General features: G+C 32.6%; 1 protein-coding gene across 2 annotated transcripts; it reads right to left on the reverse strand.

The window, feature by feature from the left end:
* Window positions 1-3589: 3589 nt before the first annotated feature.
* On the reverse strand, window positions 3590-93167 carry LOC118190364 (protein diaphanous-like). Of its 2 annotated transcripts, XM_035361070.2 has the most exons (27): window positions 92730-93167; window positions 88734-88772; window positions 70952-71122; window positions 67020-67121; window positions 66418-66539; window positions 65377-65445; window positions 65142-65208; window positions 62957-63090; window positions 61618-61723; window positions 57563-57673; window positions 57175-57299; window positions 53874-53990; window positions 49729-49847; window positions 44822-44988; window positions 39797-40189; window positions 37345-37459; window positions 31964-32056; window positions 31675-31871; window positions 26745-26831; window positions 26465-26617; window positions 23201-23330; window positions 21698-21819; window positions 17630-17794; window positions 13760-13895; window positions 13539-13643; window positions 11669-11706; window positions 3590-6603 (listed from the first exon to the last, which is right to left on the reverse strand). In XM_035361070.2, exons 2-27 carry the CDS (start codon window positions 88764-88766, stop codon window positions 6586-6588), a joined length of 3195 nt encoding a protein of 1064 aa, XP_035216961.1. In that variant the 5' UTR covers window positions 88767-88772; window positions 92730-93167; the 3' UTR covers window positions 3590-6585. The 2 variants fall into 2 exon arrangements, with proteins under 2 accessions (XP_035216961.1, XP_035216960.1); XM_035361069.2 differs by lacking the exon at window positions 11669-11706.
* Between the last annotated feature and the right edge of the window lie 51012 nt (window positions 93168-144179).

Here is a 144179-nt window from a genome sequence, read left to right on the forward strand (position 1 = left end):
CAGAAGAAGTTGCACGACTTCAGCTTACTGATAAGGAACTGTCTAAAATCATCCAAGAAGTTAAAGAAGGTACATGCAAAAATGAAAACTATAGTCTGACAAGAAAAGAGCTTTTGGTTAAAAAAACGATAGATAAAATGGGGTTTGAAAGACAGCTTGTAGTTATACCTGAAAAACTCAAATTGTCAATTATAAAGATGTGCCACAAAGGAACTTCTGGTCATTTGGCTGTCAAAAAGACCAAAGACAGACTTGGTAGATATTTTTATTGGACGAGGTGTTACAAAGAAACTGAAGATTTTGTAAGAACCTGCGATGCTTGTCAGCGCACTGGAAAAGGAAATGACAAAAAGAAGGCTCCAATGACATTAGTACCAGTAATTTCCGAAATATTCACTAAAATAAATGTCGATGCTGTTGGTCCGCTACCTATTTCAAAGATTGGAAAAAAATATATTATTACAGCTCTGTGTATGTCGTCCAAATATCCAGATGCTGTTGCGGTGACAGACATTTCTTCGCCATCTGTGATTGATGCTTTCTTACAGATTTTCAGTCGTATGGGTTTCCCAAAAGTGATCCAAACAGATCAGGGGACCTCTTTCGTCAGTGCTTTGACAGAGGAATTTTTGGAGCGTTTCGGAATTAAACATGTAAGAAGCTCTGTGTATCATTCGCAGAGTAATCCCGTTGAGAGATTCCATTGAACGCTAAAAAAGGTGTTAAGAGTTGTATGCATAAGAGCGACTTCTGATTGGGAGAATTATCTACCATTAGTTCTTTTTGCTCTCAGAACAGTCACACACGAAAGCACTGGTTTTACACCAGCAGAATTAGTTCATGGCAAAAACCTACAAACGCCAGTCACTTTATTTTATGAGCAGTGGCTAGAACCGATTGAAGAAAGTAATAATGTTGTCAGTTACGTTTTCGAACTTATTAATCGAATGAAGAAATGTCAAAAACTTGCCGAGGAAAACATGGTACGATCGAAACTTAGTGAAAAGAGAATTTGCTAGAGGAGATTTAGTTCTTGTTTTATTGACGGATCATCAAAGTAAACGGAAGTACAATGGAAAGGACCTGGAAAAATAGAGCAGAAAATTTCAGAAACCAATTATATTGTAAGTTTCGAGGAACAAAATGAGCCAAATCAAGTACATCACATTAACATGCTTAAACCATATTACAAAAGACCAGAAATGATTAATATGATAACTGAAGTGGAAGGAGACAGAAATGGACATTCCTCATTTACCTTCCAATCCAAGTGTATTAAGTTTCTCGGACATCATAGAGGAGAATGAACTCGAGAAAAGGTTGAAAGGCGAGCAAATAAAAGCTACTGGCAAATTCCGTTAACAGAAAGAGCCCAAAGATATGCAACATTTGTAACTAGTTTTGGAAGTTTCAGGCCTCTATGTTTACCTTTGGATTTAAAAATGCCCCATATTTTTTTAGCAAAGTTATGACTAAAGTCCTGGCTGGATGCGAAGGATTCACTGTACCATACCTGGATGACATTGCCATTTACTCAGAAAACTGGGAAGAGCACCTTCCTTAAAAACCTAACTTCTGTTCTAGAGAGAATACAGAAAGCAAACTTATGACTAAAACCATCAAAATGTAAATTTGCACAAGATCAAGTGAGATACCTAGGCCATGTCGTGTGACAAAGACAACGAACCCCGGATGAAGTAAAGATCCTGGCTGTGAAGGAGTATCCTACACCTAAAGCCAAAACAGAAGTACGTGCTTTCTTAGGACTGGTAGGGTATTATCGCCAGTACATACCGAGATTTTCGGAAATTGCTTCACCCCTCACGGACGCTTTGAAGGGGGTAACAAAAAAAAGGAAATATACAATGGTCTGAAGTATGTGACAAAGCTTTTAAAAATTTAAAAGAGTTGCTATGCAGGAAATCAATTCTGTATGCTCCCGACTTCGATAAAAGGTTTATTATATAAACTGATGCCTCAGACAATGGCATGGGTATAGTACTATGCCAGTTAGATGATGAACAACATGAGCATCCTATCTTGTATATAAGCAAAAAATTTACTAAATTTGAAAAGAATTATTGTACTACTGAAAAGGAGTGCACTGCTATCATCTATGCTATCAAGAAATTACATTTTTATCTGGATGGTCAGCAAGAATTCTTGATTCAAACTGATCATAACCCTTTGGTCTGGCTACAATCCAACGCCAAATGTAACTCTAGATTGATGCACTGGGCACTCTCATTACAACCTTATAATTTTAAGGTCATTCATCGCAAAGGAACTTTGCACAAGAACGTAGATGTTCTGAGTAGAATTAAGTAATATAATAACTCTTAGAGTATGTAACCACGTTTAGAATTTATTTTATTATTTAATGTATGCTCAACTGATGTATTTGAATGATCTCCATTTCTTTTTATTTAAATGTGGTGTAAAAGTATTTATTTAAAACTTAAAATCTTCGGCCTGAAATTTGATTGTAACAACTTTAAATATTATTAAAATCTTGTAGTTTAAATAATTTAAATAGATGAACATTAAGGTATTTGTAAATGGCAATATTTGAAACCAGACTCGAGTGGCACGTGCGAGTTCTCCATTTCTTTTTATTTAAATGTGGTGTAAAAGTATTTATTTAAAACTTAAAATCTTCGGCCTGAAATTTGATTGTAACAACTTTAAATATTATTAAAATCTTTAGTTTAAATAATTTAAATAGATGAACATTAAGGTATTTGTGAATGGCAATATTTGAAACCAGACTCGAGTGCCACGTGCGACTCTCGCACGAAGAATGTAATTTATTTTTAAATGTTAGTATTCTTTCATCTTCTTGTTTTGTATGTCGCCATTTGAGTGTTAAATAAAGTTTTTTCTGTGTTCCATCAGTGGAGTTGCTCCATATTGCCAAAGAAGTATCACAGTCATAATTATTTTGGAGGCAGGTTGTAACAGCTTTAAATATTATTAAAATCTTGTAGTTTCAAATAAATAATTTAATTAAATGAACATTAAGCTATTTGTGAATGGCAATATTTGAAACCAGACTCGAGTGCCACGTGCGACTCTCGCACGAAGAATGTAATTTATTTTTAAATGTTAGTATTCTTTTTCTTCTTGTTTTGTATGTCGCCATTTGAGTGCTAAATAAAGTTTTTTCTGTGTCCCATCATTGGAGTTGCTTCATATTGCCAAAGAAGTATCACAACAGGAAGTGAAATTATCTTCACAGTATGTATTCACATCCTATATATATATATATATATGCAATTTGTACCCATGTAGTAAAGTGCTTTATTGAAAAATACATATTGAATCAAATACTTTCACACAAAATACAACTCTGAAAAAATTATAATAACCCAAAATAATTAAATTATACTGCTAACCAATTTAATATTGTAGAAGATTATATTTTATGAAAAATTTTCACTATTGTAATTTAATAAGCAATTTTGTTCTTAAACTCTTTTTAAAGGAAATCTTTCTAATGATGAGGTTATTTTCAGAATAATGATCTTAACCATTAATGAAAACAATTTAAAAAATTATTATCATGTAGAAATTCACTTTAAAAAATATAAGCAATTTAACAAAAACAATTTTATTTCATAAGTAACTCGGTAGATATTTTTCAATGTTGAAATGAAAATATCAGTGATGAGCTATTTCTGAAAATATACAGCTTGTACATATGCAAATGTTTAGATGCAGGCAAGAGCATTATCACATTACAAAATTTACATACAGAGTATTTTGCAAATCTTGAAGCCAGAAATAAAATTGACAACTATTGTACATTAATAAAAAATATTTTGGCATAGTAAAGGGTTGGCATATAAAAATACAACTGTACAACGTTCCAATTTAAAAATCAAAATATATCAAAACAATTTATATTTATTCTTTTAATATTTAATAAAGAACACTATATATTCACACATCCTGCAAAAATATTATATAAAATCTTATATTTTGCTCAGTTAGTTACAGAGAGCTTCTAGTATAATACAAGAAATATTACACCTCTATGCACTTTTACTAGTCATTTTCTTATTTATGAATGAATATTTTACAGCAAGAATTGACAATGTGAAAAGGAAGCAAGTCTAAAAAAAGCAAAAAGTAGTTAATTTTTAAGAAAAAGAAAATAAGTTCATATATAATATACTAGTTTCAATTTAGAAAATATTTATGCAATTATTTTTAAGAATGTTTATTATTTCAATAATCTTAATCATAAAAATTTTTCCTTATAAATCATGTATAACAAAGGGAAAAAATATATACACATTGAAACAGTAAAAAAGCTAAATGGAATTACAGAGCAGGATGCAAAAAGCTTTTCACCTACTTTTACAAGACAAGAAGTTAAAAATGTTATGCCCTCCAAAAGCAGTTAACAATTCAACATCAGATCCTTCACATCATGATTTTAACACAAAACAGGAAATATATCTAAAGTCATATCATGAATCTTGACCAGGTTACCATACTAAAAATATTTTAGTATAAAATTTTAAATAATTTTATGTTTATTAAAGTTTCTTTGAGTACACAATCAAATTTAAAATGGCTTATCTCGAGTTACATCTGAGTGCCATATTTTAACATGTTTAACTCAGAGCCAAGTTAAACTAGTTTTTTTCACTCTCGCCATATGATTTTATCATCTATTACATAGTCACTTACTAAGTCCAATCGTTAAAAATTTGGAAAAAAAAATATTCCATCGATATGGAAAGTTGTATATTACTTACATATACGTAGAATTGCTTTACTAATGAAAAAGTATCAGCTTTTCTAGCAGAAAAGTTTTAATATAGGCACCACTTTAGTATTTCAGTATTCAGTATGTTTAGTATTTCAGTTACTAAAAAGGGCACGGGATGTTAAAATAGGAAACTTAAGAGAAATACATCACAGATATCAATATTTTATTTTGGTATAATAAGCAATGTTCCCTGAACAGCAAGTATGGTCCCAAGAAAAAAGGCACACACTGCAGCACATCTGCAACTGATCTCTTCGTGTATGGCCAAATTCAGCATATTTTAATGAAAAAAATAAATAAATATTACAACATACATTTTGCATTTTGGAGAAAGTCTGGATTTCTTACATGTTGATTGTACGAAATAAATCAATCTCACAAATTACAATTAAACTGAGAGGAAATATTTAAAACAATTCTAATTTATATATTCAGATAATTTTTGATTTACACAAGCATCTGCATAAATAGATATACATAGCTTTAAAATGTTTACACAGGCAATTCCAATCAACTAGATGCAATTTAACTAAGCCTTATCTGAAAAATTACCGGTTTACTTATAGTGGAATAATGGATATAACAAATTATCATAAAAAATATAAAGCAAAATTTATGACATTGTAGTTGACAGCAGATGATATCATCGTAATTTAGAACTATTTTTATCTACATCATGTAATTTAATTACATGTAATCTGGAATACATAAACAATGTACAATACAAGACAAAGTTCTAACTAATTTTTTAAAGTGGGTTTGAACTGGGTGACATTGTTCAAGTTTCAAATACTGTTTTTATTCTATTTATAACTTAGTTGCTTTAATTCTACTGATGTTTATTCTTCCATTATTTACCATTTATTCTTTTTACTTTGAATACTGATTTAATTGCTGTAATCAAATTAATCCCTAGATTAAACTCCGTGAAACTATAAATAAACTGTTAGCAGTATTTTTCTGTTATTAGAAAATTAATTATTCATCTCTCTTGTGAATTTTAACTGCCTTCATATCAATTGCAGTTTCAGGTTAACTGTACACAACATTCAAAGTATCAGTTCAGTAAACTGGGAATTGAATGCAATTTCAAAGATGGTATGTCTGATTTTGTTTATAATATTCATCTTTATCACTTCCATAAAATTATTCAGTCGATGTATTGTAACTTAAGTATTTAAGTAATTCTTAAAATTTTAAACAAATTTAAAGGTTAATTAATTTGATTCAAGCATAAAATTATAGTACAGAAAACTTTAAAAATCAATGACCTACACTTAACAAGTTATAACATTTTTTAAAATTAAACACAATTTTACTCTATGTTTATATATTTTACAAAAATTGTTTCCATTCCTATTATTGAATTTCCAATTCACATTTTTAATAAAATAAATTATAATTCATACACATGTTACACATGTAGTGAATTCACAATTTTCTGATAAATTTATAAATACAAAAACAAAGATAAATGACTATTCACATAAAGAAGCTTTTTTTCAAATCTAAAATATATCAGCAAATATTTCAAACAATGAACATAAATAAAGGAATAGGATTTGTTGAAAACTGTAACAACAAATTCTCTTTCTATACATTTTAAAAACTGTACAATACTAAGTTTCTTTTAGCACTGTCAGAACCTCAGAATTTTGAAGTTTCAATGCTAGAACACATTTTAAACTAAACTAGAATATTTCTTTCTCACCGCACAATTTCACCATTTCGAGAGTCTAAATGATTTAAATTTTCCCTACCACCGCTGTGATGAGATATTATGTTGCTCCTAGAACGACTTCGGTTCAACTGTGCCCTTCTTTCTAAAAGTTATATTAAAAAATCCATTTTTAATAACCCAACACATTATAACTTAAACACTGATGTATAAAATTACTGAACAAAAATGCAATAAAATATTCATAACATAAGCAAATTCATAAAAACCAACATTAAAAATGCTTTCATAATGAAAAATTTTTAGATGTTAACACAAATTTCAGTTAACTAATTATATTTTAATATTATTATGTATATTAGTTTTAGGATAGCAAGGGAAAATAATAATGAAAAAGATCTAAGCATATTTTTATTATTTATCTTCAGATATTCATTGACAAGCACTGAAGATGTACCTTCTCCCAGACTGTAAGGAATCTCTACATATAATAAAAGAATGAGTCTGTCTGTGTGTGTGTGTCTTTCGTTCGTGCTGCGCGTAAGCTAATAGACCCACAGCTATGAAATTTGGTACATAGGTGCATCTAGACAAAAGCGAGTGCACCTCGAAGCGATTTTTTCGAAATTCTAATTTTTTTTATTTTATGTTTTGTGACGAAATCGCGTCATTTTGAGACGTAATGGGCTATAGGAAAGCAAGATTTTACTCTACACACTCCATTTTCACATCGTCATGAAACGTAGGCACTTAGCAATTTTACGAACTTAAAATAAATTTCGTGTTTCAATAAATCGATTAAATACAAATTTATTTAACAAAGGGAGCTTAACACCTTTTCAACGGGATTTTTTCTAAAAAAGTTTTAAAAAATGTACAGTGTATTTTTCTTTTTGGACACCTTAAACTTTCATCCTTGCAACTGCTTTTGCAAAAAGAATTTTGGAAAAATGATAATATTTTGTATTTTTAAAAAAATTTTTAAATGAAGCCTCCGAGTACACTTCTCACATATCATATCTTTAAAAATATGATTTTGGCAACAATTTTCCGGTCTTATTGTTGTTGATAAGATTTTTGATGAAATCACATCATTTTGAATAGTTTCATTCTTTTAGAAATATGGGTTTGGCAACAATTTTTCATCGTATTTCTTATGTCACTGTTTTTAAGAGAGTGGTATATTTCATTGTCATTTTTATATTCTTATAATACATTTTGATTGTTTTTTTTTTTTTTTTTTTTTTTTTTTTTTGGATAAAGTTGTTCAGCAGAGTAAAATTCTGCGCGGAATTTTACGTTTTTTGAGTTGCTTTCATTTTATTTTTTGCTTATTTCACTGTTTGTAAGTTGTTGAAAAGTTTCGCATGATTTTTTTTCTTCAAAGGAAAGTTGGTTAATTTTTTTTTATTAGGATAATTAATATTTGTATTAAGGGATATAGCTTATTTCATTGTAATTTTTTTCTCTTGAAAATATAAGACAAAATATCATTAATTATACTTTGCTTTTCATAATTTTTTGTTTTTTGTATTCTTTTATGTTATTTATTGCTCATTTCACTGTCTTTAAGATATTGAAATGTTTTGAGTGATTTTTGGGGGAAACAAAATCCTTAACCTCTTTTATACCATTTGAGTTCTTAAGATTTTGCAAAGGGAAGTTGGTTAATTTATTTATTAGGATAATTAATATTTGTCCTAAGGGATATTGCTTATTTCATTGTAATTTTATTATACGTAATAACTTTTTTTTTATGAAGTTGTTCTGTAGAGTAAAATTCTACGCAGTTTTTAAATTTAACGTTTGGTGTTCCCTTCAGCCATTTTTCCGGTACATTTAAAAGCCAGACGAAGGCTGGCAAGCGAAGCTGCTAGTGATAAATATTTTTAATGCAGTACATAAGTTCAGAAAGTATCTGAATTCTGATGACTGTATTTATGCAAATTACATGTATGTTAAGTAATCAGAATTCACATACCGTACATATCTGAACATTCTGCATAAACTGAAATGAGACTTTGCTTTAAAATTCCAGCCAAAATTTAAAATCTGATGAATATAAATTTAAAACTCCCCCTACATAAAATATTAACTATATACATAAGCAAAAGTGTGAATAAATGACCACCTACTTAGATAGCTCAATCAGATGAGCTAAAGGTAAATGGCAGTTCGCATTTACTTTCCATTAAAAAAATAAGAGAATATTTTAGAATGAAAAGTACTTTCGGCACCAACAGTTTCTTTATAATTCTGCCAACTTTTACGCATTATTTAGTACTTTGATAATAGCACAGGAAATTTTACTCTGATTGGTAATAATTCTCAAACAATTACACAATTTCTCTCCTTATACAGCTTACACTCTTGCTTTTATGAGTAAAATATATTTCTGATATATGGTGAAAGATTCCTAGATTATTTTATTACTTTTAAACTGAAAATTATCCCTTTTGATGAGACAAACTATTGATGAAACTGAAGAAAATATTATTTATAAGAAAGACAACAAATATATTAATGATGAAATTGAAAATGATGACATTTACCAGGTCTTGCCTCAAGGAAAGATTTTGGAGAAATGCTAAAACTCTCCGAGTCAGATACCAATATTAAGCAATTTTGTTAAAATACATTAGGATTAAATAAAAATATTTTTCAATTATTTAACTAATAATAATTTTGTAATCAAATTATTTCAAAATAATTTTGAACTCATCTATAAGCTAATTCCCAAACATCAATAATAAAAAATATCCTAGATTATTGGCTCATACAACAAATTAAATAGTTTTTTTTAGCTTAAGAAAAAATGGTATACATTTAAATAAATAAAACTATGTTGACAAATTAGATATGTTCAAAACTTTTGTTATATAAAAAAAAACATTAATTTAATTGACATTATAATGGAAATTTATTGATTATCTTGATCAAAGATATAAATAGCTAATTTAGTTAACGATTTTAAACTCAAGAAATTTCAGTATAATAAAGAATGTGAACATACGAAAATTACAATTATATTGAAACTATCCACCATAATTAATTTTAGAAAACACCATAAAAATATAACTTCATAATTTTTGTTAAGAATGAGAACCTACTTTTAAAAGAAACTATTAAAATGATGATAATTGAAATTAAAATAACACAACTGTTACAATATATCAAAAAGGACTTTCACCAGAAAAAAAGTTTAAAAAAAAACAACAAAAATCTGAAAAGTTTCAGATTTTAAATTATGTCCAAAGGGGCGTTTTTTTAACATTATTTATTAAATATCATGTTCTTTGCACTCAAACCATAAAAGTCAGTATCTTTAGAATTTCCAATACACAGTTCCGCGAGTTGGAAATAAAAAAGTCCCCCCTCCCTCCACCCCGTAGAGTGTTGCTCGCTTTTAAATTGTTTGAGTTTGTTACTCAAAAAGTTATTAAAATTTTACAAAATATGAAATCGATAATAAAACAAATTCCAAATTTCCAATTTGGTCTTCCACATGCCCATATTCTTAGGAGGATTACATTGTTCAAAATTCGATGGATTTACTTACCTTTGTTTTATCACAATGCGAGAAATATACATACACTTATGCAAATTTTTCATTATTTAATTTCTCCAAACATAATGCAGAATTCTAACATTTGGTGCCAACAGTTTGAAAAGTGATTTGCCGTTTATAGTGATTCAACGCAAAATCTCAAAACGAAAACAATAGTCTTTCAGACACAAAGCCCCTTTGGAATAAAAAAAAAAAAAAAAAAAAGCTAAGCTAACAATTTTTAGCAATGAAAATAATTAAGTACGTGTTTGACTCAAATGTATTTGAATACTCCTATACCACATTTAAATTGTATTATTTAACATTAAACAGCTTATTCAATAAATGAATAATTTTTAAAATATTAACAAAGAGACAAATTCAAAATATTCAAAAAATAAAAAATTTGAAATTATAAAGAGAGAAATGTAAAAAAGTAGTAACATAACATTCTTTATAGATACAGCACTGTTTTGGAGACTGCACCATTAGAGCCAGCAGTCATGCAATTAAACAGATGCGATAACTTAAGACGGCCACAAATAAAAGATTTTGTATTTTGGTAATTTTATACCACATTTTGAGTGCATAATAAACATCACAGAAATAAGAATGTCTTAGCAAGGCCCAATAACTAATTATTATGAATAACATTCATTTCAGCCATTAGAAAAGTTCCAATTCTGAAATTAAGATACAACAACACGCCAAACAAACACCAATTCAGAAGTCAAACAACAAAAATCAGCGCTATATCTAAAAAATCCCCACAGGACCAGCCTCGATGGCCTCACCGAACCATCATCCCCAGCTGCAAAACCGCATAGATATAGCGCTGTTTTTTGTTGTTTGATTTCTGAATTGGTTCCAATTCTGAGTTTTATGATATCATAATTTTCCAAAATTCTGAATTTGATTAGATGTTTCTTTAAACAATGTTTGACATTTTAACCATACTTTTATGGAATTATGTTCTCGGTTCCTAATTCTCAAAAATTTTTAATTGCTATTCTGCATTTTAACATGCAATTTGAAGAAAAAGATTAGTAAATTTTATCTTTATTGTGGCACAGGAAGTGCTCAAAATTTGTTAAAACTCTGTCTTCATAGATATCTGGTGTGTAATTCTAGATTTGGACCAGCATTTGGCATAAAATCAATATTTTAGTTTTTCAGCAATATACTGCAGTATACACTTCTGTGCAAAATTTAATCAAAGCGCATAACAACACTGTGTAACACAACTCTGCATTAAAATTTAGTTACATAACAATTTATATTTAGGTGTAGTCTAGATTAGTCATACTGATGCTACTAGGTCTTACCGTCTTCAAAACTTGACTGTTCACTTCTGCACAAATTTATTTCAAATATTTCTAAATGATATAAAACTACGTTTATTACAACATAACCAACGTATAAAACAAAAGAAACCTTTCTTATGGTTTCTTATTCTTTAACTTATGGTGTTAAAAACTGGGCATGCAACACTAATATGGCCAGACTTTTTAACATGCACTTGTCCAATCAACATACACAGTTGGAAAATTAACTATGTAATACTAAAGCATTTTTAAACATGCTATTCAATCAAGCATAAAATAGCTTATGTGACATGCAGAACAAATAGCAAATAGCAGGCATAATATATGTAATAACCTGCCTCTGGATAACTAAACTGTGATACCAAATGCTCCAGTTCTAGAAAGCAAAAAAGTGGGGGAAAAAAAGGCAACTACATATTAATGTTCTAAAAATTCTACATTTTATTAAATGTGAACAATAAGTTGAAAATAAAAAATTCATACAAAAATGAGCAATTTATATTTATTTCCTTTACAAAGGGTTGTGCATAACTAGTATTATGACTTAAACACTAAACAGCTTTCTTCTTGTGTTGTTATTCTTGCTCCCCCTCTTTTTGGAACTGCAAAATTAATACTTCAAGATTTTATGATAGAAAGCTTCATCAATAAGCAAAGGATGAAAATTATTCAACTTTACTTTGAAAGTGCCCAGCACTCCAATAATTTGACAACTAGTATTTTCAGCAATAAATAAGAAGAAAATTTTTGATACTTATATAATTTCCCAATTTTCAAATTTTAAATAGTCATCATGATTACCAAATTTAATGGATGTAGATTATTTTTCTGTAGGATTATTATGAAAAAGTGGAGGGGTGTATGCAAATAAGCCATAAAAGTTTAAACACCTGTCAGCAATTAAAGTGTGAAAACTGAAATCCAAGCAAGTTTTGGAGAAGTCTATGGTTACAGCATATCAAACTGAGGCTCACAACGGCTGCCACTTGCCAAATATTATTTTTAAAACACAATATAAACATAGTTCCATAAATTTTACTCAACATTAAAAACAGCAAAAAATAATTAATATTGAAAGAAAAAATATTATTCATTACTTCATAACATTCATTATGCACTACCCTACGTAACATTTTGCTGCACTGAAATCTGGGGCTAGAGGTTTCAAATATGACAAACATAAATTTTCAATTTTCCATGTACACTACAAATGGAAATTTCTCCAAGATATTCTGACTTGTTTTGAAATGACTGCAGTCTCAGTTTTGATAAATTACTTATATGTTGCATATATAAAATATTTATATGTTGTTATTCAGCAATGGAAGATAAGGCACATGATTGTTATATCTGGAGATCTAAGAATCTTCATTATGTGTTCCAAAATGAACAAGAGACACCAGAAGTCAATAATTGACTAGAAGTGCACAAAAAATTATTTTCCCCCTTCCAGTGAGAACATACATATAGTGACAAAGCACTGTTTTGAGGTTAAGATTCCACTGTCTATACTTTAACAATACATTTATACCCATATTTTGCTTGTACTAAATACAACTGACAAGCTGTCTTAACCTCAAAAACCTTTAAAGAATGCACAATTAATGCTTCAAATAATGGTTTGCTTTAAAAAATGCATATACCACAGAAAAGAAGAAATTTTAATTCTACCAAGGCAGACATATACGGATTCATGGTTGTTCAGCTGATAACATTATCAAAGACTTGAGGACTATCTGCCTAAGGGAATGGATGTCTTTGAAGAGAACTTTCTAAGGAAAGCTGCCTCATATACATATTACACATGCAAAAAACCACGAAAACACCCATGTAGCCAGCCCATTTGTGGGATTCGAGCCTCGGACCAAACTACGAGTGTTTAGCGACTTTACCACTCAGCCAATGGTGGCCACATCGACTTTACCACTCAGCGAATTCATGTTTCGATACTTCTAGCCCAGAAGCCATGCAGTAAGGTAAATGATTAGCATCCTTTCACTATCATACACTTTTTTGAGTTGCTATATCTAAAAACTAGAAACACTATTAAAATGTAGAATTTAAATCTTATGCATCTTCAGTAAAATTAGGAACTTTTATAACATTATTTTCAATCTCTTTCATAAAAAATTTCAATCATTTGCTAAACTATAAAATCTGCTACAAATGAAGTAAGGATGTAAGCAATAATTAGAATACAACACTTACCAGCAGCACCCCGAGCAGGATTTTTACGTCGTGGTTTGTGAGAAAATGCCGAGCCTGTTGTAAGAGCTTCTAATAAACTATCCATAACGCCTTCTTGATCTGTCCCTAGATTTAAATGGTATACCATTTTATATTTATTCATTTCTCTTCAAATTATATTAGTATAGACTGCATAAGATTAACAGAAAGCTTAAATTAACTTCAAAAATTTAAAAACAAACCTGAACTTATATCAACCAACTGCTTCTTTTTAGCCATTCTTTCTTGCTTTTCTTTTTCTGCCTTTTCTTTGGCCTCTCTCGCTCTCCTCATTTTTTCCTCTGTTTCTCTTATGCGTAGATTGTCTTTGTATGCTTCCTACAATTTAAACGCAGTTTAGAGAGTCATAAAAATTCAACTATTAAGTAGACATAAATGGAAATATACTTCCCAACACTATATCACACACACACACAAAAAAAAAGTAACTAAAGGCTGCACATGATTTCCTAAATAGACCTTATTCAAAATTACTTTAATAATTAATATTTTAGTTAGCAATAGTTATAACTTCTCCCCCTCACAAAATATCATGTACATTAAATTGTTCCCTAATTAAGGGGTAATAAAACTTAAATGGCCACATGGATCTGCATGTGGCCATTTAATGTGTTTGAACATTGGAAACAACTTGCAAGTTTATACACAACTTTTCAAATTCTACTATAAATGGTATCTTTAGCATAGCAGCTTGCAATGTTCTATAGCAAATTAATGAAAAGGAAAATGAATTTTAAACCTTCAAAGCATAGAAAAATAACATGACTAACTCTAGCCCCATATTTAGTGCTAAACCACTTCTACAACATATTCTGCATTTCATCTTAATCAATAGGCCACAGTTTTTGGTATGATGATTAGTTGCACAGGTTGCCATATCATTGTGTCCAAGTTTGAATCTCAAAAGAAGGCACATATATATGTAGTTGTCTATCCCTTAATCCTTAATGAAGTAATATCTGTTTAACTCAGCAGCATTTTTCTATAACAGGGTTCGTAGCCACATTTTAGTTAAAACAATAAGCACTTATAAGCACTTTCAAGCACATTTTAAGAAAAAAATAAGCACCTGTCTAATTATATTATACACTACTGCATAACCTTAAAAGAAAAATTAAACTTGTAATTTAAAATATGAGAAATGCAGTATTTATTAAGAGAGAATGAGCATTACCTCAACCATGGAAAACAATTACTTTTTTTTTTAAACTTTTAAATAACAGTTCAATTTACAGAAATAGTTTACAATGAAAGGAGGAAAAAAACTATGCAGAATTAAACTATATTACAAGATTTAATGATGAAATTTCTGTTCAAAATAGAGGAAATAAATAAAAATAAGCCATATTTATTGTACTTGCTTGGCACTTAATAATAAGTACAATTTATTTTTTCACTCATATTAATATTTAAATAATTTAACTTAAATCAAAATTCTGAACATTTTCTAAATTTTCATTGTATAACAATTTTCTCTTAACAGATATTGCAAGCAAAGTAATTTAAGTAAAAAAGAGGAACATTTCTGAAATCAGAAGATGGGAAATTGCTTCATGCAGTCATTCTTTAACAGTAAAAGTTTAACTAACCCGCATACTCGGAAATTGCCGAATATTCTGGATAGTCGAGCGTAACTGGAAAAAGAGGAGGAGGGAAGGAAGATTGTAGCCATTCTTTAGATTTCTCGGCTAAATAAATGCTTTAGGCATTTCGGCTTTAGGCATCATATAAAAATAGCCCAAAGGAACTGAAACATATTCGGCTTAGCAAGCACAGTAAAACTCTTTTAAGTGTTCATAAACAAATCTCAGACTGAACATCAAAATTAATTATCTCTGCAAAATATCGCAAACGTTATTGTGCAATACGTGCACCGCAATTCTTCCGTATGTGATATTGCACAATCAGAATCAACAGCTGCGAGTATTCGAAGAATAAAGACCTAAAAAAAAAAAGGAAAAGAAAGAAACTTACCAATCTGGGGTATTTTTCATTCTAATTTTGAACAGACTGCATTAAGTTTCCGGAACAGAATCATTCTTCGTTTGGGTTGGTAGACTGCAGAACTTTTACTCCTATTCAACCCAGACTAGTTAAGTGACAAAAAAAAAAAAAAAATGTCCGTTGCTTGTTTTGCAGCGAACTGTAAAGGTTTCAATATTCAAGATTTTCCGGAGAAAGGGGAGAACCTCCCAACCTCCGTAATGTATAATGTTTTGGCCAAAAAAAAAAAATGAAATTATTTTGACTATTCAATTACTTTCCCTTTATTTAAGCCATTCCGAATATTATTTCTTAGAAAGCTAAACTGTGTGAAAATACCCATTTTTGGAAGTTTATCTTTATTTCAGCAGTTACTGCAACTATATTATTATAAATACTCATAATATAGCTCATAATATAAGCATAACAATCATAATAAATGTGAATATGAACTGACCACGCGGAACGAGAATGCAAATTATTCAAATCTTGATAGAAATTCAATCGTGTGTAGTACTTGGATGGGAGGAAAAGAAAATGGAATGTACCCGAATTTTCTACCGCTTTCGCAATTGTCCGACCAATAGAACGATGTACACCTGTCTGAACTCTTGCGCGCACCAAAGGTTATGTTAATGCAGAGAAAGTGGGAAAAGCTATTTCCGGGAGTATGATTCACCATCTGATGTTCCATATAAGGAAGAAAAGTTGTTTATTTAGTTTCGGCTTTGGTATGGGGAAAAAGGTGCATTCATTAAAAAAAAAAAAAAAAAAAAAAGCTCTAAAAACAAAACAAAATAAGGGCTCTAATGAAAAAATAAACACCTATACGGGCCTTTATATTTTATCTTCAAATATAAGGATTTATAAACACTTATAAGGACCACTACAAACCCTGTATAATGAGATGGTTAAATGACCAATAGTGGTCACTTATGACTAACATTTAACAAGCAAGTGTCCTTCTGTAGTAAGAGGTAAATAGCTATCGACTTTTACTTTTCGTCAACATCAAAAATTAAATTAGTTCAAAGTTTTTCAAAAAGCAGTTAGCTTCCTCAGCAGCAAGACTTTTTGTTCTGGCTGATGAAGGAGTTATATCTGAATACCATTTATCAACTAGATTTGTGTAATTGCTGCTGTTTATCTCACCTGTCTAATAGAAACATCAGAACAAGTCCATGAATTTTTTTCATGGAAAAAGGACTGTGTCTATCATTGGCAATGGTCAGCTTATATGAGTCAGTATGACTCTGCTTAGCTGCATCCCAAATCTAAAGAATCTCCCGAATGACGGGTCCAAGGTTCAAAGAAGAGTCTTTCACTACTACGAAACCACTCGAATTTTAGGCTCGCTATGTATTTTAAGTGCCCATACCACAAAGTCATAATATACTAACAAACACATAAGCTTTCTTTGGTATACAAACATGGTCGATCGACACAGCAGCAAGCATCACTAACCACTATACTGATCAGGACAGCTCATAATTACTTATTTTGCTATTTTTCACATATTTCCATTTCTTAGGATAATATTTAGATCATTAGAGAATGTAAGAAAGCAAAATAATCAAAATAACATGTTTATATATAACGGTGACAGTAAACTTCATGACCAGATAAAAGCTGTTATGCACTGCAGATTGTTAAAGTACAAAATTCAATGAATCAACTTGTAATGTAAATCAACCTGTATGTCCTTAAACATTTCTTTCTTATAAAATGCATCTCTTTATTATTTATGACCAACGAGCTGTAAAGAGTGTCTAACAAATATTTTTCGCCAATGAGTGGGCAACTTTTTGTGGGGATAAGTATCATCAGAAAGAATAATCAAAATGAACCGAACATATTCAATATAACACATAATATTTATACATATTATAGTTTTAATACTTAATAAGTAATATTCATTACTTAATGTATATGAAGTGAAACTTTTTAATCCAATATGTTTATTTAATTGATTGAAATATTAAATAACACATCAGAGGATTCTGATATGGAATATTATTATATGAAACTTGAGAAAATATTATTGAAGAAAAATATACCTCATTACTCACCTGAAAGTTGTCTTTGAAAGTTTTAATATCACTAAAAAATTCATCTGATGTATATTTCTTAGAATCAAAAGCAAAATAAATGGCTAAGTCTTCATATAATTTTTCCATTTGTTTGAACATGTTCTCTAAAATTTCATACTGAGTAGAAGCTTCTGTTAAAAAGCTCTAAAGCAATGTCAAGGAAAAAACTGAGGTCTTTTTAAATACTTCCCAAAATTATGTTGTTAAAACACATTTTTAAATACTACATGCACTAAATTTCTAAATATATTCTTGAAGATAGATACATAGCCGGTGGCATCTGAGACAACTAAAGTCTGAGCACCGGCACCGTGTCGACCGCCTAAAGCATGGGCGCCAATATGATTCGCTTGTTGACTACCAATGAATAGGTGAAGAAAATATTTAAAATTTTATACATTATGGTAAAGCACTAAATTTGGTTTGCATATTCGTTATATGTAATTTAACGATAATGAAAAATAGAAGCAAAATAAAAAAAATTTAATTTATAATTATAAAAAATACACCTGTTTTATTTGATGACTGATTATTACATATAGATATAATATAAACAGAAAGAAAAATATTAATATTTAAGGGATGGATGGTATTTTTCAAAACATTTTCCAAGATGTAAAGGTACTAGGCATAGAGAACACATAAAGCTACTCTCGCTTCTTTTTTTGCTAGCAGAGCACACTTTGTATGGACGTCGTACATATCGGTTTTTGTTCCCAGATCCAATAATTCGAGTAACGGTATGCCTCTTCATATCACCCGATAGTCTCTGAGGGTGATCATATTTTGATGTGCGAGGTGTAGGAACTAATACAGAAGTTTGTTCCACACAAACTTTTGATACATCTTGAGTACTTGTATATTCCTTGATCCATAAAAGTGCAACAGCATGTAAAAATTTTTGATATTTTATAGTGTTGCCATTGAACTCAACATATGCATTGAACAATGTGCAATTTAGTATCGGCTGAATCTTCTTGAGCTTATTAGAACCAGCTGTTGTACGATTATTTGAAAAATGCCATGTATCACAAATCTGGCGAAATTTGTTATGCGACATTACCGTGGTGAACGATGGTGTTTTGGTATAAAACTCTGAGGACCAGTAATCATTCTTTCGATATTTCTTTACTTGGCTCATCAATATAAGCAAACCAACAAATTTCTTCATGTCGGCTAGAGAAACATCATTCCACTTACGCATTTTTTTACCCTTACACATCTTGTCCTTATTTTGGTGATAATAGATGTTTGATTCATTTACCATCAATTGAAATAAATTATTGCCAATAAACATTTTGACGATTACTTTTATGTTTTGCTTATTAGCAGGGAGAATCTTTGGACCAGATTGCACAATAAAATCTGGTACATTGGGAACTTTATCAACATCTGACCATGATTCAATGTAACTATGTGATTCTGTGAACATTTCACTATCACTTAGATAATCAGAACCACTGGAATACTGTAATGGAACAGCTCTTGATCTTCTTGGCATCACATCACTATCACTGTCCTCGACCCCTATATCAGAATCTTCTGATTGTATTGAATAATCTGATAGAGGATCAGCAATATAGTCAGTAACTTCATTCATATTATAGGGGTAAAAATGCACAGAATAATAAGAAGAAGGCTTATTATGCTGTTCAATTAAAAGCATAAGGCTATGAGGGATGTACTGGCTACGGAATACGACACTCAAGAGTGACTCTTGTTTGTACTTGTTCCTGAACCATAGTATAAATTTTGTTTCGACGTAATAAAAAGTGCAGATCGGTGAGTCATGACAAGAGCAAACTAACCGCCAAATAGACGAATGTTGCATTATCGCAGGGCTGGCGCTGAAACGAAGACCTCGGAACATGCGTTTTCGCGGGGCCGGCGCTCAAGCGATAGACTTCAAAACCCATGTTTTCGCGGGGCCGGCGTACAATGTGTTAAAACAAGAATAATTCATTTAACTTTATATGTTCTTTATAGAGTTACTCAAAAATGAAAGGAAAAAGATAAGTTTGATATATAACGTTGTTAGTATATAGCTCTTAAGATTTTATACATGTTAATTTAAAAAATTTTCATACCACATGAAAAACAGAAAATGGGCGATTCACATTTTATTTTACTTATTTGACTGAATAACACTGAACAAATTTACATGATGATTTTTCACATATTTTCCAGTTCAATTTAGCCTATACAGCAGAAGTGCAGATGCCTAATGATACATTATCCACGATAGCTTTAACTGCTTTCAGCAGATATATATATTATGTGGCTTCAATACATGAATGCATTCTTTGGAAATGCAAGCAAAGTAGACATTGCGTTTAGTGAATTGCGTTATTTGCGTTTAGTGAATTGACAATACCATTAATTTTAGAGGTTGCTTGAAGTTTTTAAAAGAAAAAGAGTAACAAAAATTATTTTGACCAACTTTCTCACCTCAAAGGACTTATGTATTTTAGTACGTCAAAGCACTTACAGGCTATTTGTGAAAGACTTTCTATGAGGAAACGGCTAGTATTTGCATTACATACATAAAGTTGAGCAGAATGAAATGGAACCAGAAGACTTTATTGAAAAACTAAAGACTATCAATTCACTAAAACCTACTTTTACAAATTTAAGAAATTAACATATCTTTATCAAAAGAAACATATCTTTATCCAAAAAAAACTGAGATATAGAAATAAAATTCCTAATTTGATTACAGATGATTCATCCTCCTTTCCAGCAAATCTCTGTATTTCATATTTAATACAAACACACTGGCTTATAGCAAAAATGAATGAAGAAACCAAAGCCTGAAAGTCAAGTACTCTAATTTTGACATGGAATAATATATTACAGAAAAAGTTCAAGGAATAGGTTATTGATAGCGGTCTAAACTAAGAACTGGTAACAAAAGGTGTGCTCAAAGTTGTACCTAGTATTTAGTTCTCATTCAATCAACAAATAAAATCTTTATATATATATAATCTCAAAACTCCTAAAATCAAGATATTTTGTAAGAATTGTTTAAATCAAGATACTATTCTAAATGTTTTCAAAGATTATTTCATGATAATCAAATTATCTGGACAGTGACATAACAGCTGAAATTCAAAAGCTTATTATCCCAATGCTTCTAAATAAAATAATTATTCAAACGCACCTATGCTTTATAAGAAAAAAAGAAAGAAGGAAAAATGCAGAAGTTTTTAAAATTATTGCGAGAATTTAAACTAATAGCTATTTTGATGCAAGTACTGTTAATAACATGTACGTAACATGAAAAATTTTCCCTTAAATTCACACATATTCTTGTTGTTTGTGACTGCTTGCAGTTCAATCATTGCTGCTGATTTTGTAACAAATATCATTTCTGATAATCATTGCTGCTGATTCATATCCTGACTGACTCATATCCACATGTCTCCTAAAGAAAAGGGCAGTAGCATGTGTCCATGTAAAACTCTAATTTCCTTAATTGGCAGATTTTCATCAAGATAAGTCCTTATATCAGTATCAGTGGGAGATGTTTCACCTTGCTTGAATAATACTGCTGAAAATAAAGTGCATACTGTAATGTTTTGGAATAAGCTGTAGAATTATAATTAACATAAGCAAACACTGAAATAAACCATCAGTTTCATGCCACTACACACATTTTGGGAAGAACTTCTTTCTACTTACTCTACACTAAATGTACTATGATTCATTACAAATTATATAAAAAAATTTTTAAACTACAAAATTATTTATATTTTAAACATAATTCAAATGCTTTGAGAAATAACTCATCTATCAATAAAAAAATGAAAACTGAAATTTTAATAAAGTAAAAATTGCACCAACAACCTGTGTTTTTAATATCTCTCAGATTATACATTTTAATTTAAAATTCATGACCTACAAAAAATAAAGAACCAGATAATAATAATAATAATAAAAGTAAAGACAATTAAAAAAATAAAAACCAAGGTATGAAAGAATAAAATAGAAAGCATTTAAAAACTTAAAAAAGAAAAATCTCATTTACAAACACATCTAAAAGGATACACTCATCACATCAGCGAACCTATCTTCCTCATTATGTGGACGGAAATTTTTTAGATCCATTTCTAACTGTTTTATAGATTTCTTCATCTGATTTAAATTTTTTTGAATCTGATCAGCAGATACTGGGAAAGGGAGAAAAAAAAAGTGAAATCAAATGATACAAAAAAAAAAAAAAAAAAAAAAAAAAAGGCTGCTGAAACCTTATATATAATGAATATTTAAATATTATTTGCTTAGCATAGGATGCAGGAATCAGCCCTTTAATCCATTTTTAAAAATAATGCAGGGTTATCAAACTAACTATCATTGAAACTAGCTATGCTACTTGTGACAAAATGGTAGCTGAAAGAGCTGATGATGAAACTGCTATTCAAACGTCTATGTAACACAAAGTCCAATGACACATTTTAAGAAACGAAATTGCTTCTGCGAGCATGTTAAAAAAAGTAAATTAACACTGATAGCCTTATCAGAAGCACAATCAATATCTTACCAAAAACTATGCATATAAAATTACTGTATGTATAATATGCACTATTTTTCTATTTAAAACATAATTCCATAATGAATTTAATAAAAATTAGCTTCTTTCTGATTATCTGCCCTTTCTCAAAAAAGCATTCATATGGCAATGCCCTATGCATTTATACGGAAACCTGGGTAAGTGGATTTTCCCCTTCAAATTCAATGCTCATTTTCTGGTAAGTGTTTAACTTTGAGTTCCATTTTCCTTTCTTGAAAGGAATTTTAGTTGGACAGTGGAATTTTCTGGCTGATGAAAAAGAAAGCAATGGAATTCTTCAGAAATATGGTGTTTTTCTCAACAGTAGACAATACAAAATTTCACATTCCATGAATTTACAGTAACTAAACAATCGAATTTTATAGATCAAAATTTGTATGAATTTGTGCAGTTCTCTGCTTTTTTCTGAAGTGGGGGGGGGGAAACCCTGCAATGTACACAAGAACAACAGAATACAACAACAACAAAACAAAAAAAGGGGGAGAAAGAATTTCTCGAAAAAGATAATTGTTTTATCATAGAATATTTCTAGTTTTTAAAATTTTACTGATGCATTGCTTTTTTACGGAACCCTTAGTGTTCACTCTTTGCTCTTTTATGGAACTCTTACATCCCTTCTTGAAAGGCAAGTGCCATTTGAATTTAGTACTTGAAAAATCCGTCACTAACAAGCTAGTGCTTTTTTGAAAGTGTGGATAAGAAATGCCAAAAATTATTATTAAACTTTTAATTAAACAATCTCATAATGCATGTGAAAGTAAAAATATCACAATTAAAATGAATCTCTTTCTCATATGTCACTTTTACTTACATGCTTTTTTTTTTTTAGCTGGCCCTTGATTTATATTATTCACTGCATATGTAATACTAGTTTATCATTACATTTATTAATTCTAGAAATGTAAAACATAATAGATAAATAACTACATGAGAATTCAATAAATTTCTAATTTAAAAAATTATAATTAAGTTTACAATACCTCGTGCAGCTCGATCTACATGCATCAGTTCTTCAGCAAAATTCAATGCATCTGAATATTTCTTTTCTATTATTTCAACTAAATAATGCAACAGAGTAGTTTTATGATCAACAGCTTTTGTTGTGTTAAGCTGCAAAATAAATACATGTTATTCATTAAAATAAGCTAGACAGCATAAATATGCATATAATATTTTTTATATTTTAGATCTACTCCCTCCTGGTTTATCTTTATCACTTTAAACTCAAAAATAACCAAATTAACATAGAATGTGAGCAAATGAATGCTAAGCAATTCTTTATTATAAAGTAGGTTACCGCCGAAAACATCATGGACGACAACCTTGCAGAGACAACAACGCAAGGTGAAAACGTCATGGCCCAAAACATTGTGGGAGAAAATAAAGCAAAGAAAAAACACTGCAGTTCTAAAACATCATGGTTCAAAATATCGTGGTCGAAAATAAAGTGGTTAAGAACATTCGCAGTTTTAAAAACATGATCATCGAAATTATTGTGGCAAAAAATAAAGTACTTACAAATCATCGCATGATGATAACATTGCACACATGATATTTCAAATCCCATACTGACATATTATGTAACTGACTTTCATCATAACTAACAAATTGACATCCAAAAGACTGATTGCATGCTATACATGAAAATGTTAAGGACACTTTAAGATTAAATGGAAACAAAACAAAGTATAATTATCACTAAAACAATATCAGATTAACAAATGTGAAAGAAAATAATTTGATAATTAAGTAAGCAATTTTCATAGAAGTAACTTTATACAATTATGCATCTTCCTTTTCCTAAGCATTTTTAGATTGATGAAAATTATCAATAAAACTTTATTAAAAAAAGGTTAATTTATTATTGACCTTTGTTAATTAGCTATGTAAATTTAAATTCTATTAAGTTCTATAATATGCATTAATTTTCCACTCATTTTCAATTTTTAAATGCTTAAGTTTCCTGCTTATTTTTCAGCAGAAATTTATTAGTTCATTAAAAATATGAAATATGGAAATGAATGAATCCCTCTTCCCTTTCTGTGCCCCCCAAATCATTATACAAACAAGCATTCACAACTTTTAAAAACCTGAAAATGCATTCGTGTGATGTTATCGTCATGGGATGATTGTAGGTACTTAATTCTTTACCAAGATATTTTCAACAACAAAGTTTTCAAACTGCGAAGTTTTTGAACCACTTTATTTTTTACCCTGATATTTTGTACCACGATGTTTTATCTTTGCTTTATTTTCTCCCACGATGTTTTTGCCTTGTGTTGTTTTCTCAGAGATGTTTTTGACATACACCATAAAGTAGCATTACCACACAACCATTTTGATTTAGTATATAATTTTATTACATCAAAATAATCTCATAGCAATTTCCAGCTGATTGGACATCAATTTAGACCCATTAACTATTTCAGCTTAAATTACACTATCATAACTACTAGTTTTCAGAAAAATGGACTATAACAAAATCAAAATCAGAAAATCACAAGAAATGGAAGTTTTTGCAAGTTATAATTTTATTCTAACATATAATAAAGCTGAATAAAATTTTAAATAAAATAGGTTTCAAACAATTCATGAATTATAAATGTATGCAAATTATAAAGGACAAAATAGCAGAACCCATTATACCACAGAAAATATTCTCTAGAGTATTTTTTAGCATGATTTTAAGAAAACTCAAGAATTTTTAAAGTCATTATAAAAAAAGATATTGATATGAAGAAAGATACTACAGTACAAAGTCTGTAATCCGGACCTCAAAGCTACAAACTTTATGCGCATGCGTAAACGCATAATGCTTTTACGCATGCTCCTATGCGTTTATGCATGCACATGATGCATTTATGCATGCGCATAATGTGTTTACGCATGCAGGTTTAATGTATAACAGATGTATAAGCTAGGCTAAATTTATCTAAGGCATTTCAGGTAATGTTGCAGATTGCGCTGTTCCTTAATCTTCTAATTGGATCTGGCTTATTATTTGTTGCAGACTGTTAGAACAGTTTTATAAAAATTAAGCTTGAACTTTCGATTCTGTCAAAATGAGTTTCCAATTCTGGAGCTGCCAAATCTACAAAGCGAAAGCATGTTTCGATGTCCATTAGACAAAAAGTGGAAGTACTACAAAAAATGGATAAAGGCATATCCGTTTCAAAATTATGCGAGAAGTATGGCATTGGAAAGTCCACTATATATGACACAAGAAAAAGAAACTTTTGAATTTTTCGTGGAAGCATCTTAAACAACTTACATTGAAAGAAATATTTAATAAAGTAAACAAATAAATATTAAGCTTTTTTGTAAATTTTGATACCCTTTAGATCATAATTGTTCTTTATTTCATAAATTAAGATTTCCTATTTTAATTGTATAATTTCTGCATGCCATCTTACCAGGTTTAAATTAATGATCTATAATCCGGAAAAATCTATAATCCGGAAAAATCTATAATCCGGAAAAACCCCTAATCCGGAATCGTCGAAGTCCCGACCAGTCCGGATTACGGACTTTGTACTTTAGTTGCCAATACTGTCACAAATCATTAATAATACTGCTGCTAATAACTGCAATTACAAACCAAATTGATAATAATTGCAAGTCTTTTATATGTTAATATAACTGTGCAAAACAATGAATAATTAAACTTTCTCTTAAAATTAGTTCTACTAAAATCACTCATTAAATTAATTGTATATTGATAAAAGAGCCACTAAAACTCAAAAGTTTCTTTGGTTTGTGAAAAGGAATTTTCTCTAGGTCTTCTACAACTATCAAAATTTACATACTTCATACATTCAGTGCCTTTCTAATCCTGTTTTCCTTGAAGTAATTAAAAGCCTGTATTGTAATAATTAAACCTATTAATTATTACAATTTTTATTTTGTTCAAAATATACTATAATAACACTAAAATAATTGCTTCCTTTATTTATTTATTATTATGCTAATTTATTTAAAAGAATGTATTTTTAGCCAAATATTGATATTTTTGCTACTCATGTCCCTTTTCTCAGTTTATTGAAATGCATACCGCTTCTTTGTAAAACTGACATCATAATATTTGTTAAATTTTAAATTGGCACATCAATATCCCATACATTACTACCATTAACAATAAATTTGAAAAGTGCACAAAATGTACATATTATTCAGTTAAAAATAAGGTTATTACAAAAAATAGTACAAACAATTACATGGTGTTTTATACTTAATATTATACCTACTTTTGTTAAAAAGTTTATTTCAAAACCAACAGCTTGCTCATTTCTTGAACCAGCATTCATGTAATTTCCTATAAGAAGAATTACCTCCAGAATTAAGCAAAATTTCTTGCTTGTTTTAACTTCTTCACATGCAGCAGTAGCAGCTACAATATCCTTGAGAAACAAATTTATATCTTTAGCACTTTCTATGTCAATGAAGACAACTCTCCATAGTTTTTAAATATTAAATTCAAATGCAGTATATTATAAAATGCAGTGCCCTGTAAACTAAGTGACTTACTGGTTTGATATCTTGGACCATTTCTTGAAACCTCATTTTAAAGCTTATAGACTTTAATCTTGGCACCAACCTCTTTATGCTTCCCATCTTTAAATAAAAAAAAAAAATAATGTAAAGTAGCCATTCTTAAATAAAAGCATCTTTTGCACAGATATTAAATAAACAAAACAATAAAATGACAATACAAATATATACCATAAAACTGGGGAGAAAATAATGTGATTTTTTTAGAGAATACAGAACATATGAACAGTGTTATTATTCATAAAAAGTTATCATACATTCGAAACAGTTTCAATAATTCATTTAAAAGAAAAATTAGCATTTTTATGTTTGAAAGTTATTCAAGAGAAAGATCTATATGAAGCAGAATTTTATATTGCAGGATGAGGGAAGCTGAAATTCTAAGGTGAAAATAACAAAGCAAAAATTATTTTTATTTTATGTGAATCATATTGAACCTATTGATATTGCAATGACAATTTAACATCCTCCATTGAAAAAAACTTTACAACACTTAAGCACTTGATATTGGTGAATGAGAAATATAACATGCTTTAGGTGATTATAAGTAATTTATGAATAGTTTATTTTAAACACACGAATTATGATGAATTCCTTCAATAGTATGGAACTTCAAATAATTCCAGAACCAAAAATCTACTATTCTATGAAAAGATAATAAAAAGTGTTGCTAAGCAATTGTATAGCAAATATGTCATCACTTGCAAAATCATAGCTTTAGATTATAATATGCTAGTAAAAACTAACAGAATACAAAATAACTATATCACCCATTAATCTAGCATACATCAAATGCTCATAATTCCCTTTCGATCTATTGCTCTATCTACAGCTTTTCTTTTATTAAAAACTTTGGTAAAACTTGTGCTACTAGGAGGGGGATTTTTTCCCCCATTTAATGTGGCACAACATGTGAAAATTTTATTTTTAGTTCAATAAAATATCAATTTTCCTTGTAAATAATTTTCAAAATAAATTCAATCCCAGAGATTTAGCATACAGCAAACACCTATGACACTTTCTACTCACTAAAACTACTATTCACAAAATTAATGATGAATATTTGTATTTTTACAGCTAAAATTCTAAGGTGAATTCATTAAAAATTCTTTTCTTTCATTAAAACTTAAATAAAGCTTTTAATTTACCGCCAATTTACATGAAACTGTTTTGTTACAGAATCTTAACTGCATTCATGCCATCACAACAAAAAAATGTAAACACCATAAATTACTTCTGCAGTACTTTCAAAATGTATTAGAATGTTTCCAAGATTTATACTGAATAAAAATGTGTCAGCAAATGAATTGGAGTTGCTTTAAATTTTGAGGCATTGATTAAAAACCCTTTTTTAATAAAATTAAAATTTCTCACCTGAGGAATCCTTCTACAAAATGACGACACTTTCAATAAATTATTCATTATAATATCCAAGATAATTATCAATTATAATTTTAAGTAAATAATTATAGAACTTTATACAGTTTTATAAACATATATTACTGTTTAACAAATTTTAATTTCAATTCAAAAACATCCTTTTCTTTTTTAATCTTTTTCACAACTGCACTCAAAATACCAGATACAGCAAAACACTAATATGAGTTTTCAAAAGAGCTGACAAAATCGTGGGATTAAACTCTCTCTATATATACACATATGTATGTGAATGAGTAAATACTTAAAGTTGGATAATAAAAATAAAATAAATTCCATCTATGAAAGCCTCACTGCTTCTCCAATAAAAGTAAAATATATTTTATAGTTGAGATTAATAAATATAAATGTGCGGCATATACTGCATGTATCAAAATAACGGTTTATGTTTTTGAATTTAAATTCATAGATAGTTTCAAATATAAAATAACATTAAAAAATAAAGGCCTTATTAGAAATTAACAAATTATCTTAATGAGAAAATATTACAAATATTTATAACAAAATAATTCATAATATAATGATAATTATTATATTACTCATAACATAAACTTATGAGTACATTATTTCAAAATTAAATATTATGAAGAATAAAAGCATAAACTGTAAAAATAAACAAATATCTTTTTAAAAATATAGAAACCTAAAAATAAATTATCTTAGTAATAATCCTATGCCTAAAATAGCTTGTATCCGAATATAAATTATTCCCAAAATATATTAGAACACTATCAAAAACTGCATAAAAATATATAAGCATATGAACTGGGAAAAAAATGTACTTTTAGATTTTGAGGCATTGATTTAGCAACTTCTTTTTAATAACATACAAATTTCACACATGTGGAAAGTTTCTACAAAAAGGTAAGAATGAATACATATGCAGATAATCATCCATTAAAATTTTCAACAAAAGATTACAGAAATTTATATAGTTTTACAAACACATATTACTCAACAAATGATTAGAAATTTGTGTTTCTACAATCTTTTCTCATGCAGCATTTCAGAGCAAGATATGTTGAAATCAGTCATATTTCCTATACTCCAAAAAAAACTCTAAAAAGTTTTTTAAAAAAATCTTTGACAATTCTTTCTCCACAGCTGCACTATTGAGACGATTTCATGCGCTATTTTTTTAATAACACAATGTAAAGAATAAGTATACACAGTAACAAAATCCAGAGGAGAAAGATATTACAATATATTGGGCCATTCCATAAGTATTGTTTTGTTAAATAAGTTTTAAAAAATGAAAAACTAGAAAGATATGAATTTAATCAAATATATATTACTCATCTGAATGTTACATTCTTCCAATGCTGCAAAAAGAATTTTTACACCATTCTTAAAAAAAATCAGCTAACTTATCACAGAAAAAGCTTTGAAGGTCAGTTTAAAAATGCCTCAAAGGAACTAACAGCATCATTTGTTCCAGACAAAGCCCTACATGGCAAATTTTGCATTCAGATTATTCATTTTTTGCATACTACATGCTGTTTCCTTGACTTCCCAATCAAAACATAAAAAAAAAAAATAAATAAATAAATAAAATAAAATAAAAAAAAAAAAAAAAAGTAATAAAACGTGCAGTTGCTTACATTTTCAAATTCTCCTGAGCTGACCCTTCAATCCCCCCCTCCCAGAAAAAACTTAAAACCAAAACAGGATATTGCAAGTCAAAGCTCTGTGGAACATTATTCAAAAAATAATGATCTTCAATCACCCTCTACTGTTGTTTAAAAGCTTGACTAAAATGTTCCAATTTGAAATAACACTGGCATGATCTCAGGTCTCAAGATTCGGAAAGGCTGGTAATAAATATGATACTGTGGGCTCCGAAGGAAAAATCAAGTGATCACAGTCTAGAATGGGTTACAAAATAGTCATCACATTCTTGCAAGTCAGAATTTATCTAAATTAAATTGTTTTTGTTCAATGATATACAGCTTTGAAAGTCACTAGTTTAAATATTTTAGTACAAGTTTAGCTTCATTCAAAATCTATACCAGTGATTCTCAACCTTTCTAAAGCTGCTGCTTCCCTAAGGAGCAAAAAAAATTATAACATATGTGAAAATCCTGTAATTTAGGGCTGGGGAAAGACAGTTCCTGAATTATAAAAGACAAAAATTTTAAGCAATTTTTTTCAGTTGACTTACACAAAAAAATTTTTTAACTCGATAGTTTTGCCCTGGAAGGTAATTAATTACATTCCTTTGGTTAAAACTGAAATAACTAATGGGGGGAAAAACCCTAAACGCTCTTTCATGTTTAAAAAATTCTTTATTATTAATTAAATAATTATAAAAAAGAACAGTAAAAAATACACTAAGTGAGTAATATCAATGAAAAAAATCAAGTATTATCAGTGGGATGTTTGTGCTTGATGTTTCAGAACCAGTTTCAACAAGGTAGGAAGAAGGGAAGGCAATAAAGAATTTTTTTGAGGATAGTCCACAGTCCTGGGTAGAGGTGACTGATGCTACTTTGAAGCTGAAATTCTGTAAGAAGACCACTATTCTGGAAGCTGGCTTTCTAAGTTTCATTAATTCGACTAGTTCCTCTTGAATCTGAACCTCTGCTTTCTCAATATTCATAATAGGGTCAAAATATCCTCAAAACACTCAGAATGCTACCTATGAATCATGCAATGAACAGCTACTCTTCACCGATGGTATGAGCTTTTCCCGATTTAGCAATTAATTTTAATATATTATAACAGGCTATCAAATCATCATCACATTGCTTTGATGACACTACTACTAAGCCTGAGACAGACAGTGTTTTCAGGAGCATGTCCTTGATGTTTGTGAAAAATGAAAAATCTTTATTTTGTTTGTCAGGATGAATTTAATGACATCATTGGAGGCAGCAAAATATAATAACGATAAAGGAAAGATAACTATTTCTCAAAATTAATAATTCACAACACAGTAAAGAAATAATAAGTGAAATTACCTAGGTGACTGGCCAAATAAAGAATGAAAGTAAATCAAAACCGAGGGGGAGGGGAAACAGAAACAAAGCGAATGAAAAGCAACACAAGAAACACGGGTCAAATCCAACATTCATATTGAAAGGATGTTCAACGCATGCACTGTGATTAATGGCACATGGAAGTAGCTGAAGTATGTGCTACCTAGAATATAATTTTGCTTCATTCTTAGGAGCAGTCGCCCAAGTTTGTTTTGTTGCTGATACAAATGGTTTAAACCAGATAATTAATTTAATAATTTTTTGGGGAGTTTTAAAATTAAGTTTGAATGCCAAAACATGCTCATTACCCCCTACCACCTTGAATGAGGTTCACCCCCCTCAGCATTCTCTTAACTGCTCCCATTGAGAATCAGTAATCTATACCAAACTCAGTTTGTTATTTTGCCAGATTTTAACATGTTTTATCAAGTATTGTCAGAAAAACATTACTTATGGGATGACCTCACACTTTAAGCAATACACAAACTTACAGTCATTGCAAATTGTTCAGCTTCAGCTAGTTCTTTATATTGATCTTTAAACTGCTCTAGCCTAGACAGTTGTTCTGGTTCAGGCATATATCGAATTAATTGTTGAAGCATAGCATCTGTCAGCTGCTCTTCATCAACTCTAAGAATGTATTTCAACATGTCTTCAGTTGAAATTTTAACGGAACCTAATAAAATCACTGTAAAAAATTTTTAAAAATCATTAGCTGTAGATATTTTTAACACATTCAAAGTATTTTTGGTTAAGAAATGAATAAATGGATATTCTTACTTAAATTTTGCGCTGATTTGGCATCTAGAACTTTTAATTCTTTAACTTTCTTCGTAGTTTTTTTCTCTTCAAGTTTATTGTTTTCTTTTTTCGCTGAAATTTTTAAAGGCATTACTTTTACAATTGAAATTTTCTAAGGATATTTAAAACATTTATATCACAAAAAATTTATGCTACAAAAGGTTATCAATTGGTCAAATAAATAAACGACAGTTTAGAGCGATTAGGTTTTTTTTTCTTTTTGTGGAGGCAACAGTCTTGAAAAATGTGCAATGGCCTTGCCAGGACTCGAACCCTAGACCTCACGAATATGCATCGAGTATGCTTCCAATTATACCACAAAGGCATGCAGAAAGGAGGGAGAAAATGCCTTATTAAGTCCATAAAATATAAATCTATTTAACTTTAATATTATACAGCATATATAGATTACTCTCTATAACAACAATCCATTAAAAAAGGCCTATATTCAAGTAGTGGAATCCTCTACCTGAATTTCTAATTTAATGCATAAAAAAGTAGTCATAAACTGATATCTTTGCAATATTAAACATGCAAGCCTGCCAAAAAAACTGAGATTCCCTTTTTTTTTTACTAGAGTGATAAATGCTAGGAGAAACTTTGGAAAGAGCCCAGTTTTGGAGATTTGTGTACTGGGAACACAAGTTGGGCACCTAGAAACCACAATTGTTTCTCCTTCACTTTCAGTAAAAAAAAAAAAACTTTTCAGAGATAGTTTTCTAATCTATGATTATTTTAACTACCCCATCATATTATTCTTCACAAATATTAAGCTATTTACTTATATTATAGCCGTCATCTTGATAAATGGAAAAACTAAGAGGTTCTTAACTGATAACCAAGAGTTCCTTGGATGTTTTCACATTATCAATGATGCCATTACAAAAGAATTCTAAAGTGACATATATTCACTTTATGATATGTGATTCAGGTAATCGCTTTATAATATGATTCTGATGTAAAATAAATTAATATTTAATTAGCTGTTCTAAATTTTTGTTCTTTGACCAATTTTTATGTTGCAATTTTCTTAAACTTTTATAATAGGAAAATCCTACGCAGGAAAGAAAAGCTTGTATTTAAAAAAAACATTAAAAATTAATGCACATAATATTATATAGCTAAGGTTAATAATGTTTATCAATATAAAATAAAATTAAATATAAAGTGATTAAATAGTGGTTAAATTTCCATAAAAAATTTACAAATGGTGTACAGTAGATGAAGACAATTCAGATCAAATAAAATTTAATACAAAAAATTTAGCCGAAAATCCCTAGGGGTGGGGAATGGAGTTTGCACAATTAAAATTTCATTAAATTATGGGAAACATTTTCTTTAGTACCTTTTGTTAGTAAAGGCAAAAATTAAAAACCGGAAGATTCGGTGATCAACCGGAAACAAAATGAAAAACCACCGAGTCTCCAAGCAAAACTGAGAGTGCTGATAGCTATGTCATGGGTGTGCGTGTAATATGCAAAACTGGGGGGGGGAGGAAATTGTAGATAAAAAGTTGTACAGATGGAGATTTACTGAATACAAACCAGCAAGAAATCAAGCAAATATTTCAATTCTCTTTTTTTAAATGAACACATCACATGAAACTCTTCCCTAAAAAATCCAAATGAATTAAGGGAGGAAAAAAAAATCTGAGGTTCATATGCTTGAATTGAATTTCACTATGGTAAACAAAATGAAAACTACCTGCCATCAAGGATTTCATTATAACCATTACATTTAATTCTTAAAGCAGGCGATAGCATATACTGGAAGAACTGGTAGGAAATTCTGAAGTAAAATTGCATAACGAGGTATTAAAAGTGTCTTAACTTATTCATACTGGTATAAATAATAAACTGCGAAATAAAAGTACTATATTATTAAATATACATTATTTTTAAGTAATCAATATTTTACACTGAATTCAGATCCATCTGTTTTATTAACAAACTGATAATATTTATATTCCTAAGACAATCTGACTACTTTTTCTCATACTACGAATGCAAAAAATAACAAAAGAATATAGTAATTATCTGATAAATACAAATTTTGAGCTTTCAATAAATATACAGTCAAAAGCCATAATACGGACTTCAAAGCTACAAACTTTCTGTGCATGCGTCGCGTTGACGCATACGCGTAAGACCTTTACGGCTGCGAATATGCGTGTGCGCATGCGCAAAATATATTTACGAATGCGCGTTTAATGTATAACGGATGGTATACGCTAAGATAAAATTATCTAATTCAGTTAATGTTGCAGATTGCGTTGTTCCTTAATCTTCGAATTGGATCTGGCTTATTATTTTTTGCAGACTGTTAGAGCAATTTTATAAAAGTAAGCTTGAACTTTAGATTATGTCAAATAGAATTTCTGATATATATTTACTAATATGTAAAGGATCTACAAAGCGAAAGTATGTTTCGAAGTCCATTAAACAAAAAGTGGAATTGCTGCAAAAAAAAAAATGGATAAAGGCGTATCCTTTGTTTAGCTAACCATTCCAAAATCTGTTTATCAATTTCACGCTGCTCTGCGTAGGGGGGGGGGAATGTCGCAGCACGCAATGAACTGGAAGTTGATCCGTCAGCACTATCCTTATCTTCAGGGCAGATGTTTTTATTTTCTTTGGCTTATAATTCCTTACTAAATGTAGTATTTCATCTCGATGTACTCCGTCTTTGATATGATATAAATCAAATTCCTCGTCATTATAATTCTCTTCCGATAGCGAAGAAAGTGACACAGTGTTCACTTTCTTCAAAAACGAAAGAATTTTGATTGACAAATTAGTCGGTATTCTCGACACAACAATTATAGGACTTGAACAGCGGAACTTTGTAACTGAACAAGAAATTATGTCTGTTTATAGAATTAAAGAGAGAGTATTATCACATAAAAAATGGAGCAACTTAAACTTACATTGAAAGAAATGTTTAATAAAGTAAACAAATAAATATTAAGCTTTTTTTTTTTTTTGTAAATTTTGATACCCCTTAGATCATAATTGTTCTTTATTTCATAAATTACAGTTTCATATTTTTAATTTTATAATTTCTGCATGCCATCTTACCAGATTTAAACTGATGATCTATAATCCGGAAAAATCGATAATCCAGAATCGCCGAAGTCCCGACGAGTCCAGATTAACGACTTTTGACTGTAGTATATATAACAATTATCAATTAGTATATATAACAATTAACACAAAAATAACGAGAGTTACATGTCTAAAGAAGTAAGGAAACAAATCAATTAAACAAAAAAGATGTAGGTTGCAGTGTGACACATTCTATAAAAAGTAATTTTTTAAATAAACCATGATTCTGGATTTCACAAGAATAGCCATATATATATAAACCTAAAAAGTTTGTGTTTTTTTTTTTTTTTTTTTTTTTTTTTTTTTTTTTTTTTTTTCCCAGTTTAATGTATTTTACAGAAAGGTTAAACTAATACATTTGGGTATTCAAATGGATGACATGTAAAAAAAGTGTCTCCCCTCCTCTCCCCCCCCAAAAAAAAGCAACTGGCAGCAGATTCATAATTTTATTTGAAGAAATGAATCAAATAAAGTTCGGAAATTTAGTTCATATTACTCCCTTTAAAAATTTTTAATATTCCAGTAAAAATATTCAAAATTTTAATTCTCTGTAAAGAAAGTTTCAATTAATAATTTGTTCCTCAGGAAAAGAAAATAAGTAATATGCAAATTTAAACCACTTTCCCCAAAACAACTTGTTTTTTGTCATAAATTAGATGACATAAGCTTAAGGAAACAAAAGCACAGCACTATCAATATAGGGGTCATACAAAAAGTGAATTTCATTAAACACAGAATTTCAGATTTCAGTATTTTTACAAATGTTGATTTAAAATAAAGGTTTTTAAATTAACACTTATTTACTAAAAAAATACCTTCCATTAATCTGAAAATTATTACTCCTTTACGTGATTTACCAATGCTTATTCATTTCCCCCAAAAATTTTAATTAATGATATCTCAGAATAATTTTGATCAGATAAGGACGAACCTGCCTCCCTCTCCAAACGACCAAAAAGTTTCCTTGATGAAAACTCTGTTTCCATAGAGCCTATATCAAAATTGTAATTTTTAATAGCAGGTAATCACGTCATAAAAATTTTCATAATCCGATGGCCCATTTATTGTATATCAATCATCAGTTAGTCTACAATCAATCATTCAAGAGATATTTTACACATGCAATTTTTGAAATACTCATATACAAAAAAATATAGCTGACGATACACTATTTACAACACAATTTTAAAATACTATATTTTGTATGAAGTAATAAGTACTAAATCTCAATATATATACCATATGTACTCACATATCCCCCTCTAGCTTTTTAGAACAAGGTTCTGAATTTTTTTTTTTTTTTTAATATTTGTGCAATTTTTCTCTTCTTCAAAGCATTCAATTCAGAAAGTGAGCTGCCCTAAATTTTCACAATGAATTCATCCACATAGTTGTTGCTTTCATCTAAATCACTTGCTCATGGATTTTAAGTGTGTGGGTTCTGATTGATAAAGTAATGATAGTGAAGATCTACAAGAAAGCAGGGATATCTAATGTTCTTAATGGTTCTGAATACCACTGCATGAAACAAGATAGACTGAACCGTTACAAAGACAATGACAATGATAATACAGATGAAGGCAATGGCTTGCAAGCTGTAGTTGACAGCTCACAGGCCTCAAAGCAATGAATGCTTTGAGGCCTGTGAGCTGTCAACAACAATAAAAGTGGGCAATGTTCAAAATACAGGGAAGCAGAAATGAAAATAACTTATTAGCTATCATAATGTTAATATTACTATGTATTCTTACTGAAATGTAGGTTTCTTTTAAGTAAATAATATTATCATAGTTACCAACAGTTTATCTGTAAATTGTAAGTTATAGTAAATGCATAAATTTTTTATGCACTTAACCATGTCCTTCGAATATTAAATTATTTGCATAATTTTCTCATCTTGTTTTTGTATGCAAAAATTAATTTTAAAAAAAGGATGTATACAAATAAATATGGTACTTTAAAATTATTTATTAATTTTTTAAAGGCTTTGTTTATTAGAAATAAGCACAATAAAAAAGTATACATCTAAAAGTGGTTTTTATTAAAATATACAAAAGAAATTAATTTATACAATACAAAAATTCCTACAAATCTATGACAAACAGATTACTAAGGAATTAACTACTATCTATTAAACAATAATGGAAAAAAAAAAAAATGCTCCACTTACACAAATTAATATAATAAACATTTCACTGAAACAAAAACAAAAAAAAAAAAAAAAAAACAAAAAAAACATACAACATAGTATTTTACCTTGAGGTTTAGAACAAAACTTAGATGATAATGTTTCAAAAATATCATCACTAGCTAATTTTTCTTCATGAACAGAAACCCAGAATGCTTTATCGGATAATTTCTGAGGTGGAATCTATTAAAAAAAATCCTTTTCATTAAATTTATCAACACAGTTTACATTATTATAAGATGAAAAAAAGAAATAATCTCAAATATTTAAAATAAATGTTCATGTACTTATTTAAAGAGTTCTGAAATATAAACATTTTGCATTCATTCTTTACCAGGTGCAAAAAGTATGCTGATTTTTTCTACAAAACACAGAAATGTCAAATACAGAATTCTTTACCCTTTTAATCTCTAGCACCACATTTTTTCAGCTCTTAAGAACCTTTAAATAATTAATAAAATATGATAAGTTAATTTTTTTTTACCTAACTACTAACATGCACATAATAACCATGCAGTATTTTATAATTAATCAAATTCAGTTTTTTTGTATGGTTAGATATAAAAAATTCAGATCTGTAAAGATAAAAATTCTTGTTTCACCAACCCCTATACAGGTATATATATCTTCACCAACCCCTATACAGGTCAATCTGAGCTTTAACAATTTTATACCAATAGGCAGTAATGTCAATTGTCGGGACTCAATATTAGCCTGCTTTCCTCCTATAAATTAGTAATACCATCTCCAAGTGGTAACTGCACTAATGCTGTTAGTGCTCTTGAGGCTGGCAAATAATCTCGGAGGTCAAACCAAGGGCTGCAGTGCAAAAACCAAACATCATATCACCAAGGCAGAAAATTTCAAAGATGGTACTTGGAGCTATTTTAGAGTGAGTAGATTTCTCAGCAAGCAGTCGCACAAATTTTTGGGGCATGGGATTTCCCTTTGATGTGCAATATCTAACTGCAGATTGAAGCAGTTTCATTTAATTTCAACAGACAAACCAGGTGCTAATTAAGAAACAGATGAAGAAAGTTAAGAGGAGAAAGTGAATTGCCAACAATTTTATCTGATATACGATTAGATGATATCATGTAGAAATAAGGGTTATGTTTAAAATAATTTAGATAGAACAAATAATGTACCCCATTATCTCATGCTGTTGCATTCTACAGGCTCATGGATTTTGGAGTGAGCAGTGATAACTCTTGATGAAGATTCAAAACACAATTTATTCATCAGCATTACACAGTAGAGTTCCAAAGTTTACAGCCATCGAAAAATTATGATAAACATGCTGAAACAATTAGAAACATAGCCTTCGGCTATTAGGCTATAACATTGCATACAGCTTCAAGGCAAAGCTCTAAGGTACAGCTTCTGACTCGGTTGATTGCTTTCGAGCTAAAATCTGAACTCAACATATTCTCTTATGACACACTGCTACTCTGCATACAGGCAGCTTTACAGAGCTTACAGAGCTGGGGGAAACTGGTAATAATTCATTCTAGAATGTTCTCGCTCCATCTGTAGCATATCGCCAATTTTGTCACCAAATAGGTGATTTTGTGACAAATCTGGCAACCCTGCCTTTTCTTGCCACTTTCTGGCAACTCTAAACCCGCTTTGCAGGGAAGCTATCTTACTGCAGCTGGGCATTTCACAACATTACCTACACTTCTGGGATGAGGGGTTCTGTAAAAAAGAGCTTAGGAATTTTATCAACATTTAAGCACTGGCCTGCTCTTTTCTTAAATAGATGGATTTTTCATTTGATACATAAAGAAAATTGCCATGTACCTAGTGATCAAGAATGTGATAGGCCTGAAATAATGTAATTTATTTACTTTCATTAGCTCATGATAAACTCACAGCAAGCTTTTGAAACTAACTAGTATGAAAAAGTAGTAAGTTATAACAGTAATGATGTGAGTCTTTTGTAAAGTACCCCATGGTAAGTAACAAGTCAGCTTCCACAATAATTATAAGTTTAGCATTGTCAGTAATGATGTGCAATTCTTATCATTCAAGAAATAAAAATTTTTCATAAGAACAACCATCCATCAACATATACTTCTTCCATGCAAAAGCCACTTTCAAATACAGTTTTATCATTTAACTTGCTTCACCTAAATTATTCCATTCTCAACTAAACAAAGAAGCAAGCATTAAAAAAAAAAAAAAAAAAAAAAAAAAAAAAAAACTTAAGAACTTATTTTAAATCATTTTGCAACAGAATTCAACAAAGATTGAAAGCAGACATAGGAAAAGCTCTTTCTGGAGATATTCATGTCACCTGCTTTCAAATAATTTACTGTACTGTGTTAAAAAAGAAAACGTCCATTATTTACAATCAATGGCTAAAAAAGAAATTTTTAAAAATGGCTATTTTATATGCAAACTAGTCAATATAATGTTCAATTTGATTACGATTACTTCATGTTTAAGCACAGAAATAAAGATTTATAAACACATGTTAAAATTTTACATAAAGCACTGTATTCTGCATTTTCAGACCTTTTTCCAGTTGGCACGTTTTAAAGGTGTGTCTAAGACATATTTTTTCTTGGGTTGCATTCCGTATGGCAATATATTAGAGGATGGTAGGCTTGGTGAAAGACCTCCCATAGGAGGCGGAGGAAATCTGATACCTCCTAGACCAGGCGGAGGAGGAGGAGGTGGTGGGCCAGATCCAGGAGGCGGTGGTGGTGGAGGTGGCCCCATACCAGGCATAGGAGGTGGAGGAGGTGGTCCAGACCCAGGCATAGGAGGAGGTGGTGGTGGGCCACCGCATCCAGGCATTAGTGGAGGAGGAGGGGGCATACTACCTCCTGGAGGGGGTGGAGGTGGTGGAGGAGGAATGGAGCCAGTTGAAGCTGATAATCCTGAAGGTAGCTGTGGAAGCTTACCCTGCAAACAAATAACACCAATTAAATATTTTGATAACACATGCAAAGGTGTTATCAAAATAAAGGCAAGGCATTTAAACATTTATAATAAATATTAAATTAATAAAAAAATTTTAATAAATAAAAAATTAATAAGCACCTGAAATGTTAAGATTAATAAAAATTCTACTTTAGTTAAATTACTTTTTAACACATAGCCTAGCTGTAATATATAAAGATTTTAAAATTATACTTCTATGTATCTATAATAACTTTATAACTGATTTATAAAATTTCATATGACATATAATATTAAATAAAATTTTTTATATAACTACCCTTAAATTACAGTTAAATTCCTCTGTATATTTTACACATTTCTACATACGAAATCTATACCTATAAACAGTTTTCACAAAGTCAAAAGTATGCATCAAAACAATTACTCTCTGGGGACAAAACTACCTAGCCAAGATGTTATCATCACTTGGTATATATCTAAAATATATTTCCTGCTGAATTTCCTTTAATGAACTAGAAATCATATTTAAAGCTCAATTTACAAAACTGGAAGCATGGGGTAAAATGTTTTATAAAGGTCTCTCTTTCAGTTTTTTCAATGTAAGAGATATTATTGGTGCAAATTACATAAAGTACTTTGTGAAATAATTAAATAACTTGCTAGTTTTCCATTTAAACCATGGTCCATCAGCAGCTGAATGGTAAAGTTGCTGAACACCAGTAGTTTGACCTGGGTTCAATACCAGGCGAACAGATTATAAGCAAGGGTGTTTTTGTAGTTTTTCCCATGTGTAACATGGATCAAAGTAAGTTTCCCTTAGAAAGTCTGCACAGGTCTCCACGAAAGCATCCCTCCTCTTAGGTAGACAGACCTAGCAAACTGTGCCATAATCAAATAAATCATTTAAAGCTATTTAAACAAAAAATATGCTTTGCCTTTTTCTCTCGCCCCCCCCCATGGTTTCAGCTTACTACGTTGTATGCAAAATGCAAACTTATACGATGACTGTTAAAATTAAGATTGAACTGTTGCTGCTTTTTCTTTATTGCTTATTATATAAACTTTCAACCAGTTAACCCATTCAAATTATTCCCCTCTACTGTCAATACATCATTGTCATTATTTCTCTTATTCTTGGAATGCCTGCTGAAAATGACAGCACATAATATTCTCACTACATTTTCCTAAATTTCTTCTATGGAGTGAAAACAAAATCAAAGTGGTTTAACGTTTGGGGAAGAAAAAAAAAAAGTCTTCCAAGGCCAATTATGTAGAAAATAATGGGTGGGATACAATAAAATTGCAATGTTTTGTCAGATAACTAGGTAACAAGGAATAATGCATCAGCTAGAGCATTATCATGATGCAACATCTATGACTGATTATCCCATATTTCAGGGCTCTTCATATGCATAGCATCTCTCAGTTGTGTTAGAATCCTCTGGCCACTTTTGACAAATTACAGTGCAGACACTCTGAATGTTGGTCATATGTCGATGAACATTGACCAGTCCTTAGATCTTAAGGCAACTGAATTTCTGCCTTCCTGAGAATGCTGAAACCAATCACAGCACTGCGCTCAGCTCATGTAATCATTCCTGTACGTTTGTTTGGTTAAGCATCTGGAATGTTTCCATGAAAGTTTTACGCAAAATTTCACAGACATATTGTTCATCAACTCTGCTAATATGATAAGTAGTTTACGCACAATACTCTACAACTAAAGCATATCTCAGAACCTAATAAAAGACAATATGTTTACCAAGATACTGCTAGATGTACACACTGACCAAGGTATTCTACCTGCAGCTATCGGTGCACAGTGTAAACAGTTTGGTCTTCCCTTTTGAACAAACATTGTACATTTTAAATTATTCCTGCCCCCCCCCATCTCTAGGATGAAAAAAAATTCGATAGAGAGAAAACTCTAAAGAATTTTTAGTGGTTTTATTGCAAATTTTACTTAATTAATTACAGGTATAAGTCTAAAATAACGCAATTAAACTGCTGACAATTTTAATATTCAAATACATGACCACACTAGAAAAAATATTCATGTCACAACATGAGCTTCAAATATAATGGTTGAAGATACAGCCTGTGCAAGTTAGCAAATCCAAACTTAGCTAAATGATATCAGATGCCAAATGATAGCGTAAAAGAGTTGGAAAAGAGAAACAATAAAACAAGAAATTAAAAATTTTGTTCCTCCTCTTAATTTTACATAAACCTAGAATTGAAAAATTTTACATATTTTAAACATTATAGAAGAATTTTGGAGGTTCCCTGAAAGTGAAGGTATTATACAGGATTTGGAGGTTCTCTCGGTTACATATCCTGTTTGCCATCATGTAAATTAGGCCTTGTCCCCCCTCCATGGTTGTTCTGAATAACTACAAGAAAGTGAATAAGTAATCAACAGGAAATTCAGAATGCCTTTGTGTAAATTAGGCCTTGCCCCCCCCATTTTTGCTGAGTAGCTACAAGAAAGTGAATAATTATCAACAGGAAATCAACATGGAATTCAAACAGGAAAGCGAATAAAGCGATCAAAATGTAGCCAATAAATGTTGTTTAATATAGTATTTCAGAAATACAGTATTTCAGTTAAACATTTCCTCACAGGTTAAAATAAAATTCTCAAATGCAGTTTTTGTTCTTTATTTTTTCCTAATTTAATAACAGATTTATTTCAGGATCACTACCTAATTTTTGCAAGAATGAAAATGTAACAAATGATAACCAAGCAAAATTTAAAAAGGTTTTTCAATATAACCTGTTTAGGAATTTGTTTCAGCTGTTCAGATTTGTCCCCCCTAATACTCCCAGATTTAATAATAATTATTTAATGAATTTTATGCTCTAGTTCAAAAAGTCACCAGCGCCTTCATTTATTACTGACACATTGTATAGGTTTGCTATAAATGATTCATTGCAATTCAAAACACTGGTTTTCAAAGTATTACACATGTTACACAAATCTTTCTTACATTTCCTGTTCAGAAACATTCATGCTTACTCTTATTAAGGACATATCATAAGTCTGAAATATTCTGCCCTATGAAAGTACATAGCAAATAAATCAAACACAACATATCAAAATGGCATTTTTATTTTAAATACTTTGCATATGTATAAGGAATATATTGTTCTTTACACTATCCACCTTTATTTTAATTTGTGTGTATTAAAAGCTTTATGTTCAAGCCAAAAACAAATAAGTAGAAACATAACATTTTAATTTAAAATAGTGTACTTTCATTAATGGGATGCCAATTAATGCCAGATATATGCTCTGGAACAAAATCTGACTCACCAGGTACCTCTAATGAAACAAAAAGCTTTGTGAAAAAGAATGAGCATTTTATTAAATCCAGAACATATAAAAAATAGAGATAAATATAAAAATAGAAAATAGATTTTATGAAATCAATTTCAGATTATGTAACAGGCATAAAACAGTGAATTTTATAAACATTTTTAAAAACATGTACATCTTTTCATGTAGTTTATGGAAATGAATTCAATAATAAACAGTAACGCCAGTGCCATGCCATATGCGGCAGCTGCCTATTAATTTGCTTAAGCACCTGTAAATCTAGGACAGAAAATTTCCGAATTGCTGTTCATCCTTCTCATTTATTCGCAATGTCATCACTGCAGTTATTTATAACAAAATATACACAGGCTATCACATTTGACACTTGGCACATACTTGGAAATCGGTGGCTTGTTAACAGAAAAGTATCTAAAGGAAATTAGTTGTTTAGTGATAAGTTATTAATACATCAAATAATTTTAATACATGAATAATATTTTACAGTTCCTAACTGCTGTAATTTTTGCCAACTTACATCATTTGGCTTTTTGGTCTTCCATCAATCTGAGAGCAATTTTTTAACATGTTCCCTTGCACAATTCAGCAAAAAATTAAGAAATAATGCATGAAGAATAAAAAACATAACTTGGAATACAGTCGATTAGCAAAATTTTCCTCTAAACAAAACCTTCCCTTAATGGAAATTCAATACTCATTAATAATTTTTCATGCAATCCTTATTTTTCCCATTATGCCTGCCAGCACTATCGACTATTGCACACAGATGACTAAATCCGAAGAGTAAGAAGATAAATTTGCAAACCTTTTTCTAATCTGTGGACTGATATTAACATTAATTAAATTAACATTGATAAAATATGATTAAACTTATATTAACTCCTCATATCCATTTCATTCCAATTTATGAACCTTGGACAGGTGAAAACAAAAACAAGCATTTTCCAGAGCCTCAAAAGTAACAGAAGGATAGTTTCGATTGGATTTTTTAGATTACGGCATTTAAACTACTAGTTCTTAGTGATTTTACCAATTGGCCACTGGTGCGCTCAGTAATACAAAGAATATAGAACAGATAAACACTTATTCATATAATAAATTTACACAAATTAGTATATTACATAACTAAGATTAATATATTGAATAGTTTGGCAAATTAATTTAATAACACCCACAGAACAATGGCCAGCACAAACATATATCAAATATTATAAGAAAATGAACTTGAACTGAAACATGCAATTACATCTTTTGATTAATGGTAAAAGAAAAAAAAAAAAAAAAGATTTACTCACCCCTTTTCGAACTTCAGATATTACGGTTTCGTATTCTCGAAGTCGGCTTTCAACTTGGGCTAATTTTGCTTCTGACTCTTGTTTGGCCGTAAGAGCATCTTCTAGCTTTTTACTAAGCTCATCTGATATCCGCTCATCTTCCTGCTTAGATTTATCAACAATAGTTTCTGAAAATAATTTTAAAAAATTTTTTGAAAGAAATAGATTGCAGATACAAATCATAAAAATAATCTACAATATTTGCTCAGTGACTATCAGGCATCAGCATGAAGAGAAAGCAGTAAAATACCTGATAAAAGCTGAAAATGTTAAATGGTGATGCTTGATTAAGGCAGAGAAAGAAAGAAAGTTGCTACCACTAACTTTGTTACACAAAACAATAAAAGTCAATAGCAGCATAACTAATAAAACCAACCAGGTAACCTTCTTCATGTAATCTGATTCTTTGTATAGATCACATGATGAGAAATAGATTCTAGTCATTTTCATACTGGGAAATTACCACTTAAAATTTGTGTACCAAGCACAAATCAAGTGAGTTTTAGTATGATGTTAGTTATAATTCAAAATCTAAAAAATCATCAAAGGTGCTAAGTGTTTCTTCAAACAGAAAAGATTGGGAACTGCTACACTAAGACTGTACTAGACTGTTTTGATTAACCCTCTAAAGAGCAAAGATGTATGCAAGTTCAAACATGTATGTCATGATACTTTCCAATAGATAGAATGTGTCTTTAAATGAACCCAGATAATTTTAAGTTAATATATATATTGAAAGAAAATGTCACAGTACAATGTGGGAGTGTCATTTTAGAATTATAATCAAGAAAATATTTATTTCACGCCCTCCTGGAAAATTTAAGGTTTAGAGGCCTGACACCTTAATGGCTTTATTTTAAAATTCTTGAAGATTATTTTAATCATAAATATACATTTACACATAATAATTAGCTGATATTTATCGTTAAAAACAAATTTATGCATGTGACTACAATTTTCCTATGCTTTCCATTACACTAATCACATATATGCAAATTTAATGTACTTCTATAGAATATTTTGCACTTTATGTATTTCCAATATTATTATTTACAAATGTAAAGGTATATAAATTTTATTTTAAAAATTATACACACATAGAACTAATTATACAGATTCACATATCATCAAAACAAACTAAAAGTTCATGCACAGTAAAAGCTGGACTATCACTAAAGTGCAGGAAACATTAAATACCTGAAAACTTTGGGCAGTTGAATGTATAAAAAGTGCATTTCATGGTAGAAAAGCCAAATGAATGGAAAGAGAAATTTCTGATCAAAAGTTATTAAAACAGTCACCTTATTTGCTATTAACTTGAATATCAAAAGATTGAATATTAGAAATTATGTAATATTTTGGAGGGAGTTCATTCAAGACATAAAATTTGACGTATTTTGGTAACATATGAAAGTAAAATATTTTATCTAAATATGAAATCCCATCAAATGTGAAAGCTGATGGAGATACTGCCTAATTTACAAACATTATTTTTAGTAGATGTTTAAAGAAATAGATCGTTCCATATTCAGTTCAATAATCTATAGACACAAGAAATGAATATAACATAGAAAAATCACTTCTCACAGTTTTTAATCCTACACTGCCATTGTCTAACAAATTTCAAAATAAGCTGCATATAATATTGCACCCACTAATGTGCCATTTCCTTCATACCATAATCCCACAATTTTGAAAATACTCCACTGCATGCTGTTTCATTAACCAAGGTCGCAGTGTTATGCTTATCCATTATATGCATTAAATCACACTATTTGTTGACACTTTTTGCATGTAGAAAATAGGCAATAGAAAAATCAAAACTTGTTGATATTATACATTCTGGCCAGTCTTGCAATAAATATATTCAGTGCCTGTGGTGAATTTTGTAATCTCTCATACGTTCCCATGGTATACTGACTCCCCACTTCTGTTTCTATAAAAGAGTGTCCGGTTTAAAGTACAAATAAAACAGTGTGTGAGAGGGAGATCAATGCTTTCTGAAAGACAGCCACATAATTGCATTCTGATTTTAGGTTGTAAGGTTCAATGTAGTAGTAGTATATGGCTTTGCAAGTCTATGATTTGCCTAATTTTTCATTGAAAAAGTTTCTAAAATTCAGAAATATTTTAATTAAGTTGAATGCAGGACAGTCAAACTTTTACTGTGTTTCAGTCATATTTAAAACCTTAATTATTCAATCTTCAAATTAATTTCATATTCATAGCTTTCTTTTTTTTTTTTTTTAATTCTAAATTAAGGAAGAGATTGAAAGGCTATAAAACTTGTTCCCGACTTTGGACAGAACCATGTATTTGGTTATCTTCATGCCTATTTTAATGATGCATCCAATATTGCCATATTTTTATTTATTTATTTATCTTTTACATTCTTCCTCCTCCAAACAAGACATACATACAGTTTTCCCTTTTTTCCCCCTCATTTTTCTCCCTATGTATACAGCAGTCTGTTTTATTTAGGGGGGGGGAATCAGAAAACAGCATGAATTCAGATTGTTTTGGCACCAAAATCCTAAAATGAAAAAGAGACACATGATGCCATAGATGATGAGATGGGAGATGCTACACACATACTTAGATAAACACATAATTACACTTTGGTGACATCATGAATTGCCACATAAATACTTTTTTGCAGCTTTTTGGTGAGAAATCAAGAAGAATCGAAATTTCTACCAATATTCCTAATCAGACTGATATATGCAATGAAACCACTTGTCACGATTAAAATGATGGTAAAATTGAGCAAACTCACTATATGCATACAGGCCATAAGCTAAAAAACAAGCCTAATGAGATAAGAGATGGGAAGATGTGACAAATAAAGCTTGCAGTTTTTTTTTTTTTTTTTTTTTTTTTTTTTTTGTTTGTTTGTTTGTTTTTTTGTTTTGTTTTGTTTTGTTTTAGCAAGGCTCTTTCCTTTCTTAAAAATTACAATGACTTGGAATCCACTAGTAAAAATATCCCAACCCAACTCAAATGGATGGTGTTTATAAGATCTCAGTATGCCAATATTAGAAAAATTATATTGTTCAAAAGAACAAGAGCCACATTATCTAAAAATCAATTGTGGGGAGAAATTGAAAAAGGTCTTTACAATGTGCACACTTAATTTCCTCTAACTGAAATTTTTATATATTACAATAAAATACTTAAACTCTTATGACAGAAAAATAATTGTTATAAAAGAATTTATTACATGCAAAAGAAATTCTACCAGTTATACTAAAAATAAAGACTTAGTGAAGGTATCCTTTATATACACTCATGTCCATAAATTAAGGATAATTTGGAGTTACGCAGAAATCGAATTCTAAAATAAATATATCACCTGTAAAATTACTACACACATCTTCAAGATCATATGCAAATTTCAGGAAGTAACCAGATGACACCGATGGCATGTCACAATGACGAGAGTGTAAGAGAGTGATACAGGCAAAGAAGTAAAATTGTTCGCAGGCGCTTTATAAGCATTTCAGTGCAATAACCGAATAGTTATGACACAAAGGACGCATTTGGATGATTTTTTACATTGTAGAATTATCGGCCGTCTCAAATGTAGGCGTACTCAACTGAAAGTATCAGACGAATTTGGAATTGCCCAGAGTGTCATCTCCAGGCTTTGGCAACGATTCCAAAATGATGGTAATGTGAGTAGACGTTACAGCACAGGTCGCCTAGAGTTACAACGCCGAATGAGGACCGGTATTTGGCAGTTACTGCCAAAAGAAACAGGCGGAGCACAGCCTCAGACCTGTCTCGTCAGCTCTCTTTAGCCACTGGTACGACAATTTCAAGGCAGACCGTGTATAGACGCTTAGGGCAGATTGGTCAATATGCTCGTAGACCTGTCAGATGCGTTCCACTTACTGCAACTCATTGTCACCTGTGGTTAGCATGGAGTAGAGAGCAAGCATGCATTGTGGACACCGCAACAGTGGGCTTGTGTGATGTTTTCCGACGAGTCCAGGTTTAACTTGCAGTCTGATTCTCGCCGGACTTTCATATGGAGAGCTTCAGGTACCTGTTAGCACCAAGAAAACATCATTGAACGACACCGTCACGGTGATGCAGGAGTGCTCGTTTGTGGTGGAATTATTCTGGGTTGCAGAACTGACCTGCATATTCAAATTGGAACCATGACAAGCCAAATCTATCGGGATGTCATTCTGGAACAACATGTACGTTTGTTTCGGGGCGCCATGGGCGCACAATTTGTGTTTATGGATGACAACGCCCGTCCTCACTGTGCAAACATTGTAAGCGAATGCCTTCAATCGGAGGATATCACCCATATGGACTGGCCAGCATTCTCACCGGACTTGAATCCAGTAGAGCACGTGTGGGACATGCTTGGCCAACGAGTTGCAGCCCGTCAACCTCCTGCTACATGTCTACCGGAACTTCGGAGAGCATTGCTTTTTGAGTGGTGTAATATCCTCCAAGATCAGATCGATAATTTGATACTCAGCATGCGTAGGCATTGTACGGACTGTATTGCATTGTCTGGGAGACATACAATGTATTAACAATCATACCAACTATGTAATATTGTTTTTTTGTAAATAGGTGTTTTTGTAATTTGCTCCAGGGAGAAAAAAATCGTTAATTTTTTTAATAATATCAAACGTATAGCATCTTTTTTTGCTCTTTACCTTTTGTTTAATAAATAAGCTTTACAAATATGTCAAATTTGTTTTGCTTCTAACTATTCCTTTGCCTGATTTTGAATTATCCTTAATTTATGGACATGAGTGTATTTTTGATAAATACAATAGACAACTTAAAAAGCACACATAAAAGAAAAAAAAGTGCATAGTTATAAAAACAACAATAAAACTTACCAATAAGAGGTTCTACATCAATTTTAAATCGCTTTGTATGCCTGAAATCTGGATCACAGCCATTTTTATGTAACACTATTTGAGAAATGCATTCTTCTATTAATCTGTAATATGCTGACCTATGCATAAAATACAGCAAAAATTTATAAAAAATATGCAATAAAAATTTATACACTTCTTGGTTTTGCATTTTTCAATACTCCCACTGTTTTATACATTCAAAGCGATACAAAAACATCATGATATTTTTAATAGAAATCATACACATCTAACCACACATAATCAATTAGCATGGGACAGTAACTGAGACACAATTTGGACAAGGGCAGATGCTAATATTTGTGAAAGCCATATTTGCTCGTTGATGCTATACTAGTGAATTGACCATATCAGAACTGCATTAATCATGAAACAACTCCAATATCTATGGCACTCATACTGGTCTACAGTTAGATCAATAATTTTATAGTAACAATTATTTGTATTTAATTGAATGGTTCATATTACACATGCTGGATTTTTTAATATTTTAATAAGTTTAATATTAATCACTACGCTTATTCTACACTAAAAATTTATTACAGAACAACAAACATTACACTGAGATGAGAATGAATATATGCACAGGACAATGTATCAAAATAATATCCATTTAATGGAAATCTCATTTTAGTTATTCAAATTACTGCTTTATATCCCTCAGACAATTTTGAAATGCTAGTTTAAACCTTAGATTTGAAACTCTTCATGTAATCCTAAGCTGTAAATACTTTTTTTAATTATCACTAGAAATCGCAGAATGCAAAACACAGAAGATCAAATAAGTTATGTAAGATAATGCCTCAAGAAACATCACTAATGAATATTCAGTAGAAGAAAAGTCATTTGGAGTCCAATTTTCTGTAGTATCTAGTGGTGGTGGATTTACATAAATAGTACTTAAGCTTCACCAGATCTCACAGGCAGTTTTTGCCATTTGGGAACATTTTTCCCTCAACATAACTTAAGTTTACTATTAAACATACATACTGAATGATAAAGACTGTCTACCGACTACCTTCATTCGTATTTCCAAAAACTGCAGTGCCAGACTGCAATTCATTATTCATGCAGTATTCATTTTATGCAGTATTCATATTCAAGACTGCAGTGCCATCTTTAATAAGACAACACATCTTTTAATCAAGCTCAAGCAACTACTAACTAGAAGTTTGCCACTGTAAATTTAATACACTGTTTTGACTACTGTCATTAATTCTCCACAAAATACACTCTTTCGTAAAAACATTGAAGCACAGAAGGACTTTTGTGATCGTGACGAAATTTGGTACCCAAAAACATCTTGATCGAACATGCAAATGATCAGTTTCAAGGCAAATGAACAGGAATTGCGATCATACCACGCATTTCTGGTGTGCAATTTGCAAAGTATTAAACCAGTAACAGAGGTTGGAAATTTATCTTTTTTTGTTGCTGCTACTATAATTCCGTAAAGAAGAAACAAATATTGCCATTATGATGATATCGAAGACCTTACAACTAAGCGACTTCAAACGTGGTCGCATTGTAGGGTTGTGGGAAGCTACGTGGTCATTTTATAAAGGAATATATATGTAGAATTGCTTGTGCACTGAGGTGGCATAGAGCACTTCTGAGAGGTAGATAAAAGCACTTTTCTGGTGCAAATCTTCATTACTTGTGCAGTTTTCTCCAATTTACATAGACATACAAATGCAGAACTTGCCAACAAGCATTATATCTATGTAAGTGTGGAGAGAAATTTTCTGCTCAAAAGAGATACCAGGGTTTGTAGCCACATTTTAGTTAAAAAAATAAGTACCTATAAGCACTTTTCAAACACATTTTAAGAAATAAAATAATAAGCACCTGTTTAATTACATATATACACAACTGCATAACCTAAAACTAAAAATGAGATTTAACCGTAATTCAAAATACGAAAAATTCTGTATTTAAAGACAGAATCAGCATTACTCCACCATGCGAAAACAATTACAATTATTTTTTAATTGCAGATAACAGTTCAATTTATAGAACTAGTTTACAATAACAGGGGAGAAGAAAACTACGCAAAACTAAACTGCATCACAAGATTTAACGATGAAATATCAGTTTAAGGTAAATAAATAATAATAAACTGTATTTTTTATATTCATACAAAGTACTTTACAACATAAAAAAAAAAGAAACAAAAAAAAAGATTTATGCTTATTAATTAAATTTTAACGATTTATGCTTGTCAATTAGTAATATTACTTTTATTTTTGATTTTTCTTTTCTTTCTTTTCATTAATGTCAGAATCCAAATCTCTTAAGAGAGTTTGTTTTTTCACAAATAGTTTTTAACATTTCATTAGATTTATTTAAAAGATTAAAGTCTTTTGTAACTTCAGCATTTTTAGCAAGTTCATTTGCTTTATTTTCAAGCACTTCAACTTCTCTTTCTAAGAGAGTTTTCTTTCTTTTAAGATCTTTTAATTTAATAGAAAAAAGTTTATTTACGATCAATGTGACACTTTAAAGCAGACCCTCTCATACTTGCTATGTTGATTTCAGTTTTACACCAAGAACACATGGCTTTGCGATTATTTTCGCTTTGTTTAAGCCATTCAGAATACTCTTTCTTAGAAAGCCAATCTGTGTTAAAAACACACCCATTTTTAAATTTTAAATATACTTCAGCATTTACTGCAAATATATTATAAATATTCATATATATGCTTATAATATAAGCATAAGGATCATAATAATCGCAATAAACGTGAATATGAAATGACCACGTGGGAGTTGGAACTTCTATAGTCTGTGGGTGGGAGTAAAAGTATGTGAAATATACCGCAATTTTCTACCCCTTTCACAACTCTGACCAATAGAATGACATGCACCTGTCTCTACTCATGTGAATCAAAGGTTAAAGGTTACGTTAATGGGCATAAAGCTGTTTCCAGAAATATGATTCACAATCTGACGCTCCAGATATGAAAGAAAAAGTTATTTATTTAGTTGCGGCTTTGATTTGGGGGAAAAAAGCACTAAAACCAAAAAAAAGTGCTTAATTTAATATTAATAAAAAGTTAATTTAAAGCTTTTCTGAAGTAAGTGAGTACAATTTAAGAACCATCATAACAAGTCAGCAGCTTAACTACATCCCCTTACAGTAGCATTTTTCTCATTACAGTAACTAACTTTCCTCTCCATTCGTGCAACGCATAAGAAATTGTGGATTTATGAATTAAATGTACCTGACTGCCCTTCTACAACGTATTTCATTCATTGAACAGAAATTAAAACAACTATCTGGCAATATTCTAAATTCTGAAATAAAGCAGATAGTTTGTATTTCATTGCTTGAAAAACTGCTTTAATCTATTAAGAATATATTGAAGCTAACACAATGCAATTCTGCAAATAATTAAATGACAATAGAAAAAGCTAAAGGAACGGCAGTAATATTTTTTAGCAAGTTATCAACAACTAAAAATTTATGATCAATATATGAAAAACAAATTCATACACATGGAATATTATAGTTAACTCCAGAAAAAGTTTATATGCTTTAATTGAAAACGCTTACTAATAACATATTTCACTTGGAAAAAAATTTTTACAGTGACAATGCAGCCCATTTTACAGATTTACTGATTTATACATTTTGTTTAACATCAAGCTAATAGTAAATCCAAATCATGTCATTGATAAAAAGAAACTAGCCTCTAGTAATTAATCTGAACATACTTGCTCATACTTTTGCATAATAAAGCAATGAAATTATTGACAATGTTTGAAAAAGTGAATCTAAGCATTGTTTCCTTAAGTATTTATTCTATACATGTATTTCCAATTATACAGTGTTTAAAGCAAAGAATTCTATAAAAATATTTTTTCACTAAGGGTAGGATAGATTTATAAATATAAAATAAATTATTTTAATGGTTCTGGTAAAACAAAAAGGTCCAAATTAAAATGTTCATTTATGATTAGTAGAGCAAATGCAAAAAATTGCAGACTTTCCCTTAATTCCTTAAATTCATAAAAACTGGTAAAAATAAATTGTTTCTTCAGAAAAACATAAAATTATTACAATTTAAAAAACTGTAGAAAAAAGAGAAATAAATTCAATTTACCTCACAGTAACATCATCCCGTAAACACAATAAATGTTGAAGCACTGAAAGGAAATCATTCTCAGCAGGTGTCTCAGAAATTGTTTGCCGGATAAGTTCGTAGCAATCATTCATATCTCTTTTTAGAATTAAGTCAAAACCATGATTAAATCTTAAAACAAGGACATAAAATTACATTTCATTTATACGAATTCATTTTATTACCAGGGGATCTCAAATACATATTATTAATTAAATCTTTTACAGCATATGGTGTCTTACTGAAAATCGAAAACTGATATTTATCAGATATTTCAGGACATACATTCCATGAAAATTAAAATATAAAACTATCACTTCAAAAAATCTAATGTTACAGCATTTAGTTAGGACCAAATAGAAAACTAATCTCTCAAATTTTTCAATACAGATTTATTTCCTCTTCATCTAAATGTCACAAAGAATCTTATCATGTAATTTCCATTAAATTAAAACTGAAATATTTAAACATAACTGAAATAAGTAGATCCTTCTTGAAGTCAAACTTCAAGAATATTGAGCATCTCTGTCAGAACCAGTTTCATCTATATAATTATTAACACAGAAAATGCTTCTGCATGAATATTAACATACACATAACATCTACAAAAATTTAGGACAGAATTATTAAAAATAAAGAGTGTGAGTAGACAGAAAGACCAAGATCTATGAAACCAATTTTATCATTGTTTACCCTTATTAGACTTCTAATTGTCTCTTGGCATGCTCATGGAGTTTCTGAACTGCTTCATAGAAATCAACTTTCGGAACACTCATCCTTATCATTACAGTTTATTGAATGTCTGAAAATGGTTCGCTTCAAGATAAGATTTTACTCTAGAGAACATAGAAGTCAACTTTAATAAGATAGTTGAGAACAGTTACACTTTTGATTGCACTGCAATATTAGACAACACCTGCATTGTATGAAAGAATCTTTCTCTTGCTTTTTACTGCAAGCCACTCAATCTATAATTACATGCATCAGATTATAAAATCAAATTCCAACTGGACTTCTTCCTACAAAATGGATTATATTTCAACAAAACAACTTGATGTGTTAGCAATCATTTTCATTAATTGTCCCAAAATGTAGCATACCCACCTTTATGCTAAAGAAATTGTGTTGATCACTCAATTATGTCCTTGCAGAAGAGACAGTTAAAAATAATACAAAGCCAAAAAAAGATGCATAAATGAAAAGTTAAATAAAATCTGAGCTTAATTTAAATTACAAACTTGGCATTAAATCCATGATGGAAAAGTATCATTAACTAGATCTGCTAAGAATGATTTAACACATAAAAGCTCCTATACACCATCACCAAACAGCTAACTATCATAACAGTTGTATTCTTAGTAAGCTTAAAAAACTCTATAATCTGTAAAATTACTTTTTTTTTTTTTTTTTTTAAATAAACAAATATAAACTTTGCTTTTGCCCTTCACTGTAAAAAGGCTTTTCAGTTCACTGGAATAAAAATATCTTGAACAAGATGCATCAATATACCGTATTTGTTGGCGTGTAAGACGCACTGGCCTATAAGATGCACCCCCTTTTTTATACACATTTTTGAAGGATAAAACTTTATTGCTGATCATTATAATGAATTTACAGTATTTTAAATATAAAGTAATATAAATACAAAGTAAAACTTTCTGAAAATACCCAATCTATCTGGGAAAGAACTCCATTTAATCTTCTTTGTCAAAACCCAGACACTCATCTCAAAAGCTGAGTGAAGAGTCCCCTGAAACCTCTTCTAAATCCGCATCTGAGTCCTCATACAACAAATTGTCCTCTGTACGATCCATTGCATTACTAATGACACACTTCCTAAATCATTTAACCACTGTCTCTGCTTTGACAGCATCCTATGAAGCTCTGACCCATTCCCACAGAAACTTCGCAAGGAAAAAAGAAAAAAAAATCGCGTTACTCCCAATAAACTGAGTATAGGTGTATAAGACGTACCCCGTTTTTCAGACCCATTTTCAAAGAAAAAAAGTGAGTCTTACACGCTGGCAAATACGGTACTAAATACACTGATGATGAACATATTAGCCTACTACTGTTTCAAAGTCTGTGTGATTGTACTTCCACTGATGTTCCAAATTCTTACAAAGTAATGAAAGCAAAGCGTTTTATGTACAAACACTTGGAAACATGTCCTACATTTAATCTGTAAGACAGCAAGAATTATCCATAGATTTTCTGCAATAAACTTTTGCACAACATTTGGTTTGAACTTTCTTAGTAAGCATCAATTTTGATAAATTTTTACTTAACACCATTATTAAACAGATGTTCATCAATTTCATCTTTTAAAATTAATTGTATATAAGTCCTATCTTTAAGAGATTTCCCCCTAATACAATTTACAGAAAACCCACACATAACTTTCGGGATCATCTAATTAAGAAGATCCTAGAAAGTAATTCTTTTGCAGGTTTAGAGCCCTGCATTATATTTAAAGAAATTAAATAATGAAGAATCTGTATGAATGTATGTATGTTTGCACTGTGAATAAACAACAGTACCTAGAGACATCAAATTTTGAATAATTTAGTCCTTCACTAGAATATGGGCATATATCACTAGAATATGGGCAGGTATTTGTCGTGTAGGCAATTATCAGAGTGGCGCCTTTTTTGTAGGCTTTTGTCGTCTGTGCTTTCGTCCAGTGGACTTTTGTCTGGTCACTGACAAAATTATGAGTGATCATGAATTACTAACATTAATATGACAAAACATATGTAAAACGAAAAAATACGTTAAGACATAGTTTTACTCGGAGCTCTTCTTATCACGAGCAAACTTTAAATGATCTGCATTAAGACTGCATCACTTGAAGATGGTTTCCATTGGTAATTTTTTTATCATCTTGCTACAGTTTACAATATATTCATGATAATATTTAAAATTTGAGTTGTAATAATAAGGAAGTCAATTTAATAAACACAAATTGCAAATAAGAAAGATGGTTCCAAGTTCTGCTCTTGAGGGAAGCATTTATATGTTTTGTTTGTTTGTTTTTTTATTTACTTTCTCATTTTACGGAACATTCAATCATACAATATATACTTTTAAAGAAATTACACAAAACAAGATATGACAAAAAAAAAAAAATTTTTAAAAAGGGTGTTTATTCATTTTGCTTTAGATTCTGTTTTTCTTTTATAATAAACTTGCTTAGTACAATTAATAAAAATTAAATACATCTGCAAAATAATTTAATGCCATTTCAATAAGCAATCAAAAAGAAAATGATGGAAAAGGATACTCAAATTCTAAACGTATATTTTCATAACGCTGTGAAAATTCATCAAAATCTTCATCTTTGTGGTCATGAAAAATTTTCAACTGAATACTTAATTCAGCAGTTTGGTTTCCTTCTGCTTGCAAATTCTACAGAATTGATACAGAAAATAAATACATAATATATTTTAACATGAACTGCATACACATGTATATGTGTGTATACATAAAACTCAAAAGTGTACATATCCTAAGAATAAAATCCTAAAATCAATACATCCTAAGAAGATTTCAATATAAAAGTTTATAAAAACTAATTGACAATTAGCGCAAATTGCTGCAGTCTCGAAAAAAAAAATTTTTAAAGACCAAAATGCAATTTTTTAAAAAATTGCATTTTGGTCTTAGCTTACCTCTAAAACATCAATTAGTCCTGTTCTCATAAATTCATTTCTTAGGTGTAAACGGAAGTCCAAATCATCAGGTGAAGTAACTAATGCATTTATCAGCTGAATGCAAGCAATCTGTAAGGGAGGAAAATCAAATAACTTTTCCACATAGAATAAAATACAGTTACACAAATTTTTCTAATAGTCCAACATTGGACTCGACAATTCTTTGCATAGCGAAAGTGATATTGAATTATATAACAAATGTCATGTCCTAATTATTAAAATATCCTCTTAGTATACAGAAATTGTTATCATATTGCTATTTACTTTTAAATAAGGTGCAATACAAGTAATTCACTTAAAAATTAATTTATGAATCAAAATGCAAATGAAGACTTTATTAGGAATAAGAGGAGGTATACTATATACCAGGTATGGGCAAACTGCACCTTGTGAGTTGCATGAGGCTCTTTAAATTCCTAAAGTAAGACTCACTTGCAATAAAAAAGAGTTTTGTTTTTGAAATATGGTTCCATTGCAGGACATAAATCATACAACGACATGCTTATTCATCAGGTAGTAATTTAATTTCCTATGTTACTTTATACATGTAGTAATTTAATACATTTCAAATAGCCACCTTAGCCATAGCTGTTACTCATTTAGTATCCACCCAGGATGCACCTGTGAATTAAAGATATCATGGACATGAATAGCATTGCCTCTAGCAGTTATTCTAGTCCATTCCAAAGCAGCCATCCAGGTTGTAGTTATAAATCACAGATACCCAAATTATCTCAGAAACAAGACAAACCCTTGAACTTTCTTTATAAACACAACAAAACATTCGTTTTTCGATGGATCCCTTCACATGTAGGTATCGATGGTAATGAAATGGCAGACTCACTAGCCAAGAGAGGAACACTTGAGCCACAAGACAGCAGGCCACTTCCTGTAAAGAGGCTGAGGCAAACTTCAGACTACAAACAGGCCACGATTGCATGGCACATCATCTTAATAAAATTGGCATCCTTTCATCTAGTTATATGCCAAATTTGCAATTTGGGCATCATGAATGCACAGCATCTTCTTATATGCTCAGAATTAGATAAAGAGTGTCAGAAATGTGGTGAGATAAGTAAACTATACTGGAATGTCAGAGCTTTCATAAACTCCTTGTAAAAACTACATCTCTTATGTTCCCTTCCTTGTTGTTTAAATGATTAACTTTTTACTTTTGTTCCCAAGTTCATTATTCTGATTCTTACTTTAAATGTTTGCTCTTTTTTGTTGGTTATCATTGTTCTTGTGGGATAATTGAGCTATTTTATATGTTTGGATTGATCTTTCCAATAAAGCCATATGCAACAATACATTTCAAACAGTACTTAGTGCACTAATTGACAGAGTAGCAAACAAATTTGGTTTCTGGAAATTATACTATAATGACAATGTTATTTTTAGAGCAGGTAATGGCCACTGGGACAACACAAAAGAAAAATGTGAATACAGCATAAAAATAACATAAAGCATTTAATGATATGTCTTTGTTTGCATTTCTAAGCACAGTTTTCTTAGATGAAGTTCCGTTCTTGATAATTGCATGAAGAATGCATTGTTCTGCACTGACACAGATTTTGCATATTGTTTTGGTACCTGTACAAAAACAAAATCCTACTCTACAGGAATGTGTAGCTGAAAAAGACAGCAGTACTAATTTTCTTTTCTCTGACAAGATTCTGAATTTGTTTCTTCCAACACTCTAGTAAACTTAAGTTTTAGTTTGCTCTGGAATGCGTAATCTACGATCACCTTGTATTCCAGTGAATTGAAGCTAGATAACTTTTTGTTTATGCTGAACACATTCAATGTCCATTCAAAGTCATTTAAGCACTTTCTTTAGAGCTGATAAAAAATATATTTCAAATGAGTCCTTCACAGCTTTAATATGCACCCGACTATTTTTCTGATTTTTTTTTTTTTTTTTTTTTTTTTTTTTTTTAATTTTTATACTTGAAGTTATTTTCTTCCATGAAAATTACCATATAAGGGATGCAATCATTAGCTTTCTTTTTCATGAACTCCAATCAATAATTTCCTCTAAAAGAAGACACTTGATGTTTGCATCAAAAACTGTGGCACACCCCCTAACAATGACAGACTCATTTCATTCATTTTGCTACAAATTTTGGCCAATATAACATTTTCAACATTTAGTCTATATCATTTTAAACCACTGCCAATACAGTGTTAAAGTTCATTAAAACTGCTACCTGTGCATGCTATTTCATCATTATATCAATGCTTTCTCTTAAAACAACAATTTGCAGCAAGGACGCATGGTGACTTGCCATATTCTTTATACATTTTTAGTTTATAGAATCTGCTTTTAAGAGGTTGTGATTTTGCACAATTCATTATTTTTATTAGTACTTTTATTAATGAACCCTTATTAGTTACACAGCTACAGTTCACAAAAGAATAAAACACATAGAAAACCCATGGAAAAATCACTAAGGAATGACAATATTCTTGCTATAAACATTCACAACAAATTTACTATCATCTAATGATTATTAAATTTGCAAATGAGAGGACTTTCTGCTTTCTTTTTTACATTGCTTTATTTCATATAAGACAGGGGTGACTGTAATATGTAGTGAAAACATTTAATATATGGGAATACAAAATATTGTAACTAACATTACTTAATTAAGACATAATAACATGCCGAATAAATACTAATTCAGAAGTCAAAAAAAAAAAAAAAAAATCAGCATTATATTTACAAAATTTTCACAGGACTAGTTTCGATGGATTTTCCTATCTTGTTCATTTGCAGTTTTGCAGCTGAGGATGGTGGTTCGGAAAAACCATTGAAACTAGTCCTGTGAAAATTTTGTAAATATAACGCTGATTTTTGTTGTTTGACTTCTGAATTAGTAACATTACTTAGTTCAAATATTAATGATGAAACATTCTATGTTAAACAAAAATCCATATTTAATTAATTGAAATATATAACCAATCAATATATAACCTTGATTAATAACTCTTACCTAAAAAACAATCATACTTATACATTTTTTAGTCAACCATTCTTCATAAACAAAAACTATCAGAAAAACGTTGTGATTTAGTATCATAAATGCATAAGTGCGACCTCAGGAAACATTCGTAAGACTTTGAATAATTATCTTCAATCTTCATTTTATACAACCATGATCATCTGCCACCAGTTAAGTTTTTGCAACGACAAATTAACTGCTAATTCTTTGTTTTTCCCTTTCTCGCTGAAAACTAAATTAAAATTTAGCATCTGCCATCTACAAAATGGCAAGCATCAGAGTATTTTCAAAGTTATAGGGCTGGATATATTGATGCATATAACAAAAACATTTAAGCATTGCAAGGTTCGGCAAAATGCACAGTAAAAGGCAGAATGGAACCATGCAGCACTACATAAAATATGCATTTAAGCAAATTTACGAGGTGCTGAGTTCACACACACCTTAAAAAAATGCGATTATGGGAATCTATTGGTGCTAGTTTTAATGAAGAGTTTGAGCTCATATTTATTTAAGTTTTTTTATATGATATAACTGTTGATTGTCTAATTAAATAAAGAGCAAAGTACGATTAGCTTACCAGCAAAAGAGTGCTCTTTTACTTCCAACTTATGCTGGAATGGCTGTTATATATTTTTGAAGGTATCTCTGCCAACTTTCATGGTTCACAGTAAAATACATGAATTTTTTTTTTTTTTTTTTTTTTTTTTTTTTTTTTTAAGGGAGAGCAAAAATTTCTTTTAATACTTCCTTGATGCTATAAAAAGCAATGATAACTCAAATAATTTTCAGGAATTGCATATGACAATCAGTTTGTTAGCAAGGTTTTTGAAAATACTCCATCTTAAACACTTTTCAAAATACCATTTAAAACAAAAGAAATTTTCTTTCTTTTTTTTAGTAAATCAAGTGGCTAATATAGCACACAAATTTATTTGTCTTAAAAAAAGAAATAAAATATTACACAGTAATACACACTTTAATCAATTGAAAATGATCAATGCTTACTCGTAAAGTTTCATTTCTTTTGTCTAACCCCTGAATGATGGGAGCAAAGCGTTCCTGTCCTTCAATCTCTCCACATATAGTTATTGCTTCTAGGACTTTTTCATGTCTAATTAAAATAAAAAGAATTGCTCAACATATTTGAGTAAAATTTAGAATATATATATATGCAACAGTTTAAATTAACATAGTAACATATATACATACTTATGTCTATACCAAGATAAATGGGAATATGATGTTTGGATTGTTTGATTTTTTTTTTTGGGGGGGGGGGGGGAAGGGTAACTAGTGGGATTCAGTTATCTAAAACAGGCCTGCAGGATATATACACACATTCCTTTTTATGTTTCTTTCAAGTGGCTTTCTGAGAAAGGAGTATTCCACGTTAGTGCAGCTTTTAGTTAGTTTCTTCTTATCGTAAATAGAGTAGGTTTTTTTTCCTGTAGTTATTCTTTTGTAGTTACTTTTTTTGTAGTGCTGACTGTTAGCAATCACTTTAATGGGGGGAAGGAAAATACACTTTGCAGTGAAAAATTGGGGGTATTTACTTCTAGTATACGAGCTAATCATATGTTAAGCATTTGAGGACATCAAGTATATTCAGGTAAATTACTGTATCATAGTTTTTTTGATCCAGAGGTAACTTGGGACAAAGCAGGGAAGGGTTAAGGTAATCATGTCCAACTGACAACTAACTGTTGTATAATGTTATGAATGAAAGATAGATTTGGAATTCAATATATAAATAGCATATTTTCACTGCATGTCCTATCATTATGCAGATGATTTGGGATATCATGAAAGACTGAAATTGTAGCCAGAAGATCTGGTGAATAAAGTGGGTGGAGAAAATTTTATCAAATTCCTGTTAATTCATATATGTCTGCTTTATTGTATGTTGCAAGAATGGATGGCATTATAGTCAATGCTGAGCATAGAAGCACCAGGCCATGAAACCAGTTATTGGAATAACTACTGACATAACAACAATGTAATCTTTAGTCATTCCAATAGCTCAGGTATGGTGCCAGCAAAATGCATTAATCAAAATGTATTAATTAAATCACTGTAATATTTATAAATTTTAAGCTATTAATGCTTGACTTCAAGTTTTTTTTTAATCTGTTCAATGCTCATATTACCAGCCAAAACACAAAATTAATTGTCAGCCATATCGGAAATCAAAATTGGCTTTTTATGATTTTCTCACTTGATTGATAACAACATCCAGTGATAATCTGTAATTTGGCAGCAAATTTACTGAGATCACAATACTACCAGAAATGAATATACACAAAAACTCATAAATTACATTAAAAAATGTTGCAAATTAACTCACCCATTAGGGGGAACAAGGCACATAGCAGCCATTAATTTAACAGCATCCGTCATAATAACAGGCACAGAAGGATCAATAGAACGTGCTAATATGCTTAAAGCATTAGAATGTTGAAAGATTTGTTTCAAACCAACCTATGCATAAAATAACAAATTACATATAAGATATTTCAAAGACAGAAAAGAAACAGAAATTAATATTTCAATAAGGAATTATTTTAATTATATGTCAAAATGAAATATTATCCTATTATTTTCTTAATACTATGCTTTATTGCCATTTTTATTTGGATACAATATAAATATTATCAAACAGTGTTATTTTTAAGATCTTACTTGGTGTAATATAAAAATTATCATACAGGTAAATTTTCAGTATTCTGTTTTATTGTTATTTGTAATGTAATGGGTTAAAATTTAAGTTTTGGGTTACAGTTATTTTTTTTAAATAGAACGTTTTCATGAAGTAAAACACACAATGGGTGAATAAATACTGCATAAAATATTCTCGGATGGAATATTCTCAAAGTATACATTGTTGCATACTCTGATAACTTGAGCATACCTATAACCTTAATATACCATCATCCTTAAAAAAAAAAAAAAAAAAAAAAAAGTTTGCATTTTAGGAGTTAACAGGATTTAAGGTACTGACAGCAGGACTTAAAAATTTACATTTGAGTACAAAATTTAGTACCGTACTTACTATTAATAACATTATAAACAAATAATTCATATTTTATTTGTTACAATTAGTAATTGGATAATAAAATTGATTAAAATGCCTAAATTTGAATAGTATAATTTTATTGTTTGTATAGATTTGAACTGACAATAAATAACAATTGATGTCTTTAAAAGGAAACACTTTAAAAGATTTGTGAATTAAAAAAACATTTAGATTGCAGCTGATACTTCAAACTTATCAACAGCTTATACTTAACTTGCAGCTGATACTTAATTAACAGACTTCTAGTTTAAATGTTAACTTTAATCAAATACTTTTACCCATTCAAAGTTTATTTCAACTATTTAAATATCAAAAGTTTTGATATGCTGTACATTCAAAATACAATACGCTTGAAGTCTGCTGTAAGATTGCAATGATTCCTTTCCATTTTTCTCTTAGTATAACAAAGAAGTCTCATGCTTTTAAATAACATCATTAATAGTTTTTCATAAAAAAGGCCTCATACAAAATAATCTTATCACAAAGAGGTTATATTGTTCATAAACAAGTAGAAGCTCACCTCTTGAATGAACTATCCCCAATTACTTAACACTTGCACATTTGCATTACTCAGGAAAATGGTGAAAAACAGGCTATGATGTTCTTGGACAACAGATTATCTCTCAGCTGTTATGCTGATTCAAGTGCTTCGGCATGCACCATTGTTAAACCTGTCATGTGCTACCACAGATTTTAAAATTTGGTTCTGTTACAAAGTATAGCTATACATTTTGAACTTGAAAACTGTATATAATAATCTATTTTTTCAGCTAAACTTTCTAAATGAAAAATATGTATACATATAAAATAAAAAACTATCAAAGATGTTTTGTAAAAATATATATATTTTATGATATGTATTTACTAAGAGCTGTATTTACAGCGAGATATTAGTCCATTATACAGCATACAGCTTTACGTGTAATAATCCATAAAATGTACTTCTTTAACTACCATATTACATAATTAACTATAATGTTCATTTTATATGCATACATGCATAGCTTGACTACTCTTTTCTTTTTTATTTGTGATGGCTTCTCCACTAAGCCAAACTTTCACTTCTTGCACATTAGTTTATGCAATGCATAGCTTGACTACTCTTTTCTTTTTTTATTTGTGATGGATTCTCCACTAAGCCAAACTTTCACTTCTTGCACATTAGTTTATGCAATGTAATTTTATGAAAGTTTAGCTCTTCATCACTTTAACATTTTATATTCAATATTTGCTCTTCTTCCCAATTTGTTATAATTAACTGATATATTTACTTACTACTTATTACAAGTATTTTACATATAAGTTTAAATTCTACATTTACCAGCATTCTACACATTTTACTTTACAGATTACTTAAATTTACAAAGAAATTGGGTGTTCATGCAAATCAACTATAATATATTAAAAAGAAAATTTTGCTTTTAGATTCTTATATTTGAAAAAACATCACACTCACTGTACTGTTCATCAGAGCTCTCAAACATTTGATGCATTCATGTTGAATGCGTTCCGTCTTTAATTTTCTACAAAGAAACAAAGCAAGAGTTAAATATTCATAAGAAATTAAAAATATGACAAAAAGCACATATATATAGTTGTTCAAACAAAAAAAAAATTCAAATCTAATATAATAAATACATAAAAAAATGAAAAATCTGAAGTGAAAATTAAATATAGGTACTCAAACTCACTTTCCATAGCAAGAATTAAGTATCTGAAGCAATTTATCAAGACCACGGCTACCAAATTCTTGCACCCAGCTGCAAGATGGAAAAAAAATTAAGTAAATAAAGCATACATAAAATATACGGTACTATTCGGTTTCAAGGGCTGTAAAAAATCGCCAAGCTATTGTTGATGCCAATGCTGCCAAAAATAATTGCGGTAACCCTAATAATTGCGGCAAGAAAGGAAGTATAATAGTAAATAATTATCCAAGATTGATGTTTTAATTTAGATGAAAGGTTAATTTCAAATAATACTTTTTTATTATTATAATTTATATGAAAAAGGCTAAACATGAATGAATGGAAGCATAAGAGTAAATAACTATTTCAGATCATTATTATAATATATATAAAAAATGTTAAACATAACTGAATGGATGCTTGCATTGCTATTTCGCTACAGACTTATCGCTAAAGCATAATTTCATCTCGTTGGCTGTTCAAACGTAATTTTCTATAATGAATGATGCCTTTTCTTTGAAAATATTTTCGGTAAAGTGCAGAATCGCTCCCTTATTGGTTTGCCGCTTTTTACAAGGGTAAAAACAACTGAATTTTTGTCAATTTTTTTTACTTTTTAAGTGAAAATAGGCTGATGTGCACATGGATACCGAGTATGTGCATTCTTAAAAACGCATCAAGCAGTGGGTGATTCTGCACTTTACCCAAAATTCTATTGCCGACTTTTCGTCATGGGCAATTGCCAAATTGTTAAATCCACAGAATATAAAAAAAGGATTTAAAAATTAAACTAGTATGTCAATGGCGTCTTAAGAAATATAGAACTATATAAACTTACGCAATCTGAAATCAACGCGTACGCTAGATTTGGTGCGCTGTTAAATGGGCGCGTTTGCCAGATTTGGCGCTTTTGCGCATACATTTTTGCTGAAATTTTTTACGACCCTCAAAACCGAATAGTACCAAATATACTTAACACTCCACAAGTATTGCAGCTCATTTTTATTTTCTGAAATCACTATAAAAACACGGATTCAGTCTTACCTGACTGTGTTATTAGTTAATGCAATCCGTAATGATTCCAAGTTTTTAAATAACTTATGAACACTTATGTCTGAATTACTTAAACATGAAATATAATCTTCAGGACTATCAAGACGACTTTTCTAAAAAAGAAAGACAAAAATTAATTAAAATAAATAAAATATGCAAATGCATTTTTATTTATAACATGCAAATAAATGCATTAATAAAATATGGAAATAAATAAAAAATTACATGCTAAAAAGTAACTTAAAATTATGTATGTATAAAAGCTTGGTATTCTCCAGTATTTAAAACTACCACTCTGCATTTTAGAATGTAGTTTTCAATGTACATATTTTTTAACTTTAGATTAACACATAACATAGTGAGCAAATTTTGGACAAAAAAAAAAAAAAAAAAAAAAAAAATGCACAGATGAAATGACCTAAAAAATTTACTTTTCCTTAATTTAAGTCTGAAATTCTAATCAATGTAATATTAAATCAGATAATGTATCAAACTACATAATTAGCTAAATCACAACAGGAAGATATATGAAATACATATTAACAGATCTATGCAATGAAAATATTTATATGATAACTCGAATTATAACTTACAACAGTACTTCCTTTCATGTGAATGCTTAATAAATATTTCTTTTCATCTAGGCCTTTATTCCTCAACGGCACTTTAAGCTCTTCAGATAAATTCATATCATCCTGAAAACAAAAGAAATGAACCATGTTACATAAATTACTCCATGAAGAAAATGCAATATCATAAAAATTATCTTACAACAACATTATGCAAATTTCAGAATGTATTCTAGGCTAATAAGTTATACCTATCAGTTTCAGTTGGGAAACATAATAATAATTAAAAAAATAATCTGAAAAGCTATATTTTTACAGAATTGCTTTTTTGTGGACATAGGCTTTTCTTGGTCAAGGAGACGATTACAGAATAACGAATACAGCAAATGTTGCCTGAAACACTTTTGTCAACCAGATGTATTTATTAGAGGTTTATTTATATAATCCATAACTGGTTAATTTTTCCTATAGTATTATGAGAAAAACTCTACGAAACATTACAACCACAGGTTAAAATTGGAAAAATAGTTAGAAAAAGGAAATGCCATTCATTACATTACACTTAAAGCTTCAATATGAGCATCACAACACAGGTCAATACATGTCGAGAAGTAGCAGCTCCACGATTCAAACCTGCCTACTATTCTCTTGAATATTCAAAGATAATTAAATACTTCAGTAACGATGCACACAATTTCTCATCAACTAAGTAGCTAGTTGGTTTAATAATTGATCACAGCATAGAGCACAAAATTATCTGCCTTAGAAAGAAGACCAAGAGACTTGAAGCATCTCAAATAAAGGTGTAAAAGCACATTTATGCTATCTTACTTCTAATATAACCCATAAAAAGGAAACCAAATCTGACATGCTCTCTGTATGATCTAAAAAATTGTCCTTTGATTATGGGCGACTTTAATGACAACGAAAGAAACTTCACTGTGACAACATGGAAGATTTTACGAACTCAAGACCTATTCAATATGACACAAATTCTCTCAAAAAAACCTATGTTTTATTCTTTTTATGACAAGATTTCAAGCCTAGATTTTGGAACTTGCTTGCCCATAACAACTTCCCATTAAATACCCATAATATGCTTCTAAACAGACCTGGGGAATCTTCAGCAGAAATTACTTTCCATATGTTCGGTTTTTTGAAGCAAAATAAAAACTCCTATTAAAACTTTTAAAAAAAATCACAAGAAAACTTTATTCAGATAACAGGAAAACATTTTTCTTCATTTTATTAAAAGACTGAGATGATAAAACATGAACAATCTTTTTTACTCATCCAAAACTACGTTTAAAATTTTTAAGAAACACAGAAACCCACATAATAAATAATTATGAATTAACAGAGCTGTATGCTTTATGTGTGTAATACAAAATCACTCATTTGCCATAAACAAACTAAAGATGTGGAATAAAAAAATATATATACAGTGCAAAGTCCAAAATCCAGACATCCAATATCTGGAAGAATCCAATATCTGAACCTTGTGACCACCAGCCAAAAATAAAAATAATAAATACAATAAAATACTAAAAAAAATCCTCCCTTGCAAAGTTTAAGAATAGAGAATATGATAACAAAAGGAGGCAGGTGTACCATAAATAGAGTTTTTATTTGGACAGAGATTTCTGCATGTCACTTTTAACCTGGCATTACTTGCGTGAGAAAAACGAACAGGATTGCTTGTGCTGGGTATGACATACCTAGGATGGTTTCTTCCTTTCTTTTACCATTAAATCTGCACAAAATATAAAAGAACAATAACATGGAAGAGAAAATATAGTTTTAAACAGATATTAAAAATTTTACCTTTAATTTTGCACATTTTCGGAAAAGCATGCCATATGTTCCATGCATACATGTTTTTCACATTTTTAACAGACAAACTTAGATTTTCTGTTTTTTTGGCCCTGCATTCAGCACATCTTTTATATAATATCTTTACCTTTTAGCAGGAGGTGTATCAGCCTCCTTGTTGCCCAGTTTTACTTTTCGGCTTTGTAGGAGCATTGCTTGTTGACTTCTTTTCTTCTTATAATATTCTATCACTTAAAATTCACTGTTTTTAGAAATGAACATCGGGCTCAATGCCCAGTAGGTGGTTTCTTTTTTTGATGACAAAAATTATGCGTGCATTTATTGCAGCAACATTCAACATGGAAAAAAAAAAAAAAGCTGTAGGCCAATGACTTGTTTTTATAGCTGTTGAATACGTTACAGCCATTTCATCCACGACATCCACAATTTATATTTTTAGCAAAAATTCTAACATTTCCATGGAATTTCATTTTACTTCATTTTTTTACATTATTTCCTATAATATAGCCACTTTCATTTGAATCAGAAAGATCGACCCCTACATCAGATTCTATCTCAGGTGAAGATTCGTGCTCATTGTAAATTTCTTCATCATCCACCTCTTCATTATCGGAAAATAACAAAGACAAGACCTGCTCAAGACTTTATTCACCCGAAGAAACAGTGTTAAGTAAATTTCTTAAATGTCACATTTCTTCTTCATAACTTCGAAAACACGTCATAATGAGAGTATGATTTCAGTTCTACCAGCATTCAGAATTGTAACAGTAATGCTCGCACTGGGTGTGACATACCCTGGAGTGGAGATTTACAAGATATCTATTTTCAGAACTCTTTCCCTTATTTTTCTCTTCCAAGGCAACTATAAACTACCTTGGGGGCAACTATAAAAAAAATCACCCATTTAAAAAAAAAAAAAAAAAAAAAAAGGTTGAAGAGAAACAGCAAAAAAACAAAGGGGGTGGGTATGACATACCCAGCGAGATCAAACCCGGGTTAAATATACACTAGAGAGTGGCATCATGAACAATAACACCGCACTAACTGATGTAGGCCAACATCACATTTTCAGTTTTAAGTAATTGTGGGGACAGGGGAAGGATCAGCACAACACATTTTAGTGCATGATGCAATCTCTGCTGGTCCTAAATTCTAAGAACTTTGCTGCCCCTAAATTCTACTACACACTGCCTCTCTTAAATTCTAAAAATTTAGGCTTCCCCTAATTTTTGCTGCTTGGTGCTCCTCAAAATTCTAAAATTTTTGCCACTGCTAAATTCGGACACCTGGCTATGGCTATACCAGTTGTACCTGCTCTGGGGGGGGGGGCACACCAATTGCTCCTACCTGTGGGGAATTAGCATTTTGCATTTTTCTATCTGTCCTAAACAATAAGAATCAATGCTGACACATCTTAGTATCATCTAAGCACACTTAAACTGATGTTCTAAAATCTGGAAATTTTTAAATCTGCTGAATTGCTGAATTCCTAACAAGTCTGGATCTTGGAGTTTGTGTTATATAAAATCTACCAGGTTCTCACATAGCCAAAGAAATGAAATACTTTATTCAAGCAAAAAAGCATTAAAATTAAGATGATAATGTGAACAAAACTTGGTACTTGGTTGATTATCCATCCTTCCATGAAAAGTTGGCAACTCATTTGTAATTTTGTAAATTGGCCAAAAAAAAAAAATTGTTTGGCTTTTAGGTACTTTTCTGTTCATAGATAATGATACAGAAAAACATTTTATAAGAATTTTACTTGAAAATAAGCAAAACTCTATATGGCCAATATTTACATTTTACAACCATATTTTCCTTTGTCTAACACTAAATGAAACAAAAAGCTGTTGAAAAGAAACAATTGTGTATGCTATAAATGCTTATCCGGGTTGGAACTCATTTATATTATTATACACCAAAAAGTCCTCACCAAGTGTTTTATGGCAGTTTTACCAAATGTTGAAATTGGGGGCATGGATAATCAGAAAGTCCCATAAACTTTAAAATAAATAATGATTTTTAATGTGTAAATTAAATTAGAAATTTTATGAAAGCACATTAATTTCCATATGTCAAATGATAAGCAAAAAATAAATTAATAAATAACGATTTCTTACCAACATGGACTCAAACTGAATGTTAATTTGTTCATCTGTCAGAGATTTTAAATTATTTTCTGCATCATTCTGAACTTGGTCAGTAAAATCATCTGACTGAGGTCTCTGATTATGTACCCATTTTCCTTTGTCTTTTCTTGATGCTTTCCCAAGTCCACCAAACATTTCAAGCTATAATTGCAAAGAAAGGTTTAGGGAAAAAGAAAACTGCTTTACTCTTGTATAACCTAAATTCTTTAATAAATTACAAATATTTTAATACTCACTGTATACACTGTTAATTTTTGTAATTTCACAATTTTTAATGTTAGCTTACATAACAAAAACCAGAATACTAAGGCAGATTAATTAGTATATTCTACAGTCACTGAAGCAATTAATTTATATTTCTTTTCCTGCTGATGAATCTTAGATTCCTTCTAGTTATAAACCAAGAAAATTTCAAAAGCATAAAAGCTGCAAAGTCACAAAATTTAGAAGCTACAAAATCCTGAAATCATATAAGAAAGGGGGTTATATTAATCATATAACTACGCTGAATAAATATGTTTTTTTATTATTATTATTTTGAATTTCTTTCAGGTTATCATAATTTTCCAATTTTAAGAAATTTTATTGGGCATAAATTTTCTTGAAAACAACAGCTTTTGACTAAAATCTGTCATTTAGCCATAAATAACTTTAAATATAAATGATAAGTATTTCTGATTTTTGATATTCAATGTCAAAAGAATGCACTTGCAAGAGATTCACATCAAAATAGTTTGTGGGTAATCTTTAACTTAAAAAGTTTTTGACAACTATGGCGCTAGGTAAAACTAAAGTACATTCAAGAGCCCACTTGCCAGTCAATACTTCATTGGTAATTACAATTGATGATCTTGCTGGATTAAGAAATTAATCTAATAATGATGTCCAACTTTAGAGAGTAATCTATGATGAGAATATAGGTTCAATGACTGATGACAACATGGGTGATTCGAATGAAGACCTGGAGGTCAATCGTTGCAAGCCCTATTAAAAACAGAAATACGAGTGCTGGGCAAATAGAAGGATAACAACATAACTTTGAAATATTAAAGACTGAAGATGAAAGGAGAAAAGCAAAATGTTTTGTGGATGTTGAAATGGCAAACTGCGAAGATAATAGAAGATTCTTCTTTTGCAACTGATAAAGCCTCAAAAAATATTCAAGAAGCTCGACACTCAGCCAAATTGTCACAACAAATGGAACAAATTTTATGACTTCCAAAGTTAAAATTTCCAAATGCAAATGTAGAAGAAACCTTTCAAATAAATAAAATAATAAAAATACCAGATGTAAATAGGGGGAAAATTGATAGCAGAAATATTGGAAGCTGTTCTAATTTTTAAGGAAAATAAAAACTTATAATATTAGATAGAAAACATAGCATTTTAAACCAAGAAATAACTTTATTGTCTGCAAAGCTTTTATTTCAGTATAAGTAACCAGATATTAAAAGTTCAAAGAAGTACCAGATATTAAAATAAGTCTGAGAGAACATGCTTTAAGAGTTCTAATTTAGGTACTCAAGGATTTCAGCATTGCAATTGTACCTTAAATCGATGCAAATATAAAAAGTCAAAAATTCTTTGCAACTCCAAATGCCACAGAAGTTCTTCCTACCAATATAAAGAATTGGTTAAAAAATATTCTTATGTGCATACACATTCGTAATAGATTGAATGCACACAGAACTGATGATAGCTTAATAAAATTTATTTTACCAGAAGATACACATTACAGTTCTGGAACTTTACATAATTTTACTCATACAGCACTTCTCTGTATCACAGAGTTCAATCAGTAGTTACACTTCAAATTACAGTCAAAAGTCTTTAATCCAGACGTCCATAATCCGAAATGATCTATAATCCGGACCTCAAAGCTAGAAACTTTCTGCGCATGCGTAAACACATAAAGCGTCTACGCATGTGCATATAACCTTTACGAATGCGCGTTTAATGTATAATGGACGGTATAAGCTAAGCTAAAATTATCTAATTATCTATTTCAGTTAATGTTGCAGATTGCGTTGTTCCTAATCTTCAAATTGGATCTGGCTTATTATTTTTTGCAGACAGTTAGAGCAATTTTATAAAAACAAGCTTGAACTTTCGATTATGTCAAAAAGAATTTCCGATTCTGGAGCTGCCAAAGGATCTACAAAGCGAAAGCATGCTTCGATGACCATCACACAAAAAGTGGAATTGCTGCAAAAAATGGATAAAGGCATATCCTTTATTTCTCTAACCATTCCGAAATCTGTTTATCAATTTCACGCTGCTCTGCGGGGGGACGTTGTGGTGCGCAATGAACTGGAAGTTAATCTGTCAGCACTATTCTTATCTCCTTATCTTCAGGTCAGATGTTTTTATTTTATTCGGCTTATAATTCCTCACTAAATGTAGTATTTCATCTCGATGTACTCTGTCTTTGATATGATTTAAATCAAATTTCTCGTAATTATAAATATCACGAATACACATCAAATAGTTTTCTGGTTGCAATTTTCTAATTTCGACTATGCATAATGTATGCTTTACGCATGTGTGCGTTGAAAGAAATGTTTAATAAAGTAAACAAATAAATATTAAGCTTTTTTTTTTGTAAATTTTGATACCCTTTAGATCATAATTGCTCTTTATTTCATAAATTACGGTTTCATATTTTTAATTTTCTAATTTCTGCATGCCATCTTACCAGATTTAAATTGATGATCTATAATCCGGAATCGCCGAAGTCCCGATGAGTCCAGATTAAAGACTTTTGACTGTAGTAAATCCAAATCATGTCATTTACCTCAATGTTAAATAAAATAGACTTGCCCCTACAATTTTATTTTTTCAGCACAGCTTCATCTCTTTCAAACATTTCATGTTACATTATACAAAAAAAATACTAAAATTTCACTAATATGATTTAAATATATATATATATATAATTCAAAACAATATAATATTGTTATTTATAATTGAAGAAACTAACATTCCAATTTCCAGACAAGGCCACAGATTAGGTGGCTAGACAATGTGGAAAAGTGGTTAAATTCATTGATGTCTGTAGTGTCGCTTCAGTTCCGTCAAGTTTCTAATTAAATTTAGTTAAAGTGGAATGGCAACACCTTCTAGTCTCCGCAAAGAATGAAGTAAACAAACTTCGGTTTTCTGTCATGCGATTGAACGTGCATTTAAAATGTAAATAAATGTTATGAATAAGAATCTATAACTTCGTAAGGAATAAAATATTGGTTCCATTGGAGTCAGAGAAGTGTTATTTTTCTATATTTGCACACTAGACACTTCACTGGTGACCCGGATGTTATCGAATTCTACAATGGCTGATGAAGACGAAACCGAAATTAAAGCAACAACTGCATCTGTCGCCAAGGTAAGTGTTAAAGTTCCTCCTTTTTGGAAGCCAGATCCTAAAATATGGTTTATTCAACTAGAAGCACAATTTAGAAATGCAAAAATAAATGCAGATCAAACAAAATATGATTATGTTATAAGTTCCATTGAACCCGATATTTTGTCACAGGTATCTGATATTTTGCTAAGTCCACCACAAGATAATAAATATGAGGCAATTAAAAACAGACTAATTTCATTATATGCTGATTCAGAGACTCAAAAAACCCAAAAATTACTGAGTGAGTTAGAACTGGGTGATAAAAAGCCATCTCAATTACTGTGTGAGATGCGTAATTTGGCGAGCGATAAAGTAACAGATACTTTCCTAAAAACATTGTGGCTACAACGTTTACCCATTAATATGCGTAGCATTATATCTGTTAGTAGTGAAGATTTGTCAAAAGTGGCTACAATGGCCGATAAGATTTGGGAATTAAACCCTGTTACTCCCCAAATACCTGCTGCATCATCCATAACAGTAAAAACGGAAGTGATTGAAAGTTTACAAAAACATGTTAGTGAACTTAGCTTACAAGTTTCTGCTTTAAACAAGCAATGCCACAGTCGTCCCTATTGTAGTAACCGATCCAAATCACGAGATAGGAGTTACAGTGGTAACAGATCTAGTGATATTTGTTACTATCATAAAAAATTCGGTGATAAGTCATTTAAGTGTAAACAACCCTGCAACTACTCATCAACATCACAGACAAATAGTCCGGAAAACCAGCTCCCCGTCTCTCATTGGCGACGGAGGGGTGCAGCTGAGTCGTCTTTTCATCAGCGACAAAGAATCGGCTACCCAATTTCTAATAGATACCGGGGCAGAAATTTCTGTCATTCCTCCCTTGCCTGCAGATAAAAAAAAATCTCAAAATTAGAACTCTTTGCTGCAAATGGTACGAAAATTAAAACATATGGCCAAAAATTACTCAAGCTTGATCTTGGACTCAGACGATCATTCACATGGCCTTTTGTAATTGCGGAGGTAAACAAACCGATAATAGGCATGGATTTTCTTGCAAATTTTAACATTTTGGTAGATTCTAAAAATCGCAAGTTGATTGATGGTACTACATTCTTAACAACCAATGGAACTCCTTGTTTTCAAAATAACAATAATAATATTCCGATTTTAAATGCCGTAAATGATCCATATAAATGTATCATTAACGATTTTCCTGATTTATTAAAACTGAATGTAGTTAATAATAAAGTTAAAAATCATAACATCGAACATTATATCGAAACCAGAGGTCCACCAGTTTTCGCTAAAGCCAGGAGACTATCAGCTGAGAAACTCAAAGCGGCTAAAAAAGAGTTTGAATTTATGCTCCAAATGGGTTCATGCAGGCCATCCAAAAGTAACTGGTCGAGCCCACTACATCTCGCTATGAAGAAATCAGGTGATTGGAGACCTTGTGGAGACTATCGAGCGTTAAACAACGCCACGATTCCTGATAGATACCCTCTCCCATTTTTAACAGATTGCAGTTCCATTTTAGCTGGAAAAAAAGTTTTCTCATCCACAGACCTCATTAGAGCATACCAACAAATTCCAGTTTGCGAAGAAGATATACCGAAAACGTCCATTCTCACTCCCTTTGGCTTATTCGAGTTCCCATTCATGACGTTTGGCCTAGGAAATGCGGCCCAAACGTTCCAACGTTTCATGAACAGTGTGTTGAATGGACTAGAATTCATGGTTTGCTATTTGGATGACATTCTAATAGCCTCCCCAGATGAAGAAACTCATCGAAAACATATACGAGCAGTCCTCGAGAGACTAAACGAATATGTCCTGTGTATTAATGCGGCAAAGTGTAAATTTGGTCAAGCAAAACTTGCATTCCTGGGATACAAAGTGTCAGCTGAAGGACTTAAACCTCTTTCAACGAAAGTTGATGCCATAAAAAATTTCCCAGAACCAAAGTCATTTACTAGTTTAAGACGATTTTTAGGTATGGTGAATTTTTATCACAGATTCATACCAAATTGTGCGAAATTGCAACAACCGTTAACAACATTGCTCAGTGGTATTAAAAAGAACTGCAGAAAAGAAATAACCTGGACGGCAGAAACAAGAAACGCCTTCCAGATCTTAAAAGATGCACTTATTCATGCCACAAACTTAACTCACCCATCTGAAAAGGCTGAAATATCGCTAACAACTGATGCTTCCAATACTGCCATTGGAGCCGTTTTACATTAGATCGTGAATAATGAAAAGCAACCCTTATGTTTCTTTTCCCGAAATTTGACATCAGCACAACAAAAATATAGTGCCTACGACAGAGAACTCTTAGCCATCTATACAGCAGTAAAACATTTCAAATACATCTTAGAAGGGAGAACTTTTGCAATATACACGGATCACAAACCACTAACATTTGCCTTCCAACAAAATTTGGAAAAAGCTTCACCACGACAAGCTAGACAACTGTCATATATTGGCCAGTTCTCAACCGATATCCGATTCATACAAGGGCATGAAAATACCGTCACTGACGCTCTCTCTCGCATAGACACCATTTCTGTACCACCTGCAATAGACTTACAAACTATAGTAGACTGTCAAGAAGATGACGACTTGGAGATACTAAAAAACAACCCAAACTTAAAAATCTTACAGATCCCTATACCGGACAGCGACAAGAAAATTTACTGTGATACTTCTACAAATTATAATCGACCATACATCCCTGCAAAGTTTCAGCAGAAAATATTTTCTTCAATCCATAATTTATCTCATCCTGGAATAAGATCCATGATAAAATTGATAACACGACGTTTCATATGGCCCATAAAGACTGCCAACTATGGACTAGAGCATGTTTATCTTGCCAAAGATCTAAAGTTCACAGACATACACATTCATCTTTGGGAGAATTCAAAGTACCTCCACACAGATTCCAGCATTTAAACATAGAGCTGGTGGGTCCACTACCTCCTTGCAAAGGATTCAAATATCTTCTAACCATCATCGATCGTTATACACAATGGATCGAAGCGGTACCGTTAGAAGATCAATCAGCAGAATCTATTGCTGAAGCTTTGATTTATACTTGGTTTTCACGCTTTGGAATTCCGAATCACATAACATCTGACCAAGGTCGGCAATTTGATAGCCAACTTTTTCAAGCTTTAGGAAAATATCTTGGTTTTCATACAAACACTACAACTGTGTACCATCCACAGGCAAATGGCCTGATCGAAAGACAACACCGAACTTTAAAAGCAAGTCTCAAATGTCATCTACTCGAATCAAAATCATGGCTGGAAGCATTGCCTTTCGTTCTTTTAGGCATAAGATCTGCCATCAAGGAAGACCTAGGTTGCTCATCCGCAGAACTTGTATACGGAACCCCTTTAGCATTACCCGGTGAATTCTTTTCAACAGTACCTCATATGAAACAGTCTGAATTTTCTCAAAACCTTCAGAAAATAATAAGAGCTATGAAGCCAAGTTCTACCACCACCCATGGAAATAGAACAGTCTTTGTTTCTAAACATCTTTCCAACTGTTCTCACGTATTCCTATACAACAACATTAATAATTCGTCGCTACAGCCTGTCTATCTTGGACCGTATCCTGTAAGAGCAAGAAAGGATAAGTACTTCGATATTGAAATCCAAGGAAAAGTTAAAAGAGTTTCAATAGACAGACTAAAGCCATGTTTCCTAGTGCAAGATTCTGATATTCCTTTCCAAAACTCCCATTCCAAGAAAGTGGAACTTGGGGAAACACCTGCACTCAAGAACACAGAAGAAAATTCAGAAACTCATCATGAAACCAAGACTACTAGAACTGGCAGACATGTGAAATTCCCCAGTCACTTTAAAGATTATCTTCCATAATCGCTGTCACAAGGAAGGGGGTGTGTAGTGTTGCTTCAGTTCCATCAAGTTTCTAATTAAATTTAGTTAAAGCGGAATGGCAAAACCTTCTAGTCTCCGCAAAGAATGAAGTAAACAAACTTCGGTTTTCTGTCACACGATTGAACGTGCATTTAAAATGTAAATAAATGTTATGAATAAGAATCTATAACTTCGTAAGGAATAAAATATTGGTTCCATTGGAGTCAGAGAAGTGTTATTTTTCTATATTTGCACACTAGACACTTCAATGTCAATAGATGGAGGACTGAGGCATTGGAGGGTCAAGATGGCAGAAACTGACTGAGACAAAATCGTAAATAAGAAAAATTACACAATAGTAGTTTGGCCACTGCACTGTACAGTACAAAACAGAATCTAACATAGACGCTAATTATCTGTATAATAAAAACGTTGTTATGATTTTTTATGAAACTAATGATAATTTTAATGAAACTATATGTAAAATTGAATTTTTCTGTATAATGTAACCTGAAAATCTAGAGTAAAGATGCTCTGCCAGAGAAACAAGAATACAGGGGCAAGTCTCTTAGCATGGATAAATGGCTATCTTGTTAATTTGGTGAGATATCGGGAAGCTGGCAAAAATTTTGGCGAGAAAATGTCAAAAGTCACCATTTTGGCCCAGTCCCTTTATCACCATAATAGGTATTGTAATTGAATAAATATAATTGATCACTATATTAGCTGTAACCTTAATTCAACCCTCATTTTGCCTTCCACTAATTTCAAGAAATAGAAAGTACTAGAAATACCGGTTAATCTTTGGATTATGGTAACTTGGCGATTTTTTGGCGACCAACCCTGCTACAGCAACCTGCTAGTTTTTCTTTGGACGCCATTTTGTTTTCACGACGTAAAGGACTTTTTTTTTTTTTTTTTTTTTTTTTTTTTAAATCAACCATTTTTTTTCAACAATCTGCTAGCGGAATTACGCTTATGCTAGAACTTTTATGAAACAAAAGTGCTTAATCATGACGAAGATTAGGTGCAAAATTGGGAAAAAGTGCAGAATCGCAAACTGCTTGCTGTGTTTTTAAGAATTGCATGTACACGGTAACCATGTACACGTCGACCTATTTTCACTTAAAAAAAATCCCAGAATTGCACAAAAATGGTATTGCGCACACTCTTGACTTTATCCATATACACTGCTAAAGTCCTAGCTAGTAACCTTTATCGCCTTACCAAAATGTAGCCAAACTACCTGTTACCATATTCCAAAGATTAGCCGAAATACCTCGACAGCTATGTAAACACTATACAGTCAAAAGTCGTTAATCCGGACTCGTCGGGACTTCGTCGATTCCAGATTATCGATTTTTCCGGATTATAGATCATCAGTTTAAATCTCGTAAGATGGCATGCAGAAATTCTAAAATTAAAAATATGAAACCGTAATTTATGAAATAAAGAACAATTATGATCTAAAGGGTATCAAAATTTGCAAAAAGAAAAAGCTTAATTTTTATTTGTTTACTTAAATAAACATTTCTTTCAATGTAAGTTGTTTAAGTTTTGTTTCGTTTCATGTGATAATACTTTCTCTTTAATTTTATTAAACAGACATAATTTCTTGTTCAGTTACAAAGTTCCGCTGTTCAAGTTCTATAATTGCTGTGTCAAGAACACGGACTAATTTGTCAATCGAAATATTTTCGTTTTCAATAACCTCTGTCACTTTTCTTCGCTATCCGAAGCGAATTATAATGATGAGGAACTTGTTTTAAATCATATCAAAGACGGAGCATATCGAGATGAAATACTACATTTGGTAAGGAATTATAAGCCAAATAAAATAAAAACATCTGATCTTTAATTATATGCCAAATAAAATAAAAACATCTGGGCTGAAGATAAGGATAGTGCTGACAGATCAACTTCCAATTCATAACGCCCCCCCCGAGCAGCCTGAAATTGATAAACAGATTTCGGATTTCAAAACATACTTTCGCTTTAGGTCCTTTACATATTAACAAATATATATCGGAAATTCTATTTGATATAATCGAAAGTTTAAGCTTACTTTTATAAAATTGCTCTTACAGTCTGCAAAAAATAATAAGCCGGATCCAATTCGAAAATTAAGGAACAACACAATCATCAACATTAACTGAAATAGATAATTAGATAATTTTAGCTTATACGTCCATTATACATAAAACGTGCACGCGAAAACGTATTCTGCACTTGCGCACACTCATATGCGCAGTCGTAAAAGGTCTTACGCGCACATGTAAACGCCTATGCGCAAGTGTCAACGCGGCGCATGCGCAGAAAGATTTTAGTTTTGAGGTCCGGATTATAGATCATTCCGAATTATGGGTGTCCGAATTAACGACTTTTGGCTGTATAAAGCCAGAAAGAGAATCTTCCCTCAGCTGCTGTTGTGCTGTTAGTTCAAAGCGATTTCTGAGTATTGAAAGCTTGACCTTTTAGATGCGATTTGCTTGCGCTGCATTTTAACGTTCTTAGCAGTCTGAAGTATAACTACTGATCGTACTGTGTGATACTGTGAACACTTATTTTGGATGCTACGCTGAGTCAATACACATAATCATTTAATAACTTAAATGATAATTCTAGAATGAATTAAGCATAATTTAATTCATAATAATACAAGATGTTAGAGTTATAATATCAAAGCGAACTCATTTTTTTGTTTCCCTTCTTTCTTGTTGCCAATCTACAGAAACTAAACTTCGTAACAACAAATATAAATGAAGAGGGAGCTGCTACATCACTCCTTCATCAGTAACAATATAGTTACGATGCACTCTAAAACTTTCAACAATAGCAAACATTTCAGTGTATATGCAATGTATATTAATCTGAAAAGGAGATATATGTATATAAATATAAAAAATATATGAAATGACAATAATGAATAGCATGTAATTAATCTTTGTAATGCGCTGGAAACCTCACATGTTTACCAGAGCATGTAGCTTTCTTATGACTGTCCAGCAAATCTGATTCTTGTTTTTCAGGTTGCTGATGAGCAGTTAGATTTTCATTGGCCAATGTTTGTGCACTATCTGATTGCTTATGATGTGGAGTGTTCACCTCAGTTAACAGCAAATATGCTGGTTTGGAACTACTCTTATATGCACCCTCAAGACGCCAAATTTCTCGCCAACCACGGTGCCATATTACTATCTAAATTTTTTGTCTACATTTTGAACTTTAAGCCTAAAATGTCCCCAAAAACACGGTTTTCGCACATGAAAAAAACAATCTTTTGAATACACAATTTAAGCTAAAAATCTAAAACAAAAACAAAAAATTTAGATAACAAAAACGTAAAGTTTCTTACCAAAAATATTTGACACGAATCCATGTACACAGCGATATATTTTAACTTAAAAAAAAGGAACAGCTTTAGTATAGCCCACCTTCAAAGTTTGGCGAATTTGGTTTGGCGCCAAAGCACATGAACTACGTTGTTTTGAAAAATGGTTGCCATCCAGATTTTCGACGAAACTCCGTGTTTAAAAAAATGGTGGCCATCTTGATTTCACCAGAAATCGTGGATAATAGAAATAAGTTTATGACTATTATACACGGTTTTAAGAGAAAGAAATATTAAGAAATGATTTATAAAAATGATTAAGGTTAAAAGGATGTAATTTTAAAAACAATACCGGAAACCTTTAGCTATTTCACCTTTAATAAATAATTTGGTGTGACGTCACAATGTATTCTCCATGCTACGCGTAATTTGTATTTTCTCTTTTAAAAAAATAATGAATTGTTTATTATTGTAAATTAACATCAAATTCTTTAAATTTACATTTCTGAGCTTAGGCGTAACTGAAAATAAGTATAATAAATTGTTTATATTTAAAATTATCATGATACAGTAAGCGAATTCTACCAGTTATTACAACGATAAAGAACGTCGCAGTCTCTCATACTTGTATTTCACACAGCTTCCATATTTTCAAAGATTTTTAAGCTTTAGCATTTATACAAATAAAAAAAAGTTTTTTTTAATTAATACTCTGGAACATATCAATTTTATCATATTTACAAATTAACGTTTTGCTACGTAACAACATAATCCCTTATATACCAGTATAATCCCTTATGTACCAGTAAGTAGACAAATTTCATTATTTTCTAAAAATTTTTAACTTCACATTAAGTAAAACAGGTTCTTAAATTTCTAAATCACATTATATTCTTTGTAGGCAGGCATACTAGAATTCTACACATAAATAAATAAAAAATTTAATTTCTCGCAATGAAAGAAAATATTATAAGGAAATAAATACTACAAATTAGGAACACTAAGCAATGCTTAACATACACACACACATACAGTGTCTCACAATAGTGATGGGACACTTGTGCTTTACAAAAGCCAATGCAGTGCGCAATGCCGAGGTCAATTTAATAAAAATACAATTGTTTAGAAATATCAATTTAATAAAAATACAATTGTTTAGAACGGAGCAAAAAATGGCTCACATAAGTGATGGGACACTTACTTTTCCATCAAATATTTATCCAAAAATTTTACTTTATAAAAGGTTTTAATATTTTGTTAGATTTCCTTTTACTTTTAAAACATGATTAAATCTTCTTGGGATGGATTCGACTAACTTTTTTGCGATTTCTGGAGTGATTTTACCCCATTCTTCTTGAAGCATCGATTTTAATTGTTGTTTTGAAGAAATGGTGTGTTTGCGAAATTCTTTCCTGGGTTTTCTCCACACCAAGATTTTACCGTCAGAATCAAATATATTAAATTTACTCTCATCAGCAAATATAACTTCATTCCAGTAATCAGAATTCTCATTTATGTTGGATTTTGCGAAAGCCAGTCTGAGGTTTCTATTCTTTTCACTCACGAAGAATGTTTTCCTGGCTGCTCTACCGTGATATCCAGCAAATCGAATTACTCTTCTAATAGTCTCAGGATTAACAATTACTCCATATAATGCTTGTAAATCAGCAGCAACTTTGGGAGCACTCATTCTTGGATTTTTTTTAATATTTCGAACGATAATTCTCTTTAGTCCATTGGATAGCTTTGATGGTCGGCCAGGTCTTCTTTATCCTGAATCATATGATTCTTTTTATATCGTTTAATGATATTAAAAGCTGTTGAATGACTCAGGTTAACGGTTTTAGCAGTTTCTCTAATAGAATTTCCACGTTCAATATGCAACTTAATAACTAATTTTCGAATTTCAGGGAAAGTTTCTTTTCGTTTAGCATTCATGGCTGCACAGAGATAAAAAACACAAATATTCCAAAACAAACTGGAGAGAAATACTGCAGACGATTGCGATAAATTATTGCCAATTGCTTTGAGTAAAAATAAAAACCCCAAAAAATATTTTTATTGCTTACTTCAGACGATTTTTGTTGCATAGTACGTAGTAGTATCTAATGGTGTCCCATCACTTATGTGAAACATTTTTTGCTCCGTTCTAAACAATTGTATTTTTATTAAATTAATATTTTGAGAAAATGTATGTGATGTAATAATTGTTACTAAATTTAAGTATGAAACACACCCACAAAAAATTTTTACATGTTTTTTTAATTTATTTTATTACAGTTTCCTTTTGTAAAGCACAAGTGTCCCATCACTTTTGTGAGACACTGTATTATCAAAGAACTCATATTATCAAGTGCGATTACGTTTGCAAACACTACGTATTATAATAATGAGGTAAAAGTTACTTATAGGGTCAAAGTTTACAGTTTTGCTACTGTTGAGTAGATCGTCGGGCTATCGATATATATCGTAAGTCGGAAAGCATTATAAACATATCAAAACCAAAACATTAAAATACAATTTAAATGAAAAATGATGTCTTAAATATAATTCACAATTAAAACAACAATACAAATTTAAAATACACAAACGATATGTTAAACATTGCATATAAAATACATTACATTACAGCTCGTCATCACACATTATCTCGTTTTCCTTTGTACACAACGAAATTCGCCCGAAAAACATCAAAGCTCGGTGTCCATGTACACATCCATCTATTTCCACCTTAAAAATATCAGAGAATTGCACAACCTCGGCAGTGCGCACTACATTGGCTCTGCCCATGTACACATCGATCTATTTTCACTTAAAAAAAATCCTATAATTGCACAAACTAGGCACCGCGCACTACATCGGCTTTGCCCATGTACACATCGATCTATTTTCACTTAAAAAAACATCCTAGGATTGCACAAACTAGGTACCGCGCACAACCTCGGCATTGCGCGCTGCATTGGCTTTGCCCATGTATATAGCGATCTCTTTTTACTTAAAAATCAGAAATTGAATAGACTCTGCATTGCTCATATACTAAAAATCTGCTTTCACTTAAAAGAAATCGGAGAATTGCAGAAATTCGCGCATAAGCAACTCCATTAATTCGCGTTGGAAAAAAAAAAAAAAAAGTTTCTAGAAAAATTGAGTTTACTACAGGCGAATCAAGATCCTAGCCTAATTGATTTCTCAGCCGTACATTTCTTGCAAATACTACCATTCGATGACTTTTCTGACTAACTAACCAGCATGGTATCTTAAATTTTTCACAGAAAACGTTATCCTTCAATAATCGATAATCCATCAAAAATCCTCTAAAACGTTCATACTCTATTGTTAATTCATACATAAAATATCTGTTTCCAAAATTTTACGCTTGTTTGAAAACTCCCACCTTAAATTTTCCTTTATAATCTCCTGATATTTAATTACAACATCACTAACAGCAGTTTTAGAGCAAGCAATAACTAAACGCAAAAATATCACCTCAAGTAGCCAAAAATATATATACAAAATAGTATTCACGGTATCTGAGCGTTAAACAATCGCCAATAACAGTGTTACGAATTGTGTATTTAGATATTAATTTTAGTAGAATTCTAATTTAAAATGCTGTATTTCCTCCTGCAACGCAGCGTGAGACAAATTTTAAGAGAAATCTATACCGGAAAAGTAAGAATACAAGGCACGTGCATTAAACTTTGAGTAAACGGATATGTCGGTAATTTGTATTGAAATTGAATAAATGTAACTGACTACTAAATTAGCTGTAACCGTAATTCCATCCTCTTGTTTACATTGCGTTGGGTTACCAGATCATATCATTTATCGCCGCTCTTGGTGATATTTTTTTTTTGTTTAAAATTCCAGGTGGGCTATACTAAAGCTGTGCCAAAAAAAATCTAGGAATTGCACAATGTAGGCAGCAAAACAATCTACAAACTACGCACACCTCGCTTTAATAAATTAACATAACAAAATTAATTTCAAAGAATACCAAGTACACAGCATTCTGTTTCAACATTAATAAATATCTACTAATTGCAGAATCTAGGCACTATGCATTAATCAACAAAATTAATTAAAATAATTAAAATAAATTTCAAACAATTAAAAAAAACAATAATGACAGAAATTCATACTAAAAAAACAATGAACGTAACATTCTACAAAATAAGAACAAGAATGAAATAAAATGCACTTACCATGAATTAATTCTTTTTCGAACAGCAGAAATACTAATTTCATGCCACCATGTAATCACTATCGTACTTACATGACAGCCGGACACTATATCCAGAAAATTCATACTTTGGTTCACAAATAAATGTTGAAAACCTTCTTTTCCTAAATCCTTGTAAGATTTCCAGCCATGCAAAAAAATAGTTGTACAAGGCTCAATCCACTCTTTAATACACTGCATCAGCATTTCCTTACTTCTATCATGCACAGCCACTACAAATAATCTTCCAGACCCTCCTGCAACCCCGTCTCTCATTGCAACATAGGCCATTCCAAAACACGCACGAACAAGGAATTAAAACATTCCAGCAAAAGTGTATTCAACATCTAAAGGGTTGCCATACAACACATAATCATGCCAAAAACCAGCACAGAACACATATCGCCACATTTGGTGATCTTAGGGCGCATATAAGAGTAGAAACGCTGGTTTTAATCTGTCTATAGATATATTGACATCTCTGCGTTTGATGATCACAATAAAATACTTGTCGTATCTCTTAACAACTGGAAAGAGTCCATCATCAAGAGATTTTAATGGTTTTCAAATTCTATCAATGCGTATGAAAACATGATACAAGTCGTTATGGACAAAAACTTTGAGAAGGATTTCGGCGAGTTTCTTTTAACACTTCCACTTGTTTCTGTAGTTCTTTAGCAAACATCTTGGTATACAAGATATCTTGTGGTTTGTTGAAAAATTCTCCAGGTAACCTGATACATTTTCCATAAAACATCTGTGCAATGGTGTAATTTGTATCACCACGCAGAGCCAATCTTAACACTAACACAGCTGTTGACAATAGAATTGTGTGCTCTGATTGCAGCCTTTAAAGTTCGGTGGATCTTTTCAATTTTTCCATTACATTGGGGATGATATGCCATTGTTGTGCATACTTTAAATCTCCAAATAACACCAATGTTTTGAAAAGTTCAGATCGAAACTTATTACCTTGATCAGTGATTACACGGTATGGCATTCCAAAGACTGAAATCCAGTGATAAATTCTCGAGCTACTGTTTCATCATTCATTTGCTCAGGAATAACTTCTAACATGTGAATCAATCAATGCATTTTAGGCATTGTGTTTTCCCTTCACAAGTAGGAAACAGGGTTATAATATCAATGGGACTAATACTGAATCTATCACCTACTCCTTTAAAAGTGGCAATTTGTGCACACATATGTGTGGAAATTTTTTTTTTTTTTTTTTTTTTTTTTTTTACAATGGATACAAGTTTTGCCTACTGGGTTATATCCTTTCAAATGTTTAGCTAAATAAATCTGGAAGTATTTGTTTAAATGTAGACTTCACACCAAGGTGAGCTAAGCTGTGAAATTTTGCAAGTATGTGCTTCCAAAAATCTTGAGGTATAAATGGACAAATTTTTGCTATTGAAATACCACACCAAAGTAGTTTACCAGTGTCCAAAGGATACGACTTAAAATGTAAAGATAGTTTTGAGCATAGCTCGTTGAGATCTTTATTATTGATTTGTGCATCCGCAATTTTATCATAATCTTTTTCTTTTCTGCCAATGTGATATATATCTGTTGAAAACTCCGAGATATATTGTTAATGACGAACCTGTCTAAATAAGGCCTTCTCTGTCTTTTTTTTTTTTTTTTTTTTTTTTTTTTTTTTATGAAAAGCCAACATCAATGTTTTATGGTCAGTGTAAATTAACTGCCTCCTTCTAGAATGTGGCTGAATTGTTTGATCAAGAGGTATACTCCTAAGAGTTCCTATCATAAGTGCTATATCCTTTTTGAGGACAGTTAACTTTTTGGGAAAGAAAGCTATGGGTTTCCAATTGCCTTCTTCCCACTGTTGCAGTTCAGATCCAACTGCATAGTTCGAAGCATCATTGAACAGAGCTAATGATGAGTCAGGATTAGGAAAACAATGCAGCATTTGCCAGATCTTTTTTTTTTTTTTTTTTTTTTTTTTTTTGCATTGGTCAAATTTTTCTTTTGCTTCCTCGGTCCATGGTATTTTGCTTTTATCTTTTTTTCTTCCCACCTTTTAAATACTCATGGAGGATTGACTGATTTTTGGCAGCATCCTTGATACATCACCTATAGAATTTAATTAGACTAAGAAAAGTACGCAATTCGTGAATGGTTTTAGGTAATCTATAACTCAAGATAATATTTACTTTTTTAGGAAGAGGTTTCGAGACTTTCCTAAATTCACAATAATAAAAGATGACATTAGAGTTACAATATCAAGGGGAACTCATTTCTGTTTCATTCTTTCTTGTTGGCAATCTACAGAAACTAAACTTTGCAACAATAAAGATAATATTAAAGGGAACTGCTATACACCTGTATGAGTATTTCTGCAAACAATTTCAGAACTTTCAGAAGTGTTTCTTTTGATAAAATAAATTTTATCAACCTCTCATCATATGTATTTGTATTTAATCTCTTATGAACCACATAGCATCACAATACCAAATAAACCACGTTACTGTATTAATTTAAAAGTCAAACAACAAAAATCGGCATTATATTTTTGTTGTTTGATTTCTAAATTAATCTTTGTTCAGTATGTTATTTTAAACTAAATTAGCATTCTGATATGTTTAAACATAAGGTCATATCTTGAATTCAACTATAGAAAGTTTCTCTTTTTGTAGTGGATAAGTAATTAATTCATTACACTGAGCAGTTAGGCCTGGCATGTTTTACACAATGTAATAATTCAACTAATAATAATAAATCTTAATAACTTAACATGATTAAGATAAAATAACACACCGAACAAAGATATATGTGAAAGCGACAAATGAACACAGAAGACAAAACAATAAAAATATGCAATGAAGATCATATAATAAATTCTATATACAACTACTTTGTATTATATTCTACTTTCACACAAATATACAAAATAAAATGCATAGGTTTACCAAATTCCCACTTCTCTTGTCCTTTGCTGACATGTTTGCCTGGAAGAAGAAGAAAAAATTCAGATTAAATCTATGAAATCAGCAGCCAGTTAAAATTAAACAAATAAAAAATATATTATTAGGTAAATTGAAATAGTGAAAACTATGTATTATTTGCTTTTCTTTAGCTTATGTCGATGTACATACAAGGGTTGGAACTTTAATAGTGGCAACACAGCTGAAAAAATGCTATGCAACAAAACCAAAGAATATCGCGTATACTACACATCAACTACATACCTACCTTACCTCTCAGCAAAAAGACTCGTCCTGCCTATGTCACGCGCATGCGGAGTGACAGGAAGAACGGATCCTTGTATTAGCTCGCGGTCTAAAGTAAGTGTTGTCAGGATGTTTTCAAAACCAGAACAACGATGTTGAATAAAAATTGAATGTGCCAGAGGTCATACAGCACGACAGTGTCATCAAGGGCTTCAAGAGGCTTGCAAGGAATCTGCATTGCCTTACAGAACTGTAGCAAGATGGGTGAAAGCATTCAATGAAGGACGCCAAAACGTGGCAGACATGCTGCGGCCAGGTCGTCCGAGTGTCAGCGATGCAGACACTCGGACGACACTGTTGCCGCACTAATGGACAGTGATCGCCGCCAAACGATTCGTCAGCTGGCCGGATAATCAGGATTAACGCATACGACTGTGCTGCACATTCTGAAGGAATGCCTGTCCATGAGAAAAATTGCTTCACGATGGGTTCCACATCAATTGATGGAAATGCAGAAATGGCTACGATGCGATGCTGCCCGAACCCACCTGGAGCACTATGAGCACGAAGGAGATGATTTTTTACGCCGTATCATTATGCTGGATGAGACTTGGGCCCGATCGTACCAGCCAGAACTGAAACGCCAATCAAACGAATGGCGTCATCACAGGTCACCACAACGTTCAAAATTTCGTGAGAACCCCAGCAATGTGAAAGTTATGGTGATTCTCATGTACGACTGTGATGGTGTCATCCTAACGCATACCGTTCAACCACAGCAGACCGTCACTGCGCAGTATTACTGCTCATTTTATGAGCACAATCTCCGACCAGCTTTGAGAAAAAAACGGCGACACTTTCTGCAGAACACTCCTCTCATTTTGCATGACAATGCTCGGCCACATGCAGCGCAAGCGGTGACTGATTTGTTCAAGCGATGGGGCTGGGAAGTTCTTTACCATCCACCATACTTCCCAGATCTAAGCCCTTGTGACTATGACTTAATTCCTAAGATGAAGGAACCACTTCCTGGCACTCGCTTCCAAACTGTTCCCGAGATTCTTGCAGCAGTAGACCGGTCCATTCAAACTATCTACAAAACAGGCGCTGCTACAGGTATTCTGCGACTTCCACATCATTGGAAACGGGTTGTACACAATGCTGGCGACTATATTGAAGGACTGTAAAACATGGTGACATGAATCACTTTTGTATTCCTTGTAAATAAATAGTTGCCACTATTAAAGTTCCAACCCTCGTATATTAGTAATTCCCAAAATATGCTATTGTTAGAGAATTTTCAAAGAATTACAAAAAGCTTTGAAATTTTTGTCTTACTGTGTAACTATGAATATTTATTTTTAATTTAATTTATGCACATTAATTATCTGTTAATAGCTCCATTTAGACTGGAGTTTCTGATGGATCTTCTCCAATGAATTTTAACGTTATTCAAGTGCAAATGAGATGATGCATGGCATTGGAGATATTTTGGTACTTTTCTGTTTTGCCGGCGCAAGCGTTAAAGTCGCCAATAATGGTACAACCGATGCCAAATGGAATATTCTCGCTGGTAACCTTTTACGTCTCATTTTCAAAACAAGTCGCAGCTTTTTCTTATCCGATTGATTGTTTCTTTCAATACTGGCATATAATTACATAGAATTTTTATCAGATAGTTCAGTTTTATGTCTAAGGCCATTTTCGGTAATTAAGTCAATTATGATGCAATTACAGCGCTTATCCGAAGCTGAAAATATAGAAAAGGTAAAGTCAAGAATTAAATTCATCAATTCTAACGAGAATACATTAGCGAAGTAAAGCACTGCAGTTTTACATAATTTCTGAGTACAAATTGAAATATTTCTCGCATTTAAACTTGTGTTCCAAACTAAGATTTAACTTGAAATTAATGTAGATAATTACTGAGAGCATTAGATTTTTGTAGAGTAGTTCACGTGAGATGTGCGCTGGGGTCACATGATATGAACCGGCGAATCAGGATGTTGAACCATGAAAGTATAGTAAATTCTTAAATTAATGTCTTTTTACAAATTGTCTTTATTTATTGGCTTTTTATAAAATTTTAAGCGATATTAAAATGTTTATGCCTTCAAAAAAAGAATTCTTAGAACTAACATTTTTTTAATATTTTTTATGCGTATACTGTATGTTGTTGCCAATAAAGTCTGCTTGGCGATATTTGCGCTGGCGAAACGGAAAAGTACTGATATTTTTTTAACTTGCTTAGAAGACTGCAACTTAACATCAAACATAAATAGTAATGTAAAATTTAATTAGATGGCAGAAATCCTGGGTAAAGGAATTTTTTTTCCCAATACTTTATTGCAAATTTTAATTAAAGAGGCAGTAAATGCAGTATTTTAGACCCCATAATAATTTATTACGTCAAATCCTGATTAACCAAGCCCTGTCTAAAAAGAAAATTAAATTTACTTACTGACGAAGTGATGGAAAATTACCATAAAAAACCAACACAGTTAAAGAAAACTATCCATGAAAAATGTGAAAGAAAAGGAAAATATGTATGAAAAAACAGAGGTAATAGCAGATACATTTTGGAGTTATTTTTAATGAACTACTTTAGTACTTTCCTAGCTGACCAGAGAGGAAAGTGGTTAGTGACTCAGACTGCTGTACCGAAGGGTCCAGGTTCGAATATCGGAGAAAGCATGGATATAATTTGTCCATTTGTTCATAGAGGCAACAGAGGCACACCTATTAGATGCCTCCATAGTACACTGGCCACAACTTCTGGCCTTAGTAGTGGCCAATGCCTACAAAAAACTAGAGCCCGCCATTAAAAAAAAATAAAATAAAACTTTAGTACTTTCAATGTTCCAGGATTAATCACAATTCTGCATTAACCATGGACTCGTCCCTGGTATTATTCTACTTAATACGAAGTTAAATGTATTACATTCATATAATTATTCTCGTGATATCCAAAAAACTTGACAAAATACAAAATCCAAACCTCCGGAAGAGTAGTGTTTTTATTTATTTATATACATATATATGAAAAATAGGAGAAAGAGTAGTTTCTGAGAATAGCATCTTGTCTTAGCATATACTTAATACATCATGTATGCACAGCTCATTTTTTCATAATAAAGCATGCGAAGGAATCCCCTTTGGCACTAAATAAAACACCTCCAAAATATCAAGATGGTGATCAAAGATTAAGATAGTATATATCAAAATAATGATCATATATTAGATCATAAAGCTGGAATCAAACAGCATAACTTAACTTTTTACATTATGATCACATATAGAATTGATACTAATGATAAAATATGGTACCTAAGATTTTCAAATCTAGGTGCGATATTTGATCAGCTATAATTTTTAATTTCAAACCTTCATAATTCATGCAGAATCTTGTTTTAATAACAGATTTTCTATTTCAATGGAAATTAAACCCTATATATATATATATATATATATATATATATATTATATACTATACATTATTATATTGGAAACATAAGTTAACTTGAACAGCTATGTAAAACTTATAGTCGTTTCTTTCAAAAGTGCACTGCTAATTCAATAAGATTGCAAGAACTCAAAAATACTAGTGACACTGTATTAAAAATAATTTTTGCACCATTATACAATTAATATGAGCATAAAATGCCTGATTTAACTCTGGTACATTATCACTCATGCTCAGATTTGATAAAAAAAAATTTTGAAAGCAATACTTACTTGGTTATGTATATAACAATATTAAATTTTCAGCTGTCACAGTACAAAACACTATTCTTTTCAAAACTATGCTTCAAGTTTTCTCTTCATATGCTATGCATAAATGTATTTAAAACAAGTACTTTATCAGTATGTCCTTCAAAGCATAAATTAGTCATCAGATATTGTTAAAATGTATGCACCCCAAATCACCTTTCGGCAACAGCAAGAAGCTGGACGAGTAACAAAATATTAACTTGGGCGTATCAGGTGCGGCGATTGAGTACATAATTCAAATTTTAATACAGAATCAGTGGAAATGAACCATATCAAAAGATGTACAATAATGTTATCATAACGGCAACTTTAGTGTTAAAAAAAAGTTTATACAGTGCGCCAGTTATAAGAAAAGTATGTAAATACCACACACGAATCTTGTTTCCGTGTTTAAACTTGTTGCCAGATTTCATTCACGTAGCAAAGCATGAATCATTTCCATAAAAAGATATTTTACGAATATTTTTTCTTACTGGAAAAGGGGGTGGGGAGTCCTGACGTAATATTACCAAAATTTCCTTTTGTGATTTTACTATTGTTATGTTGACATAGATTAAGCTGACAGAAAAATTTTGGAATAATCTATGAACGGTTGTCAGTGTATCTCATCAACGAGTTCTCGAGCTTTTTTCGTATGCTATATTATTTTTATTTATAGCAATAATTTATATCCAAATGTCTCCGAAACAAAACTCTCCGTCAAACTGCAAATGCGAAGATAAAGATAAAAGAGAGCCCCAGTATGTATGCAAAATATGCGAAGAGAACAAGGAGTGTAAGAAATGCGGGCATCATCCTGAAAGTATACTTATTGATTTTTTGTTGATTTATTATAACATATAAAATATTTGCCCATATAAAAAAGATTTTGTTCCTGTTGCAGTGCTTTCAAATATTATTGCTCTTCTATATACTTTTTTTTTTTTTTTTTTTTTTTCAGTCATTCATAAAAATTTCGCTCCAAGTTCTAAAACATACTCTTTATTTAAAAATTCAAATCGAAATCTCTCATACAAAAATATTTCATGATTAAAATTTAAATTAAGTTAAATTCCTTAGGCTAAAAGTAATTTTTAAAATTAAACTTTCAACCTAGAATTTTAGATCGAGTGCACTGAATTTAACATCTGTAACACAGCCAGATCAAGCTTTACAGCTGTATAAAAGAAACGCTTTAAGTAACCACATCGAGAGCTGTATGAGAACCTAATTAAGAGCTAAATCAAAGTAGGATTAAATTGAGCAGTCATATCAGAGTCTGATTAAAACTGTTAGAAGCTCTAAGCCAGGGATGCACAACTCAAATCTGTAAAGGGTCATTTAAGGAATGTTGAAATTGGTTAAGGCTGCACTTTAGAATATTTTATCAGTAACTCTTATTATTATGTTTAAAAAATATCAACCCAAACATTTGCACTTTATATTAATTACCTATAAAAGTAATCAAAAACTTGAAAAATGATGTACTGTTTTGATTCTGACTTTAAATATTAATATTTACAGAATTGCAAACAATGATTTGCAAGTTTACGTCAACAGAAAAAAGAATTCGTTTACAGTAAAGAAGCACACGATTCCAAATGCAAATGAGAAAATGAAAATTTAAAATATTATCGCCTTATCCTAAGTATATAATCAGATTGTACCAAATAATTTAACTTACTTTCACAACTTCGATGACAAAAGAACCTCTTGAATCAAAAATTGTTCATTGTTGAACTGTTGAAACTATTAAAATTAAAAATGTTGAAACGAAACTTGAAAAGCGGAAAAACATGTTTTGACAGTAGCATCGTCTCGACTCACTTACTGCTCTTTTGGCAGCTAAAAAACTTTTTTCTTTTTCTTTTTTTCTTTTTTTTTCTTTTTTTTTTTTTTAGTCCAAAGGGGCTTTGTCTCTGAAGGACTATTGTTTTCGTTTTGCGATTTTGTGTCGGACTCATAAACGTCGGTTCACTTTTCAAACTGTTGCCACAAAATGTTAGAGTCCTGCATTATATTTGAAGAAATTAAATAATGAAAAATCTGCATAAATGATTGTCTATTTCTCGCATTGTGATAAAACAATGGTACATAGAGCCATCGAATTTTGAATGACGAAATCCTACTGCGAATATGGGCATCTGAAATCCCAAATTTGGAATTTGTTTTATTATAGATTTTATATTTTGTAAAACTTTAACGAATTTTTGATTTACAAACTCAATGCTTTAAAAGCGAGAAATGGCAACGTTATATAGAAAAAAAATACTTTTATCTCCAGCTCGCGAGACTGTGTATATCGGAAATTCTAAAGATATGCTTAATTTAACATTATTTTGCGATATTGCTCTTGAACTGAATTTTATGGTTTAAGTGCAAAGAACATGATATTTAATAAATAAAGGTAACACTCAAAACGTTAAAAAAACGCCCCTTTGGACGTAATTTAAAATCTGAAACATTTCAGTTTTTTTTTTTTTTTTTTTTTTTTTTTTTTTTAGTCCAAAGGGGCTTTGTCTCTGAAGGACTATTGTTTTCGTTTTGCGATTTTGTGTCGGACTCATAAACGTCGGTTCACTTTTCAAACTGTTGCCACAAAATGTTAGAGTCCTGCATTATATTTGAAGAAATTAAATAATGAAAAATCTGCATAAATGATTGTCTATTTCTCGCATTGTGATAAAACAATGGTACATAGAGCCATCGAATTTTGAATGACGAAATCCTACTGCGAATATGGGCATCTGAAATCCCAAATTTGGAATTTGTTTTATTATAGATTTTATATTTTGTAAAACTTTAACGAATTTTTGATTTACAAACTCAATGCTTTAAAAGCGAGAAATGGCAACGTTATATAGAAAAAAAATACTTTTATCTCCAGCTCGCGAGACTGTGTATATCGGAAATTCTAAAGATATGCTTAATTTAACATTATTTTGCGATATTGCTCTTGAACTGAATTTTATGGTTTAAGTGCAAAGAACATGATATTTAATAAATAAAGGTAACACTCAAAACGTTAAAAAAACGCCCCTTTGGACGTAATTTAAAATCTGAAACATTTCAGTTTTTTTTTTTTTTTTTTTTTTTTTTTTTTGGTCTTTTTTAACAGCACAACGTTTTTGCTTATACTTATATGTATATCGCACATCCATTTACGTGTAATAACACAACAATGCAACTTTTCCAAAAACAGGGAGATTTTGTTACAATTACAAAACTGAATTACGAAAGTATCGCAAAATAAAAAATTAAAAAAAAAAAAAAAAAACTACTAACTCAGCACAAATGGAAAAAAATTGTTGCAATTTTTTTTTTTCCTTGCAACAAAAGCGATTTTTTTTCTTTCAAATAAAAATTCTGCTTAAAACAACCAAAATGCACTCAGCAAAACATGTTTTATAGCTTTAATCAATTCTTTTTTCTGGTCGCAAGCCACATTATCAAAAGATTAATTACGGGCCGCAGAAAATCTCCCGGCGGGCCACCGTAAATTGAGCATCCCTGCCCTAGGCACTTAAAGATTTGGGTGCCCTCACATATATTTATGCCAGTTTTATTCTTATTTCTTCGTTCCTGGCTTAGTTTAGCTGCATTATACATGATAAAACTGGCAAAACTGGAAATTATATGGTTTCCCTTTCTTTAAACTCTTTTCTTGGTGCTCCCTTTCCTTGATGTTCTAAGCACGTGCTTAGTTTGTTTATTGTAAATCCAGCTCCGAGTTACCTTATATATTTTTAGCCCAAAGGGGCTATTAATTTCCAAACGGGATTTCGCGTTTATTCACTTTTCAAACTGTTGCCACAAAATAATATCTCCATGAACTATACTTAAAGAAATTAAATAATAAAGAATCTGCATGCATGCATGAATGTTTCTCGCAATATGAAGAAGCAACGGTGCCTAGAGCCATCACCTTTCGAATAACGTAGTCCTCCAACCGAACATGGGCACCTGGAGGCCCGAATTTGGAATTAATAATTTGTTTTATTATCTATTTAAAATTCTGTAAAACTTTAACAAATTTTTATTAACAAACTCAACAATTTCAAAGTGAATAATGGCAACACTGTACGGGGGAAATTTTTTTTTTCGTCTAGAGCGCGCGAGACGCTGTATGGGAGATTCTAAACATATGCTCTTTTTAAATTATTTTGTGATATTGCTGTTCAATTGAATTTTATTGTTTAAGTGCAAAGAACATGATATTTAATAAATAAAGAAAACGAAAGAAAACATTAAAAACACGCAGTTTTGGGCGTAATTATAAAATATGAATGCTTTCAGATTTTTTTAATACTTTTTAACTTTTATTTTATTTATTTATTTTTATATTTTATTTTATTTATTTATTTTATATTTTTGTTTATTTCATATGTTTACATTTTTATGGATTCGTTTTACCGATAATATTAATGCGGATAATATATTCGTTATATTTTATTTGAATTAAGATTATGAGTTGATTTAAATGATAGATTTTAGATTTCAATTTGTTACTTTTTTATTGTTATATACATTATGTTTCGGTGAAACTGCAAGACAAATTTTGGAAGAGTTATTTTTAACTATTATTGTTAATATTCAGAATGATGAATTTAAAAGTGGATTAAGAATTTTGTAGCCCCAAATTATTGGCAGTATAAAAGAACAAAATTCGAAATGATGCCATCACAAGTGAAAGAGGAAGAGATCATTCAGTTCACCAATATTTTTACCTTTTTCGAAGTTCATACTTTACAGTACGTTTTCTTATTGCCTTTCTCAAGAATTTTAATCCTGTCAGTGGTTGCTAAAAATTTAGTTTCTAGGTTTAATATCTACTTTAAATTCGATATTTGGAATTTATAGGGAAGAATTGGAAGATGTTCTATAATTAGGAAATTATATTTGTTTGTTTCTATTCTCTAGCAGAAAAGCGAAATTAACCTTTCTCTGTATGTAATTTTGGTTTCCAATTTTCGTTTCTAAAAACTTCTGTGCACTTTATATGAAATTAAGTGTTAGTATTCAGTTACATGTGGGCTTACCAGCGGCTGAGCGGTAAAGTCGCTGAAAACTGGTAGTTCGGGTCCAAGGTTCGAATTCTGCGAACAGGCTGGCTGCATGGGCGTTTCCGTGTTTTTCCCATGTGTAACGTGTATACCAGTCAGTTTACCTTAGAAATGTCCTCCACGAAAGCATCCTTCGCCTTAGGCAAATAGCTCTCGAGGTTTTGCCTTAATTACGTAAACCAAACCAAACCAAACCAAACCAAACCACTTACATGTGTTTCGCAAATATTTCTCGAAGAGTCTCCCTTTTCGATAAATCCTTTATTGCTCGTACATGGTAGCCAGATTTTCTCATCAATTCGTATCACTGATGTGTCTTTACATTTCTGTTCTTCTCTATAACTATCGAAAACAAAACAAAACAAAATCTTTGAAAATTTTTGAAGGGATACAATGTCATCGTTGCCTTCAGTATTTCGCAGGTTTCAACTGGTCCTTTTTCAAAAATCTAACTGCAGAGTTTAATATTAGCCAGCGATCAATAAAGAGCATTTTCATGTATCGCTAGTCACAAGATATCTGACTTAAAATATTCAAATATGTGGTCGGGATCATGTGAAGCGACTCGATGATTACTGTCTTACAACAAATAAGGATTCCCCACACTGGGAACTAGAGGTCTATTGAGTACACTTTGGAACTATTCGCCGCTCATTAACTTTCGCTTTCTACAACTTGCCGCTCATTAACAGTAAACACGATAATAAGACTTCGACTGGGATGGAATCACGTCTAAGACGGAGTGAAGGTCGACAAGAATCGAACGAGCATGAGATCTGGAGAATCGACACAAGAATCAAACGAGCCGTTAATCTCTTGCACTCATCTTTCAAATGTAGTTTTGAGATTCCCTAAAGTCTCCATTCTACATAGAACTGGCAATAAAATTATTTCATGAAAATGAGAAATGATAAAAATTAGAACTCACTTTTAACATGGATAAACATTCTTTTCTGTCCTAAAATGGAATCGAACTTTCTTTGCACTCTCCCAACAAGAACTCTCGGTGGGTGAACTCTAAAAAGACTGCCCGTATTTTTTTTGACGAATCACTGTTCTCTTGCTCAGTAAAGTGAATCGGTTCTTTGAATCAGTTTGCAAATAGAACGACCCTATTGGGAACACTATACAAGAATATTTTCTCACGAATTCAACACTCGACTTTCAAGTCATCGTGAAGTTTACTTCACACATAGCCTAATTTTAAAGAATAAATGGTTATATATTCTAATATTTACTATTGCATATGAAATAATAAGAAGAAGAATTAGTCATCCTCCCAAGTACTGACCGCACTCGACGATGTTTGGACTTTGGTGATCGGACGAGAGCCGGTGCTTTCAGTGGGTTTTTATAATGAACCTGCGGCATCTCTCGAACTTTTAGCATGCTAGTGAACTGTTACAGAAGTGAAATCCTTTTGAAATGTAATATTTTATACTTAAATCGCTCGGATCCGTAAATAAGTATAAATTTTACAGTCAGTTTTGACAGGGGTTTGACTCCTGTGCCCGAGTATCCTGGCTACCTGTGTTTAGTACTCTGATTACACCATTGAACCCCCGTGATGAGAATTATTGATAATCGCGAGGTATTTTGACTTGTCTGCTATTTAATCAAGTTCAAACTCTATTAAAAATAATGCCTGAATCTGACTGAATTGGAGGCTTGAGGGAGAAACAGCAGGCATATCGAAGTATATTATTTATATTTACAGATAAGCCTTTAATCTTCATAAAAAGTTGCCTAATTTTATCCTTCTTTTACAACATGCATTAAAAAAAAAAAAAAAAAAAAAAAAAAAAAAAAAAAAGAAGCGTAAAATTTCATACAGTAACTGAAACTTTAGAACTTTTTAATCATCATATTTTAACCGTGAACCGGAAGTTTTAATTAAACGAGTCCTTATTTTTATCCTTATTCCATCCTTATTTTTATTTTAATAGGATGCAGCTGAAAAATAACCAAATATTAATTATGTTTTCGAACTGCATTAAATAACGACAAATCAAACGTCTTATTAGGAAGCCCTTTGAAATAGAAACAAATTGTTTAATTAACTAAAATTTGTTACAATTTTTGAACAAGAATTGTTCCATACAAACTACATTTTCTGAGCTATGGGTGTGTGTGTGTATTTAATTATGGCAAAGCACACTAGGGCTATCTGCCTAAGGGGAGGGATGCCTTCGTGGAGGACTTTCTAAGGGAAACTGGCTCGTATACACGTTACACATGGGAAAAACCACGAAAACGCCCATGCAGCCAGCCCGTTCGCGGGATTCGAACCTCAGACCGAACTACAAGTGTTCAGCGACTTTACCGCTCGGCCGCTGGTGGGCCTCTGAGCTATGGGATTTTACTTGATCTGAGAACGTTAATTAATCCATAACTCCAATAAAAGTAAAGTGAATTATCGCTAGGTCTGGAGTAACTACAAAATCGTGGAAAGGTTTAAACAACTTTTTTATTTAAACAGAATTTAGAACATAAATAAATTTTCTTGCATTAACAATACTAGCCACAGCTCGTGGTGATGCAATTAAAGAAGCAGTCAAATTCAAGTTAAAACCTGGAACAGTGGTCAAAGATTACAAATCTTACTTGAAGCTGGTTCTTCCCATGCATCAAAATCAACATGTCGGCAGCAATTCAACACAGAGTTGAATAACAGTAATCTACCATCAAAGCTGGTAGGAACTATGGGTGGCGTGCACGTGCAGCCAGAATGACACTTACCTAACTCATTTACTTTCTGGTGAAGAAAAGGGAAAATAGAAGTTAAATTTAAGATATAAATCATGATAATCATAATTATGGTTATAATAATCGGTAAATCTTCGGATTATGGTAACTTGGCGATTTTTTGGCGAAACTTTGGCGACCAACCCTCTGCAGCGGCAGCGCCAAACAGGCGATACGGACTTAAAAACTGTACAGAAAAGCGCCAATTGGCGAAACAGTAAACCCGTTTGGCAAACCTACAGGCTGACGGGGAGAGAAGAATTTTCCCCGGCAGTCAAGTGGAACTACTTCAACAAATGTGTGCGTCTCTGCTTCGCCGAGATATGTGAACTTGTGTACTCGCATCTGTACTGTGCTCTGAATTTCTTAAGCCGTTATAATGTACCCGGCAACTGTTACTTTTCCTTATTAAATTTGATTATTAATTGTAACATGTCTATCTTAACTAAGATTTCGGCTTTCCTAGTTAATGTTAGGGATATTTGGTGGTCGTGTGTGCTTAATGCATGATACAATTAAAGAAAATAAGAGTAGACAATCTCCTATAACAAAACAATATATTAAGTACTAAATTACAATTTAAATTACATTGCAGAGATCAACACAGAGGTCGGAACACAGTTCATGCTACCATCGCGTACAGTTGTGTGACGAGAAGTCTGAGTGAGTAAAGATGTCGCTTTGCTGCTCCGATTAAGAACTGGATTTTACACGTGGCGCCATCTCATGAATAGAAGTTGAAGTATCTGTCGGAACGCCACAGTACTCCCCCCCAAATACCATCGGTACGTTATAAGTACTTTGGGTTAAATTTAACCTTTCTTCCAGATCTGGTAGTTTTAGGTTGCTCTTTTACGGGATGTAAGCTTTCTTCCGGGAGTGATGTTGATGAGGAAGTTGTTGGATCTTGCATTAGAAATGCTGGTTTGAGACGATCGATTCCAATCACTGATTGTTTGCCATTGCAGATGATGGTGAAATGTTTCGGTGTTCGTTTGACAACTTTGAATGGACCATCATATGAAGGTGTTAAAGTTGGCTTAATTGCATCGTTGCGCACGAATACGTGCGAAGATGTCTCAAGCGCAGGATGTACAAAATAGCTTGGCTGGTTATGCGAAGATGCTGGGGTTGGCGAGATATTGCTCATGGTCTCACGTAAACGTTGAAGGAATGTTGGAGGGTCGATTATTGGAGTAGATTCTGGGTGAAAGAATTCACCTGGCAGACGGAGGGTTGCACCATATAACATTTCAGCACAAGTGCTACCAATGTCTTCTTTGAATGCTGCGCGAAGACCAAGCAAGACTAGGGGTAAGGCATCTGTCCAGTTTGTGCTACTGTGGCACTTCAGACTTTGTTTCAGAGATCGGTGAAAGCGTTCCACCATCCATTTCCAGATGGATGGTATGGTGTTGTGCGAATATGGCGAATGCCAAGAAGAGAGGTGAGTGATGCGAACAAGTGACATTGAAATTGTCGGCCTTGGTCAGTAGTGATGGTGGTAGGCATGCCAAATCTTGAAAGCCACTGGGAGATGAATGCTCGAGCTACAGTTTCAGCGGATATATTTTCAATAGGAATGGCTTCAGGCCATCTTGTGTACCGATCAATACAAGTGAGGAGGTAAGTGTAACCATTTGAAGGAGGCAATGGGCCAACCAAGTCTAAGTGCACATGATCAAAGCGTCTTGCTGGAAGGTTAAATTGTTGAATGGGGCTGTGAGTGTGACGGGATACTTTACACCGTTGACAACTAATATATGAACGAGTCCATTCTGTGATGTCTTGATTCATTGCTGGCCAGACAAATCTGTCTGCGATCAGCTTTTTGGTGGCACGGATTCCAGGATGTGCCAAATTGTGCAAGGCAAATTGTGCAAGGCCAAATTGTGCAAGGCATTAAACACTTCACGTCTAAAATTGACAGGAATATAGGGACGTATTCTATTGTTCTCTATGTCACAGTAAATTTTAAGCGTTGGATCAATGTGCAGCGGTTGTAACTGAAGGGAGGTTTGTGGATTTGAGATTAGGTTCTTGAGTTCCTCATCATGCAATTGAGCTTTTGCAATTTCAGAGAAATCTGGGGTAGTGAGGTTGATATTGTTTACCCGAGACAAGGCATCAGCGACACAATTATCAGTACCAGAGACATATCTGATATCTGTACTAAACTGGGCGATGAAACCCAGATGTCGAAGCTGACGAGGAGAACATGAGTCAGAGTTTTTTCTAAAAGCGAAGGTTAATGGTCGATGATCAGTGAAAATGATGAAGTCGTGTCCTTCCAAGTTGTGCCGGAAGTATTTAACAGCACAGTACACAGCAAGTAGCTCTCTGTCATATGTGCTGTATTTCCTTTCTGCAGTAGTAAGTTTTCTGGAGAAGAATGCCATTGGGGAAAGTCCTTTAGTGGTATGGGCCTGAAGCACTGCTCCTATGGCCGTGTCAGATGCATCTACCATAATAGAGAGCTGATCACTAGGTGAGTGATAAGAAAGTGTGGCTGCATTTGCCAGATCGTGTTTGCATTGCACGAATGCTGCAGATGCAGATTCAGTCCAAGGGACAGCTCGTTGATCTTTTTTTTTTTTTGCTATTCTTCAGAAATTCATGTAGGCAGGCTTGTGTTTTTGCGGCATTTGGCAGAAAGCGTCGGTAGAAATTTAACATTGCTAGAAAACGCTTCAGTTCAGAGATGGTTTTGGGCTGGGGTAGGTCGTTAATTGCTTTGACTCTTTCCGGTAAAGGTTTGACTCCATTCTGGGTAATAAGACATCCAAGAAAGGAAACTGAGGGTTGACCAAGTACACATTTGGATGGATTTAGTTTTAATCCATGATCTTTAAGGCGAGTGAAAATCTGACGCAGATGTTGAAAATGTTCTTCCGCATCTGTAGATGCAACCAGGATATCATCAAAATATGGGATGCAGAAATTGAGGCCAGACAGTACTTGGTGTATGAAACGCTGAAATGTTTGGCCAGCATTGCGAAGGCCAAATGGCATATATAAGTACTCAAAGAGACCAAATGGTGTAGTCACTGCGGTCTTGGGCACATCTTCAGCATGCACTGGGATCTGATGATATGCTCTGGCAAGATCGAGAGTAGAAAATATGTTTGTTCCATGAAAAAAATGGGTACAGTCTTGGATATGTGGGACTGGATATCTGTCAGGGACTGTGACGGCATTAAGTCGACGATAATCTCCACACGGCCGCCAGTCACCATTAGACTTTTTAACCATGTGAAGTGGACTGGCCCATGGGCTTTTAGATGGGCGAATGGTTCCCTGTGCTAGCATGAATTCAAATTCTTTGCGAGCAGCTTTTAGCATCTCTGGAGAAAGACGACGAGGCTTGGAAAATACAGGTGGGCCATGTGTTTCAATGTGATGATACACTTCTGGCTGATGAGTATGCTGCCCTGATTTGGATGGGTTTAAAATGTCAGGGAATTCTGCTAATAACCGATGAAACCGTGTGCTGCCCGATAAAACACTTATGTTGGTAGGTACGTTTGATACGTGAGAAGCTTGGCCCTGTGATGTCAGCTGAGTTGTAGCATCAATTAAGCAATTATTCTTGACATCCACTAGAAGGTGGAAATGTGTCAAGAAGTCGACACCAATAATTGCTTGAGTTACATCAGCAATAATAAAAGGCCAGTTGAAAGTCCGGCGCAAGTTTAAATCAAGTGTCAATAGTTTGGTGCCGTAGGTTGCAATTTGGGTACCATTGGCTGCATACAGTACAAGTTTATTAAGTTGGTGAGCATTTGTTTTAGTTCTCGGGAGCACTGATATGTCAGCTCCAGTATCTACTAGAAAACATAACTGAGTTGAACGATCAGCCAGCACTATTCTGTCGATGTGGCGGACATTCTGTTGGCCAGCAGAAGACCGCCCATTTAGTTTCCCGCTTGTACAAAAGTGCATGGAGGGGCACACTTGCGAGCTTGAGAGCCGAAATTCATATGATAAAAACATATGCCACTTGTGGGATCTTTGTACTGCGTTCGAGTATTGCGACGAGATCGACTCCTGCTTCGGGCACGAAATTTATTACGTGGGCCCTGATTTGATCGATTGTATCTCCGTGAAGCATGAAGACTTGTAGAGAGTTCAGATACTTTTTTGGTCAATTCAGCCACTTGTTGTTCGAGGGATGAACTGGAAGGTGCAGCATTAGCAGCACTGACATAAGCTGGAGTAACAGGTTCATTAATTTTGTCAGCCATTGCTGCTAAACAGGTTAGATCTTCATTGGAAGCAGCAAGAATTATTTGTATGTTATTAGGGAGACGCGAAAGCCATAGTGACTTCAAGTCGTCACTAAAATGGCTTCCTGCCAGATCACGCATTCGTGACAGCAAGTATGAAGGTCGCTGATCTCCAAGTTCAAGTCCTTGTAGTAAAGTACGTATTTTTGAAGATTCACTTTCTGAATAGATTTCAGTGAGCCGCTGTTTCAGTTTGGAGTATTTATCACAATCAGGTGGTTTGAGAATTAAGTCATGCACTGAATTCAGAATATCAGACTCAATTGCTGCAACTACATGGTTGAATTTTGTAGAATCCTCACTAATGCGAGCGATAGAAAATTGTGCTTCGATCTGAGCGAACCACAATGAAAGATTATTTTTCCAGAAAGGCGGTGGCTTCACCGCAACGCGTGTGATTTGTGGCTCTGGTGGAATATCGTCGGGCATACTGATAGATAATTTTCACTTTAAATAATAAACACTTAACAGCACAAATATTGTAGCATGAAGATACACTATTGATATTTTGCCATAACAATAAATATTTTAACCATGCATAAAAAATTTACGTAATGATACACACACAAATAAGACAGGGTCAGCAATTACACACACAAATAATATTTTACCGAAATGCATTTGAAAAGAAACCCTTATTTGAGAAAAAAAATGATGCGTTCATTTTGTATTGCGCACGCACAATATCACCACTTCACAATGAAAGGCACTTTCGAAGGAAAAATGAAATCACTCCTGTAGCACATGGGAAAAAAATTCGCTACTTTCGAACACTGAGGGAAGAATTTTGCCGTAGCACGTTGCAGAAAAATTACTGATGTAGCACATTTAGCGAAAATCACTGTTGTAGCACATTTGTCACAAAAGTTGAATGATCTAAGAATTATTGCACGACGGCGAAGTCAGCGGAACGGAACAGATCACATTGATGATTTGCTGAAGCACCTTGCGATGATATGCACGACTTTGAAAAAAAAAAAACACAAGCAATATATATCAATACTTCTAGAAATAATTGAAGGGGTACGTTGTAGCATACGTTTAATGTCCATATTCGTTGTTATTTTTAGTCAGTTCTTCAGAATGCCTTGGATGCACGTGGCTTAGGGTCGTTGAAAATCCATTGTCAGTAGCGTGCTCAGTCAAAAGGTCACCACTTTTGGTGGTCGTGTGTGCTTAATGCATGATACAATTAAAGAAAATAAGAGTAGACAATCTCCTATAACAAAACAATATATTAAGTACTAAATTACAATTTAAATTACATTGCAGAGATCAACACAGAGGTCGGAACACAGTTCATGCTACCATCGCGTACAGTTGTGTGACGAGAAGTCTGAGTAAGTAAAGATGTCGCTTTGCTGCTCCGATTAAGAACTGGATTTTACACGTGGCGCCATCTCATGAATAGAAGTTGAAGTATCTGTCGGAACGCCAGAGATATTTTCGTATGCACGTGTTACTCACACGTACATCATTGGTGACCCTGTCCCTCGCTCCTTCTGTTTCGATCCCTAATGACTATCTGTCTCAGTCTTTGTTAAAAAACTAAAAATATGCCTTATTTTGATGCCAATGCTCTTCCTTATGACTGATAAAGGCTCCACCCTATGTATTTCCTCCTCATTTTATCGTACGGATTACACGTGGTTTATCACACTTAAGGAGGATTTACAGGTATGTGGTCAAATTTTTTTAATTATCTGTGATTGGTCTTAATTATGTTTTTGTGATATGTTTTGCTCTAAAATTATAGTTTTAATTTAATTATTGATTGTTTAAAATTGATCTTTGGGTAATATTTGTGCTCACACTTTTATTGAGATGTTGAATGTCTTCATTATTTTATTCTAAATTGATACTGTTTTGATAAGGTATAGTGCAAAACATTAAGTTTACGATTTACGATATATTTATAATTGGCAACCATGCCAGGATCGGAAGGCCAAACCAACGAGGAATCGAATATGGCGATTCAGGAGCCACAAATCTCACACGTGGCAGTTAAAATTCCCCCTTTATGGAAAAAAAATGTTAAACTTTGGTTTATTCAAGTTGAAAGTAACTTTGCTTTAGCGAAGATTAGTAGCGATAGTACAAAATACAACCACGTGGTTTCTTCGATAGACCCTGAAACTCTTTCCGCAGTATCAGATATTTTATTTAATCCCCCAGCGACGGCTAAATATGATGCTCTTAAAGCTAGGTTAATAGTAGAATTCTCAGATTCGGAAAGCGAGCAAATACGCAGACTTATTTTTGAATTGCATTTAGGGGACGACAAACCATCTCACTTATTGAGAAAAATGAGAGAATTAGGTGGAAACTGTATAACTGACGAATTTTTAAAATCATTATGGCTGCAAAGGTTACCTTCCGAGGTGCATGCCATTTTATCAAAAGTTCGGAATCCTTAGACAATTTAGCAAAAATGGCTGATAAGATAGCTGAAGTGCGCACGCCAACGAACAACAGCGTGTTCGCGGTCCAGGCAGCTTCGGCGAGTTCCCCCAGAAACCCTAACGATTCTGGTGCCCCCCTCGAGGAGCTTAAGGCCTTAAGGAGTGAAATCTCTGCCCTAAGTAAACAAGTCGAGCGACTCTCCCGCGGAAAAACGAGGAATAATTTCCCCCGGGATCAACATAACACAGCACGTAGTTTTTCGCGTGGGCATTCCCGAGAGCGTGTGAACAATTATTGTTATTTTCATTCGCGATTCGGTAATAATGCACGAAAATGTCGAGCACCTTGTTCCTTTTCTCAGAACACTACGGCCCAGGAAAACTAGTAGTAGCGGCTGTCGATCGAAATTCATCGGCAGTCGCACATGCATGTCGTTTACATGTTTACGATAACAGATTAAATTTAAACTTTTTGATTGATTCGGGCTCGGATGTTTCATGTGTGACACCGACTTCTAAGTTTAAGAAAATGCATCCTGATTCGCTTCAATTATTTGCCGCGAATAATTCCAGAATTTCTACGTATGGAACAAAATTGTTAACTGTGAATTTAGGACTTAGACGAAATTTTTCTTGGAAGTTTTTAATCGCCGATGTACCAGTGCCTATAATAGGAGCCGACTTTTTAAGGCATTTTGATCTTTTAATCGATTTAAAATGAGGTATGCTTATCTATAATACTACGAAATTAACTCGTATTGGTTCTCTTTCCGATTCTAAAAATTATTTTTCGGTAAAGTTAATATCTGGTGATTCACCATATCACAGAATCTTGAAAGACTTTCCGGAAGTACTGAAGTTAAAATCCGATTCGGGTAGAGTAAAGCATAGTACGGTTCATTACATCGAAACAAACGGTCCTCCTGTGCACAGTAAACCGCGTAGGTTAAGCCCTAAGTTATACGAAGCAGTAAAAAAAGAATTTCAATTTATGATAGATCAAGGTATTTGTAGACCATCAAAATCAGCATGGTCATCACCTCTTCATGTAGTTTCTAAAAGTTCGGGCGACATACGGCCAGTAGGAAACTACCGAAAACTAAACGCGTGCACCGAACCCGACAGATACCCTATCCCGCATTTACAAGACTTTAATAATACGCTTAGCGGAAAGACAATTTTTTCAGAAATTGATATCGTTCGGGCATATCATCATATACCAGTCCATCCAGATCATATACCGAAAACTGCAGTTTGCACCCCATTTGGTCTTTTCGAATTTCCGTTTTTAAATTTCGGACTGTGCGGAGCAGCTCAAACCTTTCAAAGGTTTATGAACGAAATTCTTGGAGATCTAAAATTCGCCTACGTCTACTTAGATGATATTTTGATATTTAGTGATACGGAAGATGAGCATAAATCTCACCTACGTACTGTTTTTGAAAGATTAACTTCATATGGATTGACAATTAACGCTTCGAAATGTGTTTTCGGCGTTCTGGAAATATCTTTTTTAGGCCATATAATCAATAAAGATGGTACCAAGCCTCTGACGAACAAAGTGGAACCGATACTTAACTACCCACTTCCTAAAACGGTAAAAGATTTGCAGAGATTTTTAGGATTTTTAAATTTTTACCGTCGATTTTTACCCAACGTAGCCCAGAATCAAATACATTTAACTTCGTATTTAAAAGGGGCTAAGAAAAATGATAAGACAATCCTGAATTTGTCTGAGGAAGCGCGGAGTGAATTTCAAAAGTGCAAACAGCTAATCGCTAATGCTGTTCTTTTGGCACACCCGAAGAAAGATGCCCAGTTGGTTTTACAGGTTGATGCGTCAGACTTCGCGATCGGTGGAACGCTATCACAAATAGTTGATAGAAATTTACAGCCTCTCGCATTTTTCTCACGAAAGCTTTCGCAGGCGGAAAGGAACTATAGTGCGTATGATCGAGAGCTATTGGCAGCTTATGCTGCTATTAGGCATTTTAAGCATATGTTGGAAGCACGGAACGTTTCTTTAATCACCGATCACAAACCGCTCACGTATGCATTCCGACAGCGTTTGGATAAGTGTTCACCTCGTCAGGCTAGGCAGTTAGACTTTATCTCACAATTCACCACTGAAATTCGCCATATAAAAGGTTCGGAGAATATCGCTGCCGACGTACTTTCGCGTATAGAAGCAATAAGCATGCCTAACCCTATCGACTATGAGGAAATCGCTAAAATGCAAGAAATCGACCCAGAATTACAAACATTGCTTAAAGAGTCAAAAGTTCTACATCTCAAAAAACTTACCTTACCGAATTGTAGCTTACCGATATATTGTGATGTGTCAACAGGTAACGCCCGCCCTTACATTCCTCCGGCATTCCGTGAGAAAGTTTTTGCCACCTTGCACAATTTGTCTCACCCCGGCATTCGCGCATCAACAAAGTTAGTATGTTCACGGTTTGTTTGGTCTTCCATCCGCAAAGATTGCGCGAAATGGGCACGGCAGTGCATTCCGTGCCAGAAAGCAAAAGTAAGCAGGCATACTAGAACCCCGTTAATGAAGTTTCCAGACCAATCACAGAGGTTTGATCACGTCCACCTTGACCTTGTTGGTCCCCTACCTCCTTCTCAAAATAATTATTACTGTCTAACTATGATAGATAGATTTACTAGATGGCCCGAAGCAGTACCCATACCAGACATAACAGCACGCACAGTAGCACAGGCTTTCTATGACCACTGGATTACTCGATTTGGTTGTCCGACTGTTATTACTACCGACCAAGGGCGACAGTTTGAAAGCGGCTTATTTCGAGCCCTTTCCCAATTATTGGGAATCAAAGGGATCAGGACGTCTCCGTACCACCCACAGGCGAATGGACTGATCGAGGAATTCCACCGTCCTTTGAAAGCTGCCTTAAAAGCGCACGATACTAGTGACTGGGTGGCTGCCCTTCAAACGCTGCTGATGGGTTTCCGCGCCGCTCTCAAAGAGGACATAGGAGCAACCACTTCTGAACTGGTGTATGGAAAGACTATCCGTCTCCCAGGAGAATTTTTCAATCCGACACCTCCGGATGCGTCCCCCAAACAGTTTGTGGAGGATTTAAAATCTCACTTTGCCAGTGTCCGCCCGACCGCGACTTCTAGCCACGGCCAGCGAACATGTTTCATTCATCCACGCCTTCACAAGTCCACATATGTGCTTGTTCGACACGACGGAGTTAGAAAACCACTTCAAACTCCTTATGATGGACCATTTAAGGTGCTAGAAAGACAAGATAAAACGTTTGATCTCGAAATAAAAGGGACTAAGCAAACGATCTCCATAGATAGACTGAAACCCGCTTTTATAACCATGGACTCTTCTCAAGTTGCTTCCAAGAGTGTGAAAAAAACTTCGGACAATTGTATCACCCGTTCTGGACGATTAATCCGACCCCCGCAGCGGTATGTCACATTTCGTTGACACTGCGGAGGGAGTATGCAGCGGCAACGCCAAACAGGCGATACGGACTTAAAAACTGTACAGAAAAGCGCCAATTGGCGAAACAGTAAACCCGTTTGGCAAACCTACAGGCTGACGGGGAGAGAAGAATTTTCCCCGGCAGTCAAGTGGAACTACTTCAACAAATGTGTGCGTCTCTGCTTCGCCAAGATATGTGAACTTGTGTAGTCGCATCTGTACTGTGCTCGAAATTTCTTAAGCCGTTATAATGTACCCGGCAACTGTTACTTTTCCTTATTAAATTTGATTATTAATTGTAACATGTCTATCTTAACTAAGATTTCGGCTTTCCTAGTTAATGTTAGGGATATTTTCGTATGCACGTGTTACTCACACGTACATCACCTCCTACGACAACCTGCTAGTATTTTTTCTTGGACGCCATATTGTTTTCACAAAGTAAAGGCTCTTTTTTTTTTACTTAACATTTTTTTCAACAATCTGCTAGCCGAATTACGCTTATGCTAGAACTTTTATGGAACAAAAGTGCCTATCATGACGAAGATTAGGTGCGAAATTGGGAGAAAGTGTAGAATCGCCCACTGCTTGCCGCGTTTTTAAGAATTGCATATACACGGTATCCATGTACACGTCGACCTATTTTCACTTAAAAAAACATCCCAGAATTGCACAAAATTGACATTGCGCCCACTCTTGACTTTATCCATGTACACATACTATTTTCACTTAAAAAGTCAAAGAAAATTGACAAAAACCCAATTCTTCATACTCTTGTATAAAGCGCCAAACAATTAAGTGAGCGATTCTGCACTTTAGCAGCGAAATTGTTTCTCAGTGCTTATTAGATAAAATACCGATTGGAATTTTCCGGAAAATGTCATCTTACATGTCTCATGATCTCTCATTTCTCTGAGACAGAATAATCTGTGATTCGAACTGTGTACTTCTCAGATTATTGCTAAAGTCCTCCCTTTATCGCCTTACCAAAATGTCACCATACTACCTGTTACCATATTCCAAAGATTAGCCCATAATCTAATCAAGGTTAATTTAAATAATAACTCTACATAAGTTTCAGAAACGTTGTTCGTAAGCCAGTCTATGTTATTTTTCACCCCGATTATACACGATTTTTTAATCCTAAGGTTTTGAATATTTAATATGAGTATGATGTTCAATGTAAGGCACGAAAGCACTCTCATTTTTACCGATCTATGTATTTAAAAGGAAGAGTCTGTGTTTGTGTCTTTCGTTCGCGCTGCACGTAACCTAATAGACCCAGGGCTGCGAAATTTAGTACATAAGGTGCGCCAGTGCACCTCGAAGCGATTTTTTACAAAATTCAAATGAGTTTTTTTTTAATTTAATGTGTTTCTATGAAATCGCATCAAATCGATAATTCTGTCATTATATCAGCAACAATGGCACGCGGCCATTGTTGCTGATAGCAGCACTATTGCTACTCGGAAAAAGGAGGGCGATAATTCTGTGCAGTTTTTAAATTTAATGTTTCTCTTGGATACTGGACGTTTGTCGAAAGAAGGCAACGGAAAGTTGGTTAATTTATTTATTAGGATAATTAATGTTTGTATTAAGGGATATTATTTCATTGTAATTTTATTATATGTAATATATTTTTATTGAATTTTTGTTTGTTTTCGTTTTTTCTTTCTTTTATATATATATAAAGTTTTTCTGCAGAATAAAATTCTGTGCAATTTTTTAAAATGTTTGGTATTCGCTTTAGGCATTTTTCTGTTAAATTTAAAAGCCAAACGAAGGCTGGCCACGTAGCGACTAATATATAAATAAACAAATAAATGTACGGAATTAAACACAATGTAATGAAACAGAATCATAATAATAAATAATCGCAATAATAAATAATGATCATCTTCACTTAAAAGAGTTTTTGCCTTAATCCTGTGTTCTTTGAACATAGTGAACAGGGAAAAAATAAAAACGCAAAAAAAAAAAAAAAAAAAAATCCCTTTTACGTGATTCATATCCATCCTCTGTACAGGTAACCCTCGTATAACATGGTGGATAGGTTCTAGAAAATGCCGTGATGTGTGAAACCTTGTTGTATGATACCCAGAGCCAGTATGAAAAGGGAAGTTACGTTCCGAAAACTTCTTAAAAACAAATATTTTTTTTTAAATTATACATAAACAACTTAATTTTTATTAAAAATATATATGTATGTACAACTCAAAACAAAAAATATTACATATTTTAATTTAACGCGACTTTAGTTTAATTAATTTCTTCGTTGTCATTGCTCAGCATAATCAACACAGAACGTTTTTTCAGTGGAAGGAGATCGCTTTCACTTTCAGAATTTCTTTCTTCATTTAAAGTTCTGGCATTCCCCCCCCCTCTTTAAAAAATCTGGAATTTTACTTTGCTTACTAGTTCTTACCGGGTCATTTTAAATTTCTCGATATAGAGCTAGACAGTTGTGCAGCTCCTTTTTTAATTTTCAGTTTATTTCAGCGGAAGGGTCTGCACTCAAGAAAAATAACTCGAGATTTCCAGCTAAGCGTAGGTCTTCTTTTAATTTTTTAATGTTAAATTATTAACTTCAAAATCTTCATCAGTGGTAGTGTCCTCAGAAGCGATTTGATTTATAGCTTCGGATGCCATTTCTATCAAATCTTCGTCAATTATTTCTTCTTCCGCTAATAAATCTTGAACGTCCTCAATAGCCATGTTCATAAAACCTTCGCCTCCGATTGATTTAGCAAGTTTTAATATAGCACGAATTTCATTTTCTGATGATTCACGCTCGTTTCCTATTTCAACTGAAGAGGGGCCATATCTTCTTCTAACATGCATTTCTCGTTGATGCTTTATGTTCCTTCAGCGACAAAGATACCATGTCGATTCAGTTCTTAATTGAAAATGTCTTCCAAGCTTCCATTACATTTAATTGATTTTGAATCGGTTACGTCTAAAATCTACTTAATGCTCTTCTCATGTAATATGCTTTAAAGGTATAAATAATACCTTGATCCAATGGTTGGAGTAACCAAGTAGTGTTAGGTGATAGGAACAGTATTTTGACTTTGGGATGACATAGTATTGTAGAGACATTAGGATTTTTTTTTTGGGGAGGCCGGAGAGATGAAAAATTAACAACCACCTTCACCGGGAATCGAACCACGGACCTCTAGAATACCGGCCCAGTGTGCAGAACCACTGCACCACGAAGGCACGCTCGGAAAGCAGGAGAAATACCTTATAGTATTTATTAAGTGCCTTGAAGCTCAAATTTTTCTGCCTTCTCAGCGTCTGGCACAAAACAGTTTAAAATCCAATCTTTAAATATGTTCTCAGCTACCCAAGCTCTTCAGTTTGCTTTTCACTATACCGGTAAGGTGTTTTTATTTACGCCTTTAAGTGCACAAGGATTTAAAGATCTATAAACTAACAAGTGTTTTGTCATAAAATCCAAAGTCATACTGCACAAAAGTGGAGTTAGACAATTTTTAGATACCTTAAATCAGGATGCAGTTTTTTTTTTCTTTTTTCGATATAAAGTTTCTACTGGACAATTTTTTCCCACCAAAGCCCAGTTTTGTCGGTATCGAAAACTTGAACTGCTGTGTATCCTGTTCTTCTATAATATTTTCAAAATTTTCAGGAAACGTCCTGGCAGCTTCATAATCAGCCAATGCAAATTCTCCTTGAATTCTTATGCTGTGAATTGCAAAATGCTTTTTGAAATTTTCAAACCAACCTTTACTTACCAGAAAATCTGGGTTGACAGAGGGTTCCATGTTCTTTGAGGTGCTTGAAAATTTGAGTGCTTTTTTTTTTTTTTTAATGATATTACCATCCAACGAAATTCTTTTTTGACCGCTATCATCAATCCAAATGCTGAGTGCCTTTTCCATCTTCTCAATTATTGGCGCCCCTGGGGGCGAAATGTACATTTTGCGGATGTCGAAGATCCTGCAGTGAGACTGCACTTCTTAATTCTTTTTCCTTTTTCTTAATATTCTAGACTGTTTCTTCATACCAATTAAAACTTTTTCCAATGTAAGATGCCCTTTCTCCTTTTAAAAGACGGTAAGATTTGTATCTATACTTCTAAAGAAATGAATTTCCTCTTAAACATTTTTTTTTAAATCTTTATCGGACATGTTTGGGAACTGAAATTTAAATGTCTTAAAGAAGACTAATTTAAAAAAAAAAAAAAAGATTTTTTTTTTTTAATCATTCTTCTATCATAAAAGACGAAAAAGCTATTCTTTAACACACCGTGGTTCGACGCAAACTGCCGACCAGCAACGTGAGACACTTTAGTTTTCAGGCCATAAAGACGAGGATTCGAATTTTGGAAGCCGAACTTGCAGGTTGTACGCTTTAGAGCACTTATTGTTACCCAATGTTGTTCACATACTGCGATAGTGAGGTTTCTTCATTGTTATCTGGGGACATTTGTTCATACGGATCATCAGAGGACATTTGTTCATCTGAGAACATGTGTTCGTACGGGTAGCGGATCTTGGAAGACAACTGGAAGAATTTACGAAACAAGGAATCTTATGTGTTAAATGACTATATGGGTGCTTTTCACAATATGGGAAAACTTCGTGGCGGAGTTCGTTAAATTTCTTCGATTGCTTGGGCAATTTTCTTATCGTGTTAGAGCGAAACCGTGCTATAGGAAAACCGTGTTGTAGGAGGGTTCTCGCAATTTATGAATCGTGTTACAAGATGCCGTGTTATAGGAGGACTACCTGTATATGAACAAATCAGTCTAAATGGCGCATGCGTGTTTGCGCTCATGGTAACAGCTGCAGAGGCCAAACTATATGGAAAGTCCAAAAGAAGTTTGCCAAAGCTTGTATATGAAATTTTTCACATTTAAGATATTTAAAAACTCGTCTACTTTTGTTTTCAGTGTCTCACCCTGTGATGGTTGCCGTCAATTATGCGCGTTTCCCAGTGTTTACAATCTGTCCTAATTGTTCAGAAATTATCCGAACACTAGTAAGTTTTCGGAATGTCTGGGCTACATGGTTGATGGTCCTCGCTCTACTCCTGATTTGGTGAGATTCATGGATTTCTTCATAAATTTTAATTTCGATTTACTTATTTATTCTCTGTGTATTTTTATACTGTAGCGAAAGGAAAAATCAAGTCCATCGGAAAGTAATGCATGTTTTTAAATAGGATTTCAAATCGAAAGAAAAGTACTGCTGCATAAAGTACAATAATTGAAAAACAAAATCATAACTTCTTATGGCTTCTGTTTATCTTTCAGGCAACTTTCAATCTTGTTTTTGAATAATTACTGTAGAATTGTTAAAAAATATTCATTTATTATATTTGCTACCACCTGTTTATTGTGGAAGTTTTTGTCAATAAGAAAATGTGCAGTGACTTCAGTTGGTAGCAACTGAGTAGGGGTAGGGCAGTATCTGGGCCCTTAGGAAGATAATTAATAATTTTCGTTATTAATTGTTTTTTTGAAATCATTCTTATATTGTATGATTTAATATTATTATGCCGAGGAACGTTATCAGATCTTCTATTCGTTGCAACAGATGCTGTAGGTTTCAGATTATTTCAAAATGACAACAAATATCATTATTAATGATTCAGTTATTCCTAACATTTCGAAAACAAACCTAACCTTTTCTCTCTCTAGATAAACAGAAAAAAACTTCTTTCAATGCACTCCTGAATTTTATGGGACATATGATTTCTGTTTCGCGCGCAATTACTGTTTCTTTTGAGTAATATTACGGTAAACAATCTTTTTTCTAGATATGCCTTATGGAAAATTTCGCTCACCTTTAATGAACAAAGAAGAATAACTGCAGTCGACATAAAATTAACAAAGCAAAAATCTTGTGTTTCGTTTTAGTCAAGGTTCTATCGATGTGGAGGGCGAAACAGGTACACGTCCTTTCTAATTATCAGCAAAGAAATTTTCAACGAAGGGTCCTTAAAATAGCAACATTGTGTTTCCAGTAGACTTTAGTCAAGATTTTATCGATTACGAGGGGAAACAGGTACAGGTGCCTCTTCATCAGGAACAAAAAATATGCAATAGACTTCGTCGTGTGTAATGAGAATGTCACACATAATTGGGAGTGTTAAGTTTAATTGCCAGTAAAATGTAAAATAACTGTTGCAGGCTTCCTTAATATATAAGCTCGGACCTGGTAATCTTAGGTAAACACTAATTTATAATTCTAGGAAAGGTGTCAGAGAAACTGGAGCGTGTTTCCTTTGTCAACTGTTCCTCCTAAAATGTTGCTTTTGTGTCCAGCATACCGGTAGGGAGCCCTAATCACCGGGAAAGCTTTTATTAAAAGTGAATTCAGGCGCAACTTACATGGATGTTTCATTAACCTAATGGAGTAATATGTGACATTAATGACGAGTAAGTGATTTAAATTTTCCTCTTTATTAACACAATGGAAAGCGTTTGTTTAATTTCACAGCATTGTTTGTTAGGGCTTAAAAGAGGCTCAATTCGAAAGCGTTTCTATGTTTAATTGGGAAAGTTAAATTTCAGTATGAGCTTGCTCAAAATGATTTAAAGTTATTTTCGTCTAGAACAAATTCGAGAAAATTTAAGAGGGTAGGATAGATTAAAACAATGCATACAGCGTGTGGATTTACAACTAGTAGATTGCAGGACAAAATTGCTGTTGTGGCTTATTTCACTTGCCTACATAATCAAAACAAGTCCACGAATTGTATTGTGGTAAGAAGAGCAAAACTGCGTCTGTTGTTGACATGAGCACTAAGCACAATATATGACGGTATGCATTTGGTATGCATTGGATTGTCCTTCAAAACTTAGTCTCAGTTTTGAAGGACAATCCTAGCGGAAGGATTCGAGGGTCTCTCACTCCTCTTATTCTACCACCAAACCACTCGAGAAGAATTTCGACTCACCGTGTATTTTGAATGCCCATGCCGCACATATATACATTTACAACCGACCCTGCCTTCTCCGAAATTCGAACCCGAGCATAACAGCAGCCAAGAGCTCTAACCACTATACGATTCGTATTATCATTCGTACAGTAATTCAGATATTTTGAAATTTTAAGCATTTTTGCCTAGCCGCAAAGTGAGAACTGAGTTAATTGAATGAGAAATATATCTCTAACGAAATTCTAGAAAATAAGTTTAAATGAAATGCAAGAAGAAATGTGTATAATTTAATATTCCGTACAAGGAAGTGGCGTTGTGTACACATCAGATTTTTTACATTTTATTTAATTCTAATAGTTTATTATTTTTAATTTAATTTAATTATTTTTTCCCACGAGTCTTCCGTAGAACTCAGGTACGTTAAATTTTAGAAACTTGACTCTGTATAAAGCATTTGATTATATAACGAACTGTAAGAAAATGAATTCTTTATTTTATACCTAATATCTATGTTAGAATATCACTGATGTAGGGTAGGAGTTAACTAAGGGAGGAATTTTCCCTTAGGGAGCATTTCATGGTTTAAGAGAGAATTCAATCAGCATTTTATTTACCTGCAAAAGTTCAGTTTTGGTTTATGAATATAAAAAGCTACTTTTTCAACTTTTGGTATTCATCATCATTTTATATACTTGTTCAACTTATAAATTATATTAAAGGCAAATAAACATATAGGTATTTTTCGACCTTCTAAAAGGAGGGTTAGGGAGCGATCCATATATATATATGCTGTAAAAACTTGCATTAAAATTTTTGGTGAAACAGAACTTCTCCCATGATTCACTGTGAACATAGCTTAACAAACTCGTGCAGATGTTTTCATAATTAGAACTGGCCAAAGAATGTTTTTGGAGGCAATTTTGGAACAATTTTGGAGGCATTGAAATACGAATGCTGAGGCATTAGATGCGTAGATATACTAATTGCGTAGATACTTGATGCTTAGCGCGTCCATCCATTTTTGAAGAAGCACCAGTCGAGCCGGATTAAATTCCTTTTTTATTTAAATTCTCATTTTGTGGCCACAATCCACTTGGCACTCTACTCGTGCGTATTAAAGAACATTTACAATTTTGATATTATTGCCATAGATGAGAATATAGCAGCACATACATGATCGCTGAAAGGCGCCTGGCCAAGATGAAAGCACAAGCAAAAGTGACGCATCAGTTCAAAGAAAGAAGAGAGGGAGTCAAAAGTTTCAGTTTTTAGATTTGGTTTAAAATTTGGTGATTGTTTAAGAGGAATCCGCATTAAGGGTTACGTAAGACCGCATGATTAATCTGAATGACGTAGTTTAGATTTACAGCGCTATTTTTAGGACAGATAGATGAAGTTCCCAAATGAAATAAAAATAAAAGAAGTTATAATGAATTAAATTTAGAAGTTTGCTTTCATATTTTTTATCTTACACATTTCCCCCTTTCAAAAAAGAAAAAGTCAGAGCGATAGAGAAGCCTTTTTGAGAGAAAAAGCATAAGGTAGCAAAACATGAGATACATACAAAATATAATAGTTTTGAAACATACAAAATATAATATTAGCTTTGAGTTAAATTATAATTTTAAAAAGTCCTATGAAGATTTGAGTCCAATCTGTAGAAATGTATTGTTTCTGGTACATTCACATCATAATTTTGATACTTCAGGGAAGGATTTCCAAAACCTTTTGCACACGAGATCACAATTATAAAAGTTTTATATACCCACAAATTATTACGAATAATCATAAATCTTAAAATTTTACACAATATTAATTTATAAATATATGTATGTACATTATTAAAAGCTTTTGGTTTGCTATTTATAGACAACTATTATTTGTAAAAAAATAATTGTGGATAATTCTTTAGATTCTTTTTTTTTTTTTTTTTTTTTTTTTTTTTTTTTTGTCTCAGTCTCAGTTTTACTCCAAAGGGTTAAAGAAAAATCCGAACATCTGAAAAATAAAACATATGGAGAGGAGACGAAATATAATCTTTGTTTGAATAACTTTAAATGGATAAATTGTAAACTAAACTGTTATTTTAAGAAATACGTAACATAAATGGAACCAGTGTTATGTAGTAGGTCTTTGAAAATAATCCGAGGAGGTGGGGTCTTCTAAGAGGTTTTCTCGGGCTTCCAGATTTGTAAATCGGGCTCTGCGCAAGGAGAAACATGCCTATATAGTTAAAAGAACAGCGCCAATTGGAAGGCTTGATGTTCATTGGCACGAATCTTCGATTTGTCTAGAGCACAGTACGAGTTTCCGAAGTGCATTGCGCTAGTATCAAATCTCCGAACGCGGAGCTCAACGGGCAGTTTTGACTTGAGTCGCGTTCTCCCACAGCTATTTTGAAGTGCAGGTTTCTATCCGCAACCTTTTACTTCGATAATTCTGTTCGAAAAGAAAATTCTGTTCGAGGCTATTTTGAATTAAGGTCAAAATCATAAAGAAGGAAAGATCAAGCTATGTAATGTGACTATGTAAAATTTTTGAATGCAAAAGAGACCCCTAAATGTTTCATTTGGTGTGGTGCTGCAAGGATTTGCTTTCTGGTCTGATAATAATTTTGAAACGAAGCAAAAGAAAAAGAAGCACAGTACAAAGTCTGTAATCCGGACGTCCATAATCCGGACCTCAAAGCTACACACTTTATGCGCATGCGCGTTTAATGTATAATGGACGGCATAAGCTAGGTTAAAATTATCTAAGGCATTTCAGTTAATGTTGCAGATTGCGCTGTTAATTAATCTTCTAATTGGATCCGGCTTATTATTTTTTGCAGACTGTTGGAACAATTTTATAAAAATTAAGCTTGAACTTTCGATTATGTCAAAAAGAGTTTCCAATTCTGGAGCCGCCAAAGGATCTACAAAGCGAAAGCATGTTTCGATGTAAACAAAAAGTGGAATTGCTGCAAAAAATGGATAAAGGCCTATCGGTCTCAAAATTATGCGAGAAGTATGGCATTGTAAAGTCCACTATATATGACACAAGAAAAAGGAACTTTTTGAATTTTGTGGAAGCATCTTAAACAACTTACATTGAAAGAAATGTTTAATAAAGTAAATAAATAACTATTAAGCTTTTTTTTTTGTAAATTATGATACCCTTTAGATCATAATTGTTCTTTATTTCATAAATTACGATTTCATATTTTTAATTGTATAATTTCTGCATGCCATCTTACAAGATTTAAATTAATGATCTATAATCCGGAAAAACCCCTAATCTGGAATCGCCGAAGTCCCGACGAGTCCGGATTACGGACTTTGTACTGTATATCTAATAACATTTCAGAAACTGACCTTATCAGCAGACTTCTTAATCTATTGGGATAAATCGGTTAAAACTCAGAGGGACTGACGTTTCGAGGACGCTTAATATACGAGTATTATGAATTCCCTCTCCTCCTTACTTTGAAAAAAAAGTATCTACTTTTAATCGGAAATGGCGTCAAAGTTAAACAAACATATTTGGAGGATATTTCATGCAAATTATAAGGTATGTTTCCCGCCTTCCTAGTGTGCCTTCGTGGTGTAGTGATCAGTATACTGAGCCGATATTTCAGAGGTCCGTGATTCGATTCCCGGCGAAATCAGCTGCTAATTTTTCATCTCTCCGGCTCCGGCTTCCAAAAATCCTAATGTCTCTACAAAATAATTAAGCAAATTCTTATATTTTCAATGAAGTTGCAGAGACCTTTACGTTTGTCGGAGTAGAAAGTCTCAAAAATTAATTGTGCTCTCCCCAAGATTCGAACTATAGATCTTTTTTAGTAGCTAATTGGACAAAAGGACGTACAAGAGAATTTTATATTGGTTGACATTCAAAAAATCCGATTACCTCCGTATCTAAGGAATGCCCGGATTTTTGCAAATGCCTGATTTTTTTACGATTACATATGCTTTACATATTTAACAGAAAATGACTTCCTGTATAACCATTTAAGGAACATAAATTAAACACTAAATGGTAGGAAATTAAATATTAATGTTTACTACATAAAACAGATTCACTAACTAGATAAACTATATAACATAAAATATCACAGTTCATTAACAATATATTTCTACAAAATTTTACAACTGAATATAACATGTTGGAATTAAAATTGCAACTAAATAAATATTTCGATAGAATTATAATTCCAGTAAATAAAATAGTTTCTGAGAAGTTTAATTAAAAAAATAAGATCCTCAGAATTTTAGCCCAACTAAATAAAACTGTGCCTCAGAGTTTTAATCATTTACTGTACCCTCGAAAAGAAGTATGCTTAGCTTTCTTTAGCTCTAACAGCATCCTTAGCTACAGGAACTGCTTCAGTTTGGGGAGGAGATGTTGATGGAGGCGAAAGCACATCAATTTCAATTAAATTTGATCGCAGTGAATTGTCAAGTGTGGACATTGCTACTGTTTCTTCTTGCTTCCAAGCTATTTTCTTCAACATATCGTGCAATTGTCCATTTCTTCTATATTTGAGTCGTTATCTAATAAATCAATCTTTTAGCAAGTAAATATTCACGATTTCACTCGAATCTCGATTCGCAATCGATTCACGATTCCTGTTCACTTCCTCACAAAACTTCTTTGCTTTAGTTCAGCCAGCATTGCAGTCGTCAACGTTGTACATCTGTTAACAGAGATTATTTCTCTCACATTTTGTCGTGTTCTTCACTGCTTTTATCGTCATCACTATCTCTCTTCGGATATTTAACCATATGTGCAATTTCAGAATCGGTGTAGTGATGAGCTGTAGGCACGTTATCATCAACATCCATCCATTCCTTTAAAACACTTTCATTTATCCTTGATAAAAGCTCGTTGGTTTCAGAGGTAAAAGCAATTACAAATTTGACATAACCAGGAAGTTCCTGTATAAGGCGCTTTTCTTTGGAAATACTAACTTCTAAAGTATAATTTGCAGTATCTTCGTTAGAATAAGAAGTAAACATTAAACTTGGTCACAATTTGTGCCATCCGTTTTTCAATGTTGATGTTTCACAAACATCCACGAATTGCGAGCGCAGTACACTGCATTCTAAATACTGAATTCGTTTATGATGTTCCGTACTGGCATCCTGAATGAACTGAAATCACGATGCATCTCATTTACAAGGATAGATACTTACACTTTATAAAAGCGTACAATACGTTGTCTTATCTTTCAATTTTGGTGCCCACCAGCGACCGAGTGGTAAAGTCGTTGAACAATGGTAATTCGGTCCGAGGTTCGAATCATGTCAACGGGCTGGCTGCATGGACGTTTTGGTGGATTTTCCCGTGTGTAACGTGTATACGATCCAGTTTCCTGGGTCCCTGTCAGAAAAGGATTTTGATAGTTTTTCCCTCTGTTTTCTAATACCATAGCTAGTTGAAGAGACAGCGGTGATATGCCTCACAAATGGTTAACACGGATTAATTGCTGTGAAAGATTTTCAGTATTTTCACCTTCTGTGCGATCGAGAACACACCATTTATGTTTTACACCACATTCTTTTTCTTGCTGAATCCATAATAAAGGGTATATATGTAGTAGCACTTAACTAATGAAATGTGGAAGAATAAGCTGGAATGTCTGTTAGCACTCTCTAGCAAGAACAAACAGCTGCTTCTAGAATACAACGCCATCAAGACAATACAAGGCACCTCGAGAAGCGCCAACGCAGTAAATTTGAAATGCGCTTCGAAATCTATGCTGAAGAGCTAAAGAATCAGATTGCCGATAGCCATATTTTTAAATGTCGACCTTTAATTCCTTAAAATACTTAATCTCATTAAAAACGTTCTTAAATTTAAGACTGATCCAATAAACCATATCGATTTACTGAGGAGTATTCAGAAATCGTGAACATAATAAAAGGCATAAAAAGAAATCAAATAAACTCGAATATTTTCTATATTCGAGTTTATTTGATTTCTCGCTTCTTATTTCAAGAGCTCGCTAAAACCATTACAAATTATGAAAAAAAAAAGGTGGAAGAAAGCAATAAATGAAGTACAAAAGGAAAGAAAAAAGTGCAGACCAATCAGTAACAAAAACAAACTATCAAATAATATTTGATAGTTGACTCGAGCAGACTCAGTTACGTATTAAACATTGGTTGTGATTCTTTCAAATGAACACTAATTGATATGAATTATCCGAATGGAACGAAATTCGGTGGATGACATGTATATGCATAGAAAAAGAAGCGATTATAATTTCAGAAGACTTAAAAGTTTCTTTTAGGAGACATATAGCGAATTAATCGATAAGGTGTTGACTCTGCTCCGGACTTTATGCAAGTTCTTATCCGGCTTGGCACTGATTCGAAGAATTTGCGAATGAACGCGGAATTTCTTACCCCACTCTCTACACAACTGTCTAGTTAGATCGGAGATGTTTAGGAATGGGCGCCAGTGCCTGTTTAGCAGACCCTAGACTTACTTTGCTGGGGAAAAATACAGCGATCCAGCTGGCCAAGAAAATGCTTGACAATCACGAAGAAAATTAGTAGTAACTGTTGCCGTATGTGGCCAAGCACTATTCTTTAGAAATGTAAGCCGGGCGTCCCGAAAGGTAGGGCAGTACAATAAGGTGTAGAATAATGTCAACTTACCATCATGCTATACGGACGTTACTGATGACAACTAAAGGGATTCAACTATTATATGAAATGGTGCACCAGACCATAAACTCTTGCTGTCGGGTTGTGTGACGGGCGATAGGCAGTTCAGTATCTTATCGCTGTCCTGAACATTTTCCAGACCCGTTTTTGTTTGCTGTCATAGCCAAATTTGAAGCAGGACTTACCGCTGAAGACAATTCTACTCCAGTCACATGTGCCCGGAGTGAGGGGTAGACGACGGATAGAACGTTTATTGTGAGCTCAGACCCTGTTCTCAGACCAGCTCAGATCCTGCTGCCTTTCTTATCAATGGTCTTTGCAGGTCCCTGGTGTCGCAGCACACATCGGATCGTTGATAATGATGAAAGTGCTGCGAGAACCGTTCTGATGATAATTTGTTCAAGAATTGTGAAGTAACCACTAGACTAAGCCTGCGCACGATAATTTGTTATTTATCGTCTCCCTAGATCGACGGCTGCCTTCTTAACGCTATGCTCTGCCATTGTTTAATCATTCCATTCAAGATCGTTGAATGGCGATATCGCTTCGACGCGAAAGTAGCGGAATCTTTCGATGTGACCACTTTAGATCGATTGTATGTTCTTTCTCAGCTGGTGGCATATACTCACCTTGCGCGCGAATTCGTTTGAGAGGCCTTGTAAAATTAAAGTAAATGGGCGGAATCAAATTCAAATTGAAGTTATGGCCAAGAACTGGAATTTATTTTCTTTTATTCAGCATATGGGTGCTAAATTGCTCTGCAGTTACAGCTATTCACTCACTTGCTAAAAATTTTAACCATTTCAGGAGCCTAGGATCGAAAAGTATCCAGATACGAAATTACGTTGTAATCATATAATTCCTCCCTAGAGTGTCGCTTTTTTTTTCGGCCTTAGAGTGTATTAACAGGTACAAAATGAAATTGTTCAATCAGAGTTAACACTGATAGTTTTGGAAAAAAATTTAACTCCTACGAATTCACTTGAAATCGGGTTACTTTGAACAGTAATGATAAAGTAAATACTACAAAACCTACAATTGATAAAAATATAAATGACAACATTTGTTTCACTTACATAATTGTTTTACAAAATTTTATTGAATATATATAAATATTGGAATATATATGAATTTAATTAATATATAAAAAGAAGGAGGAAAATAACTGAGGTGTTAAATTTCCAATCGCAAGAACGAATAAATGGTTTGATTTGCTTGATTACAGCAAAGCACTCAAAGGCTCTTTGCCTGAGGGGAGTGATGCCTTCGTGGAGGACTTTCTAGGGAAGCAGGCTCGTATACACATTACGCAAGGGGAGAAATCATGAAACCGACTATACAGCCAGCCTATTCGTCAGGCTTCGAACCCCGAGCCGAACAATAATCGCTAAAGGAATTTGGTAAATAAGGATTGATGGAATGCAAATTTGATAAAAATATAGATTTCTGTGCTCGGATTTCCTATGTAATTACCAATACTGTTTAAGCAGGTGGAAAAAATAAATAAAACGCGATCTATGTATAACCATTTAGCTTCCAAATTCGGATTTTTAACCAGTTTAGAAATCTGAGATGGTGAGGTCACTCGAAAACAGGCACTTTCGTTGCATCTCGAATATTCAATTGATTTTGAAAAGGCTTAGTTATTGAATTTTTTCATTACACGCCCGTAACTGTATTAAACGATGAAGTTTCTGCTATATGAAAACATAACTGACTCTCAAATTAAATACGTTGTATTTAAGAACTGTTTGCGCCTATTTTAGAGGGTAAAGATTATTACTACTCTAAATCGACTTAGAAGTTGCCTGCGATAACAATTAGAACAATCCAAATAAATATTTTAATATTCTAGGCATGGAATATGATACACTAGATAAGATAGATTCGCTTTGAAATTATACATAGATTTTCAGAAGGTAAACATTGGAGGAGAGAAAGAAAAATTTTTAAACCTTTTCTCTTTTATCAGTATTTTTATAATTGCATAAGAAAATGACTTTTATATATTGTAAATATTGTTCAACTAAATAAAAATACAGATTATCAATATATTCAAAATAATCTTTTATAATGAGAGTTGTTTAATTAACAATATGTGTTATTTAAATATTGTTGAATCCAGCGTGTTTAAGATGCGATTAATTCCTTAAGCTTAGGACGCACAAATATGTAAAAATTCCTCCTCTTATAAGGCTGTTGGCTGTTAAGACAATTCCTTAATTTTTTAAATCTTTATATGAAATTTTTCCTGATATGAAAGTTTTCTTGTATCTAAGGAAACTGAGTTCCTTAACTGTTGGATTACTAGCACTTGCATTTTTCTCTTCATTATTATACATCAGACACTCTTTACCTTTTGACCTCGGAACTTACAACAGGATTCCCACTGTGATCGATGAAGTATTTCGACGGCCACTGTCGGTAAATTGCCCAAAGGTCGACAGAAGATCAATTGGAAATTCATAAAGTAAAAGCCCTGCACGATTCATTAAATATTTTTTGTTAAATTGGCTGCGAAGGATAGTCTCACAGTAAAGGTGAAAAAAACCAATTACACAAAAATGCGTTAAGGATCCAAACGGAAAACGCTATTACACGGCAAACATTTTGATGTGTACACCACATGACTTCCTTGTACAGCCTAATAAATGATACGCACTTTTTACTGCATTTCATTTGAACTTACATCCTCGAATTTCGTTACAGATACATTTCTCATTCAATTAATTCTGTTCTCACTTCGCGGAAAGTCAAAAATACATAAAATCTCAAAGCATTTTCATTAAAAATTGTAAAATATCAAAAAAACAGTTAGAAAACAATTTTTATAATTGAAATGAGATTTTCTACGCAAAAAAAAAAAAAAAAAAAAAAAAAAGCAATTCGGCCAGCTGGCAAGAAGCACAGAGTTTTCGGTGCACAAAACTGAAAGTTTAATTTTGGTCACAGTAGGCAAAAAGACAGTGGAGTTGGTGCGAAAACTGACTTAATTCACTACTAAGAGTTTCAAATGTAAACAAATGGCAGCTTTGTTAAGCTTAGCATCACTTAAACTTAAATTCCCGATAATTCTCCCACTACTACATGCAGATTTACTAAAGGAATAAAAACCTTAACCGGAACATAAGACCAACATAATTCAATCTTTTTAAATCAAAGAATGAATAGTTTACCAACATGTAAGAATATAATACACTCATGTCCATAAATTAACGATAATTCGGAGTCACGTGGAAATCGAACTCTAAAATAAATATATCACCTGTAAAATCACTACACACATCTTCAAGAATCATATGCAAATTTCAGGAAGTAACCAGATGACACCGATGGTACGTCACAATGACGAGAGTGTAAGAGAATGATATATAAGGAATACAGGCAAAGAAGTAAAATTGTTCGCAGGCGCTTTATAAGCATTTCAGTGCAATAACCGAATATTTATGACACAAAGGACGCATTTGGATGATTTTTTACGTGGTAGAATTATCGGCCGTCTGGAATGTGGGCGTACCCAACTGGAAGTATCAGACGAACTTGAAATTGCCCAGTGTCATCTCCAGAAAGAAACAGGCGGAGAACAGCCTCAGACCTGTCTCGTCAGCTCTCTTCAGCCACTGGTACGACAATTTCAAGGTAGACCGTGTACAGACGCTTAGGGTAGATTGGTCTATATGCTCGTAGACCTGTCAGATGCGTTCCACTTACTGCAACTCACTGTCGCCTGCGGTTAGACTGGAGTAGAGAGCATGCATTGTGGACACCGCAACAGTGGGCTTGTGTGATGTTTTCCGACGAGTCCAGGTTTAGCTTGCAGTCTGATTCTCGCCGGACTTTCATATGGAGAGCTCCAGGTACTCGTTACCACCACGAAAACATCATTGAACGACACCGTTACGATGGTGCAGGAGTGCTCGTTTGGGGTGGAATTATTCTGGGTTTCAGAACTGACCTGCATGTTCAAATTGGAACCATGACAAGCCAAATCTATCAGGACATCATTCTGGAACAACATGTACGTTTGTTTCGGGGCGCCATGGGCGCACAATTTGTGTTTATGGATGACAACGCCCGTCCTCACCGTGCAAACATCGTAAACGAATGCCTTCAATCGGAGGATATCACCCGTATGGACTGGCCAGCATTCTCACCGGACTTGAATCCAGTAGAGCAACTGTGGGACATGCATGGCCGACGAGTTGCAGCCCCTCAACTTCCTCCTAAATGTCTACCGGAACTTCGGAGAGCATTGCTTTTTGAGTGGTGTAATATCCCCCAAGATGAGATCGGTAATTTGATACTCGGCACGCCTAGGCGTTGTACGGATTGTATTGCATCGTCTGGGAGACATACAATGTATTAACAATCATACCAACCATGTAATATTGTTTTTTTGTAAATAGGTTTTTTTTTTTTTTTTTTTTTTTTTTTTTTTGTAATTTGCTCCAGGGAGAACAAATCGCTAATTTTTGAATAATATCAAACATATAGCATCTTTTTTTGCTCTTTTTGTTTAATAAATAAGCTTTACAAATAAGTCAAATTTGTTTTGCTTCTAATTTTTCCTTTGCCTGATTTTGCATTATCCTTAATTTATGGACATGAGTGTAAATGAGCTCACCGAGCCTGATAACAAGATTGGAATATACATATGTAATATATTCAGGAGCAGGAATTTTAATTGCGTAGAAGTGTTGATCCATAATGACTAGGAAATTGGAGGCGAAGGCAGATTAAATCTTCAGTTTTATTTTCACCAACATGTTGCGGCTACACACAAGTCGGCGCATTAAATGTGCCTATTCGAAAAAGTTTACATTTTTTGATAACTTTGTAGCAAGAAAGCAGCAGCAGACAGACTACAGTCGAGCTAACGCAAAGCGTAGTTAGTTGATAGTTGACGGGGGACGTGTGCACCATCCCTTTACCGTAATGGTTAATTGGCATATGCAACACGTCCACCTCTATCTTGAGCCAGATGGGCCACACAGGCGCCTCGCACCATACACCGAAACCCAGCGACCAGGCCATTCAGGTGGCAGTCCAAAAGACCAAAGAAGCCCCCAGAAGCATGTTCACACCAACCGCCCGGGCCTAGTATTTATTGAGTCAAAGTTCAACAAATACACGGCCAGACAAGGGCTCAAAAAAAATAAAATAAATAGATAAATAAAGGGTACATTTGTAGTTTTGACAAAGCATAAGATTACAAAGGTGCAAGTGCCAGTTTTGAATAAATACTATAATCACACAGACATAATTAGAATAAAACACATACAGATAGCGATAACAATAGAAAACCAAAGGAGTAACTACAATACTACAAAACTACTACTAGAATACTTACAAACAGTACTACAAACTGATACAATGCTAAATATTACAAAATTGCTACTGCTGCTATATACTAGGCTGATAATAATGCTGATAGTATGATATCGGTGATGTAATGATCTTAATACTGATGGTAAGTTCAATACAATAATTAGTGTACAAAGCAAGGATACAATACATAAATACATTATGCAACTATATAAATACCAATACAAGGTAAAGAGGATACATTATACAACTATATATATACACACACACACATATATATATATATATATATATACATATATGTATTTATACACACATACACACATATATACATACATACACATATACAGATATATACCAATACAAGGTAAAACGATACTAATGATTTTGTACGAGATGCAAGACAAAATAGATAATTCAATATAAGATCAATAAGCCATATTCTTCAATACAATAGTTAATGCAAAGTTAATAAAACACTATTTATATTACTATACCAACTGTATATTTCCTATATTAGTGGAATTTTATACAAGATGACGCATATCTATACGATGCTCACAATTTAGTATATATTACACAGTACTGTATTGCAGGGAACTTATAATTCAATTTTATACAAGATGATACATATCTATACTATGCTCACAATTTAATGTATATATTATATAATACAGTATACAGTATAATATGATTTACGACTAATACGTAAGATAATGGATGCTATATCATTCAATTACAAAAGTTAATGCGAAATTAATGATACATTATTTATATTACGATATCAACTACACATTTCCCGTATTGCAGGGGACTTATAGTGCAATTTTATTATTTATACGATGCTCACAACATTGCAATTTCATATAAGATGATACATCTCCATACAAAGCTCACAATTTAATATATATATATATTATACAATACGGTTATACGATATAATATAATGTACTGCAAATACATAAGATATGCGATATAATAGGTAAATTAACATGCTTACAGGGTTAGTATACAAGACACAACAATAGGTACAATACAATACTAAGAGTAAATAAATAGAGTATGTGACAATATATAGACAAATGGAATGTAGAAAAATACATATTGTCAAGTAATTGGTAATAATTCTATGCAATATGCAATATAAGACATATGATACAGTATAAAATCGATAAGCTACGTCTATGATACTATTTATAATTTAATGGAATATTTAAAGCAAAATGAGACCAAAATACTACTTTAACTTTCATACAGTATTTTAACACAATTGCTAGTTCAGTAAAATAATTAATACAATATTTAATTCAGTACGTATCTCAGGGTATAAAAAGAAATGCAATATATATATTCTTAATAGTATGATGCCTATAAGGCAATGTTCTTAATAACTAAAGCGAATTAAATGCAATACTTTGTATACAATACACAAGAGCAACACTTCAGTAAGAATTCAGTAAGATAGGATAAAAAGACATATTTTGCAACAGTATAAATATACAAGTGCAATGTATAAAAATACCTATGATCAATTCAATATTATTAATTCTGTGCAATATGCGATACAATGCAACAATATAGTTATACCAATATAATGTATGAAAAATACTTATGATCAATTCAATATTAATAATTCTGTGCAATATGCAATACACGACATATAATTCAATATAATCAATAAACTAAATCTAAAATCTAAAGTCTAAAATTCTGCATGTAATTCAATAAAATAGTTAATGCGAAGTTGAATCAAGACTACTTATAACGTTATGCTAATACTCCAGCTAATAATCCAGTTTCTGTATTGCAAAGAATTTAATTTACAGTTCCATACTAAAGCATACATAGCGATACGATGTTCATAATTTCAATATGTTGCATCACATATTCTTAGGTTAGAGCTTATAACTCAACATAATATTACATAACTACCAACTTAATACAATAATTAATGCAAGAATTAAAATAATAAGTACATTAAGTTAATAGACTAGTTAGAATATAATGCAGTACTTAGGGTGCAAATATTGTATATTGTAATTATAATGAAATATGATACAATGCTAATAGTTTGATACAATAGTTATTACAATGCTCGATACAATATTTTTGATATATAACCAGATTAGAATACTTAATATGTAGCTTGTAATTCAGTAAGATAGTAATACCATATCTATAGTTTGAGATTGCAAGTATAATACTTATTGTGCAATATCTTATAGTGCATTTAAAATACAATACAATTTGTAATAATATTTGTAACAATACTGGGACTATTAAAAAGAAAGAATATAGTTATAATATGTAAATAGACAAGAATGCAACTGGAGTGTACAAAAATACAGTTGTATTATGAAAACACTATGTAAACAGACAAGAATGCAACTGGAGTGTACAAGAATACAGTTGTATTATGAAAACAGGACAAAACCATTAACATTAGACAACCTGACACAGATCAGATCCATAACTGTGGAGAATGTCCATAATTTTTGACAGTTTTCTGATAAGGTACTTCTGCTTAATTAAAAATTTACTAAATGCTAGTTGATTATCCACAGGAAAAGGAGTGTGAAATTCCTCCGTTAACGGGCATGTAGTAATATAATGTTCAGGTATGCCTAGAGTTCTGCAGACACAATATTCACTATTTGCAATTCCATGCTTGTAAAAGTAGCTTGGAAATGGACCATGCCCCGAGATATATCTTACTAGTTGATGATCTGTTATCTGACGACATTGATCCACATACGTAATATGATTGTACATTCGTCGACCGGTTTCATCAGTATCCCATTCTAGTTGCCATTGGGATATAACTTTTAAAAGAAGAGCTCGTTTTAAGTGAGATGTTGGCCACTTAAGAATCACTTCTTCAGCCTCGGCATCGGTATTTTCGGCAGCTGATTTGGCTAACTTATCTGCCAAAGCAAGTGCGTAATGTTCAGGATGAAATCTTAAGTCAATATGAGTCAGTTTGGTTCTCAAAGCATTCCGATTGGATAGGTGCGGCCGATTGCAACCAAAACGAGATGTGCACAATTACATGTTATAGCAGTCTTATATACACAATTTCAACTTTCTAAGGCTACTCGTTTCTTGAGTTATGCGAGATACATACGTACGTACGTAGGCACAGAAATTCTTGCGAATAGACTGGGCATCACTTTTCTGGCTATGACTTCAATCGAAAATGTTTGGGTCATTCTAGGAAAAAGGTCCGCTGGTCGCTTATCACTCCTAAAAACATTCAGCAGCTTGAAACCACTCTTCTACAGGAGTGAGAAAGAATATACTCTAGTTTATCCTCCAATAACTTTACTGATTCCAAGCCCCACAGATGTACAATATTGATTTAGGTCAGGAGCTGCTTCACTACTTATTAAAACTCGGTTATATCCGAGTTTATTTGCTCGAGTTATGTATTAAATTTATTCCTTTTTATGCACAAAATATGTATTTTTTCCTTCCGGCAAAAAAGAAGAATAAAATTTAATTACAGTATTTAATTTCTTATTTCTTCCCCTCGTGTAATTTTCTCCCTAGTTTCTTCAGCATATAATTTAGGAACTTCGGACTTATGGTAACAATGTAAAAGGCATGCACAAATGGGAAAGTATTTTGTATATTGAAATACATACTATATGTGCATGCACAAATGAGAAAGTATTTTGTGTATTGAAATACATACTATATGTGCATGCACAAATGGGAAAGTATTTTGTATATTGAAATACATACTATACGTGCATGCACAAATGGGAAAGTATTTTGTATATTGAAATACATACTATACGTGCATGCACAAATGGGAAAGTATTTTGTGTATTGAAATACATACTATATGTGCATGCAAAAATGGGAAAGTATTTTGTGTATTGAAATACATAATATAATAATATGTCTTTACATATGCTTTTTAATGGACTAAGTTTATTACTAAAGTCTTCTCTTCAGAAATGTTACACGCTGTTTTTCCCTTCCCGGTTTCAAGCCGTAAAATTAGTAAGAAAATGGATATATGCGATTAAATTATTCTTTGTTCCGTGCGTAATTTTCTTTCCTCATAGATTATAGCACTTTTAAATCATACGTCAATTAACAAAACCTTTCCTCATCCAGAGTTTATAACCACAATAATAATATCCGCTCATTGTTTCAAACAAAATACTTTTATATATTTATTAGCCCATAGGTGCGTTAGCTCTGAGAGGCTATTAATTTCTTTTTGGCATTTTAGGTCGATTCACTGTAAATATCCTTATCACTTTTCAAACTGTGGCCATAAAATATTATCGTCCTGTCTTATATTTAAAGAAATTAAATAATAAAGAGTCTGCATGTTTCTTGCATTGTGATAAAAGAACCTTACCTAGAGCCATCCAGTTTTGAATACCGTAATCCTCTACCGAATATGGGCATCTAAAAGCCCAAATTTGGAATTTGTTTTATTATCGATTTCATGTTTTCTAACACTTTAATGAATTTTTTATTAACAAATTAAACGATTTCAAAGCAAGCAATGGCAACACTGTACGAAAAAAAAAAAAGCATTTTTCTCTCCAGCGCACGAGACTGTTTATCGGAAATTCTAGAGATAAGCTCGTTTTAAAATTATTTTGCTATTGCTGATGAACTGAATTTTATGGTTTAAGTGCGAAGAACATGTTATTTAATAAATAAACGTAGCACACAATACGTTAAAAAAACGCCTCTTTGGGCGTAATAGACAATCGAAAGCTTTCAGATTTTTTTTTGGCTCTTTTTATTTACTTATTTACTTAAGTCACTTTTTCAACAGAATTTGGAACCACTTATTGTGTCTGAATGTGTTTATTTTATGCATACTGCACTGTAGATCTTTTAATATTGAGTTGATTGATATTTGGATTGTAAAAATAATTAAAATAAAACCCGATATATCAACAAAAATTCCCCTAATGAACACTGGTGAATTCCACTCCCCGCCCAAAATTGGCCACGTGTAATCTTCGCTAATTTAGCGATAATGTGGACGCTTTCTTAAAGTACCTTTTCAAAGCCTTAAGAGCGATTTTTTCCGATCTTCCAGAAGGGATTACCTCCCTCAAGAAACGCTATAAATAAGAGAATGTCAGAAGCCAGTAATGAACTCCCAGCTCACCGTAACTGCATTCTCCAGGAGCTGGGAAAAACTCTGTTGTTGTGACTTGTCTCACTTGTCTGACAATTATATCAGAACAAGCCCACGAATTTCATCGTGGCAAGGAGTGCAAAACTACGCCTATCGTTGGCAAGAGGCTTGAGCATCATACAGGTGACAGTACGACTTTGCTCAGTTTCGCCCCCATTTTTGATCGAGAGCACCCTGGTGAGGCGGGTCCGAGGGTTTCCTACTCCTCTTCCTCTATCAACAACCTATCGAGAGGACCTTTCGGTTCGCCGCATATTTAGAGTTCCTCAATGCCGCACAGAAACTATACATTTACAAACATCCATGCCTTCCGCGGGATGTGAACCCGGGTTCTCTGGTACGGTAGTCAGCGTCCAGAGACCACTATCCAGGTTTATTGCATATATACTTCAATTCATTTTTGTGCTTAATTTTTCAATTTTTATTTCGCATTTCTGTTCCTTTTAATATTATTGACATCCGTGAAATTCTCAGCAACTAGTACTTGGACATTGCGTAATGGTTCGTCGAAAATAAGTCACCTGACATTCCCGCTGATTGTTGAGCTTCTGTACTCCATCAGGGCATAGATTTTACAAGAGATAAAGAAAGTATTTCTCTCTCTTTTTTCTCACATTTATGTGCTCTAGTCACTTTCATGACTTTTCACTATGAGGCCCATTGTGGATTAATATTTAGGTTCATTGGGAAGTATTGCGCAAAGCAAGAGAACACAGCATAACCGCAGACATATCAACACATCAACGTTTACTTAGAACCACTGAACCCCTTACGGAGTTGGTTGAGCTTCTGCTCAGTGATAACTACTTTAGCATTTGCTTGCTGCCCACCGGGAATAGTGGTTAGCGACACTGACTACCGCACCGAATGGCCCGTGTTAGAATTCAGGAGAAGGTTTGGATATTTGTAAATGTATAGTGTCTGTGCGGCATGGGGGCACTCTAAATATGCGGCGACCCGAAAGTGCTCTCGAAAGGTTGGTAGTAGGAGAGGGAGACCCTAGGACCCGTCCCCCCCCCCGGGGTGCTCTGTATCAAAATTGTGTGCCACCTGTATGGTGCTCGAGGCTCTAGCCAACAACAGCCGCAGTCTTGCACTCCTCGTCACGATGAATTCCGTGAACTTCTTCTGAAGTTACTGTCAGACAAGTGAAATAAGTCACAACAACAAAAACAGAATTTGCTTTGCGAAGGATTTGGGTTATCTGCAATAATCACTCGCGTGCTAATGAGAATTTCGCCTAATTTCTGCTTTTCGTTTTGGTCTATTTGCAGTCATTTCTTTCTTATATATGCTGTTATTTATTTTAATAATGTGTCAATTTTTTCCTGTTCATAAGCCCATCAGCGGCTGCGTGGTAAAATCGCTGAACACTGGTAGTTTCGACCTAGGCTCTATTGCAGGCGAACGGGTTGGCTGTATGGGCGTTTTCGTGGTTTTCCCCATCTGTGACGTGCATACGAACCAGTATTCTCTAGAAAGTCCTCCACGATGGCAGCCCTCCCTTAGGCAGATAGCCTTAGCGTGCAGATAATCTACCAAACCAAAACAAACCTTCCTAAGGAAAAAAACTGGCATAGCTATTAATGAGATTTCTTTCCGAGCTTGTCTCACGTGACAGTATAAATTTCAACAGGGGGAAAAAGGGGGGAAGACATAATTTCAGAGAAATGCGCAGACCGTTTCCTCAGAATAATTTCTTCCTTCTTTTGTTTTGAAATTGCTGTAAACAAAAATTAATTTGGATGTCTGCTATTAATCAAAAGGATAACTGTTGTTTTAAATTGAATCACCTGACTTCAAATACTACGTCTCGGGTGGAGGAATTATCGAGATCCGTATACTTATATCTTTTATCACCAATTTAAATGTCAGAAATGTTGTTGAAAGAAAGCGCAATCGTTTATTTAATGCGTAAAATGAAATCTGAAACTTTTAGTGCTTGTCTTCGTTTTATGAGGACAGGCATCAAGTTGAAACTAGACTTTCTCGGTGTATGGATCCCCATATCTATCAAAATCAATCAATTTCAAACTAGAATGGAATTTTTTATTTTCCCTCCGTGTCTCTTTCTAGACGAAAGCTGCTTTCTGTTGCGAGGAAACCGAAATATATATTTTTTTTCTTCTTCCCAAAAGAGAAAAGCCGAGAAAGAGCAAAAATATGTTCTTTCTGAAAGCAGTCGAGCAAAATATTTTCTCTTTTGCTCTAAAGAGCAAGTTAAAGGATCTTATCTCCCTCGCAACAAACTCTAAAATTCATAAATAAAAAATTGCGATATGTCGAGCAGTAGAAAAGTAATCTGTCAATGTAAACCAACTACTTTAAAATTTATTTACTTCATCGAAATGATTTTTTTAAAAATACATTTTTCTTCTGACTGGGAATTTCAAAGGGAAACTTTTGATCATCACGATTACTTACACTTACCTTCTAAAATATTTTATACTAGCTATTATCCGGCATGCGCTGTAGTGCTATTTAAAGGAAAGAAAGTGTTTGTGTTTTGTTTACGTTTGTTGAAATGCTTTTGGATACACAATCTTTTTTTGCATCTGGTGCAGGAGATTTCATTTTTATACCCACATAGCAACATTCATTCTTAAATTCGAGGGCTCAGCAGTGCATTATAATTTAACCATCTTTCCAATAACCACATTGTATGAAGACTCTAATCATAATTAGCATCGTAATGAAATGCACCAAAATTTAAATCAGCGTGCAGTGTTCTTCTAGATCGAGCAGTGTGTACTCGAATATTTTCCCGTTGCTCGTTTGTTTCAAACGAACGGGCTTAAGCAGTGCGTCTTCGAACGTTTTCCAGTCTTGCATCTCGTTGCCAATTCGTTTCAGAAGGTCATGATACCCTTTCTTTCTTTCTTTCCTTTTTTTTTTTTTTTTTTTTTTTTTTTTTTTAGTCCAAAGGGATTTGAATCCCGAAGGACTATTATTTTCGTTTTGGCATTTTGCGTCGGACGGATAAATGTCGGTTCACTTTTCAAACTGTTGCCATAAAATGTTAGAGTCCTGCATTATATTTGAAGAAATTAAATAATGAAAATCTGCGTAAATGTATGTATATTTCTCACATTGTCATAAAATAACGGTACATAGAGTAATCGAATTTTGAATAACGTAATCCTCCAACGAATATGAGCATGTGGAAGACCAAATTTGAAATTTGTTTTATGATCGATTTCCTATTTTTTAAAACTTTGACGAATTTTGGATTAACAAACTCAAGGATTTCAAAGCGAGCAATGGCAACGTTGTGCAGAAAAAACATTTTTATCTCCAGCGCGTGAGTCTCTGTATCGGAAATTCTAAAGATATGCTCGTTTTAAAACTATTTTGCGATATTGCTGTTGCACTGGATCTTATGGTTTAAGTGCGAGGAACATGATATTTAATAAAGAAAGGTAACACACAAAATGTTAAAAAACGCCCCTTTGGACGTAATTTAAAATCTGAAACATTTCAGATTTTTTTTTTTTTATCTTGCTTTAAGGTGCAAATAGAGCAATCGATTTTCGTTCTAGTTCCATAATTGATTTCACAGCAAAAGTAAAGCCGTTACAAATTCGACTGTTACAAATTCACTTTCAAGCGCAAAGAAAATGAGTGTGATGCAATGACAGGCATGTTGATGCGTGCGTGTTATTGCGTGAAAAATTAAACATTTTACGCTTTGCTGGACGATAACACACTTTGAAATGTTTTAGTTAGGGCAGTGCAACACGTTTCTCTTAAATAACCGAGTTTTTATTGAATTGAGGCAAATTAATATGATTGCGTTTTTCCGAGTGGCAACATAATTTGTTCATATCGCCGAGCATTCCGATTAAATTTGAAACATACACATCTTGCGATTTTGCGGAGTGGCATTGCAAAGCATTCAGATCGCTGAGTTTTTAATCAGAAGTTAGTTAAATTCGTTTAAAATATATGTATATTGAATTCGGAAAATATTATTTTGGGTATATTATTTATGGAAAAAAAGTGAACATTGACCTCTCCCAAGACTCAGAAAAGAATTGTAGAAAGTTTGATGACGATAGCTATAGTAGTGACCAGGGCTGTGGAGTCGGAGTCGGAGTTATGGAGTCGGAATCGGAGTAGGGTAGATTTTTTGAGTAAAAGGAGTCGAAGTTGGAGTCCATTAAAAAACACGTCGACTCCAGTTTTTATTGAACAGTTTGAATTTGAAATGAAATTAAAGTGAATTGAAAAAAAATTTTGATGACAAACTGGGTTAATATTTTTTATTTATGAACTATATACATTAATAAATAGTTATTTTCTATTTTATTGACATATTAGTAAATAAATATAAGGAAGCAAGATGGACGTGATATTTGCCATTATTAATTAAATTTTTTCATTTAGTTACTAATCTCATTGGTGAATTTAGATAAGCAGCGAGAATTCCTAAAATTGATGGCATTCTTAGGAAGCGAGCAGGAAAAGGAGCAGCGCAATGAAGAAGTACATATTTGATGATATAAGTGGTTGTTAGGATTAAGAACTTTTTCAGAAGATGTAAATAACCCTAATATTTCACTAACAGAAAGGCTATGAAATGATCTGCATCGCCACAACGTGGAACGGTAATTAAGCAGTTTCAGGTCACGGGCTGCTTGTCCAAATTGAAGATTGGTTGAAAAAATTCTTTAAACGTTTTTACGAAGTCCCACAAAATCAACGCGTCGTGCGAGTTCTGAACTCTCAATGCCCACTTACGAGTGATTACCATATAAAAATGCCCACTACAAACCTGCAAGCATTCCACAAATTTATGATACAACATAAGCTTTTAACTCACAAAATATGCAAAATGAGGGATGTTCTGGCAAGACTAGGCACGGATCTTTGTCAAGTTGCATAACGTCTATCAATAACATCCAATAAATAAGCATCCATGAACAGGTGCAACAACGAGTATATAGCAATAAATAAAATACAATAAGTTTAAAAACAAATCTTCAGTAATGTGTACCAGTTTCCAATTTTCATTAATGTTCTGCAATTTGTATCAAGGAATGAACTATTCTTATAAGCATTCAGCAATGTGTACCTAAATGTACCAAGGTTGCTTTAGATAAAGGTGGACGTGGCACTACACCAATTAACCAGTATGGTAGAGGGGTGGTGCCCACGTCCTCCATCACTCACTCACTCACTCAGTGTGCTTCGTGTAACGGTATGGTGTGTGTTACGGAAACGTCTAGAATCCCGGTTATATGCATTTCAGATGGTGCTGCAGTTAAAAACCTTCCAACAAATCGTTACGTAAAATTTTATGTTATTAGGTATTTCTTCCACCTCCTTAGCATGTCTTCGTGGTGTAGTGGTCAGCACGCTCGGCGCGGATTCGAGAGGTCCGTGATTCGAGTCCCGGCGAAAGCATTGCTTATTTTTCATCTGTCCTGCTTTCAAAAAGTACCTAATGTCTACACTGTGAGAATTTGAAAGATAAGTTGGAGGCAGATGGTTTCGCGAACAGACTTGTGTTTAGGAATGAAGCCACCTTTCGCGTTTCTGGCAAAGTTAGCCGCCATAATTTACGATCCTGAGGCACGTAAAATCTACATGATGTAATAGAACATGAGCGTTATTCTCCAAAAAAAAGTGAACGTTTTCTGCGCCATTACCAACAGTTGTGCTTTTGGTCCCTTTTTCTTCGTGGAAAAATCGATTAACGGGTGAATTTACCAAGATATGCTATCAGGGTGGTTGTTTCCTAAGTTGGAGGATAAAGTACCTGGCTTCACTCTGCAGCAAAATGGTTCTTCACCACATTGCCATAAAAACGTAGTCCAGTACCTGAAACCCATCGCTACCCCGTCACTGGGTTGGCCGTGTTGGATCAAACGACATACCATTGCTTTGTTGGCCACCGGGATCCCAAATCAAAGTCCTTGTGATTTTTTCCTATGGGTTTTTGTTAAAGACAAAGTGTTCCGGCCTCCATTTCCCCAGGACACGACAGCAGCTGAAGCAGAGGAAAACTTAAGTGCTGGAATCATTAACAAAGTACATTCTCTCACAAGTGTGGCAGGAACTGGAATACCGCATAAACATTTGCCGTGTCAACTGGAGTGGCACACATAGAACATCTCTAGAGACTTGGATAACTGTAGTTTCACCATGAATTTGATTTATGAAAATAAAGTAATTACAGCGTTTACAGGTATGCTTTCTTTTTGCCGCACTGAATATGAAACGTCCTGTACATTACAACTACATAATGGCAAATTATAAGGATCACGGAAATTATGCTTTAAAACCGTTAAAAATAGTTAGGAAGTTTAATTTCGAGATACTTTATGATTTTTTTCTCGTTATCTCGTTACGTTTATAGAGTCATTAGGATGCTGAAATGGCTGACACGAAAAATGAGCAATGTCTTCGTCGGTAATCGAAACAGGACCTCTCAGCTACACGCAGAGTATGCTACAGTTACATCACGAAGGCATGCAGAAAGGAGGGAGCAAATACCTTACATACTTACCCTCTTCAAAGGTGACTGGGGATTAGGAGACCCAGTCGCCAAATCCTGGTAGTGAAGAATCATCATGCGCTACATTTTAGTTCGGACGCCACTGTAGAGCAATGGAATTTCTTGATGCAGGAAAGGAGGAGAAAATACCTTATATGTTTTATAGAATGATAGTTTATAATTAAGACGTCCTATCACTGCTTTTATTCTAATGTTTTCATACTGCGATGGTTTTCCTTTGTCATTTTTTCCTGCTGCAATGTTTTTCTGTTCGTCTTGCTTTGTCCATGATTGTTTGTACCCGTAATATTTCCTACTAGGTCTGCCCTCTAGCAGAATTTTCTTTACCACTTCTGATCAGCATTATTTTAGGAAACAATTGCTGTTCGTAACAATGTTTTGATACATTTTTGATTGTTTACCATTTTGATTTTTGCCTAAATAATAATTTTTCCTACTCCGACTCATTCTATTATACAGTTCAGCACTCTTTTTTATTGTACTTTGCGTCTCTTCTCCAGTAAATTAGGCGTGAAAGCGAGCAATTATAATGCTTCATTAAACGCAAATCTAGATTTACTTTTTCTTTCCAAGGGAAAAAAAGCGCTATATGTGTTACAACACTGGAATCTCAATAAGGAAATCTTACTACGAATTTCCTCATCCCAAATTTTACACAGTGTTTTATTCTATTGAAGAAAGCTGTTACTTTTAATTTCGAAATCACAATAAGCTCAATACAGCACTGATTTTAATGAACTCTTAATTTTCATTAATGTGTTTGTGGGTCGAAATGAATTCACAATTTGTAAGAACTACTTCCAATCTTTTCGAACGATATGTTTCAAGAAAAAAATTACTAAGTTCTAAATTTTTATAGAATAATAGTCTTCCAGAATATAATTCTTCCAGCTCACGATGTCATGACGTATTGAATGTAATCAATTATTAGCTTATGTTATAAGATAAATAATTATTAAATAACACAGCGATCCTTTATGATAATTTTTCCTACGTTTAAAAGCGGAGTTAAAAACTAATTTTATGCACTCAGTAAAAAACAAAGTAGCAAATAAAATGGAAAAATACAGAACATAATGTTTGTTACTTAAAAAAATAAATTTCAATTTAAAATTTCAGATTTATTAAAAATAATTCTACAAAATAATGTATATTGTAATCTGATTTTTCCATTGAGTTTCCAGTTTAATAAACAATTTTATGATTAATAGTCACGAAAGATCCATTAGTTAAAGAAATAATTTTCAGAAATTCAAATAAAAAGAAAATAAATAAAAATGAAATTTGAAAGCTTCCAAATTTTGTATTACGCCCAAAGGGGCGTCTTTTTAACGTTTTGTGTGTTACCTTTATTTATTAAAAGTCATGTTGTTCGCACTTAAACCGTTAAATTCAATTCAACAGCAATTTCGAAAAATAACTTAAAAAGAGCATACTTTAGAATTTCCGATACACAGCATCGCGAGCTGGGGATAAAAATGTTTTTTTTTTTTTCCTTCTGTGCAGTGTTGCATTGCTCGCTTTGAAATTGTCTAATTGGTTAATAAAAAATTTGTTAAAGTTTTACGAAATATGAAATAAATAATAAAATAAATTCCAAATTAGGGCTTCCAGATGTCCATATTCGAATGGAGGACTACGATATTCAAAATTTGATGTCTGTAGGTACCATTGTTTTTTCAGAGTGCAAGAAACGTATGCACGTTCATGAAGATTCTTCATTATTTGATTTTTTTAAATAAATATAATGCAGGGCTGTCATATTGGGTGGCAACAACTTGAAAAGTGAAATGCCGTTTATAGTGAACCAATGCGAAATGCTAAAACGAAATTAATAGCTCTTCTGGGAAAAGTCCCCATTTGGGCTAAAGATCGTCTATTTGAAACAACTGCTCCAAGCAGTTGTTTTAAAAGGAATGAAAATTATCTTGCTGGTAACATTAGATTTTTATAAATTTACGCCAGGTGAATACTTCAGAATTTATTTAGAACAAAGCTGTGCATCAGTTTCACCATTTGAACACTGATACTGTTACACGAAAATAAAGTGGCAATGGTATCTATTTTGTCAGAGCACCTAAATCCTTCAGTAAAAACAAAACAATGTTTCGTCAAGGTATTAAAAAAGGAAAAATGTTTCTTCGTACATCTTTATTTATTGTAGAATTCCAAATATTGGGGTTAAATGAAACCTATTCTGGTAGCTAAATAGTTCTTTCGCTGTGGGCAGTATATTTCTTGTAACGTAAGGGAAGAGATTCAATTTTCCCGATTATTGTACTTAAGCCAGCGATGAAAAAGTATTCGATTCCTACAATAAAAGTAAATAATATCTTTTTTCCGAGATATGAAGGGTGAAATTATAATTTTATTTTATTTTAATTTTTAATTGAACTCAAGAGCCCTTTTCATTTCAACTAAAACAAAACAGTCAAATGAATTTTGCTCGTGATTTTTAAAAAACCAACTGAAAAAAGTTAATTTTAAATCATACTAAAAAGTGTGCACTGTATTATTCATTTCATTATTGCAATCGATGAAAGAGCATATACAAATGGCAAAGTTTATAAAAAAATTGCCAGAGAAAAATTCAAGCTAACTGAATGTAATGTTTCTTATTAATGTCAATTCTCCCTTTAGTTGCTTCGATAGAGACCGTTGCTTAGATAATGACCGGTGAGAAAAATCACAACTGGCTTGATAGTTAAACCAACATTTTTATTTTGCACAGGAATAATTATTCAGAAATACATTTTTGCTTAAATTGTTACAACACAGGGAATGCTAAACGCGCCTCCCAATTTCCATATACGCGGTTCACATTTCAGATAATAAAGAAAGAGGGCGAAACGAGAGACATGGTTTATTCAAGCCACAGCAAGCGAGA

Source organism: Stegodyphus dumicola, chromosome 1 (genome assembly GCF_044657685.1).
Source record: "Stegodyphus dumicola isolate Sdum_Otavi_A_Nest chromosome 1, ASM4465768v1".
NCBI classification, from domain to species: Eukaryota; Metazoa; Arthropoda; class Arachnida; order Araneae; family Eresidae; genus Stegodyphus; species Stegodyphus dumicola.

Bases quoted from the DNA above. Each gene is read 5' to 3' on its own strand.
- LOC118190364 (XM_035361069.2), bottom strand. From the start codon at position 88,766: ATGTCAGCAAAGGACAAGAGAAGTGGGAATTTG. The intron at 66,540-67,019 runs GTAAGTTATAAT...TTTCTTTTTTAG, and splicing joins ACATGAAAGGAAGTACTGTT to AAAAGTCGTCTTGATAGTCC. The intron at 57,674-61,617 runs GTAAGCATTGAT...CCTCCCTTACAG, and splicing joins AAAGAAATGAAACTTTACGA to ATTGCTTGCATTCAGCTGAT.